The 144,179-nt window shown below is 39.1% G+C and overlaps 1 protein-coding gene across 2 annotated transcripts; it reads right to left on the bottom strand.

Annotated features, from left to right (window-relative positions):
• Nucleotides 1–54,415: 54,415 nt before the first annotated feature.
• sfswap (splicing factor SWAP) lies at nucleotides 54,416–100,942 on the bottom strand. Of its 2 annotated transcripts, none has more exons than XM_022760819.1 (19): nucleotides 100,605–100,942; nucleotides 98,693–98,856; nucleotides 96,672–96,803; nucleotides 94,435–94,511; nucleotides 92,784–93,009; nucleotides 92,429–92,529; nucleotides 91,343–91,493; nucleotides 88,561–88,813; nucleotides 88,027–88,179; nucleotides 87,755–87,848; nucleotides 80,277–80,340; nucleotides 79,207–79,310; nucleotides 78,947–79,076; nucleotides 74,881–75,077; nucleotides 68,144–68,613; nucleotides 66,254–66,385; nucleotides 65,664–65,804; nucleotides 62,616–62,688; nucleotides 54,416–55,109 (listed from the first exon to the last, which is right to left on the bottom strand). In XM_022760819.1, exons 1-19 carry the CDS (start codon nucleotides 100,802–100,804, stop codon nucleotides 55,044–55,046), a joined length of 2,928 nt encoding a protein of 975 aa, XP_022616540.1. In that variant the 5' UTR covers nucleotides 100,805–100,942; the 3' UTR covers nucleotides 54,416–55,043. The 2 variants fall into 2 exon arrangements, with proteins under 2 accessions (XP_022616540.1, XP_022616541.1); XM_022760820.1 differs by having other exon boundaries at nucleotides 88,561–88,810.
• Nucleotides 100,943–144,179: the final 43,237 nt, after the last annotated feature.

Below are 144,179 nucleotides of genomic sequence, written 5' to 3'. Positions count from 1 at the left end.
CGAGCCCCCAATACAGCAATTATCCGCCCTCATGAAATGTCCTTCACCTGAATCCTTATTAGATCTGGTGGCGCTGACCGGAAGATGACCCTGCACCAGTGCACTCAGACCTCCCTGTGGAGGGTATGTGTAAAAAGAACATTTTCCAGTGGGAATTTTAAACAGTAAAACATTATTGTTAGAGCTGTTGAGAATCACCGTTAACTGCCTCCACAACACCAAGGTGAATTATCTATTTAAATCTTGAATCATACGCAGATGCACATACGCAACTTGGCAACCACCCACATACAGGCACCCACATGCAAGCACCTTAACTATTCTGTGCCTGCTTTGATAGACAGCATCCTTAACCTTACTGCACTGTCACTAATGATTCACAGCTCTCCGTTATTATACCACAGCCTCATGGCTCGACTGCAAAGAAATGCATAATGAGTGCATGGGCATGAGTACCCACATATACAAATTAAGCTTATCCAGTTGATCTCCTGCTGAAACTATTACATTTCCATATCAAATACTTTTCTGTGTAATTTTTAATAGATATGTTATTATTTTCCACTGGCAGGTCTAGACAAGTTGTGACGTGACTGTTTGTGAAATTAAAGTCCAGGAGCCCCAGAATCTACTGGAGAAACACTTAGAATGAACTGACACCCAATTAAATACAAATATTAGCAGGAGGTTGCTCCTTTATGTGGAGAAAGTGCACATTTCTCTGAAATGCAAAGCTTTTGTACCCCTCATTTCTCTTCTATTTTCACTATATTTGAAACAACACCAGAGAAAAGCACAAAATGTGCTGAACTGCAGAGATAATCTACATGAAAACATTACAGCGAGGAAAACAATGCATCATACAACCCTGTCGGCCCACTCCTTGCTTCCTCTGAAGAAAGATTGATACAATTATTAGTAAATGTTATGTTAATTATTACCAACATTCACCAGGTAACCCAGAAACATTTTATGATCAATCAGTTGATCAATCGGTCAATCCACAAAAAAGCCATAGATGCAAACACTTCCTCAGCTGGTCCCATTATTTATTCCGATCCATTACAGCAGTCATTCATCACTGGTCCAGAGGAGAAAGACATGAAAAATATGTCTTTTGCTCAGCAGCATTAAGTTTTGCTGTCTTAACACTGACAAAACTGGCAAAAAGAAGCTTCAGTCATTCAGTTTTATGGTAACAGGAGGTTAAAGCATCCATTTACTCAGTCTGCTATGCACATTTTACCTGAAGTGTTTCAGCATCTTCAGACTATTTCCTAGAGAAATTTAGCTCATTTTCTTTGGTCGGATCATATAATCATAGGGAAACTCATTGCCCAGTGTGAACGTGGACTGAATTGAGTTTTTTTGGCTGCTATTGTAACACATGCAGTGTAATATATATTGTAGCATGTGGTGGCAGGTTGGCTGCAGACTTCTTGCATTGCTGAGGCTAAATCCTGAGTAAAAAAATATCAAATATCTTTCTATACCATCAAACCATGTTCCATGATATCACTGAATAGTGATGTGAATGCTTCTGTGTGGCGGAGTGGGATGTTGTTTGATTATGGAGACAGTGTTCGATTGTAATTGTTAATAACATAATTCATACTTGATGTATTTTGCATTCACACTGTCAGCTCCACTTAATGGGCTTTCCCATTAGTCAAGTTAACATTGTGATGTTAAAAACAAACACCGTGTGTGTGCCTGATATTATTTTGCATATAATGCTACACAATCCTAGACGCTTTAAAAAAAAGTTGCAACTCATCACTTTTCTCACGTTGGTGAGGATAATCTGAAATAATCTTCAAAGGCATAAACAGCTGAGTACCCAATATCATGACTATGATGATGCCTCGCCTCACCTTCTTGTGTGTGTAAACACCTATAGCTGAATCAAAATGCCCAAGGCTAACCAGGTAACATCCTCCATAATTTGTTATTTGTTAAAATTATGGAAACACACACTAAATAATGCTGTTTGCAAAGCTTGTTTATTTGCATGAATTTTCTCCAGACGTTGGTGTTTGTGGTACAAACAATAAATCATACAATAAAGGAACATCGGAAAAGATTCGATAAACAAATAAAAAATTTGAAAACAGAAACAGAAGGGTAATGGCATGTTTATAAAGGAATGTTATGCAGTATCATGACCAACAAATACAAGGAGGCTCTGCAGTTATAAGGACTTGAAGCAGCACCAGCTCCCTTCCCACCCAACACACATAATTGTTATTGTTAAAACACACCACCAAGCTGAATGTAGCAGAAATTGTAACCTGGGCCTCCATGGAACTGGGGACTTTACCCCTGTGCCACCTGTGCACCCAAAGGGAGGTATTTAATAGGGATTAAATGTGAAAACTGATTTGGTTTGAAGATTGGCTGTAAGATATGCAAACTGTTCCGAAGATTAGGGGCTCTAACTGCAAATGTGCTATCACTCTTATGGGAAATGAAAGGAGACAATATTGGCAGATTTAAAATGTTACGAGTCATAGTAGCACTATCTATTGCTGTAAAAGAAGAGAAAAAAGAAAAAAGAAAGATAGTCTAGTCATTTGTCAGTGATTGAATCTGTGATTGTGCAGGGACAAAGATTTTACCTCAACTTTGCAACTTTATTTAATTTTTTTTAAATTATTTATCATTTCAGTAGGTTGCATAACTTGGCAGATATTTGTCCCTGGTCTCACCTTAGACACAGCAAGTAAACATCATGTATAAAAACACATAACAGTATACATTACACCGCAATGCAATACAATGCACATGCATAAACACTCCTAAAGTTCCTTGAGCACGTTGTAAAAAATCTCTCCCTTCAAGCCATGTCACTCACCAAGTTTCCAGAACGCCTCAGTATTGACTAGAAACACACCTCAGATCTCTTGGCATAAAATACCATGCCAGTCATATGTGAGTGCCTTGGGGGTCAAAGCAAATATAAAACAATCGTTTTGTTTTGTTTTTTTATTTGTTTATACAGATGGGGGACAGGGATTTATTGAAAGGCTTCTTCCACACTGATCCCTAGAAACCAATTCACACTGTCTTTTTCAACTTTTCTTTTCCAAAAGATTGTGTATTTTATGTCACATTTCTAGGCATATACAGCTCTATTCACATTCACTCTTGTGCAGAAGCAAAGTAAAAATACACATTTTCATAAAAAGAAAAGTGTTCTTCAGTTGTTTAAAATGCCATTTTTGCCAGGGCATTAGGAAGAAAAAAATCCATGTATTCATCCCAGGATGTGTTGGGCAGAATACAGAAAAACACCCTGAAGAGGTTGTTGGTCCATCATGGGTCAAGAGAAATTCAGTTTTGATAAATGCAAATCCAACATCTGTCACCCTGGGGAAGTTTGAATGAGGAGAACTTTGTCTGCCATTCTGCAAATGCATTTATGTAAAAATGGTTGGACTTTTTACCTTCAGCTTAAAGTGCTCCTGAATCAATGAGAGCAATGGATAAGTGATAAATGTTGAGAAAAAGGCCCGACAGTAAATCAGATCTATTGGCCAAGGACTGATGTTGTATGCGCTGAGAATCTGTCATGTATTTTTATGACTTCCAGTTGTCAGTACTTGTTGTCTTTGGTCAGAAAAAAACTGCTTTATTCAGACAGAAAAGCTAAAATTATGCAGGGCTACAGAGGCACCACTTCGCTACGAGGAGTACTGTACTCCTCTTAAAGTAAGGGCCTCATTTTAAAAGCCCCTCTAGAGCTGCATTCCACCACAAAATTGTTTTACACGTGTTATTGTGATGAGAGTGTGTATTTCTGTGTGTCTTCCAACAAGATTTGAGTTACACTGAACTGCTGTAGCTGCTGTACCTCCATTACCATAATGATAAAGCATTATTCGTACCACCAGTACTAGGGGCGTTTATCTATATCCTTGTCCCCTGAAAATACCAGTGTATCCACTCAAGTCCTACAATGACGGTCATTTTTAAAATCTCCCCTTGTGGGATCAATAAAGTTTATGTTATATTTTATAGGGGACAAACCTGTCAGGTTTTCTCATCACCCTAAAACAAAGACACTTTGATTAATACTTGCTGCTCACCTGGCTCCATGCAAAGTTAACAACATCTAAAGTTTATATTTCCTTTGTTTAATTCATACAAAAATCAAGACTTCTGTGATGTTACCAGCCCAACCAGCAGAAGTCCCAACCAAGAAATAGTCAAGCACTTAACTGCCCATAAACCTGCAACTTTTTTTTTGTATTTTTACAGATCAAACAAATAAGATATAGCATGTTAATTGGTGAGCTTTACCTTCAAGCAGAGCCAGGCTAGCTGCTTCCAGTCTTTATGCTAATCTCAGCTAACCGTCTCCAGCGTTGCCAGCTGTTTTCAGTGGAAAGTAGCTAAAGCCTGTAATTACATCACAATTTACATATCTGTGACATCAGCTATTAGCCATTTTCATGCTGCTATCATCTCATCAATAGGCAGCTAAATGTAACTCAGGTACTCTTTTTATGAAGGCTGTTGTATAGACTGTGGACTGGGGTGTCATGAATAGGGACACGGGGATGAACTCACTCCTCTGAACCTTTGTAAACTGTGTATTTTGAGGATATAGGCTAGCGAAGTTAAATCATTTAAAATGGTCAGCTGAAGGTGCAGCTGCTCTCCCTCCGAGCCACAGAACACAGTCCCAAAAGGTCTTTTTTGAAAAAAAGTTGCTAATGTTAGAAAGTCAATAAGTTGGCAAAAGTGAACATCCTCTGGTCGCAGCTTCATATCTAATTTATGAGAGTGGTATCAATCTTTTTATCTAACTCTTGGCAAGAAAGCAAATAAGCGTAAACTATTCCTTTAAATACTTCTATTTAAAGCCCATACATACTTACACAAAAGTTACATTACAAAGAGCTGCAACAGATGATACATCACAAAACAGAAAAAGAGAAATAATCATGCACCGTCTAAGCATAATGTAAGGCCAGAGGAGGAAATATGTGTTTGAGAGAGAAATAACACTTGTAGTTACAGAACAGGTTTCCCTCCCTGTCTTCTGAAGACGGTGTCTGTTACTGTCAGTGTTACAGCGGCTGAAAGCAGTGAAAGCAGCCACGCACTTGCTCCCACCTTGTTACAGTGACTGCTCTAATAGAAAACGTGCTTTGTGTTAAGAACTTGTTCGTCTCATCGGTAGGACCTCAGCATGAGCCATCAGTGAGAGTCATCAATGATTTAGATCATCAGCACTCTCCTCGCTCCTTAACAGGATCCGCAGGTGTGCCGGCACTATCATTCATCACCGAAACATTATCAATTCTCTTCCAGTTTCCTACAGTGGCATTACAAGCACCTGCCCTTCACTCCAGTCTCTCTCCCTCTCTCTGCTTCCCTAACAATGTGTAGCATCTTTTTATCAATCAGGCTCACTGCCTGTTAAACCATTGTGCCGAGAAAAGTGTAATTAATGACCTGTAATGAAAATGATTTTCTTTTCATAATAAGCCTTTTCTTCTGTTTAATTGGGGGACAGTAGATAAATGAGAGTCGGAGAACATGGGGAGAGAAATGACATGTGACAAAAGTTGAACTTGAAATGGGGACATCAAGGTTACACACTCTGCATCTGAGATTGTTTGGCCACTCTAAAGGTTAAATTTCACTGCTGGACCATTAATAATAAAGGCCAATTCATACTTTACGTGTCAGGATGTCCACGAGGGTCCATTTCCGTCTGCATGCGTAAATTACGTCATGCACCCATGTCAACGAGGATCCGCTCGGGCCCCTATGTGGACGTCCACGTGCAGCCCAAAAATTGTGACCGCACAGACTGTAAGCGTAGCAAGTGCACTGACTGTGCATGCTCCAGATAACAAAATGGATTCTTGAAGAGAGGTTGTGCAAGGAGATCACATTTACATGATCCTCCTTTGAAACACTACAAAGACAAGACAGCCAAGTCATGTAGACCTCCTCGGCTTACTCTACTATTCTTGTTAAGAGGTTACACATTGTATTTTCTCTTTTTGCCTCCCTCTTGCTCTCTTCTTCTACTTCTAGATTTTTATAGCGGTTGGCAAACAACGTTGTGGTGCATTACTGCCACCAATTGGAATGATGTGTGGATCGGAAAAAGCGCCCGACCAGAGGAAAGTCCGAAGCTGTCCACGGACACAGGAAGTGTGTCCGTGCCTTAAGACTGAATTTTGTTTCATTCATTCAGCCTGAAATTGCACTGATGATTTCTTGTTGCTGGGTGGAGGTATTGTGTTTTGTCTGTGGTGGCGGTTGCCAGAACATTTAATATGTCGATTTACCAGTTGTTATTTCTGTATTAAAACTAAAAACAACTTGTAGCATTGATCTCTTCCACACTAGTCACCATTTTCCTGTCACTATCTTCCTTTAACGTAGCTGGATTGCTGCTTAGGAAGATGAAGTCCTCATTCTCAATACCACCTTTGCTGACTGTGTTTTGAGCTGGCAGAAAGTGGCTGTCATTGGGTAAAACATTTGATCTATTTGAATCACTGAACAAACCTGAGATGTGGGTGGAAATCCAGGGGCCTGGATCCATGGCCAGAAATGAGAAAGGTTTGACAGCACCTCCCCAACTAACCAAACAGGATAATGCTGAATAGTACTGGCAAGTATAATATTTTTGAAGAGGTAATGGAATTTGAGCAATACACTTTTTGAGGTACTAAAATCCGGTTTCCCGTTTCCATTTCAAAACAGCATAAGAAGGCACACAGACCTCCAGCTCTGAGTCAGCTAGACCTAACCCTGCAGCAAGGATAAGTGGGATGTGGTGGTTCAGCCTGACTTCCTGTACAGTGACAGTCCATTAGGTTTAGTGTCTGGAATTTCAGATTGTTACCCTCTCATCCTTTTCTGAGAAGCTGCTATGGTCCAGAGAGGTGACCTGTGCCAGTGTAACCTGTTAAATATTGGGATTTAGTTTAGCTGCTGAGTATATAGTTATCAGTTTTTGCCTTCTGGGCCTAAAGAGCTCCACTACAGGGCTCTCACTGTTTTAAAATGGAACATCACTTATGCAGTGCAACTCTAGTTCTCTGAACACAGGTGGACCCCTCTGTTCCCTGCTGCTCTATGAGCTAAGAGAGACTTACATTTGGTCAGAGGGGCTAATCCCCAGGGGCTGAGCTTGCACATGCAAATTTTCACTATGCAGAGATGGAAGAGATGAGTGTCCAAGCCTTAAGAGGCTTGTGAGCGCGTGATCACAGAACTAATGTTACAGTGTGTGCTTATATTATTTTGCTTTCATGACATGCATATTGATCCCAGAACGCATTTCCATTTGTTGTTAGTGGCAATAGTATGATTACATGCTTGATTAAATCTGTGGCTACAGCCCAGTGGTAGCACAGCGTAATGAAATCTGACATCCTGGCTGAAAGAGGTCTGCATGCAGACTGCCGCAGTAAAAAAGATGAATGCCTGAAGTTTCTACCACCTCCTTCCTCCCTGTTCCCTTGAGTCTGAATGAACACCAGCAGGTAATGGGATATTTAAATGAGAGAGGTCAAGAGGTTGTAGATCTACAAGTTGTAGATATGCATCTTTCATCTTTCCCCATGTTCATGAGACTATAGTGTAATTCCGATGGGTGCATGTGTCCAGCAGATCTATGATTTCAGCCCCAAGACAAACAAAGGTGGACATGGCATACTGTAAACAATTTGAGCTGTATCCAGCAGCAAACTAACATGTTTGTTTATTCAGGAGATTGCCCTTCGGTTTTCCATTACAACGATTTACAGTGACCTCAAATCTTAGACTTTCCATAACCTGCACTCTTGTAAACTTGATGTTCTCCTTTGTGCTTCAAGTTTATTTTACAAGCTAGGACACTGCAAATATGAGCTGGACGGTTTTCCGACAAGACAGGAAATTTGATGAAGTCAAATTACTTTACTGTTTTGGGGTTTACTCCAATGTGTGCATTATGGTCTTGTGTTTTTCTCCTATCCCCTTTCCCAGTTCTCATAAATGCAATTTTCTATGGCTTACCTTTTCATATTTTACAGCCCATTTATACTATGTGTTATGTTATGTTATGTTATGTTATGTTATGTTATGTTATGTTATGTTATGTTATGTTATGTTATGTTATGTTATGTTATGTTATGTTATGCTATGTTATGATTAATTGGACAAACTCTACAGCACTTGCTTGCTTCTCTGTGTATTTGTTTAGGTGCTGTGTGGTCTATTAAGCTTCATTTATTCAGTGTTATTAAGTGTCAGCACAGGGAGGGCTAGTTAGCATTACTTGCTTTGCCTCAGTTCGACAGCGCTGTGTCTCTGACAGATAAACAGCTGCACCATAGGGGATGCAGCAAAGCAATGCATCATCGAAGCAATGGTCTAGTCACCCTGCCCTCCTTCTTCTCTGTATTCTCCTTTCATCCGCTCTTCACACATCCTGCTATTCCATCGCCGATGTCATTCCCACATTTTGTATTTGTCAGTGTGCACTGCTTGCCTTTGAAGGCCTGCTGTGTCTCGCCTGCAAGACAATAAAAAACATTGACAACTCGTGTTTAGCAAGCAGAACAGTTCAAAGAAAAGATCAATCCTACATCATTTGCATAGCCTCTGTATGTGAGGCATTACCTAAATACTCCAACATTACAAGCTATTCTACAACCTAAGGAGTTTTATTGCCCTGAAAAGTACTCAGATGAACAAGAATAATTGTTTGGATTTCAAGAGTAACCACTGAAAAGAATATTTAAGACGGAAAAAAATATGGAAAGGGAAACAAAACCCTGTGTTTTAATGAGTCTATTATTATTATAAGCACAGAACTAAATACATGGTCCCTTAAAAGGCTTGCTTATAATTTATCCTGGTACATGGCTCTCCACACTAAAGTGCTTTCTCACTTTCTATGGAACAGACAGAATTAGGCCATGGAAACACCCTAAGGAGTCCAATTAAAGGCTCTAATATTAGTAAGTAACAGTAAAAACAGTGGGGTTAATAGCTATTTAGTTATCCAGCTTAATTACCAGCCTGCAGCTCATAGCGAGGCCTACAGAGCCGGGGTTGGCACGGTGGCATGTTCAAAGACCTGAGATTTTATCACATGCATTGTCTCTTATCCTGACATATAATGCAGGAGGTGCAGATTTGGCCAAATATTACAAATACTTTATCAACTTTCCTTATTTTTCCTTTTTTTTGAGAGTGTATGGGAGAAGCAATGAAAAAACAGAGTGAAAAACTAAATGGAGAGCGAGAGGGAAAGAGAATGAGGTAGAGATATTTTAAAGGTTGTTTTTAAGAGAGCCCATAAGGCATTGCCCATTACTTACTAAGAGGAATTTACAATGCCAAATGTTTTGGCTTTGACATTTTTGCAGGCTCTGTTAAAGGCTTGACATGTCCTCTGGGAGTTTAGCAAATGCTGATAAGGGAAAAGAGACCAGGAAGTTCTGACTGTACTATACTGGCTGCAAGCTGCGTGCTACTGTACGTGCCCTTGTCCAAATCTGTGAGAGCTGGTGGAGTAACTTCCTTGAAGGATAATAGTACGGTACTTCACTGCAATAAAATGGCTAAAGAACAGCTGCTCAAAAAGCTTGTTTCTGTGTTGTTGTTGTCATAGAACATTTGTCACACCAGGAACATAAGTTAAAAAAAGCACCCGTAAAACCTTATTTTAATAATAATAATAATAATAATAATAATAATAATGATAAACTTTATTTGTAAAGCACCTTTAATACAAGAAATGCAGCACAAAGTGCTTTACAACAAAGAAATGACATTCACCTGGTGCATCACATGAAAAGACATAAAATAAAAACAATGAAGTAAATAATTAAATGACTTATAACAGCATTTAAAAAAAGTGCAGAGCAAAGTGCAAAATTTCAGAGCTAGTTAAAGGCTAAGGTGAAGAGAAGTTTTAAGCTTTTTTAAAAAAAAAAAAAAAAATGCTTAGAGAGCTGGCTTCCCTGATATTTATAGGTAGTGTGTTCCATAGATTTGGGCTATAACTGTCAAAGGCAGAACCTCTAATTTTCCTCTGGCTGTTGCTGGGAACCCTCAATACTATCACTAACTATCACTGTGTTCTTGGAGGTATATAGTTAATCAGGGAGTTAGCACTGTAGCTTGGTCCGTGGCCATTAAGGGCTTTGTATACAAGGAGGAGGACCTTAAAATCAATTCTAAAGGAAGGAATTCATTAATTACAGCATTACTCGTAAGTACAGCCCATACCCTTTTATGTAATTTTTGTATCCTGTCTTTGCTTTTCTGATGTGTGTGAGACAGTAGTGTTATATTATTTAACTGAATAAAACTGATAGGCATGCAGTGGAAATACAAGTGTGTTTGTCTCTTCGAAGCTCCTGGAAACAGGAGCATTGTGCAGTGAAATCTTGAACAAAGTTCATGAATGTTAAACCTGCTGTGACCTGCTCCCACCTGAATATCAACAAATTTCTAACTAATTGAAAGACAGTCAGCGACTCACAATGTGGTAATCACAAGATAAAATTTGCATGACAAGATCTCTTGGCTCTTGACTTTGATAACAAAGTATCAGAAAGGCCCAAGATATTCCATGAAGTCAGGTCTACACACAGTGCACACACCACTGATATTAAATATACATTAGCAGCAAATGTCATCCAAGGGACTGAGATACAGTGAAATATATTTAGCAGGCTTAGTTTCTTACCCTGTACACTGGGTAGGACCTCTTTGCCTCTATGCTGTCTAAATCGCATCATTCAGTTTCTGCATATCTCTCAGCTTTACATTTGTACTACAAACCTTTTCCTCCACTCCAATCTGTAGGTGCTGTGTTGGCTTTCCAGGCCACTGCAGCATCTTGGAATGATGAATACTTTGCGACATGGTGCATCATTCTGCTAGAAGCATCCTAAAGTAACACTGTGACCATGAAGGGATAAACCTTGTCTGCAATGCTGAGGTACACTGTGGCCCTTAAAAGATCCTCACAGGTGTTAAGGAGTCCAGTATGCCAAGAAACACTCCCACAACCACAGAAGTTTTTCAGGCAAGGTTCTTAACCTGCCAAGGTGTGTCCTACTGCTGCTGTAGCAAATTCTCTTCAAATTTAACTGAGTTTTGTATGCTGAGTTGCTAGGATGACACATCCTGCCCCATGTAATGTTTAGTCAAATTAAAAGCCAGTATTTTTCATGGTGGAATACATTCTTTAAAGTAAATTCTTCTGGAACTCAATTATTAACCCTTCCATTTTAAAGGCACAATATGTAAGAATGTGAAGCAATTTACATGTTTTAATCACTTTTATTGCCAATGTTTGAAGGGATTGTAACATAACTTAAAAAATGTGACCTCTCCCAACTTTCTCGGTTGCATGTAACAGCCTGTGGACTGATTTTCCAGGAAAATCCTAAAGGTGTGATTTTTATTCTTACTGCCAAGAGCCTTGCCTCAATTCCTCCTCCACTCCCCTACGCCAACCACATGCAACACTGACTAATGTCAACAAGCCATCACAGACCAACACAAACTCCATGTTAGTGAAACTATAGTCTAGTATAGCCGTACCTATCTCCACACTTTGATTTAGCGCTGTGCCTACACTGTTGAGTAAAATATAGTCTTAAATATAGTTTATAGTCAAATCATAACAACTTGTTACTTTAGCTACCTCATCTATCAACAAGATGCCGGTCAATCACGTTCAGTCTCACGTACATCACTATATTATGTTTTTTTTTTTTAAAGGTCCCATATTGTATAAAGTGAGATTTCCATGTCTTTTTTAATTATAAAGCAGGTCTAAGTTCTATATTATTACTGTGATGGTGTCAAATGCACACAGCCTGTATTCAGGCACTGAGCCTTAAAATGAACCGCTGGGACTTTTGTGATGTCACAACAAAGCAGTCACCGCTCTCAGCCATGCCCCACGCCCAGCCCACTTGGACCCACCATCCAACCTTGCTGGATTTGGTTTCTCTGAGTGTTTACCTAAAATCTGCTGTATTTTTGTTCGATCACTCAGAAAACAGCGAGCCAATCAGAAAAGAGGCTCTGAGCCTCTCCTCTGATTGACTCACCGACCTGTTGTTGCTAGTGCTCCAGAGAGAAGCCTGAGAGGAGATGTAAAACTACACTGAGATGGTTTTTGGTACTTATAACCACAAATATATCTTCTTATGGATTTCAAAATTTGACACTGGAAAAGCAAAAAATATGGCACATTTAAAGATATGTCAGCAGTAGGGTTCACAAAACTCACAAATCATTTTTTTTAAGTTTTAGATTTTCTTGAGTTTTAGAGCCATTCCATGAATAAATTAAAATCATGTTTTAACCTTTTCCCTAATTATATATTGATAAGAAAAAGTTACAAGTTTATTAAAAAAAACAGGCATGCTCAGTGGGGATACAAGGCACTCTCCCAACAAGGTACTCTGCCAGCAACACCGGATCTCGTTATTGATACGACTGTCACTTAAGAAATCAGTCATTCTGGTCTTTGAGATTCATCCCATGCACACAAGAATAACCTGTCTTAACCTTTTTTCCCGATTACTTATTCATATGAACACAGTTCAGATAAATGTGCCCTGCTCTGGGCTTTCTAAAATATTCCATTTCCTCTTTTGATTTCTCCCTTAAATTAACATTAATGGAATCATCAGAGTGCAAGTAAACAGAGTGCAGCATTTCTGTGCTGCTTGAATGCACACAGATCTGTTCCCAGTCTTTCTGCTGTTTATCCATCATCTTACTGTCCACTGTGTTTTTAAGCTTTAAACAACTAACTTTATTTGATGAGCCTTTATGATTTTTTTGACACAGGGATACTAACCGGCCATCCATTCAGTTCCTCATTTTGAAATTCCATTTAGCTTGATAAATAAATAATGTTATTCTCCACCCCATCCTCATCTCCCCCAAGTCCAGCTTATAAATTCTACTTATTTATGTGTTTGTGTGCGTGTTCAGTGGATGTGAGTGTTTGTCTCAGGCTGCTCAGGGGAATAAATAAAGAGAAAAGAAGTAATATTTTTGGCTATTTCAGTCAATTGTAGCAAGAGGGAAATCATCCTGGAGCCTAGACAGACTGCTTTGTGGATTTAGTGGTTCAACAGCATCAACCACACCATAGCAACTTTTGAAAATATTCACATCCTTTTACCTTTTTCCATACTTTGAAGTGTTCACATATTTGCTCTTCTTTGCCCTTGTCAGAGTGGCCATGGATGTTTATAAGTTCAGGCTTCAACAGTCAAGGACATTCAGAGACTTGTCCCTAAGCTAGTCTACCATTGTTGTTGTAGTGCTAAAGGGCACTCCATACATGATTTCAGAGTATGCCTTTTTTTTTCCATTTAAGGGCCTGTTGGTCCATCATACTTCCAACATAGGGATTGTACCATTCAGGGATGCATGGCCCAGGACATTCCCCAGATGCGCTGCTTGGCACTCGAACCAGAAATCATGCTCTCGTACTCCAAGTCCAAAAGTGCCTTCCAAATCCCGGTTGTGCTGTCATGTGCCATTGAGTGTTCAAAACCTTGCCACTCGCTAGCAATTTCTTGATTGATGCAATGTTACCGAAGAGCCGAGATGCCCTGCTGGAGTGGCTATATTGAGGTTTCTCCTCTGACCAACACTCTTTTCATCTTGTCTGTGTGCCTGTGAGAGACAGTTCTGGCAAGAATTCAGGGTTAACACTTTTTACATAATTATGATCATTACAATAATGCTGTGGCACTTTTGTAATTCCCTTTGTTTGTGATGATTTCTGCTTCATGTCAGAGGTCTACCAAGAATCCCTTACTTCAATTCATATTTTCGCTCTGAAATGCATTGTAAAGTTTCCCTTCATTTAGTTACATTATACCTTTCTAAATCATATCTTGCAATCTCAACACACCTTTTTTATTACGGATATTATGTGCAGATTGATGGCAACCAATGCGGTTTCGATTAAGCCATAATATATCAAATTGTTGAAAAAGTAAAGAGTCTGAATAAAAAATGAGGTCATTATATATAAATAATCAGTTGACCAAATTGAATGGCCAATTCTTTGATGAAGAGACTTTTAGAAGAGCTGCCTTTTGAAGAGACTCCCATTGTTAACTGACTTGAGATAGAGAGCACAGTGGACCCACAATAGTGTGTGATGCTTTTGGAAAGATAAATGTACCTTTCAAAAGGGTCAGACCTTCAAAATGTCAGTTCTTAGATTTAGTAAAGTATAACCCACTGGCAATCTTTAAGCAGCTTCTCTAAGAAGTTGTTGCCCCCATAAATCTAGAGAATGTACTCTGCGCTTTCTTTGAGGCACAAATAAGTGAAACTATATTTATCAAGGCAAAGGTTTCTGTTGAGATATAGCTCATCAGCAACATCTCCAAAGGGGAGCTGCCTTAATGTTGCACATATCATTCTTATCATTCCAAAATCTCAAAAAGCATCTCCTTCTTATGATGATGGGAGAATTCATAATGATTTTATAAAACAGTACCAAATGTTTATCAGCATTTTTTAAACATGTAATGTTGTTAATATGGCTCTGTGCCAGTGTTGCCAAGGAGAGGGTACATTTAATCAATCAAATACATGTCTAGTACATTTATTCTTCAAATGGTATTCACATTGAATATACACCTAATATTTGCCTCAATTTACAGCCACAAATAGCTAATAGGCTGACTGTTGAGACACTGTTTAGCTAGTTAAAGCTAATGTCTGCTTAGCCTCTATAATATGCACTGACGTGACTAATCCAGAATTTAGTAGAAACCAGTTCTTTCTGTTTCTTTCCTTTAGGATCTCTCTTTTCCTCATCTCTGTATATTCATGAGGCAGAATACTATAGCTGCAGGATAAGCTTAAATGTTGTATTTAAATAAAGACTTTGTCTTTGCATCAACCCTTGGTGCTTTGCGCGAACTTGCATGTTGCATGCTTGCAAGGTTTTCTATTGATTGCATATGTAGGCACACCGCCTCAAAATTGGCTTTACATTCATCCTAAACATGTTTACCAAAAAAGGAGCTAGCAAAATAAGTAGAATTACGAAATACCTCAGTGTTTAAAGAAAAGTAATCCTGAGAATTCTTGTAATTACACATAAAATGGCTCATACACTTGCATTAGTAAGAATACAGCGTGTTATTTTCACACTCAAGGTTGCTGGTTTTGCCCCCAATTACACTTTCCCCAATCAACTGATTTAGCTCAAAATTGGTGAAACACACACACACACACACGAACACACACGAACACACACACACACACACACACACACACACACACACACACACACGCGCGCGCGCTAGTTCTCCTGTCTCTCCCGGTGACACTCCATTTAACTGTTCCATTAAACACTAAAGGGCCTACAAAATGTAGTGATTTATTTATGGCCAAGCATCGTTGAAGCACACTTAAACCCTGCTATACAAACACAGGCCTATTTTGTTGAATGTACAGCTTGAATGAAATGTTCATTTGTACGTCACAGGGCAGTGAGTAGTATTTCAGCAGGGCAGCACTGAGGGAAGTATTATCCTCAGTCAATCCTAATCATATAAACTATCTGGCTGCATGAATGTAAGAAAGGATTAATTACAGGATGAACAAGGATCCATAGACATTCCCATTTTTCAATTTAACTGGATTATCATCATCTTCTTCAGCTCCATGAAATTGCCTAAGCTGCCCAGACTCTGATACACATTTGCCCAGACACTTATGTGCCCTTCAGTGAGCAATAGAGGAGAGAGGAGAGAGGAGCCATTATCCTCCACAAGAAGATCCCACATCCATATCCCCCTTCCTTCTTTCTGTATCACTTTTAGTCTTCCTCTGCCGCCTACCTGATTTCACTCTTTCTTGCTGTCTCCAAAGAGTCTGTCCTCCTCCCTCGCTATTTCTGATCATCGCACTGTATTTTTCTCTTCTTCTGTTTCTCTACTGTACCACACAGCTGTCTTTCATGTTCTTCACCCATCTCATCGCTTCTTTCCCTCTTTGCTGTCATGATTTCTGTCCCCACTCCTTTCATCCATCCTTCCACGTTAATCCATTCTCTCAAATTAATCTGGTTAATGGGCGCTGCCTTTGTGCAACCAAGCAGGGCAAGTGCCACAAAGATGTGTATGTACCAATCTATCAATCACACAAACCAAAAAAAAATCATAAACATGCATGTGTATTCAGACTTTGAGCAGCTTTGCAAATAGAAATCTTCCTGTACTCAACAGCAACATTCAAACACACATAAGTAACAGAGTAAACTAATTCAGCATTATTTATCTCTTTGCTGAATAGTTTATCTGATGATACTGCCAGTATCCCAAAGAAAAAGAGAAAAAAGTCTTTGATTTATGTGTCTAGTGATTTGATTGGGTAACCCTTTCGTGGCACTTCATTAATTAGCAGCTGTATGCAAGTAAATGGCAGGGCGGAGCATACCATAAAGGACTTGTGGGGGGTTGGGGCTTTTCTCTTAATTACTCCACTATCTCTGGCATCTGAGGAGACAGGAGGGGCATCAAAGAGCATGTGTAATAAAGTCCATAACCTACACAGCCCGAGCAGAGAATTTTTCCATCCTTGTAACTTTTCTGCAGCTACTGTATCTCTCTATGGTGCAGAGGCTCCTGTACCTTAATTTAGTTTCCATGTGTACCAACTGGCTAGAGAAATCATCAAGGGTGAAAATTACAGTAAATTACATTTGGTCTTGTAACAGAATTTCAGTGCATTTGCCATGTGCTCAAACCTTTTTGTGCAATTACGAGTGTTTCATTTTACTTTTTCCTGTTTCGCATTTCCTATGAGCCACTACAAGCTTTCAATTAATTTGCCCCACACAGTACACATTGGGGGGTAATTGAGGCCAAAACCAAAGCCCCGTGGGACTGCTGAGAGCTTGAGAGCATAAGAAAAAAAAAGTAAAGACTTCCTGTCCATCGATTTTTCACCACTTATCTGGGGTGATGTTGTGGTGGCAGCAGGCTATGGTAGTCCAGAATGTCCCTCTTTCCAAGCAACGTCTTGCTGGGGAATCTCAAAGTGTACCCTTGCAAGGTGCCATTCGGACATGCCCCAGAAATCCAAAGCCACCCTTATAAGATGCCTGAATCACCTCAACTGGCTCCATTCGACATGAAGTAGCAGCAGTCTCTAAGGGTGAGCCCAGCCAACCTATGGAGAAACTTATTCCAGCCAATTGTAATCAAAATTTTATTCTTTCAGTCATTATCTAAAGTTCATGAACTTAAGATGAACAATAACAATGGAACCCAGATCAACTAGTAAATTGAGAGCTTCGCCTTCAAGCTCATCTCGCCTTTCACATCTGCTGAATGTCTTGGACATTCAGATGAAGAAAATCAACTGATCATCCACTGGTGTTGAGTTGGTGGGCAAATCCAAATGTGTACTGAGTGTGGACTGGGAACATTTGGGAGAGGGCCCTGTCGGTAAGGTCTTTACCGCACATACCCAGAGGAGTTTGGCATGAATCCCTGAGGAGCACTACTGCTGATATCGCAGTGATTTGCCTGCAAACCTCATGCTCCATTTCATCCTCACTTATGATCAAGAGCCAGAGATACCTTCTTCACTAGGGGCAGAAACTCACTTGCAACCTAGAGAGAGCAATCAGCCATTGAAAAGCATAACCACAGACTTGGAGGTGCTCGCTCCGATCTCAACTATTTCCCAGTCAGTTGCAAACCACTCCACATGCTTGAGGTCACAGTTTGCTGAAGCCCATCACCATAGTATCTGCAAAGAGAAAAGAAGCAATTCTTAGGTCCCCAAACTGGCAACTTTACTTTACTTCAGCGGCACATTGAGGTCCTCTCCATGAACATCACAGGCAGAATTGATGACAATGGACAAACATGGCTGAGCCCAACACTTCCCATGCTCAAATGAAAGATCAAATTTTGAAGTGACAGCCCTAGTGTCAAATAAGACAGGCCAACAATTTACACAATCTGAGGGAGAATATCTCATCCACACCCAGAACCTGGCCTCCGGGACCTGTGCCAGGGATAAACACTTTCCCCCAAGTCTTCCAACTCTGTCTACTCCAACGACGTTAGATAGGTTCAGGAGTTCCTCGAAGTACTCTTTCCACCACCCTGACAATATAGTCAAGATCAGCTCCTCTGGTGAACATAGAATGAGCCCAGACCTGTTTTCTCTTCCTGAGTCATCTAATGATTTGCAAAAACTTCCTCAAGACCAGCTGAATGACAATTCTTATTGGTATTCCTGAGCTCCTCCAAATTCAGGGGTTTTGCTTCTGTGACCAAGCCTGAAAGGGCCCCTTCACCACCAATGTCCATCAATGGGTTCCTCAGGTTACCATCACAACAGGCAACAATGACTACAACTCCAAGCAACCATTTGAGATTGATCACTGTCTCCTCTGGAGGTAGGCATTAAACACCTTGGGGACAGGGATCTCTCCCCAGACCTTCCCAATCCACCCTCAGTACAGATTTAATTTACCCATCAACTCACCATCAGGGGATAATCAGTTGAATTTCTTCACCTGAATGTCTAAGACATACAGCAGATGGGATGATACAACCATAAAGTAAATCACCAATCTTTGACCTACGGTAGTCTGGTATCAAGTACACTGAATCACCCTATGCTTGAACGTGGAGTTTGTTTTGGGTAACCCATGACTAGCACATTAGTCCACAGACTAAGCACAACTCAGTTTCAGATTGGGCAGGACATTCCTCCTTTCAATGCTGTAACTTTTAAACTGTAACTTTGTAAACATTTACACTGAAAATCATCAATTCTTATTGGACTAGGTTTCATATGAAATTCTGCTGAAACAACAATAAATGTGATCGAGACATATCTGAAAAGCTTGATTTTTTTCATCCAAATAGCCAGAGGCTTCAACCTCAACAACTGGACGTTGTTTAACTTTCAAATCAACAGAAGTACTACCCCAGCCTTACTGGGACAGACAGGAAAATGAAACAAAAGCAAAAAAAATGTATCACCACACTATGCTGTCAGTCAAATATTACTGTAGCTGACCATTTGCAGACGCTTTGACCGGTGGTTTTCCTGCTGTCTGCCTCGAGCTTTAGTGCCTCAGAGCTATCCAGGTTTCCTGTGTGGGACCGATACTGCAGTTAACAAGTACTAGAGTTTATGTCTGAGCCTCAGCATTCTAATTGATTATGTTGTCATTGTAGCTGAACCCATAGATGTTCTACAGTTCAATTTTACATGTGCATTCTAATTCTATAGGAGGTACTACCTATTTTCACAGTGTCAAACATTAGATTTTATAGGTTTTCAGGGGGTCTTAGGTTTTAATTAAGACTCCCTATATTCTGAACACTGGATGCCCTTGCTGTCACCCAAGATCTCTATCAATTAAAATGCAGATTCCCACTTCTGGGCTTGTCAAGATATAAGTATGGTGAGTAGGACGTGATTGAGACCTTGTTTACAAGCAGTTTTTCTAATGATAAAGCTTAATTCCTGTAGTTGAACTAATTTATTTACTACTATTTTGTGATGATCAAATTAGTTTTTGACACATAATAAACAATGTAGTAGATAAATATCTCATCGTTAATGAAAGTTTGAGTCTATGATTATCTGTCAGAACGCTATCACCATTCACTAGCTGCTTAATCTACATGTTATAGGCTGAGCATGTTGTTGATGATATTGTGATGTTACCAATAGATGTACCTAATTCAATTTATTACTATATCATTATATACTTTCTATTGTAAACAAACAATAACTTGCATCATCCTGCAGGAGGATATTGGTAAGCACTGGTAAAATGGCAGCCAAGCAAACCTGCAAGCCTGAAAACTTGTACTACACTTTAGATGGCATCAATGAATTATCTGTGGCTCATTTGAATCTGAATATCTTCTGTGTGCACTTGTGTGTGTGCCTTTACTTGTTTATAACATGACCAAAAAACATCTAACAAAAGGATTCAGAAGATCATGACCCTCTCTAAATTTACAAAACTGCTTACAACAAAAAGCATTATGATCCTGTAACATCTGCTCACCTCCAAATTGAATATTCTGCGTGAACAGCGTCAGAGTGTAACAAATTAAGTTTACAATTTATAAATGCTACACATTGAGTGTTTGTCATTCATAAGATGTCTTCAAATTGAATCGGATCATTGCTGAAAAAACATTGTTGTTTTACAACAATACCTCTCAGATTTGGATAAACTGCACTAGAAGATTATTTTGGCGTGTGACAAAACTAGACAGTGTCACTGTAACCAGCTACATCTGTTTATTTCCATCCCTCTCTGTCTGTGTTATATGGTAGTATGAGCTCTGTGGCATCCATACCACCTTACTGAAAGCACAAATCAGATCACAACTTAACTTGTATCATCAGTCCCGGTATGATCACTGTCTAATGAGCCTGGAAACAGCTGCTAACACATGGTTTTTTGAATAATAGATGTGATGGGCCAGTGGCTCCACCACCAGTCTTGCATCACTGGCCATGGGTGGAATGGATCTGTGATACAATAACAACTACACGATGCATCTGCTGAGAACTAAAGCAGAGAGGAAGCCATCGTTGCTCCACAGATGCTCAAAGAATCCACACTTATCTGGTCTTAGCCTGTGGTGATAAGATATTAAAGTGATGTCAGGTCTGAGGCATATGATGTTGCCACACCACGACGACACATATAGAGATCATGCTATCTTGCGAATACACACTCACAAACTTTTGATCCCTCAAGCCCTTAATCCCGAGATGAGTTGTAGTTTGGTTCACTGGACAAGCTCCTTGATTTGTACTATGTGTCATTTCATGTTTGAGTGCATGTGTACCCTATTACTGTGACTTTATCTGAAAATAAGCAAGTTCATGATTGCATCTGTGCTTTCTTCTCGGAAGGAACCGTGCCCCACAGGCTACATGAGCAAAACACCATTCTTTATCCCGTTCCCTGGTGCTGCTGGCAGGACACAGATTCACACCATATTCCACTGATCTAGTCCCTGTCATTAAGAGTCTTTTTGTACACTGTGTACAGGAGTTCTTTCTCCAGCTGAGGGCAACAATGGAAATCTCTTATGGGTGAGAAGTTGTTCAATGAAGCTCTGTCAATTATGTACCTGTGGAGCAGAAAACATTTCTTTGTAATAACTGACTCTTGTTGAGTAATTAAGTGTTCCAGTACTACATATATTCATGTTCATCTGGCAGCACAGAGGAGGGCTCAGTTGTCATATATGTCATTTTTCAAAGCAGGTGTCAAAAGGTTGTCAAAATGTTCTCCTGCTCAATATTATCACACTGATTGGGCTTATGAAATTCTTTCTTTCTTTATTTCCTGGGGAATTTGTGTCATACTGAACAATACAAGGTTAATAAAATGACAAGGAAATAATTAAAATCTCAGAGAATTACTTGCACTGACTGGTTACCATTCTTCAGACCAGAATGTGCCCATAAAAAGAGCATGCATGTGAGAATGCACGTAATAGAGAATGACCCAACAAGTCCTCATACACATCTGATACCACAAACTCTTCATGAGTGCTCTATAATCTGCCACCTCTAGCATTAAAGGACAACTGAGGTCTATTACATTTTGGGTTTAATTTTCACACCTCAGGCCATCAGTTACAATAACATGTACTCACCAGACTCCAGATGCTGCAGCATTACTAAAATTATTTCAACTAGGCCTCACGATTGTACAGGTTGAAAATAAGGCGATATTTTGGCCAGATTAACTAAACCACCTAATTTGGAGATAAAAGTGATCATGTCCACTTTTTCACCGTCTAAGAAAACATTGAGCACACACTCAGTGACTTACTGTCCAGCAATTACAGTAAAAGTAAAGATGAACCAAGAAGTATGTCTGCAAACTGTGACTAATTTGCCTTCATTTACTCAATAAATTTGACTGACCCATTTTTTTTTACAACCTGTGATCAACTTACCTAAGAGCAACTAAACAACTTGATTGAAGCTGCGCAATCAATATTTTAATATTATGAATGAAGGAAATGACTGTGTATACAAAGTGTTGCAGAGACAAACCCACAGATAATTATCACCACACTGCAGTGGCCCGCACCTCTGCGGAGCATTCTTTCAGCTCTCTCTTCTTTTTTTTTTTTTCTTTTTTTTATATAAATTGCATGCATCTTGGACTTGTTTGGTTTCCATCACTGTGTTGTTTTCAACTGGAGCATGACGCTATTTTCAGCAAAACGCTCTAAAAACCCACTGTACCCTAACTGTGCAGCAGAGAAAGTTAGTAACCAGTGGCTGAGGAAAGTGGAACATCAAGCAGCTAAATAGATAGATTCTTCCCTCAGGAGTTGGTGGAGTGAATATTGGACTTGTTAGGTAGCCAGAAACAACTCCGACTGAATGCTAATGTTGCTACGTATTTGTTGGATGTGTAAATAAGCAACTCTTTCCTAACACATCTGAAATGTCAAGTAGGTGACAATGTCAGTGTTATATTTACAGCTTGTTGCAAATTAATAATAGAAAATACTTCACATACACACTCTATATTTTTCTTGAGCTACTCCATTTGTTTAATGGGAGTGATCACAGGGGCATTAACATAGAAAAAGCAGCTCCCTTTCTCTATCAATCCATCATGAATCTAAACCCACAAGCACATTAGTAGCTTTAAAAACAGCAACCAAACCCCTTCAAGCTCCACAAACCCTGCTGCTCTTTTTTACAATCTAACCAAGTCACCATGAATGTCAACAGGCAGCACCTCAACATCAACAAAGAGCAGCAAAAACTCCCATAGCCCCACATGAAACAGTTGTGCCTTTATACCAACATGTTATTAGTGAGCTCATTCGTCTGTAACTCAGTACCAGCCTCAGTAGGGATCAGGCTAAATAGAGTATGTGTTTCACTTCAATAGCAGTAAACATAGAACACTCATTCACCTATTTCATCTTCTAAAATGTATCGATTCCTTGATCCCCATGAGCCCATGTGAGCAATCCATCAAAAGTCATTGAGGTTATTCAGCCCAAATTACAATTGATCTCTTAAAAGTTGACTGGAAGACACCAGGGAGTAAAGGACATCTTTTCCAGCCCAAGGAGAGCTGCTTAAGTGAGTAATATAGGAGGGACTCATGCTCTGTCAAGTGAGCACCTCCTCAATTAGAGTTAAGCTTAGACATCAATGGGATCAGAGGAGAGGATTTGACTGCTCTTCTCCCTTCCCTCCATTCTTGTGGGATGTTCTTGTGGCAGCCAACTTCTGCATGCAACTCTGTTTCACAGAGGAGATAAGAGCCATTGTAGTAGAGGCTAGTCATAGGTCTTATGCATCTGCAAGGACATTCCAAGGACTGTCTGTATAAAGATGCACTTATCTGTCTGCATTGAAACCAACGTATTCATCTCTGCCTAAGGCTTTGCCCTTAACATTCTGAAACAACTATTTAAGAAACATCAAACCCTTTAATTGAGGCAAAGTTCTTAGAGCGAACTGCTTCCCGCTCTCATAAAACCTGCTTATAAGTCAAGTTCAATTATGAAAATATCACAATTTTTATTCTCTGTGCACTGTTAAGCCGGCGCACCACAAGCACAGGATTGAAATGCAGATTGATTCGTACAAAGACCTGCAATGCTTTCATTATCTTTAGATTACACTTCCATTTAGAATTGAAAATGATGGGATGCATTGGTACCTAACCTGGTTAAACGCATATGCCATATATCAAGACTGAGTCCCCACCGCATCAGTTTGAATCCGGCCCGGTCATACCCTCTCTGTCTATCTCATCTGTCACTGTCATTAAAAAAAAAAAAATGCCCAAAATAAATGATTATCCCTTCTTGCCTGCCAGCAGACACAATAAAAGCCAGAGGGGCAGTTCCCTCAAGCCATTCAATATAATGCAGCCTCTTCCATGGATACTGATCTCTGGTAAAACACATGCACCTATGATCTTTGCACTAAACATTGTTGTTTTTATGGTGCATTATTAAGAGATATAGAGTACACATGGCATGAGGAATGGCAACATTGGACTGTTGTCTGTCCATCGCTTTGGTACAGAATGGTATTTCTCATCAACTACTGGATGGATTGTAATGAGCTTTTGAGTTGCTGTTCCTGGTACCAAGAGGATGAATCCTAATAACTTTGAAGACCCCCCTGACTTTCCCTCTCACGCCACCATGAGATTGACATTTTTGACAACTTTTTAATCATCAATTTTAAAAGGATAATCCACTTCATGCTGTCAGATTAGATGTCAGAGACACCCTGCATGTACTGCAGTGTGTATTCATTTCCTCATTTCTAATACATCAACTTCCCTTCCAATCTTGCTTTTACAACCATTACAATCACACCGCATTACGGAGGCGGCTCATGATCTCTGGTACTCAGAGATGATAAAGGAGGCTTTTCTCTATCTGTTTCACACAGGGTCAGTAAAGTGAGCCGAAATGAAATCTTATGAAAATAACATTTTAAATCAGACATATTAAATTGTGCCATGAATTCTGGAAACCACGTTCTAAAATATACTACCACTTGACCTCAGTTGACTTGATGAGGAATATTATTCTTCATTCCTCCTGCACACTACCCACTTCCCCCATCTTAAAAAGAGCCCTATTTAAGAATAATATTCAGTGTGGCATTTTGACTGTGCAAGAAATATGAATCATACTATCTCCAAATTTCCATTCCCTGGTCTTATCTCTGTTGTTATGTCCTATAACTTTACCTACTGTTACTTTGCTGCTCATTTACTGAGTCTGACAGGGAAAATATGAATCACTACATTACGCATTAGGTTGTCGATTAGCCCTGTTTGAGACTGTCTCATCCACTGCCTGGGAGACAGTCCCGGAAGGCTCCATAGAAAAGCTCAGGGAAGTGTTGGCACACTGCTCTTTAAAAGAGATGGGTAGGTTAATTTGCCACAAGCCAATAGTCTTCAGAAGTCTTTTCTCTTTTAAAACAGAAAGATGTTGTTTGGAAACACTTCAAGAAAGCATGCATCTCCCCTTTGTCTCCCTCTTTGGAGTTTGCTTTCGAGTGTGAAATGGGCTCATTGTTGCTCCTTGTGGCCTTTGGGGGGAAAGACGCTAAAACTCCTGGTCTTACCAATAGTCAAGCGCTAGTGGGTGCTCTCCGCCCACCAGCCTCAGGGGGCAGTAACGAGCCTACTACTAGTGGGCGCACCAAAATGAGGCAAAGAAGATGCTGCATTAGAGGACTTACCTGGACAAGAGACACAGTTTGAAATTTATGGTTAACTGCCCCATCTCCATTAAAGAGCAGCATACAGCCACTTCCCTGAGCCTTTCAATGCAGTGGATGAGATTGTCCTGAATGGGACTAGACAAATATATATTTGTGACCATTTTACAGAATTACCTCTTCAATAGGAACAGATAGACTTATAGGGCTGAGTGCCACAGATAAGGGAGAGAAATAAGAACATTTTGAGAAACGGACTAATGCATTGTTGGTTTGGGTCTTTTCATGCAAATTGTTGACACAAAAACTATAGAATAATGCCAACCTTATCCTTCAAAAATCTCTATTTGAATGTTTCGACTCAGCAGCTTCCATTCCTCAAGAACACTGCATAATGTCAGTCTCTATCGCCCCCCCGATGTTTCTACTACATCCCCTCTCCACTAGCTGCTTGTGTCAACTTTAGACCTCTGGTACTGGCATGCATTCCCAAACCCCCATGCTATGGTGCAGTTTTAAACACCAGCAATCTGCCACTGTCAGCCACTTGTATCTCTCTTCTCTACGATGAATTGATCAGTCGGCCTTGGCCATTCCTCCTCCTGGCTCCCCCGTGGAGACGTGACCTTTTTTTTTTTTACTCTATTCACAGCAGCAAAGTCTTTCTTCGTCTTCCCTTGTAAAATGAAAATATTTAACATTCCCCAGATTCTTCTTTCTCTACCCAATCAAATAACCTTATTCCAAAATCTAATTGCTGTTTAAAGTATCCTCTCTACGTTTCTCTGTTTATTTAATTCTTTTCCATAGCTCTGACATTATCCTTCTTTGATTGTGACCACTGAACTCCCATAAACTAATTAAAATGTTGGTATTCTCAGTTTAACCATTTTGAACTTATTCCACAGTTTTGCTCATTTTAAATTGCCTCACCTGAGAGAATAATCAGGATGCTAAAGACAGATGAATACAAAAATCAGAGATGTATAAAAAAATTATAGGTTGTGAGTCTGTAGTGTGGAGTCTGCTGCACAGCTGCACAGCAATTATGTTCTAAAATACCCACCTGTCCGTTAAGGATCCGAAATGAATTAAAACAGCTAAGAGTAATCCATCAAACCATTCTAAAGAGTATTTGTGCTAAATCCTATGAGGAATGTCATTCAAGTCATCAGTCAGCTGGGACTTAAATAATTAAGGGTTTTTTTTGGCAGACAAAAGGCCAAATGTGCGCTTAATGCAAATTAGGAACATCAGGCTTCAGGAAGGATAAATTTGGACAATGGTTTTGAGATTCAGTTTTAGTCATTTGAGTTTTGTTTTTGTCAAAAAAGGCTAAAGACGCTTTAGTCTAATTTTCGTCAGTCATGTGTGAGGCTCATTTTCAACATATGTTTTTGGCTGGACCGAAAAAGTGGGATCAGCCCTGTAACATGTCCGTGACTGACTGACTGACTGACTGACTGAGTGATATAGTTGAGTGATACACCATTTGTCGGCCAGCCAAGTGTTGGAGTCTCCTCACTGGCTGTTGCTCTTTCAAAATGAATTGGCGCAAACAGTTTCTATTAGCGGGACATTGACAGCCTGCAGTGTTGCCAACTTATTACATTTATTTTAGAGACTTAGAGACAGACTTAGAGACTCTTTTCAAAAAAGCACCTTGTGACAAATGTAGCAGCTTTTAGACAAATCTTAGCTACTTTCTATAGAAGAGAGACGCCAGCAGAGGTCAAAGTGGGCCAGCATGATATGGAAAAGTGTTCCGTCACCTTAGATTGATAAGTAAATGAAGCTGAGTGTTTAAACGGACAGCAAGACAGACTAACACACACACACACACACACACACACACACATACACACAGGCAGGAGAGAGGCCCCTTCCGGCAGATCATCACACAAGGGAATGGTCCTTAAACTTCATTGTTACAGAAGAAACGATGCCGGGCTTATCCAGGAACACGTAAATGTTATACATTCATGAGGTTATTTTAAAGATCAGCTAACGTGATTAAATAAGAGCTGAGGAATAGAATAGCTTGTTGCCCAGCACAGAGAAATGCGCTTCTGGGGTGAACGGCTGGGCTACAGCTCACACAACACAGAGGCTGACTGGTCCCTATTTCAAACGTGTTCACCAACAGAAACAGAAAAACATGTAAATGTTTTTCAGCTTTTTTGTAAACAGCTTTACTGGGAATTCTGATGTATTAAAATACTGTATTTGTGAGCATAGGGAGTAGGAGACAAGCAAACAGATAAAATGCTGAAACCAGCTAACAGCAGGCAGAATGCAAATACGACACAATGATGTCAGTTGTTTACAGCGGGTCCGCAACAGTTTTCAACTACATCCTCAATTTCACACATTGACTATTCGTGGTCCAGCCACTTATCACTTTTTGCTACAATTTTTATGTCCTCTAAGCGTTTTGAGGCTACAGCTGTCGGCATATTTGTGTAACGTTACCACGGTTGTGTCTCTCGCAAGCTGTCCATGTCCCTCTGTTCTGCAGCACACACTGACTCACCTCACTAAATCCAGTTGGCATTTCAAAACACTGTCTGTTTAAGCAGAGCTGCTCTCTCTAATCTCATCTAGCACAGTTATTCCTGCTAACCTAGCATAACTGCAGCTACCTGTTGATTCAACAGCCTGAGAGGAGATGTTATATCATCCCACGGCATCATTTCTGTTTAGCAAACATCTAGAGGACGATTTAGATGGTTGACCACTCACTGACATTGATCCTGGAAGTCACTCAAACAATGAAGATATCCAGCTGAAAGTAACGTCAATGTTACCTCAACATCCACAGTGTTTGATAGTTACATTAGCTTATCTTTTTATAAATGTCAGTGTACTGCCTGCATGTTTTTGTAGTTTATTTTAGCTCTTTTGTTGCTTCTCAGTCCACGAATCTGTTTCTTCCAAGAACAGGTAATGTCAGACACCATTACTGACAGATACATAACTTTGCAAGCTATTTCTTATTAATAGTAGTCTTCGTCATCTTCCAAAAAGTGTAATACATTTCATAATTGTTCTCGTTTTCAAAGGTTACTTTTGATTTAATTTTAGTTTTCACTGTGGAAAAAAAGGTCGTCAACGAATACTTTTCATCATAGTTTTGATTAAATTAATATTTGTTTCAGGGAATAATGTTAAAAAAAAAAAAAAAGAGATAAATAAATAGATGTAATATCTCATACATTTTCAAAGCCAAACAATAAACCATGAATAAAACAACACCCATACCAACTGGAACACATCCTTTAAAACTGTGGTTTTGGAAGACAACCAAGATGACAATTCATCCCAGATTAAAGTTTTACGATTCTTTGTCTGGGTTTGTCGGGTGGATCCAACTGACTGCACAGGCTCGATCAGGCTGGCCAAACAAAACACTCCAGGGATGGTAGAAAGGGATCAGCCAAGAGTAACAGGACAGCGGGTCATTACACACAACAATTGTCTTGTGGGGTGTGGAGCTATAGTGGAGAAGTGCTAACGGAGAGGTGAATGTGTGTGTAGCGTGGTTATTCTTTGGCAAAAATACGTGCACCATACAATAGCTTGTTAGCATGTCTTTTTTTTTTTTTTGTCACTGCCCAAAACTAATGAACTCTACTCTTGAAGCAAACTGCACTGCTAACTACATACACTTTTTCATGCATAAATTAGCCACTGCAAACACATATTGCACAATGAATACGAACACCAAAAGTGCAAAATTTTGCTCTACAGCTTTAACAATTTTATTATCTATGTCCATAATCTTTTACTAATCTCAAGCCAAAGGTGTTAAAGAAATAACACATTTAAACAATATTTACCAAAAGTGCTACATGCGGATATTGTTGGACTACTTAGTTGAATTTATAAGTGGACATTTGTCAGATACATTCCATACTATACTTATACTATACTTATCTATACTTGTGTATGAGTACTTTGGTAGAGAGAGCTACATAGTATATTTAAAAATTTGAAACTATATTTTTCATGTATTCAAAATAGTGTAAATAGTGTGCTAAACTGAATCACAAATATACCTTTGTATATTCATATTTAAAGATCTGGGACCTGTTTCACAAAAGCTATTTGTAACCACTGTTTACACACAGATCACAAGTGGCGACAGTGCCATGTTTCACAAAAGAGACATGCTTGCAAATTGCAGATTTTGCTATTTTATCATGCTGCAATCTTTGCATGCTTTAAATTAGATGAAACAGACCCTTAGTTCAAAATATACTACCTGTGCTTGAAATGTATTCATAGTTCACCTCTGAGCTGTATCTGCTCTCATTCAGAGAGTAGTTAGTTATGGAGTAAACTGCATCCTCAAATAAAATATATAACATTTTTAATCAGCATCTGGATCTTATTTGAGAAGAGACTCTTAACATGCATAATGTTCTTGACTCACTAGACAGACAGTAACAGCATCCTTAAACATCATATTTAAGTAATGAGGGGAGAGTAATTTGAATCCTCAGATGTCTAGAGATTCAAAAATTCTGAAAAATACTATATAGTGATTTGAAGTGTATATGCAGGGTTAAAGTGGGCCGGAGCTATTGGGAACAGCGTTCTGGTGCCTTTGATAAATAAGTGAATGAATCTGATCGGCAATTTAATAGCCTACATATAATGTCAGCGAGTACATTTTTTGTGTGCTGTAGCCAGGCCTTCCAGCTGATGCCATTGAGATACTCACTCAAAAAATCTGACAGTTGAGTGGCCTTCCTTCCAGCTGACATTTGTCTCATATCATATTTGTCTTATATCATCATCGACTCCCCACTAAATTCAGGCAGATGTAATCTCAGCCAGTGAATAATAAAACATGCTACAAACAGACAATTACCTCAGCTGAACTTGGGAAACAAGTACAGGAAACTTCATCATCCCAGTCTGACCCACTGACCCCCAAACAGTCTGCACACTGAGCTTATGGCCTTCAGCATGTTTAACAAGGAACATGAGCTGTTTCTTTTGGTCTGGGTCTCTAATTAAGAGCTGACACGGCTGTGAAACTCTCAGTGGTCCTGTCTGCCTGAGACTACAGCTGGTCGCAGAAAGACTCTTGCTGTGGGACACTTATTTGTGCCCGTCTCATTCTGTCACTGACACTGCAGTTCTGAGGATTTGTCAAGCGGAGCGATTACATCCATAATATTTTAACTGTGGACAACAGGATGTATTTATGCAACAATAATATAAAAAGGAGCGCAGCAGGGGAACAGGTCAATCCAGCTGTTATCAGAATGAAAGGAAAAAACTGAAATTCTATATTCTCTGTAGTGAGGAAGAAAATGCACATTTGGGTAGTTGGGACTTCACGCCTGTCTGTCTGCATGCAGTGCCCTCTTCTATTGTATTGCTAAATTCCTCACTATCTTACAATACCCTTACCTTACTAGCTGATTCATCTAAAGGCCCTTCCTGGCCCCCTGGTAACATGACCCTAGGTGTTACACAAGGCCTCTAGAGGACATTACCTTTTGTTTCTACACCTTTTGATCACCTTGTTATCCTGTCTGACCACACGTCTGTAACCCCAAGTCAACTGCATTTACATACTGTTGACCCCCACCTTTTCTTCCACTGTGTAACTCTCACCCTGCCCTTTACTCTGGTTCAGTCTACTGCCTCAGACCCGCTCTGTGTCAGTTGGCTCACTGTATCCTGGGATACCAATAAACTCACATCACTACAGCAAACTTGGAACTAAGGACTTGAGTGAATTTTCTTCAACAGCAGCTAGGGTGTTGGTTTGATTTGGAAAGTGGTGGGGACATAAGTTTGGCAGGGACTCTTCCCCAGAAAATGTGGGAATGTTTCATTACATTTCCTGCAATTCCATACAACATAGTATGACTATGTAATACTTTCTTGAACACAATAACGTGAGAAATTATGATTACAATCACAGAATCATTACTTTTAAGCAATTATTCTTATACAAGCTGGTTGTATAACATTAATATGCCTAACTATTGCAGGGTTTTTCCTAGCTGAAAATTAGGGGGGGTGGCAGGGCAATAATTATATTTTCATTATCTCTCCAGCCACTGTGGGTCAAAGCCACTCGCTCTATGCTTTTCAGAACATCTGGGAAGATTAGTAAAAACTGATGTTAAAATCATGTAAACGTGGGCTTTAATACACTCATTAATACACTCCTAAAGACTTGGTACTCTTGCCTCCTCTCCTCTCCTCTCTCGCACTCTGATCCTCTCCTCCACCGGCACCTTCCACTTGTGGCTGAGAACTAGGCCTACTTTCAGTCCTGATACATTAACCGTATCTCATCAGTAACATGAATTAACTTTTTTTCCCCCATATTAGCAGAAGTGATGATGTCTGCACTCTGCACTGTTTCACCTGTCCTCGCAGTTCTCCTCCTCGCAAACTCTCTTTTTAAAATAATCTGTGATTTGAGACATTTCTGAAGAAAAAATAAACATACATGATGGGATGTAACGTTAATTTAGGGAAACTTTTCAAGAAGTTGGGTGTGCTTGAATGTAAAAGAGATAATATTAATCTGTAGGGTTGCCAAAAAGGTGGTTTAGTTTTACTTGACATTACATTATTCACACCAGTTTGAATACATAACATAATTGAAAATACAGGACAAATTGCTTCCCATATTGATTCAAATCCACTGAGTACCGAAAAAACAAGTACTAGAATTTTGTTGGGAGGCGGAGGTGTCCCGTATTGATCCAATACAGGATGTAGCATTTTATTTTCAAATATGGGGCGATCCAGTAATATATGCGACAGGTGGCAACCCTATTCACCTGTTTGAAGAGCCGCAAAATCAGGTCGCTTCCTCCTTCCTTCCGCAGGCAGAAAATCCAGCGTGTTCGTATTCTACTTCTTTGGCAATTTTGGATGGCTCTGCCTGATGCATGGATTACGATACAGCACCACTGCATTGCCGTAGTGGCGTACAGCCGCAGGATTAGCAAGACTACTACATTCCCTAGTCTGTATTGTGTTACTGTGTCATATCACAAGGCAAACAAACACTAATAGAAACTGTATTCCTCAACCAGTGGGAACATGAGGGACTTAACCCTTTGTAAAGCCAATGGAAATTGTATTTGATTTTCTCTGTTGCTGAATCGGAAACCCTCTCTTGGCGGGAGCGGGTGGTGGTGTTTGTCACTTGACAAGAAAATAGCTTCAGCCATCATTGTCTTTATAATACAAGAGGATATAGTATGCCCTCTGATCATTGCTGCGACTCCAGGGCAGATTAGAGACTACAGGAAGTTGCTATCAGAAACTGACAAGACGGGCCAGGGCTAGCTGGTTAGTGTGCAGAAAAGACGTGATAGTGACAAAAGTTAACATTTGCGTTGGTTTCTTCCACCAGAGACAGCTTTTGGTGAGTAAAGGAATGAAGTCTGATGCTTAACTCCCAATGTTTCTTCTAGACTGGTAAGTTGTTAATGCTAATGCTGGCTATGCAGCAATAATGAAAGAAAAAAATAGCTCCTTTAAACACATATGCAATTTATATCAAAGTAGTGGTGGGGACAATTTTAGGTAATCAGAAAAGTGGTACGGATACATCCCCACCGTCCCTACCATATATTACGTCCAAGCTCTGTAGAAAACACAGAGGGACTCACTGTCACTGCTGTTATTGCTTTCTTGTTATTTAGGTGGGAGAGGTTTTGCTGTTATAAACACACACACCTGTTTAGTAAAAAGCCAGATCAAATACACGATACTACTATTAAGAGAAACCCCAGCAAGGCCACCATGCCTGCCAGTCAGAATGAAGCTCAGACAGGTTGCGACCTCACTCTGTTGAATGTGAAGAGGCTGGTGTGTAATATCTGAGCCAGCAGGAGACTGCTGCTGCTGCTCTGCTGTGACAGACAGAAGCTTGAACATAGGGACGATGAATTTCTGTTACAAGGAATGAGAAAGGTTGATGTCTCGCTTTAATTTTTTGGCAGCCAAGAGAAAGTTGATGGGATGACACAATATTAAGGGTCAGAGGTTAACAGGAGATATGAACATATGGCACCCATAAGCTCCTTAGTGTTCCCTCAGGAGTAATGATGCCCCTTAATTAAGAGGCATTCCTCTCCCACCTTTCCAACAAGTTTGAGCTGAATAGTGCTCCCTGCAGAAGGAAGCAACCACTCTCCTTTTATTAGGAGATATTAGATGTGACTGGGCTGTTCCGCTGACTGGAAGCTCATTATAAAAAAAAAAAAAAAAAAAAAAAAAAAAAAAAAAATCTGCATTACCTCAGCAAGCTGTCCTTATCCACATCTATTCGTGGAGAGGGGAGAGAATTAGAAAAGGAATAAAAAAAGTCTTTGATAAAATAAAAAAAAAAAAAAAAAAAGAATTTGCATGCGCCTTCCAAGAAAGGTAGTTAGGATGCACAGAGAGACCAGTGAACAGATCAGTGAGTAGGAGTGTAGCCTTTAGTATGAATGCAAATCAGGCCAGACCAAAGGATAGGACGTGCACTGTGGGAATGACCGGTCTCCTAAATGAATATTCTCACAGCAAATCCTCACATGCGAGCATACACACACAGACAATGCCAAAATGGTCCCATCCAAAGCCTTCAGAGGAGAAAGACAATACAAACTCTTGGGCTTCAGGCTCGGTGGCCCATGGTCAGGCATTCAGCCTGACTCATTAGAGGTCTTTTCCAATTACAGTGGAACTGTCTGCACATCCAGCGTCACGGTTATTCAGGGGCCATTGTTTAGAGAGCTCTGCCTGTGTTCCAGAGTTTGGAGCCTGAGAGGATGGATATGAAGGAGTTCATGGTTTAGGAGAACAATGGCTGCCCTGCACTGAGTGGGGTCCAGGGAAGCAGGGCTGTTTGTGTGTTAGAACAGGCCAAGAGACTGCAAGAGACACCAAGAGAGGATAAAAACAGGAACAGATCTGTTGTTGTTGTTGTTGCTGCTGCTGCTGCTGATGTCCTCAGACTCAAAAACACGCAAAAACCCAAGTGCTCTCCAACAGTTTGATTGGCCTTCTAAATTTGAGAAGGGAAAGACAATAAAAGCCACCCAAAGCCTCCCTTAGTATACAAAGGAGTAAAGACAAAACAGAGAGAGTGAGGAGAGACAACAGGAAAATACAAAGACAGACAAAGTTCCAGACAGAGACAAAGTGTCAAAAGGGAACAGAAAAAGAGGATTAAAGTTAGAACAGATATTGAACATGATAAAGCAACAGAAAGTTAATTCATAATGAGAGCTAAAACAGCATATATGAAAGACTAAATCTAATGTCTACCCAAGTTCTACCATTGTGTGTACAGAGTGCACAAGTTGGTAAGTGGTTTTAAAAGCACTAGGGAAGACATCTCCCTGCTGTGTTGCTCCACTAAGAGGAGGGAAACAATTGAAGCATGCACTTGAAGGCACTCAGACATTTTCAGCTGGCTGTAAAGCAGATGCTGAAAAGAGAGGAGGTAAAGGGGTGGGGGGGGGGTGGGGGGGGGTGGGGGGGGGGGGCTGACAGAGCTTGGCACTGTCCATAGCTGTATTTGCATGTATAAGTGTATCAAGGTGTGCATGTACAACACGGTATGTTTGTCTATGTTTAGTACAGTTATGACAGCATCTCAGTGGCATGACTGTCTTTGAGTGCAGGGGTTTAAGTGGGATTTGGCAGGTGGGGGAAACCTAACATCCCATGTAGCGGTTCAGCGGGAAAAAATGACTTGCCTCAAAAAATAACTCCCAAATTGATTTACAGTACCATTCTGGTATAGTAGCAAGACATATACCCAATTTGCACATAAAAGAGCATGTGTTTGCTGAGCTCTGTTTGAAACTTTTGAAAGCATTTGAAATTACCTTGCCACTACATAGAAAAGCAACTCTGTTTACGCTTGCTCCACTTCTGTAGCTATCTAGATGCTTACGATAAATATAGCAATAACTTGGGGCGTCGTGTAGCGTAGTGGTTTAAGCAGGCGCCCCATGTGTAGAGGCTACAGTCCTCGCTGCAGTCGGCCCCAGTTCGAATCCCGCATCGGACGGCCTTTCACTGCATGTCATTCCCCCTCTCTCTGCCTCCCCGTTTCCTGTCACTCTCCACTGTGCTGTCCATTAAAGGCATAAAAGCCCAAAAAAATATACTTTAAAAAAAAAAAAAAATATAGCGATAACTCAAGATGGGTTACAGGAGGTGGAAGCGCCGCAATATGACAATTCTCTCGCATGAGCAGTAGCCTGGCTGTTCACACCAATTCTGCAACTTTGCTGTTTTCTAGTAGGCCGTGGATTCTTCTGCAACAAACAAGTTAAAAGGACCATCGCCTTGTGTGATCGTCTGCGGTAAGGAGCTTCTCTCCTGTCTGCGTGTGTGAGTCTCCTCGGCTAGACAACTGACAAATATGTAAGTAATTTCAAAAACACCAAAAACAGTGATGCTATAAATACAGCCTAGTGGATGGACCGATTTTTAAATTTCATAATATAGGGGGAAGAAATTGGGGGAATTGAAACTCCAGGAGAACAGCGAGTAGAGGTGCAGGAAAATCTAAATTATCCAATGAAGGGAGGGGATGAGGACCGAAGAAGGATGGATTGAGTGTGGGGGCTTGGCCGTGGGGCGATGTTACTTTCTGATTTGTTAAGCGAGAAAACCCTTCACATTATTATGTATTAAACTGCCAATCGGATTTATTAACTTTTCCATTTCCATTCCAGCCCACTTTAACCTGTGTTTTCCCCCTGAGGATTTGATATGAACAAAAGCACTGCAGTTAACTGTATGACACACAGGTACAACGTCATCCCAGATGAGGATAAAATAACAATTCAAAATATGATTGCACAGTAAAAAAAATATCACATTGAAATACAATGGGAAAATATTATATATATATATATATATATATATATATATATGTAATAATTATATATATTACATATATATTAATAATATAACAGAAGCATTATTTCAAACGTGATAGTGATTAGTGAATATAAATCATGGATTTGAGTTTCAGTCAGCTCATTCGTCCTTTCATTCATTCAGTCCAGCTACTCGTGCATACATATTTTAATTCTGCTGGTATTTCACACCCGGCCTCTCCCGCCTGACTGTCTCTGCCACCAGTAGAATCACCTGACCCGCTCCTCCTCTCCACTCACTTGCTCGCCTGTTCCCTATTCGCTTATTACCTCACTAGTATATAGCCTACATCAGTCTGTTTTCACTTGCTCTCTGCCAGATTGTCTCTGTGCCATGTGTCTTAGCTTTCCAGCGCCCTGTTCTTTGCCTGCCTGTTTTGATCCTGATCCTGATTTGGACCTTGCCTGCGTTTTTTTGGATTTTTCCTCTGCCCAATCCTCCTTCTTTGTTTGCCTGCTTGGATGTTTTGTGTCCTTGTTTTTTTCTAAGTAAAGAGTCTTAAATCTGCCTCCTGAGTCGTGCCCTCAGGTCCCTTTTCTGTGAACTGTGACACTATAATATATTTACACAGAAGTCTGGTATTTCTGCAGGCAGCTGTGTCAACACCTTTTCAGCATCAGTATGTTAGCTGGGATTTCTTAGTGGTAATTTGGCAACATGTGAAGGAACGGGAATAGAGCCGACGTGTTTCAGATAGGGGGCAGGTAAAGATGCCAAGCCTTGGCAAGGATGTAAGGCAAAAGAAGGGCAGGTGAGGCAGACATCCTGGCAGCTTCACACATCCCCTTAGTTAAACCTAAGGGGAAACAAAGCAACTCATATCCAACACGCCTAAATCTAAACAACAGAATAGGTCTTTCTTTGTCACCGTCCAAAATACACCAAGCAGCTGTGTTAAAAATGACTCATAGGAGCATTTTGTATAATGTTGTTATGGTATGGTTAGGTTAAGGTGATTCAAAAATTTTGTAAAGGATAGGAAAAAAAACATCCTCATGGTTAAAAAACATTCATGTGGGATGTTGACCAGGCAATGATTGGCCATTTTATAGTTCTACATTTTGGGAAATACACTTTATGGCCTTCTTGAAAGTTTTAGATGAGATCAATGCCACTCTCATGTCTGCGTGCTAAATATGAAGCTACAGCTACAACTAACTGCCAGTTGGCTTAGCTTAGCATACAATCTGGATGCAGTGGCGTAATGACTCCCTTGAGCTGACTGCCGGGTAATCTCAGTGATGGCTAGTTAAATCTAAGGGCTGGTAGTCTTAATTTATCTAATTACAAGCCCCAGATTACATGTTGACGAGATAACGAGCTAACGAGCAACCGTATCAACAAATTGCATAATGTTTAATGTTTAACGTCCATGACAACTTCTTGTAATCTTATTTAGTCACGTTTTAGGAACTGGCCATTTTCAGTGTGCATATGGTGTCTCAACCGATCATAAAATTTAGCAGCCAAAACAAAAGTATCAGTGGGTTTGTACATTACTTTTATTGCTTGGAAATATAAGTTTTGTATTTAACGAGAAAGAACTTTTGTACTATTTGTACATTCCAAAGTTACATAGTCTGTCTTTGAGAGTTTGAGAACATGACCAAAATTAATTTTTTTCTGGTGAGGACATTCTCAATGTATTATGAATGTGTCATGAGTGGTTATTTTCAAAAACTGCCCACTCTATAATTCCACAAGATACCATCATTCTACACTGTAATGCAGTCCAACACAACAGCAATGCAACATATATTACCTTGCAAATGCTCACAGTGTTCACTTGTATTAGAGTTTATTCTGTTAATCCAAGGATCTAATTTGTTGTGCTGTTGTATTGGATTGCATTATGCTGTGAGACATCATTGTGTCTATCCTTTGCTGTGGAAAGCCCAGCGCCTTTCTCCCTGGAAGCCTAGTGCAGCATTGGCCTCATGATTAATGTCACTGCAGCAGTGACATCAAGACAAATTACTGTACATTTGCTGGACATTAAGCTGATTCTGACTAATAAGGTACAGTGTATAAGCCAAATGTAACACTAATGAGGGATATATTTCTTTATGAATGTCTTTCTCCCATATTTGGAAAATTTCTCTCCATGTCTTGCTCCTCTGCGCTCCTCGCATCCCCACCCTCCCTTTCTTCTTACTTTCTTTATCATTCTCTTTCTGTTTTTTTTTCTGTCTCTACGTGCAACTAAAGAAAGTAGAATCAATGCCAAAACACAATGCTATGCATTCTCAGGTGAAATTGGCACCACTGTGGATTGCAATCAGCTGTCTTTTCTGAAATTGTATCGAAAATTGGTACAGGAGTGCAAACCACTCACGTTCTTATTCAATGTTGTTGAAAATGATTGTTGTCTGCATGTATAGTATGTGTGCATGTGTCTGGATACCAGACTGTGAAAGAAGGATGTGACAATGAGAGACAAGGGCTTTGATTTAGAGGGATGGATGAATTATATCTGATATTCCTACTAATAGGAATAATGCTTCCTGTATAGACTTTATAAATACACAGGCAGTGTGCATTTAGTGTGTAGTGACTCATCATATTCACAGTGTCTGTGTGTTGGAGTGGCATTATCAGTTAATCCATTTGAAAAAAAGCAGTGTGTATGTTTTTTGTCATGCATGACTGTAGTCACTTTCATACACGTCATACTAAATTTATCTTTCTACTGTAGTTTTCCCAACCTTTTATTGGCTTGTGACTCCTCACAAATTTTACTGCTGAAGGAGTAACTTTACTTTTGATAATTTAGATGCTTGTTGATGATAATACATAAGTTGGACTTTGAGTGCAGAGCTTTAGTTTTAATGGAGTATTTTTTCATTGTCAAACTGAAACTTTTACTTAAATAAAGGATATGAATACTTCATCCACCACACTGTCCAACACAAAACAGACAATATACCCAGGGAATAGTCCACAAACATTGTCTGAAGGATTTGTTATGTGGGGAACCCCCTATTGTAATTCTGTAAAGTTTTCTGAACGTTCCTGAAATGTTCTTCAAAAGTTGCAAAAAACCTAAAGAACATTTAGGGATTGTTCCCTCAAGATTATCTAAGGGTTTCACCAAAATAAACACAGAGCAAGCAGATAATCAGCAATATTTGTCAAAAGTGCCAGGCACATCGTCTTGGATTGCATTGGTTTGGGGTTTCATAGTGGGCAGAGTACTTTTGCAAAACAATCTGATTGCTTGTGAATTCTGTCCAAGTTATATAGTAGACGTGGCCCAAATCAGAGCCCAGTTCAAAAAGGGAGGTAAGAATGGGAGTTCATAGGATGATGATCTTATTGTCATTAATAGCACTGACTTTCAAAGAAAGTACTGACAAAAGTAGATGACATTTTACAGTCTGTGAGTCACAACAAGAAAATAAGAAACCAACCAACCTCAAAGCAGTTTTATTGTGCTAACCTGCAGCTTCTAAGTAGTAAGCTACTATATATTCATTGACAGCTTTCAACAACAGCAACTCTCAGCAGTAACACTAGAATTCCCTTCATCTTCTCCCTACAAGCATCATTACTAACACCAAATATTCTCTGCGGTAAACACTAGAATTCCGTCTGACTTATGTGTCAGTGCCTTTCAGCAGTGAATGTGACTGAAATTCTCTTTGATGTCTCTACAAGTTTCAATTTTTCTTTGGCAGATGGGGATTGAGTGTTGGTCAACAGAGAGAAACTGTCTGCCTTGTATCTCTGCATTGTCTCACATACAGAGGCATGGCTAGTGAACAAGGAGAGTGTGTCTGAAAAGGATACTTATTTGCAGAGTTAAATTAAACCACAAAAGGTCAAACACAGGCTGAACAAAATGAATCCTGCACTTGGTGTCTTGCAGGTTGTCAATAAAATGTAGGCAAAGACTGGAAGAAGTAAATCTCCACTGTTCTTTCTGCCCATCTATTCTGAACACTGTCTCACCTCTCTGAAACTAGGACCTCTGCCAAACCCATTGAAATGTAAATTTGGCCCAAAAACAAAAGCTGTTGACCGACTCAGCCCTTTTGAAAATGCAGTTAGCTAAAAGTCAGATTTTTCATTACTCTCTTTTTTCTTTCAGACTCACACAGAGACCGAGAGTAGAACTGGCTTTATAACACCGCTACCGACTTGGATTTTACAAGATCTGACACTGCTCAGCTCTGATATGAAATGGACAACATGCTTCTATTATGTCTACGTGATTACTACATGGTTCCTGCAGAGTTATTTTAGGATTACTTAAAACTCTATAAAAGATAGTTGACAAAACAATTTCACCTCAAGGGCAATTTAGCAGCTGTTCAAGAGCTTTCCATCGTATCACACAATCTACCTCAGCAGATAGAGTTGGTCCAGTTGACATGGAATTGAGGATGATCAAATTTCCACTTCTCTGAGCACTTTAACGCCAAGGTGGCTTAAGAGTTGAGATTGAAAGTTCATTCTAGACTTTGGAAACATAGTTGACAAAGCAATCTCACCACAAGTCAACTTTCAACAATCCCAACTTTTAAAATGTGGGAGAAGTCCCTAAAGTGCTCTGAAAAAAATGGAACTACATCTGCTGATGAAGATCATGCGAGTCAATTCAAAGGTCAAGAGCAGCTATGAAATGGACCTTGTGGTGAGATTGTGTTGTGAGCTACTGCTTCAAAGGTCAAGAGTGAACTTTCGATCTCAATCTATCCAAGATATTGGTGGTAAATTGTAGCCCTATAAATCATCAATTTAGCTTTATGTCGTCTCAGCAATAGCTCGACATAAATGCAGAAATCGAGCTGTTGCTTTCATTTCTTGTAAGGTGAGGAAATTAAGAAGAATCCTAAAAGGTTACACTGCAATAATGAACCTCCGGTTTTAATCCGGCAGCAGCCACTACGGTGAACTGAGGGTTGACATCTCTGTTTAGCAAATATATTCATAGAATGTTTGCAGCCTAATTTGGCAGAATTTGATCATGCAATAAAAGAATAGTTCAGCATTTTGGGAAACACTAATATTTGCTTGCTTACCGACTGTTAGATGAGACGATTGATACCACTCAAATATGTGTTTGTTAAATATGATGCTACAGCCAGCAGACGGTTAGCGTAGTTTAGCACAAAGACTATTTTGTGGAGTATTTTTGCTACCATGAGGTTGCCAGGCGACTACATTTCACAGATTTTTCTTTTTTGTATAAATCAAGCAAGCAAGATAAGACATGTTAGCTAGTGAATGTTTAAGATGCTGGATAGGATTACTTTTGGACAGTGCTGGGCTAACTGTTTCCTTCTAGCTTCTTCTCATCATATTTAAGGTAAGGAACTTTTCCTTTAATTTTGACCACCAGGAAACAACTGCAGTCTACTGTGAAAAGGTCAAACATGGGACAGGCATCCGGAAGCAATGTTATGTGTGCTCACTACATCAGACAAATATTAAGAGTATATTATGTATATGTATATATATATATATGATAGCTATATACTTATTTACCATGTTTGACATGTTCTGTCCAATGCTACTGACATGCAATAAAACCAGTACATCACAATTTGCAGTAGTAGCATAAATGTGGATGACAACTTAGTCGGAGATGGCTCCAGTTTGTACTCACCCTGCTGAGAAGACAGACAAGTGAGTTGTAATGATAACAGTTGTCACTGCGGACAATAGCTGCTAACTGTACAGCACCAGTGGAGCCAAGATTAGATCACAGGATTCAGGACACGATTCGAGTTATAGTAATTACGCTGTACAATCAAGTGTGTCAGTGATGACAGTCCTCCAAATCCCCTATTCAAAGATAAGAATGGTTTTGACTTAGATTCTTGGCACACACTCATTTTTTCTCTACATTGTGGTATTCCATCTATTTTCTAACTCTTCAATCTGAAAAAAAGATCTGTTGACTTTCAGATCCCAGGGGCTATTATCCTGTTGTCGTTGCAAGGAAACAGGGATGTGATGTGACTAAATATAAATGGAATAACGACAGGTGTGTTTGTGAATGTCATACTGTTTGTTACACTTCTGGCAGTAAAATACAAAATCTACACAAATATCTGCGGCTCTACAAATCTTTGCATGAATGATTTCTAAAAAATTGTATTTTATTCCCGACAAATACGACACAAAGTGGTCAGTGCAGCATTCTGCATATAAACAGAATTGCACGCTCAAATCACACACATTTCAGTCTTATTTGATAAATGCTGTAATGTAATTCTTACCAGGAAAAGAAGACACTGGGTGGGTAATGAGTTTGTTTCTTTTTGGTCCCTAAACAAAGCTAATCTCTGGCATAGCAGTAGGCCAGAAACTCTGGCTGTGGAAAGCATAATGTGATCCCCATCCATCACAATGGTCCACCATTTACACCTGAGCACTTCTCTTTCAACAGCATCCTCAGGGGTCTACAACTGGCAGCAATCAGGTGTGCTGAACATGGAGTATTGCATAATGAAGTCAAACCTTGCCACACAGGTTCTAAATTGAGACACAAACTTCAAATAAGTTGAAGTATGCAAGATTTTTTGGGGACCTACAAATTGGGGACCTACAAATTAGACTACATTACACATTTTGTTGTGCAGTTGTATCCAATAATGTGATGATAAAATATAACACAGAAGATATGCTGCAAAGTAACACAATGAACCACCTTCAGACATTCATGCAAAGCAGTAAAAGCCATCACCAAATCATAGCCACATCACATTCTGTTCATATATATATATATATGTATATACACACACACACACATGTATATGGATGTGAATATACTTGGAGTGTGTCGCTATAAATAAAAAAAGGGGGAAAGTGGGAATGTGACAGAAACTGAGGTAAAACAAGAGTGAACCTCAGACTCCATCAAGTGAATGCCTAGGGATTGGGACAGAAATTCAGCCTTGCACTTATCCGCTGGGGCTGACTTCATGTATTTTTTTTTTTGCTGTCCACCAGCTCACCGATGCAGCGGCCCATGGGACTTTGTCTAGTCCCTATGGCCAGTCCAACTATGGAGAGAGCTTTGGGAGTAGAGAAGGTTCAAAAGTGACATCCAGTTGGTCTCATTTATACTATATCCGTAAAGAACAAAATCTACCTGTTTATTAATTTACTCTGCCTTTATTATAGCACTGAGATCTGGGTTTCAAGTTCAAACTGGCATTTTTGTTTCTTGCTAGCCAGGCTGATAGTGGTAGCCATGGTGCTAATGCTACCATTAGCAGCCAAAAACAAATGACTCACTATCTGTTTGATAATCTAAACAAATTACGTTTCCTGGCTGTGACCTTTCTGAAGAGAGCAGAGGTGAAACGTAGTATATCCTTCTTTGCAACAGTTTCTCCCTGTGAATTTGTTATTGTCCCTCAACAGCATCTTAAGAGCCCCAGATTTCCCTGTGACTCACTTCAGGTCAACTACAGTAATATAGACTATGGCAGTAGACAGGAATGGCTAAAATCCTTGGGTATAAAAACAACACCGACCCTCTACTGAGAGGCTGAGTGGACGGGTGACTAGGTTAGGTCAAATACACATAATAAGGTACTTTGCCTGAGGGCATGTTCCATATGCCATTTGTATTTTAGACCTTGCTTCCAGAACCATATGCACACCGAAGAAGCCGGAAAGAACACAGGATTAAACATTACAAGATACAGCTTGTTTGTTTGAAAAAGAAATCATGTATGTTTTGATTCAGGTGTAATCTTTCTCTGCCTGTAATCTTCTTCTCATCCAACACATACAAAAAGAACTGCTACCTGACAGGAAAATGCACAAGAGAAAAACAGAAAGAAAAATAGAGAGCTAGAGGAAGGAGTGCAACAAAAGAGAGAGAAGGTGAGCAAACAAACAAAGCAAAATTGAAATTGAAAATAGGTGGAGGGCAGACGAATTAGGCAGGCCAGACCAAAAACAACTGTAGTAACCAGTGTTCAATAGCGTAGGTGACATAGATGCCAAAGTGAAGCAAGCTGTGTCCTGGATAAGTGCAATTATAGTAACTTCTGATTAATGCATATCTGGTGTAAAACACAGATGACAGCACTCGGGAGCAGTTCTAAAAACATGCAGGTCTGTGTAAACCCATGTACAGGCGCAGGTACTGTAGACTACAAATTACCTTACACCCAATAGAGTTGGCAATCAACCAATGTATGCCAATTCCCGCACACACACACACACACACACACACACACACACACACACACACACACACACACACACACACACAAAGAGAAGGTATTGTTTGAGCCTATATCAGTGACCTTGTCTTCCAGACTTCAGTTAGTTGGAGTTTTAATAAACCTCTGTTATGTTGACACCATGCAGCAGGTCAAGACACATTACGTAAACTGTCCCTTTCAGCTCAACCTATCATGGAAGAATATCCAGGGCACCGTGCTGAATGCAGCAAGAACATTAATAACAGTAATCACATTAAATGGGTCTGACAGGGGCCATGAAGCAGATCGTCTCCTCTGGTGAGTGTGACTGACTTGAGGTCACCAACCATAGCATCTACATGAAGTGAAAAGTGATTAGAAGAGTGATTATAGATAGATAGATAGATAGATAGATAGAAGATAGATAGATAGATAGATAGATAGATAGATGAGCACAGGAAATCTCTACATCTGTCTCATCCTACACTCTGTTTACAACTGGGACTTTTGCCAGTCTGCTCTCTACTTGCCACATGTCTTAATTAGACCACTGTGTCTCTGTCTGGGTCTGTGGCCAAGGTGCCCCGAGTCCTCACTCCATGTGCAGTAGCTCCTCTAGTTGGCGGTCACAACACATCTATCAAGGCCACTACAACACCCAGTGAAATATATTGGAGCCGTGAACCATGATTACACTAAGGTGCAGCAGTATTTCTCCAAAATGAACCATCAAGTAGACGTGCGCTGGAGCTCATACGGTAGCTAAGCATCATGTCAAACGCTATCATGGATGTGTCACTAGAATTAAATGTGTCACTTTGAATTAAGTTCACTTTGCAATGTGAGCTCAATACTTACTCACCGAAACATGAGGATTGAATCATCGTAATGTTTGGCTATAAAGTCATGAAAATAGAACATTATTATTTTTAATAAACATGAAATGCATTTTGGAATAAACCCCTTCCTCTTTATCGCCCAATTCTTTCTTCTCCTCTCATGTCTCACTGAGTTACGATGCATTCAGGTCCCGTAAAACAAACAAATCACTCCCCTGCCCTCATGTTTCTCTCTAACTACTTTCCTGAGTCACTTTCTCCTGCCCCACACACTCTCCCATTCTGCTTTCAGTGTCTTACTCACACACACACAATCTGTCCCTGCCAGCATGACTTAATGAAATTGCAAATACCAGGCAGCAATTTAGTCTAGAATCAATCAGTGCAGATGTGATGAGCTCGATTTGATTACATATAAAATTGTGATTTAATGTTTGGCTGGGGCCTTGTGGTTATTATAGTCACTACTGAGGGGGGTATGAATACAGAAGTGGCTATTCAAATGACTTATTTGTTTTTTTTTTGATGGGCTATATGGGCAATAATGTGTCAGGGTAATAAGTACAGGATGATGACGAATTAAAGGAAAAACCTGAATAAATGAGTGGATAAACATAAATGCAGTCGCTTCCACGCAGGCGCACTCCATGGTACAATTAAGCAATGAACATCCCATCATCATATTCATCCTTCTCTATATTCTTGTTAAGTGGGCGATTGCATTTGTGGCATACACCAAGAGAACAGTACAGGGCTGAATGCTGAATTGGGGGGTGGGGGGTTTGCCAGCATAGTTTTGGTCCAACTAGTCCCCTGCAAATCATTTCTATCCTGATGGGAATGGTGTCCCAGGATGACAATGCCCCCATCCACAGGACATGAGGAGTCACTGAATGGTTCAATGAGTATGAAAATGATATGAATCTGCTATGAATCTAATATACTATCACTTCCACAGTCACCAACATGTTAGACAGCGTTCTCCATCATGACAACACCAAAAATATCTTTTGAAAGAACAGTGTTCATCCCTCCAGTAGAGTTCAGAGACCTGTAGAATCAATGCCAGCACATGGGGGCTACTAAGAACCTTGTTTTTTCTTTAAATTAGTCATGTGTCTGTATTTAAACCAGTGGCATGCAGACTAAAACATACCTTTTCATGACAGCAGCAGTAGCGAATCCCTCTTAAATTCAGAGCCTGTCCCATTTCATGATTTTGTGCTGCCTGACTTTCATGTGCTGAAAGTCTCTCTCCTGCATCTTGCTGCTCTCTGCCTGGACATCTTCACACTTCTCCTTCCTGGCTGAGGAAGTATTAGGATTATTCTTCTGAACTGACAGTAAACATATCAAATGTGCAGTACAGAGAGAAAATATCACTTATATGATAAGCTTCAACATATTTACCAATTAGTGACAATGGTACACTCCTGTGACAACGTAGAACTGTATTTACCTGCCTCAGTGTTGTTAACCTTTCTTGGCGCACTGTAGTTGGAAAGCACAGGGGAGACACGGTAACTTGGGTCTTGAGGAGTCGTAGTATTTATTTACTGACAAACAGCCTAAAGTGCACATACACCGCACTGTACGTTCACAGCTACACTGCTAACAAACTAGCTTCCTCTCTGTTCTGGTCGCCGGCATCACCACTCTCACCTTCTCTCACCCGCTACGCACACAACTTACGTACTGAACCATTCCTGAAAGGAGTTGCGCTACGTGTGTAACAATATTCTGTCTCAAATTTACCGTGGGTCTTGCTAAATCAGTATAATTTGCTCGTTTACTTAATACTACTGCTACCTCTTCAGCCTGAAGTGCGAGTTTAGTTTACAAACACACGCGCACGCACACCTCTGCGTATGCGCGTGATGGCTCTAATGTCATAATTGATCTCAGAACGGTAGAAGCAGAGTCAACAAGTATCCCTGGCTGTAGCCTGCAGAAGGGGGCGGGGTTAAACGTCGAACATTGAACCCGCCTATTTTGAATTTCATTGGCTTAACAGGTGTTTAATTACGCTCACTTTGGATTTCATTGGTTTAAGTGGCATTTAAGCCCGCCCATTTGTATTTGATTGGTTTAACTATTGTGAACCTAAAGACTTTTGGAAGAACATTACTATCTTAAGATGTTGAAAATAAATATGACCTCCAGTGAAGATCTAAATTAACCACCGTACATTGAAAGTGATCACTTTATTAAGAGCTCCTGATAAGATCACAGTTCATTTTGATCTTCAGATGTTCTTGCCACCAACCAGCAACTGATCAGTAATTGGCGGTTGGGGAGTTGTGATCAGTGTTAGGCATATACATAATTATACACATCAGTTCAGTTCATCATGTTTCAACACCAACTCCAACAACTGTGTCAGACAGGTCTTGGTTTTCTGTGTTTATATGTATGCTTGTCAACAGGGTCAAATTAAACTGAATATTTTGGAATGGATGTTAGCTGTTAGGGCTGTTTTTATGGGTGCCAGGATCAAATGAAATGCGTCAGTTCTTTTTGATGTACGCTTTCAGTATCTTTTTGATACATGCTTTCAGTATCTTTGATGTATGTTTTCAGTAACTTTTTGATGTGTGCTTTAAGTATTTTTGTCAGCAAATACCTGACAAGGTGTATGAAAATATGAAAATAGTGGATGAGGGGAAGACAAATCCAGTCTGTGACAGAACATGTCAGGGTGTATTAAATCGTGGTCACTTACCACAGGAGGATAAAAGGAACCAGTTTTCAAAATGTCATCCATTTTTAGAAATGTTTAATTCTACATTAATCAATTTTAGATTTCCTAAATACATTCATCATGTTTCAACATCAGTTCTAAGAGTTAAGTCAGAGTGATCTCAGGTTTTTTTCTTTTTTGGACATCTGTCAAAATGTTTGTATTTCTGAATTAACTTTTAGCTGTAGGAGAGGTTGATCACTTTGATGTTTCCCAGAGTTACTGTTGGTGTCAGGATTACCAAGATTGGAGAAACTGGTCTGTTTCTCTTTGATATATGCTGCCCTGATATATAAAAATAGTGGACAAAGAGTGCTGTCGTCATCCATTTGTGAAAATGTTTCAACCTGTGGTCTGATCTTTGGCCACTTGGGGGCATCTCAACAAGTTGCAAACACAACACTGACGCATCACCTTATGAAGTTAATATGGTGAACATTTGAGCATGTGAGCGAACAGTTGCTTATCTACATAGTCAAACTGACTCATCCTAGCTCTGGTCTGGTCTCCACCAATTCCTGAGGGAAAAAAAAAAAACTTTTTAGCAGCTAAAAACTACACTATGTTCATCATCTTGGCACTACCTTTGTGTTTTCCATTTGGTGTTGGACAAGTAGCGTTCAGCTGCTTGCTGATGTTAGAAACATCGTTGATGAGAATGATGAAAATATGAAATTGGTAAATTCATAAAGTTGCTTGCCCATGAAACAGAAACACCCTAGAGCTCAGAGGAACTGCTGAGTTGGCTCATAATTATCTGTGGGTTCATCACCATCACAAGAAGTGAAGAATACAGGTCAGGATAACCTTGTTTGCCCATTGCTAAGAACTACTCTGCTCAGTTTCTACAGATTTATGCCAGCATACCACAATTAACACTACAAGCATGGTTTAACCTTGTAGGCCATTATCCCTGATTTATTGTGGCAGTTACAACAGAATAATCAGCACTGTGCCATTTGCCAACCATGATGCCAAACATAAAATGAGTGAAGATATGCTGAGGCAAACACTGGTCTACTGTGTCAGCGTCCTTTTTCTCATCTCCTTTTGACATTTGGAATATGGGCCAAAAGAGTCAAATGTTATACAAACTTCATACGTGCTTAGAAGGAGTATGAGACTATCTGCTTTTGTAATAAAGGGATACAGGCTCATTCCTCATATAAATCTTCCTCGCTAGACTCTTTTTGACTCATACTTATCTATTCCTCAGCGGTGGCGCACAATTACCCGTTGAAAAATGCTGCATAAGGCATCACTTGCATGTCTTATCAAAGTCAGAGCAGCTGTACAGACAGATAAAGGGCAAAAATAATAAAATAAGTGTCTTTTCACACACTCTGGATTGGCCAGCTGAAATGCTTGTTGAATTTTTGACCCATGTGTCGCACAGTATCAAGGCAAGACACTCGCTGATAGGAGGGAGGAATGCCAAAAATCTGGTTCATTTAATTTCTTACCTCATAAATTTATGATGAAGGTTCTTCACCAAAGTTTGGTGCAGTCATACACCAAGAAACTTGTCATGCATGAGCAAGAGCATAGTGCAGGCTGCCCATTTGTTTTCCTTCCCCAAGCTGTACAGCTGAGACTTGACTTGGACTCATCTGCTGTAAAACCTGATCAACTTCAAACACCGAGGCCACGTTCAACATTTATAAATTAATCCAACAATTGCTTGCAGATTCCTTATTCATGTGCTCTTTTTTGTTATTCATAGAGCTGCTCTTCATTTCTGTAACACACTGAAGATTGCAAGTGATGCCAACCAGGAATTACAAGAAACATTGTATTATCCATGGTCTTTACCCAAATGTGATAAAATGACCAATCTGTGATAATGGAAGCACACTCTTAATAAGAAAGGACCATGTTAACCAAAGGGATTTCTTCATAGTCATGCAATAGGAGAAGCTTAAAAATAATAGTCTTGGGTCTTCAGAGGAGTACATCAAATCAAAACTGCTGCTGCACTGAAAAATTCAAGGCTGTTACAAATCTGGCTGTAGCAATATCAGTGATGTAAAAGCAGGTGTTTTGTTTATGACAGCTGGTGGAAATGCTGCTTATTAAGTTCTTTTAAGAACTTAGTACAAAGCAATCTTTGAAAAACTCGACCAATGTTTGACAAGCTTAGAGGTTTATTTTAGTAGCCATGCCTGCCTTCACAAGTCTGACATACATTTTGCAGTTGTTGCAATTACCATATTATGTCATTGTGACAAGATGTGCAGCAATCTGGTGGGTACATACATGGTACCTCTTACATGTTTTTTTTTCTTTATTTACTTTCATCTGTGCATGAGGGGCCTGAGACTTGACTTATAACTTGACTTGAGACTCATACATCAGTGTCATACTTCAGTTGATGACTTGGACCTGATTTGTTCCTTCACTTGGACCTACTCTAAAATACTTACAGGTCTGCAGTTATCTAGCAGTCCAGAGTGAAATCAATAAAGAATCTCTCAGCTTGCCCTAAAGAACCCTTGCACAAAAGAAAAGTGCTGGCAAATGTAAGACTGTTGTCAGCTTGCACTAGTATTGCTGTACTGTTTTGACCTTTTCTGTAAGATGTTCAGCTCCCTCACTTAAAAGTGAAGAAACGCAGGAAGGAAAAAATAGTGAGAGCTCTAAAAATTACCAGCAGAACTAAACTGAATCTATCGTACAGTATGTATGGTTCCTGAGTGGGTCAGACACAGCACTGTTGCCTGGTGGGAGGCACAAATGTCTTCCTCCCCCCTGCAGCATTTACTTAAAGACAAAGAATATATACGACATATACTATACGGTACATACATATATCTGAGGGTCACATATTATGACCAATCTACCCCTTGGCTGCCAGATTAGACACGCTATGGAATTGAAATGAAACCACGGAGGCAATCTAATTCCTCCAAACAAATACACCAACACATACACTTACATAGCACCCACACACATCCACATACATCCACATTCACAGAAAATGAAAGACATAGTGGTTGTAATAAAACTATATAATTAGAAAAAAACAGTTGTTACCGCAACATGGACCTAACTGGGTCAAGACAGGTCCATCAGGCATAGACCAACGCATATTCTCACCCACTGCCTGCTCACCCCACAACTCTCCACAGCATAGTATAGTATATTAATCATGTTGACATAACTGAACTTCTACTTGTGCATGTCACTTATTCCCATCCTCACTTTGTGTGTTTACTGTATGTGAATGACAGTGATCAGCAGATGTATTGTAAGGATCACAGTGGAGGTGTCGGCTGTCAGATGTCACCCCATCAGCCTCATCTGTAAAATGGATTTAATCAGTTGTGTCATGAATGATTTTAACCTTTGAATTAATTATCACAAGGTTGCTATACCTAATATTATTCCATTATAATTATTCAGTTCTTTACATTCAGACTCCCATTCATGGAGAAAGAAGCTGTTCTCTTTAATCTCCACTCCAAATTTCATTTAACTGCACTCATTTTCTTCGAATTTAATTGTTGTGAATTATGAGATAACTATAGCTTTAGACCTTACACAATGCTAGTATTATATGAACTGCTAGGTTTATCGACCACTGCAGAATTGCATTGGCAGGCTAAACCAAAAGTTTTGAGTCACAGTGGAGTGATCATCACATTTGCAATTTGACTTGAGTTATGTATTTTAATAACTGGTTTATATAAATTATTAAAACACTAGGCCTATGTGTATACGGTAGAGCCAGTGTGAATTTTCATGATTGATCAACCCAACACACAAAAAGCTTCTTGTTATGTTTTTACTTCAACAAAACATCTTACTAGTGTGTATTATGTTGTAGTGTTTCTGTTATTTGCAATCTCATACAAGACTTCATCTACCATTGGGTTGAATCTACACCCCTCAGACATATTCTCAAGCAGGATTGAACTCATTATATTTCCCTGGTGTTTGTGTTGTTGTGTCCCTTGCTGTAGTTGCCAGTGGAGACAAAGTACTTTTACCTTTTTCGATAAGACTTGAGCAAATTTAAAAGAAACCAATCCAGCCCAATTTTCCACTCTGTCTAGCACCGTTTGGACAACACTAAAATCAGGATGAATACAGACTGAAATTTTTTTCCAGTCTGAGTGCTGTAATGGGACCAAAATTCACAAGTTAAACCATTAAAGTGGCTGAGTTGTCAGAAAACATATTTGAATGGTTCTACTTGTGATAAAGTGAAACCATAGTGATAAAGGTTAGTTTCTTTTTTGTTCATGGTAGCTCCTTTGCCATGCACATTAAAAACACATCAAGGCAGCAGACTTAAGCTTTGATGTGTTTGCAGCAATCTTTTTGTAACCATCCAGTGGTGACTTAAGTGTTTTGATTGACATGGGAGGACTGACAGCTTGATTAATATGTGAGTTTAATTATTGAACAGAAAGCAAACTTAGGGCTGTTAGAGGTAGAAACGAGTTCAGGTTTTGCTCTATGAACATATGCTTGTGTACATAGTGTAGATACAATAGTCAATATGGTGAAAGGAAATAATGCAGAGGAAACAAAAGAACATCAGCTGCAAACTGCGTTTGTGTCAGCTGTTTATGTTTGTCAGTATTCTCAAGGCCTGAGGCTTGAAGCAGCTCTTTACTTTGGTGGTGTGGGTCCTAATGTCTTTGTAGAGTTTTCCTGATGTTGGAGGGGAGAATTGACTATTGCTGTGATGAGAGGAGGTTTGAAGTGCCCTTTGCAGAGCCTCCAGGTCAGCAGCAGTTGGGATGTTTTGTGATGGTATATAAAAGGTGGTGAAGAGAGAAGCACATTGCTTCTCTTAGACTGAATAGTTTATATACTATTTCCATTGCTAGTTCATATGTGAGGGAGACCCAAAGCTCCTGACAATTTCCACTGAAGGCTGTTGTGCTATTTATTCTGCAGTGCTATATCAGCTGGTAACAGTCAGCAAGACTTCCTCTCTTCCATGTGTCTTTATGTTCATTTCCTCTTTAACTTATGCAAAATAAACTGATTTTAGCTAAAACTCATATATGATGCCCCCTGCTTTGTCCAGCTTTGAGTTGGGTTGTGACAACTTAGGGCCTCATCCAGGGTTTGAGACAGAGACGTCTTGCATCCTCAGTACTCTTTGGTATTCTGTAGTAAATGACAGACTTTTTACTTTTACTAACTCAGAAGAAGAGGTTAAGGTTTGGTTGGGATTAAGCATTTTAATAGGATTAGGATAGAAAATTATTTCACTAAGGTTAGGGAGACTTTGTCATCATGGCTACAATAATAACTACCTGGTTCATGTTAGGGAGCAATCCCATACATTGTTAAAACAATTTAGTGTTGACAGTCAACTAGAAATGGGAAATGAACAGCCTCTTCTGCATTAAAGTCTGATTTTTATTGGTTAATCAAACAGCTCCCAAACTAATCCCTCTAATGAATTTGTGGCTTTATCACAGTCTCTTTAAGACTTTGTCATGTTGACATAAACATTAGTCGTTATTGGTATTTGGTGAAACTGATGCAGTGTACCTTGCAGTTGAGCAGTTCCAGCACAAATGTTGGAATTTGTGTCAAAAATATAACAAATGTCCTTGTGATTGACTCTGGGTATCGTTTCAATCATATCTGTCCTAAACCAACCTGAAGCACTTCGGAGGAACTTTGGAGTCTTACAGTTAACAAAGTATGGAAGCCCAGTAAATACACTGAGCCCACTGAGAGGTGACACCAATCTCTAACCCTGACCCAACATACCTTTAGACCCTGAACAGGGTCTTAAGTTGGTAAAACAAAAATAGATGGATTGATTTTATCTCACTAGTGCTGCAGTGCTCGGCAGCCAAAAACAGGACATCAGTATGTTCAGGATGCTGTAGCAAAACTTTAAATGAGACTGAAGAGAAAGGACTATATCTCTTGTCTTTTTTAGTGTCTTTTCACTGTTTGCCTGCTTGTTTCAGAATTGATTTTGGCATTTAATTGATTACTTTGAGGCTCTGTATGACCTTAAAAGGGTTATCTTTCTGAACATTTAATCTCTTATGCCTGAGGTCATCAAGCAGGAATCCACTAACAATTTCTGTGCACTGTGTTTAACTGTGCATTGGGTCACAAGTGCCATCTCAGCGGCAGCAGCAGTAGCAGTAGCAGACACCTGGAGGATATCAGCCGATCAACTGTTAAGTCTGTTGGGTTTATCGGCAATGCTGCAGTGACACTAAACTTTGTACAGTAAATAGAGGTGAAGGTTTGGGGGCAGTAAACGTAATTCTTTCCATCTTATCAGTGTACCCCAAATGAAGGACGGTGAAGACATGGCCCGCAGGGTGAGGGCGGGGTGGGGGGGTGTTTGAGTCTGTTGCTGATATTTGAACTCCACTATGACACAAAAAAGTGCATGAAGGTGAAGAAGACGATGAAGAAAACTGTTGTAAAAGCACAAGTAAATCATAATTGAAACTTTATTGACAGTTTGGATTAGAAAGTAGTTCTGCATTAAATTCCTTACAGTACAAACCAGGAACAGAAATAGAAGGCCACGCACTAGAGCTGAGGGACAGAGTAAAAAATTAAAACAGCTTCTCAAGTAGATGGGTGAGGTGCTGGAGAGAAAAGCTGGGGGAGGAAATAAAAAGGGAAACAGTGGAGAATACCAGTTGAGGGAGGAGAGAAATGAAATTATCAAAACAACACAACCCTTCATAGAAGGAGAGAATACAGACCTCCTGTAGCTTTTGGTAATGCTGCACAGAATGACGTGGGAGATAAGTAGGGTGTCTTAAAACAGGATGCAAAATAACATATGGATTATTTCCACATTTCAGTCTCCCTGCACCAAAATTTGTCAACTGTCGACATGATCTCCCAGCTGATGAACTGTTTTCTCAGGTCAGTAATTAGTGCCTTTACTCCACTCTTAAAATTCTGCTGATGACATAATGTGGCCAAAGTGAATCTGTTGATGCTCAAATCAAGATGAAATAATAAATCAAGGAACACAGGGTTACAGATCCAGATCAGATAGATCTCCAGGAAATCGGAGAATGCTGCTCGCTGATTGGCCGAGGCTGTCACGACTAGTAGAAACCCGTGCCCTCTTTAGGAATTGGGAGGTTGGAAGGTCTTGGAGGTGGCAAGCATGGCTCGCACTTTGGCCATCAGATCCTGAAAACACAGGAGAGACAGATGAGTTTAATGTAAGACACATCTCCACACGTTGTATCTGTCAACAGATAATTGAGAATAAACTTAAAACATAATGTAGGGCACTTGGATTCATGCATCATGGGTGTGGGGAATGAGGGTGTAAGAGCTGACAAGACTGATATACACCTGAGGCTATAGCAGTACCAATGACTGCAACAGCGGCTGCCAATGTGATGAGGGCCTGAGGGATATTTACATCAGATTGTGTGTGTTGTTGAAGCCAGCAATGGCTTGAAATTCTGCACAAACTGATAATGGTTCTCTATGTTTTGGTTCAACTTAAACCCATCTATTGATTCCTTTCCAACAACAATAAAGAACAGCTATGATAAAGTATACTTGATCTAGAAACAACAACTGTGCTGGAGAGCAACACAGTGCATTGACATTCTAAAGGGAAAAGCAGTGAGCTTTGATCTCATTTTGAAATAATTGACAGATACTTTACTATTCTCTTACTGTCAAAGAGCTGTTAATAATGCTGCTCCCACTGAGAATAAGCTCCCTGGAGTTATCTGGAGTTCTTTCCAGCTTCTAGATGCCTTTAGGTCTTTGTTTTGTTTAAGATGTTTTGCTTTCGTCACCACCATGAATTCCTGCATACATCTTTTAAAGTGACATAGTATATGTACAGAAAATATCCAGTAAGAACACAAATGACCTCCTCTCCAAAATTCTTGCTACAGGCAGCTTATCCTCAGTTTTAGCAGCCGACCTGCTCATTGGATGACATAAAATGTATTACAGTATATGAATAAGTCAATGATAGGGAAAATAGTGTCATTTGTAGAAAGCTGCAGTTCCAAAAATGAGTAGAACTCAACAGGGAAATAGTAGGGAGTGTGGAGTAAGAAGATTCTAAAATGCAATTTTTGAGCTTTCACTTTCCTTTCCCTCCCTTGTCAGGTAGAAATGTAAATTTTGCTGACCAGGGGGCAAATGCTTGCATTGCAGAAAAGGAAGTGTTCATTTGTTTTGCAAGAGTGATTCACACACGCGTGGACAAATATCCACCCCTGAGCTCTCCTGACAGATGAGACAAATTAATAGCTGTAATCACAGGGGGAAGGAGCTGTCATATCAAATCATTCAAAATGCTGTTTCTCTCTAAACCCTGGTGTATCTGAATAGACACATAAAAAAAAACAAAAAAAAAAAAAACAAAAAATGAAAAAATAACACAAAGACGAGTTCACAAAATGTTTCAATGTTTCAAATTATTATCAACTGAATGGAAAGTAACTCAAACGGTTGAATTCTTGTCATGAAAATATGACAAAAAAAAAAAAATGCGATAGCTAACTATGGTTACATAATACTGAACAAGGATGAAGAATTCCACTAAAAAATACATATGATAGCCTAAATATTCTCTACATCATTCAACGTGTGATAAAAGATAAATAAAAGACTACGTTTGATACAATTTAATATCCCAAACCCACCGCTGCCTGAGAAATAACATACTCCACACTGATTTGTTACACAGTAAGTGAGCAGGGCCATATTTCACCCGCAGAGGTCCTGTAATTGGAATGTTTACTCACTATGTCATTAATTCAAAGGAACACCCAGATTACTGACCCCGTCTTAGAAATGAACAAATCTCACTCAGTGCTGGATGCGAGAGGCCCGTGGCAACAGGCACCTGATTCTTCTCTGCATCTTTAATCTTTCACAACTTTTGTGTATTTAAGTCTGCAGCGGTGTCACTCAAGAGATGATACACTGGTTTTTACGTTTATGATGAATCTTTAAAAAATGGTGATGCAAATCGAAAGCCATACTTCAAAAGTTAGAATCTTTAACATTTTAATGAAATCTAACACTGTTTTTGAAACTATTCAAGGCCAGCATGTATCTACATTCTGTAAATATGTTTCTGATCATAGTTTTGATTGTTAGTGTCAGAGTCTGCCATTCCTGGATTCAAATTATTCATCTACCAATGGAGTATTCACTGGAAACAATTCATATATGCAATACAAAATTACTGTTTGTAATTTTTTTTCATCTTCTTGACATCAGCTTCGCTTTCTACTCTCCTAAAGCTGTATGAAGTTACTGTAACACTTTCTACTGCTCCTAGGTCACATCAAAAGCATTTACAAAACACAGGGTAGCTTTTAATGTGAGACAGTCATAAGTAACTGCCACTGAGGTTAGCGCTGACAGCAGCTGCTGAAGAATCTACCTACAACACAAGATGATGGTCATTTTGGGCATTTTTTTTGACAGCACATCAGCTTTAATTAATTCAGGAAGTAATGGAACAAGAAGGAGCAGCCACAGTGAACTGTTAGATGAAGAGCTGCAGCATGAAATCAGATTGTGATTGTTCACAGCGTGATGGAAAAAGGCAAATTATTGACTGACTTCTGCAATAAAACAATGGAATTTGTTTGGCTGCACTGCAAACAGCTACACCAGTTGCTCCTCTGTTGTGTTTTTGACAAAGTAGCTGCTTAAAGAATGTTTGCTGCACCCAGCATTAAACCACACTTGCTGTTACCGCCACTTATCACAGTTGGTGCTAAATCAACCTGAAAACCTTAAGCAATATGAGTTTAAAGTCGCAATAACACTGAGGACATAATCCTTTGCAGTTGCTGTTTTATTTTTTAAGCTGTTGCTGTTTCTTTTTCTTTGGGCTTTATTTTTCGTATAAATTGTTCTTATCTGATCCATCTGTCTATTGTGTTGCTCTTCTCAGTCACAAACATGCGGGTTAGTTACATGGTCAAACAAAGCTATTTTGCGTGGGAGAGATTTCTCTTTCCACCAAAAAAAAAAAAAAAAACTTTACTCATTGTTGTGGGAAAACCTTAGAATCAGTAAAAAGGAAGGACTTATCATGGAGACCCAGGCACCAGTGATGACCCGAGAAGGAAACACAATTAACCTCATGAGTAATTTGTGCAATTTCTACCCCACATCTAAGACTTACTGAGGACTTAAGTTGTCTTAGTCCAGGCTAAAATTACACGAATTTTAAAATCCTAACAAGTTTGAAAGCAAGTTGCATCACAGACTTGTGAAGAAATTTCACAGATTCGCTGCTAATTGCAACGTTAATTACACTGATATAGTGTCAGGAATATCCTGAGCAATGCAACACACACATATTCACACTTGCCTGAGAAGTCCCCCTCAACTGTTCTCTTTTCAGACCCACTGCGGGTCTAAAAGCTACTCTCAACGTGCACAAATTATGTATCAAACGCAGTAAAACACATCAAACATATAGCAGAGAAGGAGGGGGGGGCAGAAGACGGAGGAACAAAGACAAACATTAGGAAAATGAGAGGCGGGATGAGGCAAATAGCAACCAGGCACCATCAGGAAAGACGAAACCATTAGGAAGATGAAGATGTGCTGAATTATTCAAGAAGTGTTTGTAAAACATCACAGACGGGGTATAAGTAGTTGGTGGTTGTGAATCTGTGCATGTTGCAACAGCGGCGAACAGCATGTTTTCATGAGCCCGCTTATGTTGGCATGTTGAGATGAAGGCAGGAGAGGAGCTTGTGTCTGTTTGTTTGTTTGTGAGATAATGAGAAAGAAAGAAATATGATGTTTTTGTTGATGAGAGAGAAGCGTCAAGAGACGTGTGGTTGTGTATATGTGGTGCAGCTAGTTGGTAAACACTGGAAACTCATTCTGAGACAGACAGACAGACAGACAGAATGAATACAATCCAAATTTGGTGCGACACAGCATAAGTTGTACCACTGTTCACAGCACAGCCTCTCCATTCACACTCTATTGACCTCCATTATCTTGAGTCCCAAAGCTTCTTTGCCTGCAGCCTCTCTACATTCAGGGTCACGCTTGTTCTTGTAGGTATAACTTCTACACTCAGTAAATCAGTAAATTTACAGTTCACATTTACTGTGTATGCCTACATACTAAGTACATTCATACATGTAGTTGCACACTGGTGGTGTGAAAATTAATACATCAACATACTGCATCACTTCAAATGAAATAACTGATATTTCAGAGTTATTAAACACAAGAGAGCCGTGTAAATGGCTTTTCGTCTCTGAACTGATTTATGGTTTTTGACAAATGAAGGTAATTGATTTTGAAATTTGTCAGGGATGTTTTCTCCATGTTTCAACAGCAGTCAAAATTAGGTAAATGAACAGTATATCACAATATTACAGGAGGAAAGAGGCAAGTTAGACAAAGAGGAATAATAATAATAAAAAAACAGCGAACTGAACAGTGTGTGATTTGTGGCCTTAATAATGACTGACTGAACTGAGCATTGCCTTGCAAAGTGAGGTGAGAGTACAGTGACACAAAACTCCTATAAAGAAAATTAAAGACGAGCACGATTGTAGTGGTCTTGCCACTATTTATGCCTTCCTTCAATACATTTAATTTATAGCTTTTGACCGCATATTTTTCTTTTAGAACCAGGGCGTGTGCATGCATTTGATTGTGGTGCATTTCTGAGAGTGGCGATAAATTGCACAGTGCGATTGCAACCAGCCAGGGTGGAGCAGGAAGAATGTGTACCGGGGGGGGTCAGAATTTATTGACGAGGTGTGTGGGAGGTTACATTGAAACTAATGAGTGTGTACCATTTATTCAGACACAGTATTCCCTTTATTGTGAGCTCTTAATACCCAAATGGGGAACATAGTGTTCCATAGTAAAACAAAACAAAGACAAAGCCCACCACTTAACTGCATTTAAACTGTAAACCAAGTCATTAGGCTATATAGCTAAAAGTATGTGGAAACAATTATACACTTTTGTCTATTTTGGGGGGCTGTTTTTCATGGTTTGAGCACAGCCCAGTAATTCTACATCATACAGTGATACTTTAGACAATAGACAGTTTGGGTTAGACCCTCCTGTTTTAACATCCTCAACCCCATTAAACACCTTTTAAAATTAATTTTGAAACACTGACCATGAACGAGACCTCATCGCCCACTATCAGTAGCCTCACTAGTGCTCTCGTGGCTGAATGGGAGCAAACCTCTGCAGCCAGGTTCTGAAATCAAAAGCCTTCTCATAAGGAGTGGAGGCTGTTATTACAGTGTATTGATGCCCATGGATTTGGAATGATGTGTGACAACAAATATTGTAATATTTGGTGGTCCACAATGTAATTTGTCATTCACAAAATGAAAGGGGGGGGGGGCTAATAGCATTTTCATTTGGGGAAATTCTAGCTGCCATTGTCTTGTGCAGAAAAGTTAAGGATCGCTGACTCCAATTCTGTGCCACCCTAACAAGTCTGTCAGTGTCAGAAAGAATACAAAAAACACTTTATGCAAGTGTAACATTCAATTAGCGTTAAATGCAAGTGCAATTGTTGCATGACTTCAGCAGTGTCATTCTGACAGCTGGTATAGACAACTGTCAGAGAGTGGCTGCATACAGAGCCTAGTGTATGACTGATTGTATGATTTTACGGATGGAAGTGTCTTTGCTATCTTTAAGCCCTTGGCAACAGTGGCAGGCATCCAGTCGAAATGCTATTTCCACATGCTGTGTTAAACCTGCAGTAACTGCTTTTTTGGCCACCTTAGGGGCAGTAGTAACTGTGAGAACAACACTGATATCATCCACTTTTAAGTTTATATCATGTCAGCAAACAGCTGATTATTTAGCCACCAACCATGATTCCTTCTCTTTAAGCTCTCATTTTGGTCTCTACCAACTCCTGAGGGAAATATCTGGCTCTTGCGCTGCTAAATGCATCACTATGTTCACCATCTAGTCGCTAACTATGTCTGTCGGACTTTTGGTGTCGTGTTTCGAGAGATTTTTTTTGCTGAAAACAGCTGCCTGCTGTGACCGAACATGAATATGAAAGTATTGGGAGTGAACCGAAACTGTGAAGTTGCTGGTCAGTCAGCCAAACAATAAGATGAAACTCGCTATAAAGCTCTGTACAGCTGAGGGGAGCCCCAGATTCAGGTGATTCAGCTGTTATTTGATGCACTGATATTATACAAATATCGATTACCGACAATTAAGATCACATTAGAAAAAAAACAAAACTGTGGACAGACAGTGGCAGTGGCAGTTGAGGAGGCTAAATCTACATTAAGAAAACTCTGAAACTTTTTCTAACCTAATGTCTCACATGAGGATTGACTTCTGTGAAAAGGAGAGGCTGACTTAATAGATTATAGTTTTTGGCAAACCTCTAATTAAAACTAACCTCAGTAAAAGTGGTAACTCCTCTTCTTGTCTGAATTTACAAGTGCCGGACAACAAACAGTTTCAGGGGAGCACACGAGCTCTGCATCCTTCCTCAGAAGAGAGGCGAAATAAAGATAGTTTGTGTAGTCAGGGGCAGGTATGCCACGGCCTCCACTTTTTCCTGTCGCCCAACTGGCATCAAACAATATTTAGCTTTTCTCCTTCAGAATTCTTGGCTTCATTCCCAGAAAGAGTGCAGGGGGTGGAAGTGCAATTTCAGCCAGGATGAGTTACTACAGTTGTTAGCACGCAAACTTCTGTGTGTCACAATAGCATCATTTGGCTAATATAGCATTGATATCACCTCTGTGGAGGAAGACAAAATACCAGAACCACTTAAATAATGCCATTCAACACAGCACAGCCAGAACTAAAGTGTATCACAGAGACCTTTGACAAATCAACTCAACGTCCATTTGCTCACTTGGGGGAGGACTTTTGACCAAATAACACAATCCCCATCAGATTATTCTGATGGCTACTGTTTTTGAGGTTGAGAGTGAAACGTCAAGTTCAACTTTTAAGATAACATGGATGACAAATCCTAGAGGTGAGGATTTAAAGTTCCATGGCAAAGTCAATCTGCTGATGAGGACCATGTGTTACAGTCAATAGCTCCAAAACAAGTAGGTGGACCTGGAGTTGAGATCATTTCGTCAACAATTCCCAGTTCAACAATGAACTGTCAAGCTGACACTCACAGATGCTGTTTTTCTGCAGCTGTAATGCATCAGATTATACTCTATACTAGTATAGATTAGACTATACTAGTGAATACAGGATGCAACTTCATACACACAAATGCACACACACCCTTCAGTGGCCTCCATCTGTGTGACAGAAAATGACTTTAGGTAACAGATGAGAAATATGTACAGCTACATCAATTTACTGCGATCAGAGAATCCCAACATATAAAGATAAGACTGGTTCTTCATGGTTCTAACAAATCAAGTGTATTAAAATATATAGCATGGATGTATTGTACAAACATACCATAGATAAAGCTGAATATGTAGGACGAATAAAAAATGAATCCAAATGACATTTCCAGAGAAATGTTACTTAACCAGACTATATTTAACTAGGCTATATTTTTTGTGTGGGAAAATGAACAGTACTTTCTGTCCTTCCCATTTGCATGGTGGAAACAGAACAACACTCAGTGCCTGTCCTGGGTAAGCTGTAAAGTTCAGCAGAGGACATATCTGGGATAAAAGCAAAGAACAATACCTGAGTTATTTTGGACTGAACAGACGTTACTATGGAAGAGGACACTGCCTTGTCTTTCTCCTGAGAACCACCCCTGTGGAGAGAAGAGAGGGAGAGAGAGAGAGGGGGAAACAAAGAAAGAGAGGGAGGCAGAAAACCAATCATGTTAACAGGAGAGCATATACAATATTCATGATATCTTCTGAAATGTTCAAAGTTGGACAGGCATTGAGAGCAGTAGAAAGCAGAGGAGAGGGAAACGTCAGAGACCTGAAAGAGAAATGTGACCTGTAGAAACGAAAATATCCAAACCAAACCAAAAGTGCAACGTCAACATTATCAAATGCAGCCAAGTGTATAACCATGCAGACAAACATCAAAAGTGCCAAAATTGTAGGCCTCAAATTCAAATTCACGACTCTGTCCAAAGCTTTTAATCTCTCTGCCGTCTAACATTTCATAATTTATCAAGGGATTTTTAAAATAGAAAAAGTTGTGTGCATCAAGTTGATTGAACACAACAGGTGACAAGAAATTGCAGAAAAGACCTCTGCTGATGTTACAAAGTTTTTAGGCTTCAGTCCGTGGAGAAAATGTGTGTGTCTGTGCATGTCTGTCATTCTTGGGAATTACATCTCTTTACATATGTACCTTGTGATTATTTTGGGATGCTGCTCGAGCTCCATCCCTTGTGGAAAGTAAACAGCAAAACCCAAAGTCACGCAAACCAGCTCCATCCATACACACACAGTTTATCAGCGATGCAGAACTTTTGATAACAAAAGTGAATTGACAAACATGCTAATCTCCCCTAGGAATGATAATAATTGAACCTCTCTGAAAAGACAGACCTTGCAGTTGTATATCTCCTTAGACCAATCAAGTTGCAGGAAGTATGCTTACAATCTCCCCTTTCTGTTCCTGAGTTACAGCTTTGAATAATGGCCATAAAAGGTCAGTTTTAGTAGAACATGAGGCTGTCAAATTAAAGTTGACCTTTGAACTATTGGATATAATGATTATTGATAATTGTTGATATCCAACATTTGGTCAGATATGTATTCAATAAAGCATATTACATATAGGTCGATAGACATGGGACATTTATTCATAAGTGCGCACAGAGTCGTGAAGAGAAAAATCATCTTCACCTGCAGAGGAAGCAAATCTGTTACCTTTCAAATGTTAGCTAGGGATAGTGGAGGCAAGTACACTATTGTACCAGCATGCAGGTGTTTCCCTGGCTACCACTGTAGTGGTGACTCAGCAATATTTTAGTATTAGACCAGTCAGACAATTCTGCGTAACTTGCAAACCCTCAGGAGGACCATGGAGTGAAAGAGTTTAAAGAACATGTTGGAAACGAGGTATCGTGGATCCTTTGCATGTCAGATTTTTACTTTGTACTCTCCGTTTTCTGAAGAATAAAAATCGGCCAATTCAGTATTAATGGTCCTGTCGTCCCGTGTCTTTGATTTGGTTCCTTACGAACGTAGAAGTGAATGTTCGATACCATCTCTACCAACTTGACCTTCACCACCACAATCTGATCAGTTCATTTGAGTCCAATATTCATGAGAATGGGAGAGACGTAACGAGAACATAATACCTCAGGTTATGTCTGTCACCAGTCTGGAGGCACAATAAAAGCTTCTGTCTGAAAATATTCTATTATATTAGGAAAAAAAAATGAGCTTAAGATAAAAGTGACTTTGACTCAAAAATAATTAATTTCACCTAATCTGCTTCAGTAAACTAGGTACCATTTCACTTGTCATGTTGGCACACATGACAGTGATTTCTTTGTTGCTACATACAAAGGGAATATTCTGTTTTCATTCGTAATGGTCTGGTGCTTGCCCTCCTACAATGGATGTGCGTTTTGTCTGAGGACAGGGAGGGGAGGGTGGGGAATGATTTAGCTGTGAGTTTATTTTGTTGTCCATGTGGCTCTACATCCAAAAGTTAATGCATGCAGCTATAATTGTTTCTTTGTTGGAGATATTTTAAACAGCAAACCAACAAGCCCTAGATATTAGAAGAGATTATGTCCGTTTCCATGAATGCCTTCGTGGCTTAAGACCTTAAAGCTGAAAGATGTTGGGTCTGAGCCATCTTATCACTGCCTCTTTAGATTCAATGTAGTATCTTCCATCCATACTGGATTTATAATTTAAACAAGACCCATGCTTTGTTTTACCCAATTTCATATTCACAAAGCGGGTTTTACAGTTGTTTTCTACACATCTTTTTAATGAGACTGTGGTTTATAATGATGTCATATTACATATGGAAACAAACTTCAAGACTACTGCCTCTCTGGCTGGATTTAATTTTCCAGCTAATCATTTTAAAAGGAGAATCCTTTAAAAATGGTCTTAAATATGATGGCTATATACTAAAAGTCATGCTAAAAGACTGAGGCTTTAAAAAAAAACAGGGCAGGAAAGAGCTGTTTTGTTACTAAACACCCAACCCACCCACCCCCAGACTTCCTTAAATCGTTGTCACTACAGCCTCATGAACACTTGTGAAGAACTTGTGAAAAATCCATAGCTTCACAGGCCTGTGGGCGCCTAGTTACAGATCCTAAGCTATGATTGGACAATTGCTGTCAGGGGAGGGGTTTAGTGATTCTTTCCATGAGATGATAAAATAACAGGAGAAACATGTTTTGAGCAAGAGTTAGTGTTTGTCAAAAACCTTCAAAGAGAGGATATTAATTGGACATATCTTCAGTTTGGCCTTTGTGTGAATCAGTACAGTTTGACAGGTTGCTATAACAGCCATCTGCTGAAGTACTGAACTGTTAGATGCAGTTGTATATTTGTGATTCCTTTTGGTTCATGAGAGACAGAAGCTTCACAGGCCTGGAGGCAGCAATCTATTGGTCTAAATAACACACATTTAAAAGGCAAGAAGTGTAAATTGTATAAATGTTTCATTTGTTAGCTTTACACCCAAGCTCTCCCAACGATCTTTTGTTTCTTAGGGGAAGAGACTTTCAGTTACGCCTGGGACAGCAATCTAAATGCTTAGCTGGTTGATTGACAGGTTGTAGATAGTTACCTGGAGTGGGCAAGGCTGGAGGCAGGGCTAGCTGATGGGGACAAAACTCTGCCAGGTGAAGAATATGGAGAGAGAGAGGAACCCACAGTTTGCATCTGTCCTGAGGATGACAAGGAGTTCCTCCTTTTTTCAGGAGGGGACCTGGAAGACAAAAGCAAGAAGGGAATAGCAGCAGTTAAAAAATTTCAGATTCAGACAGTGATATCACACAATACACAAAATATCAAGGGGGTGGATTACTTTCTGAAGGCAGGGCTTTTCGTATTCAGCAAAGCCTTAATTTAAATTCATGCAAGTGAAAGCTATCCATTGCAGCTTCCCTCTGTGGTCAATTGGGGATTAAAACATTGCTCAATAGTAGATACACACAAAGCAAATGTTAAGATTTCCCATTATTTTAGTTATAAACTAAAGAAAAATATCAAAGATTTAAGACTCAGCACCGAGCTGTGGCAGTGTTAGTGCCCCTCTCTGCTTCGACTGGTGTACTAATCAATATTTTCAGTGTTAAAATGAACAGAGCTATATGAAGACCCATGGCACCTTCTCTTGCCACAGACTGATCTGATGACACCTGCTGTTAGGTTTACCTGGATCTTGAATGCCCCCTGGGCAGGTTGGAACTGCTGCTGGGATGATGGCGCTCCCGCTCTCTCTCTTCACGTCTCCTCTCTGATGAGTTACCCCTCCTGTCCCTTCTCCCTGGGGAGTGTGAACGGGATCTGGCAAGACAAGGAGGACAAAGAAAGTGTGAGATGGGAAGAAGCCATTAAAATACAAAAGCCAGAGCTGGGAAGATGAGCTGATGTGCAAGAGAAAGAGTAACTGAGAGAACTTTCAAGTAGCTTAAAACCAAGAAGGGTCAATGAGAGCTTGAACAAGGTTTGAATAATGTTCCATTAGACCTGAATGTTACACAATTTACATTAAGACAGTTAAAGAGAGACTAAGTACAATGCAACTAGGCCACAGGACAAAAGTATTAATCATAATTCTGTGAATTACTTTAATAAACATTATATCACATGGACACTCAATATGCAAATACTGTTTTTCTAAACGAGCCTGAAAAGAAAACAGCATTAAATATTAAAAGATAATATACGAGATGAATGCACTTCTCAGGTTTCTTTCCATAAAAAGGCACAACTTAATTCATTTTCTCCCACTGGTTCATATGCAGAGCATGCATGTCATTTACAAACATGAAATAGCCAGGGTTAGAAAAGGAAATTAGACCATTTTTCTAAAAACAGCCAGAAAGGAAAGGCCAGCCAACATAATGTCATCCAGCGCAGGGCAGCAAAACAAAGCTGTCTGGTCAATATTGTTCACTTTAACCTGACAGATAAACAGCACAAACAAAGCAGCCCAATCTCTACCTTTGATCACCTCCACTCAACCCTTAACCCGTTTTAATTCTTTCTTCAAATACTCTTTCTTATACATTCTTTATTCCTCCCTTCTCCCCTGTTCTTTCTCCTTATCGCCTATGTTTCTTGCTTTTATTCATCTCACTTTTATCCTCTTTTTCTTCCTATTTCAAGAGAGGCAGGAAAAATGAAAGAAAGCACAAATGCAAATAGAGAAACAAGGGAAGGGACAGAAGGATAGATTTATTTTCTATTAATATTTTTGCAGTGCGCTATGCACTAAAGGTTCAGATGAGGTGGGATATAAAACAGAGGGTGATTAATCATTGTCTCATGTCTCATACCATTAACAGCAGGGATAGCGATCACTGAGGGGCTTCTTCAGGTAGGAAATTAATATTGTTTATTGTTTGTGGAGATATTGAAAGCCTAGTCATGATTTCTATCAATAATGGATTTTTACTTTAGAACACAACAACTACTGTTTCAAGTTAGTGGGTATTTGGTTAGGTTTACATGCAGCACTGTCAGTAATATTTAAATAGACATTTGCATGGTTACATTAACTGATGAATCCCCATAAAGATCCAAATCTAGAAAGGTTGTGATTCTTTTTTCCTGAAAAGATAATTTTGTTTTTTGGTGCACACCAGTCAAACTTATGCAAAACAGGAGAACACTAAGATTGAGGACATGTAAAAAAAAAAACTAACATCCTCCTCTTCAGTTCATATCTTTACTTTCCCACAAAGGATTTTTTTTCCTGTATTAAGGCTGAAAAAATAAAACAAATAAAACCACAATAACAAAATAGAACAATAGAAGTTATTAAAAGTACTCCTTCCAGGGTGCTGTGTCTGTAGCGAGCAGCAGCACAGGCCAATAAAGATCTGAACTTGACAGCTGCGCGCTAATTTTTTTCACTAAATCGGAAAAGTTAACATCTCTTCAATATCCAACATATATTTTTCATGATACTTATGCTATTGTGAATGTCATCATATAGGAAAAGAAAATATGTAAATCAAATAAATGTGGGATAGAGATTCTAAATCCCTTCCACTGACAGTTGTGAATGAGAATGTTGCCGTGTCCACAATGTCTTACCTGCGGGCTCTCCTGTAGGCACTGGGAAGGGAGTGTCTGTTCTTTGACCTGGACCTTGTCCTCCTCTTGTGTTTTTTCTTCTTTTTCTCTTTGTCCCTCCCTTTGTTCCTGTCTCTATCTCTATCTCTGTCTCTATCTCTGTCTCTATCTCTATCTCTGTCTCTGTCTCTATCTCTATCTCTGTCTCTGTCTCTGTCTCTGTCTCTATCTCTATCTCTATCTCTATCTCTATCCCGGTCTCGGTCTCTCTCTCGGTCTCTCTCTCGGTCTCGGTCTCTGTCTCTGTCTTTCTCTCTGTCTCTGTCTGCTCCTCTGGAGGTAATGTGGGAGGATGAGGAGGACGGGGCCTCCCTGCTGCGATAGCTTCCTTGGTTCTCCATGGGTGGCCTTTGATCCTGAGGATACGCAGGTTGCGCCGAGGAAACTTGAGAGGGCGCAAGGTCAGACAGAACAGAAAGGGCTTCTTGCATCTAGAGACAATGGTAGATTGAAGAAGACACAGAGGAAAAACATCAGTGATGGCACTGTTTTAACAGACACACTTGGATGCTGGACCTTCTATTTTTAATTGGTTTAAAGATAAAAAGAACAGAAATAATGTATTGATTGAATTAAACAGTCACCTGCGCTCTTTGACATGAGGGACATTGCAAAAATTCCCAAATGCTTACTCGCTCTGTACATCTGCGGAAAATCAATATGGGGGCCTGTCCACTTAGGCAGATGCAGGTGATGCACAAGGTTGTCTGTATATAGACATTAGAGATTTATTTATGCAAAACCCTAGTTGCCCCTTCTTGTCAATGTTACAGAATAATGCAGCTTGCATAATAATAAAAGAATTAGAAAAAATTAAAAAATAAACAAAACAACACCGAGTTTGCTCAATATGGTTGAAAAGATGCCAGTATGTAACTTCTATTTGCCTGACAGCATCTGATGATACATTCATTCGGGTGCTCCTTCTAATCCTGTATTTGCCAAATATAAATATTTATCGTCACATATTTCCATACTTTGGTTTGGAACATTTAACAGAATGAAACAGAGTAGTAAAGATGTAGCTATAATAACAGAAGGTGATGAAAAAAAATTTACATTCGATTTTTTAAAGAAGATATAATAAATAATTATGCATGCACTGAAAGGGGCATGAGATCATAAGTGGATGGCACAGGCAAAATCAAGGTCCCTTGCTCTCTTGGGAAATTATTACTTATATTCTTCTGTTACTCAGCTGATTAAAAGATGGTGTGGGTTACACAACACAGTGTGGCCCTCTGGCTACACAGTGAGTTACAACTGTCAGCTGCAAAGTGGCTCTAATTACCCCAGTGTGGGTCTGTCTGCTCATATTATATTGGTCTGCTGCTAGATTCACACTGAAAAGATGGCTCCAGTCCATCAGTAGATTGAACATGATGCCAAATCTTCCAAGGTCAGGTTTCATTTTCCAGGGTTACACCTTAGATTGCTCCTGGGGCCACCCATGTTACATATAGATGCATTCATGGTACTATAAGTGTGTCTGGAGAAAGTCAGGCATCAGATGGCATAAACTGAATGCTGACATTAACGTAAATGGCAAGACTGCCCAAGTGATGAGTGATAAACATGGAGGGCACGGAATGAAATGTATGGTTGTGTGTATGTCATACTCTAGCTCAAATAAAATATAACTGCCCTAGTTCAACTTAATAACAAGTGAGCTGTTCTCTCTTCCTAACTTCAATCATTACAATTCAATAACTCCCACTCTGACCCATCTGCTAAAATTTATACGAAAAGGGCGGAGCATAAAAGAGAGAGGGGGAGGAACAGAAGAAAATACAGAGGGAAAGCATGATGATGAAAGAAGATGAAAGAAGGGGGTAAATGAGGTAAAGAAGTAGAGGTGGGAAAGAAACAAGAAAAAGGGTTCACGACAGAAGACAATAAGTATCTAAAAACAAGCAAGGAAATAGAGAAAGGAAGAATATTTATTACACCTTTCTGTTTGCACACTATCTGGCGTCTCGGCTAAGGAAGAGATAATGAAATGATAGGAAGCAAGGTTTGCTTTAAAATTAGGACTGACATATGGGAGGCTTATCCCGACACCAGGCCTAGAAAATGTGTGCCCCTCTCACACCTGCGCTGGCAAGATACGGAGAGGGGAGGAGGGGAGCGAAAGCAGTAAAATCCAGGGCAATCTTACATCTGAAAATACACACATTCGTATATTGTTGGGGTGGTTTCCTAAAGCCCCTTTCAGACATAAATCTCCTTATATACAGTAAATGGGACATCATTTTACAGGTTGGTCTCATGTGCCTGTGTCACTTTTACGTAAGTCACAACAGCAATCCTACACGGTTGGACCTGGTAACATTCCTGTAACACTTTCACAGTAGCACAAGTCTGAAGTGAATGCCATCGGATTAACATGACAGCTGCAGCAACATAAGGTTAGACACAGATTAAACACTCACATATTTGCCCAAATATAAATACATACATAAATCTATCACTTAATTACCATCACCCTAGCTTATAGAAAATAAAATCAATCTAATGAGACACCGTGAATAAGCCAATTTTACAATGTTGAGGAACAAACAAAAACAACCCATACAGTACTCTATTTTACACTCACTTCCGTTCATCCTGTGTTTGTGCCTTGTCTGGCATTATAAAACAGGCTAGGCAGCAGAAATCTCTCATGAATGAAGAAATTGATGAGCAAATTTATTAGGAAATTCAGGTGAGCCTCCCGCATGCTCACAATGGTCATTAATTATGGCTGCAACAGCAAAATAAGTTTTTAAAGTCTATCAGCGATGGCACCCTGTGAAAGAACCGAGAACACCCTTTCATACTCCTTCATATTACTCTCCAGTTAATTGCCCTTCTCACCAGTGCCACCGCTCCCCTCCCGAGAATTGTGGCTCTTACAGTACAGTAACTGTCCTGTCATGTCTGAATTAACTCATAACAAATATTTATATATTTAATATTTAAGTCATCAACTGACAAAAAAAAAAATCCTGAATTCAGCCAAGTCCATGTCTGAAAGGGGTTTCAGATTGTGCCAAACTGACGACTGTTGCAAACACAAGACATCACACAGCAGTTTCCGGCCCTGCAGTGCGCAGGTCTCGTGCCACCTTCACCATATCATGATGAGCCAAAATGCACAAACAAACAGCTAAGATACAGAAATACAGCACTAAAAGGGTCTCGGCCTGTACAGCTTATTCAGCGTGTTTTGTTTACTCGTGACAGCTTACACTAGCTATTACAGCGCTGTCGCATAAACAACATGATGAGCTCTATGGGAAACATGGACAGCTTACATCGACAGATCCAAGTCGGCTCATTTTGCCAACTCTACAAAGACGTGGCATCAGCATTCCCAGCAGTCCTCAAACATGTCTACAGTGTAGAATTGTACCACTGTTTTCTGGCCTTCCAAAATACAGCATTCAAACTTCCAAAATGCGGCTACCAGAATCTTCACTACAGCTATAAGTTTTAATCACCTTAAAGCCACCTGGAGCTCCCTTTCCTTCACAGCCCCACATTCAGGTAACATTTGTTCTTCAAAGTGTTTCGTCTAATGAACAAATCATTACACAGCCTTGCACTGTCCTATTTATCTGACTTCAACATTGATTCTGTACCCCCTCGTGTCCTCCGATAGCAGAATACTCATTACCTCACATCCCTAGAATCAAGGAATTAAAAAAATATATATATTCACCAGGAATTTTTCCCATTGAGCTCCTCATATCTCAACCTGACCTCGGGAAACCTTGAAAACAAACTCAAAAACCTGCTCACTCTTAATAGTTTTATGCAAAATTCTCGCACCAAAAGTCATGCATGTTCTATAATAGATCAGTTAACACTGTGTTACGCTTTTAACATGGACTGTCCAATGTCTACTTATTACCAATGTTGATAAGATCCAACTTTTTTTCGCTCAAAGAATTGAATACATTCAATTACAACATCAGTACGTATCCATCAGTGCACCAATGACCTGACTGTTGGTAGTTCCTCCAGGACGTGTACGCTCTCATGGCCATTGCAGAAGTCACTGAACATCTGGAGAAGAGTGACAGAGCTGGTGCAGTAGTGACAGGAGCCAGCCCACTGCCACCTGGCCTAACAGGCAATAGGCCAGTTCATCCCGCATCACTTGGGCTCACATGAGGAGCTGACATGCAACATCCATCAAATGGATAGGCAATCTACACATCAAATGACCACAACCGAGTCTTATTTACACTATAAAGTATTCTTGCCTTTCTTGTCTATGTTTAATATGACAGACAAAAGGCTTTTAAAATTTGCATTACTGCAGCAACGCTATGAAACTTTACAAAGGAGAATTTTAAAAGCGACATACCCTGCATCATCTATGGGAAACCAAAACAGAGAACATGGGAGTTGGTGGGTAGAAGAAAGGCATTTTTCCATGATTCAATCTTTAACTTTCTTTATTAGGAGCCACACTGTGTGGTTTTGTAGTTAGTTTTCCACCTCCACAATGTGTGCTCTGAGCATTTTACGGTATAATTACATTTTCCAAACTCTTCTTGGTGCATGGTATTGGCTTATTATAATCACTGAAATGCAGTAAACATTTTAAATCACATTAAAATATACTGTAAAAATGAGAAAAGACAATCACTGTTTAAAACATGTTACTATCGTGTTTCTTTCACCCATACCAGCTTGTTCGAGTGCCCAGTCCACATGTAAATATGCAATAGCTCATACTGATTAGTTTTCATACATTAACATACTTATTTGTATGGAATTAAAATGACCTAAAATCATACCTCATACCTACAACAGCAAAACAAACTTTGTAAATCCTGAGTATGAGTCAACCATCTATCTCTGGGTCAGTCTTTCTTGTTTACAACACTACATTATGAGTCAAGGATAAAGTGTTGGGCTTCATTAGCAGTGCCAACAGCTGCATAGTGATCAGCTTATTCAGCATACAAATCCCACCTGTTTCTCATGCAATGACTGAGAGTCACACCCCAGGGCTCAGGCTGACTATACATGAAAAGCAGTCTAAACTAAGCTTCCGACTGTGTTAAATACAGACTCAGCTCAACAGCAACAGCTCAATAAAAATAAAAATATGTGATATGCTTTTATCAGCTGTGTATATATACACACAAGATTTTTAAGTTAATGACACAATAATACATTAAGAGATTAATGTCCGGTTGCTGGGGGAATATCATCAGATATATCACTGCCACAGAAGTGAATACCACTAAGTATACTGGTAAGTATTCACTTCTGTGGCAGTGATATATCTGATGATATTCCCCCAGCAACCAGACATTAATCTCTTAATGTATTATTGTAAGTGCCATCAATACTGCCACGCACGCACGCACGCACGCACGCACGCACACACGCACGCACACACACACAGACACACACACACACATCTGTAGGTCTCTGCAATTTCATTTACATAGTCAAAAAAAACATCACATGATAAAAATTTTTAAAAAAAATCAAGAAAACACAGTATGCCATCTGGTGTTGACATGTTTAGAATCTCATTCAGGCATAAAGGCTGATGCTGTTTTAGTATGGGCTGACTGAACTGTACTAACTGTAGAAAATTAGATTTTCCATTTAATGAAGCTCTTTGACCAAATATTTGACCACTATTCACCTCATGAAAAAATAAGAGGCTAAAAAGAGAAAGCAGAGCCAGTAATAATCTGCAGCTGACCTCAGGCCTCAGGGTGGATGGTTCTAGCCAAGAGTGTCGACTTAAAACTATTTGATGTAAAAAGCTCTATGTTTTAATTGAACTGGCAAAAGCTGTATTTATTTATCCACTGATACTGATGCATTAATGGCTGTAATTCTATATCTTGTATTATCCAGCAATTTTATATCTTATTATATTTTATAATTTTAAATTAAAAAAAAAATCCCAATTTCACCTCAATCTGTTACATTATATATCAATCGCAGTGAATGTAGCCTGAAACTTCATATGGAACATTTCACAGTAGAGAGCAGAGGAAGTAGAGATGTGAAGGTTGGGTAATGTCAGTTCAAAATATTTGTTTAGACCGTGTCTGAATATTGAGGAAAATAATGGCCTGAGAGCCTTGACAAAAAAAAAAAAACAAAAAAAAAAAACAGGATCATTAATGCTGGCTAAACATCAAGTGGCATTTTAATTAACTAATAAACAACTGATTCAATAAATGCAAACACGCAATCAATTGCAGAAATGTCTAAATGAGGTTAACTTAATTTGAATGACAGTAAGTACTATCTATAGACGCAACCATCTTCTCCGCTCTATAATCCAGATAATGCAGTGACATTTTCACTAGAATTCACAGCTTGGCCTTACATCTTGGAAATGCAGATCTGCAGATACAGCATCTTTCTTCTGATATCACTTGGTGATCTACTTTATATTCTAACAAAACATTGCAGTTGCAGTTAGGCCAGTAAAATGACTCAATGACTCTTTGGTCCCTAATTACATATGACAAAGTATCACAGCAGCAAAAAGGAGTCTGCCTTTACTAAACATTTGTGATATTAGGGGCCCAAAAAGATCTCAACCTTGATTTTACTTTAATAAAGAGTGTAGTCAGAAGCACACAGTACAACTCTTGAATGGCACAAAGTTGGAGAAAATATTTTGCAATGACAAAACACTGACACACCTTTATCAACCAAACACCTACCTCAAGCTGTGCAGATGAGTCTAGCTCAACTCTCTTGGCCTCAGGCTCTCCAGCAAAAGGGCTGCGGAGGGTCTGTAGGAAGAGCGCTGCCTTCCTCTTCCTCTCCGCCTGTAGCTGTTTCTCCTTGGACTCCTTAGATGCCTGGGCCAGCTTCTCCCTAGCTGCAGCTGCTAGACGATCCTCTAGTTTCTGCTTGGCTAAGGGCAAGGAGATGAGAGTGTAAAAACAGGAAAGAGATGTTGGATGAAGATGAAAAAAATTGCAGTCATTGTCCTTTTTTTTTTTTTTTTTTTAACTGATATATAGATACATTTGTACATCTACAAAATGGTGGTCAGGGAGGAGAAAATGATTGAAAAGACAGGCAAGAGGAGGAAAAGAGTAGTTGTGCTGTGCTTTTCACGCAGCCAATTTTTTCCTGGCCACAAGTAAATGGTCTGAAGAAAACAGAGAATTAACAAGAGAAGAGGACAGAGGGAGAGGTGAGGGGGAAGAGATACATATGGAGACTATGACTATATCAGAGAGACAAAAAGTGAAGGATAGACAAGGAGGAAAGGATGATAAGAGAATTTTCCACTCTCACTGTCAAATCTGAATAAGGTGATGACTGGCATTTTTCTGAGTTTCCCACTGCTGTAGGTTGACACAGTTCCTGCTCTAAATGATAAGGCCTGACTGAGTCTGTGGTGGTACATAATTCCATGCAATTCAAGGTTTATACAGAAAAAGCAAAGTAGGAGGGAACATGTGGGTGGAGAAGAGGAGACAGACATCTTCGTGACAGTGGGGGTGGAAAATATGCGCCGTTTTCTGAGAGATGAGAAACGGATATGAAGTGACGGAGATGGGTAGGGGATAGATAGGTAAGGGGAGCACGGGAATGAGATGGGGCACAGAGAGCAATAGGATGAGTGAGACAGCGGAGACAAAACAAGACAGTGAAGTATAAAGCAAATGCTAGTGGAAAACAAGTTGTTTAAGTTATGCAACCACTGGGGCTACTGTTATCTCTTCAGGGTTAAAAATAGGCTGGCTGCCGAGGCAAATCATATTTGAGTATAGTGTGAACAACAGCCAAATGGAGCAGAATCCATCTGTATCCCAGACAGTGACACAATACACAGTCAACGCCAGGCTGAGTCCCACTACTGTATTTACAGACTTGTCTGACACAACTTATCATGGAAGACAATCTTTATGTCCAGGATGTTTATATAGTAAACAGTTTAAAGCATATGTTATGTTTCATTGAATATGAAAAGTGCTGAAACTCATTGCATGGTAATAACTAAAGTCTAAACAATTAAGCAACCGAGAAAAAGTAACTAACAGACTAGTTGCAGCCTAAAACATAGATTTATATGCCAAAAAAGTCTGTGAGAAATATATTTACAGTATGTTTCACATCCTCTCAACATTTCTTGAAAATATATTATCTATATTTTCTACAAAGTCTTCTACCACCTCTAAACATGCGCATCCACTGGGAAATGTTTGCAGTCTAAATGATTCATGTACTTATCACTGGAAACTGCATTTGGTGTGTGTGGCTGTTTTCCAGCCCATCAATACAGATTAGTGTTCTGCTGTCTGCCACTGATTCTCCTGCTATCTGATCAAGTTAGGCCTGCTGACTGACAGCCACTTTGCCACACAGCAAAGCCAATTCAGTCAGCTATTTATTAGGCTTTTCCAGCCTCTTTCTCTGGCCATCTGTCAGCTCTGAGAGAGACCATTACACTCGAAGACTGTTCCACTGAACCTAAACGGGACCTGTCAGCCCCCTTGATGCTGAAAAGTAGCACATTTGCCTTTGTCTGTCTGTCTGTCTGTCCATCTTTTCAGGCTCTATTTTGCCGTTGTCTTTTTGGTGTAAGGGATGATACAATACTTCTACTGTGTCCTTCTAGACCTCATGAAATGCTTAAATCAGTGCCTTTAAAGACCTACAATGTCTTAGGGTATTTGGCTGAACAACTGACTAGAGGGCTGGTACCTCAATCATGAGTCTCTGACAAGCAACCTCATGCTATTCCATCACTGCACAGTCTGGTAAGTAACTGTAGGAAATATCACTACCTAAAGCACAAGCATAGAGACTGACATTTAGTATCCAGAGCTCTTGCAGGTTTTTGCTCACTGGAGAGGCCCCTTTCAAATCCATAGCACAAAAAGTAAGTATTAATTGCTATAAATAATTGCAGCCTTCTGACAGGTGTTGCTTACTTTTATCTCTTGTTGTCAGAGAGATTTTATTGCACCAAACATCTTCAAAGAAAGTCAAAACCTTGAAAGGTTTAAATGCAGTTCAGTAAATTTGATTAGCCATCCGGCCAAACAGCTACTGATTGTTTAAGATAATCTGAGTTGTATGTAGCACAATTACTTACTCATATACTGCATGATAAAGCATTAGCATGTTTACCAGACAAAGCAAGTGATATATACAACATAAAAATATTGTAAAATTGTTCTTCATCATTTGCTTTTATCTGCTTGTTAAGCCAAAAATATTTTGTCTTTCAAGGAGGAGGCTTTGAGAGGCAGACATCTGAGTGCTTGCTCAATTAATCACTGAGTCATTTGTACTAATCAACTCACAGACACATACAATGATTATTTTGAGAGATGACAATACAACTATTGCTTTTTACACGTTTGATATAGAAGGCTTATGTGTAGACTTAACGAGTCGGGTCAAATGGATTATTGATGTCCCCAATTACAATGGCATCTGCTGGCTGTCAGCTGTTGATTGACCGAGAAGTGAAAATGTCTTCTTGGAACATCATTTTGTATTTCAGCTGCTTTGTGATCATCCAGAGAAGCATGCAGGGGAGGGCGAAGCTGTCTAATTTTTTGAAGCTAAGAGGGAGCAATTGGAGATTTTGGAGGGTGTAGAAGTATCCCAAGATGCAATGAATCAACGTCAAGAACAATAGCATCCAGCTTCCAGTAGAAAGGCCTATTGCTTTTGAAATTAATAGCCAGTGATACATAAGAATATATGAATAATTTAGGTAAGTGAATCTAATATTTGGTTGCTTAGCTTTCTGTAGAAATGGTTTAGATCCTGAACTGAGGTGACTTATTTTTGTTACTGTACTAAAATGGTATCAAACCTAAAAATCCTTATCAGGAGGAAGATATAGAGTGTAATCTTCTTGCAGGACAAATAAGGTTTTTGTGTGTGTATGCACTCTGACGTGGACCAATATCTGTGTATAACTCTACTTGGTTCTTTTTTGTGCCAAATCACTTCTGCATTACTTTAAGAAAGACAGAAGAGACCCAGTGTATAATATTTTAAATCTACAACTGAACAAAAGAGAGAAAATACATTTCCATTGGGTCTTTAGAGAGATACATTATATGACTGTCATTTACACTGCTTGTCTCTTAGTGCAGGGTACACCCTGTTGAAAAAAACGTATAATTCAGAGTCAGTGGATTTATTCATCACCTCTTTTCCCTTTTTTATTTTTCCTCCAATTCCAACCCTCCCAGGAAGTAACAAAGGCCAGTAGGTGTGACAGAGATGTCTCATAAGGACCTGCGCTTATTTGCTGATGCTGAGACACACAATTCAATTTTAGCCCACCTACATTAAAACCATGGAGCTGAGAAAAAAAAGAAGGGGCAGTTGGGGCGGAGGGAGAGAAATGAGCTCTGTCATAACCATCAATAGATGCTGGGATTTATTAACCTTCTGTCAATCATGCAGGCTGACTGAGGCAGACAACTGTCTGAATGCACAAACTGACAGGCATTAATGGGGAAATAAGAGTCCAAATCAAGACTGCTTGTTTACTGAATTTGAAACATGACGTGTTTTAACTAGGAGGTAATTAATAACGTGAGTATAGTAATTGTTACACAGCCAAAAGCAAAGTGTAACTAATAGAATCTATTTATATTTATATTTTTTTCATATTATATTATACATTTTTATTTTTCTGTTTTAGCACTGCATATTAGATGTATATAAAGAAATACAGTGCCTTAAGCAGTGCAGTAGTTTTTACAATATTTTCAAATTTCCTAATCTCTTTGATAATGTTACCTTGTTTTGCCTCCAGCTCCTCCAAACTAAGGGAGGGTCTCTTTTCTTCTGGTGCACTGACTGGAGGAGGCTCCTTGTCAACCATCTCAGCTCCACCCATCACAGCTTCCAGCCCCTCCTCCTCCAGCAACTTCAATCAAATTATGCGTAATAATGTGTTAATTTCAAGGTACTAAAAATATATTTTCAAGGAGCAGTTTATATCCATACCAAATCATCTCTTGATTTATGTGCACTGAATATATAAAGTTGAATTAGACCTTGTCCTCGTCTGAGTCATCGTCCAGTCGAACTCTGTTCTTCTCCAGAGGCAATAAGTCATTTTCCTTTGCCTTGATGGCAAAACATATGGGAGCAAACAAAGCTGTAATGGCACAGAAAAACAGAAGGTTAGATTGTGATGCATGAGGACCAAAAAGGACTCAGAAGAGTGCAAGTTCATAGAAGGTAGACATTGCATCCTGGTCTTCTTTTGATAGAAGAAATTCAGATTAAAATTAAATATGTATGACAAACACAGGAAAAAGATCTGGACAAGGAAGAAAGGTAAGACTGGATTAGGAGAGAAATGGACAATGAGATAACAAAATGATGGAGAAATAGGAAGGAGAATAATGAAAAAAGGGAATTGAAGAAACTGTAAGAGTGAAAAGGGGTTTGTGAAACGTGAAATAGTCATACGCACACAGACAAGCGAACAAACAGGCTTGACAAGATACAGAATACAATGTAGACAGAGAAAGAGTTGGACAAACAGAAAAATAGAGAGTTGCCCAAGAAGCAGCTCGATATGAATCAGCAATGGTGTGCCACATTGATTTCTATTTCGTAATCAAATGTGTCAGCTCTAGTAGAGATGAAAGAGACAGTGCGCTTGATTCCCTAAAGAAATAACCTTAATGAAGGACCTTAATTCTTATTGTGGAAGACTAGATAGTTTATTTGTGCAGTACTCCAAATAGTTATTAGCTTTCCAAATAGTCTGTTTGAATTCATGCCTTCATTTGCATATATGTGCATGTTTATGGCTCCTGCCAGCATTGTGGTAAGCAGACTCTTTCATCTCTGCATGGACATTTACAGCCTGATACCACCAAATGAAACTGCTAGCATAAATACCAAGACTCACAAGCAGCTATGCACAAACACCAACATATGACACATATTCACACTCGTATACACACTAGAGTAAATACGTGCACACAAACTATACACTGTACACATATTCACCCAAGGGCTTTGCATCTCATTTAATGAGTGAATGAAATAAAGAAGAGGAAGTGAAAGCAGCAATATGTTCTATGTATTTCTGCTCATGTTAGTGTCCCACCTTTAGTCAGCTTGGGCTCCTTGACTGATTTGTCTGACTCATCGCCATCATCTCCCGTCCCACTCTGGATGAAAGCAAAGAGAGACAGAAAAAGAGAAGATATACACTGTAAACTAATTTCACTCAATTTCCTATTTAAATTCTTAACTAGTAAATGAGTAACATTTTTTGTTGAGGCCACGCAATTTTCTTTCATGTATCTACAATGCAGACAAACCTTTACGACTTTGACAAAAGACAGACGGTGTTGAAAATTCTACAGAAACCTACTTGGCTTCATTTTTTTCACTTTGTACTTTTATGATGGGAAGGAAGCAGAGCAGCAATATGTTGGTGTTAGGAACATTTTAAAAGAAGCATCCAGAAATGCTGGTTGTTTATCTGCCTGTCAGTTAGTAAAAGAAATATATATATATATTGGATGGATCTGAAATGTTTGGATGAGTCACTCCTTTACTCCTTTGCATTGCTTTCCAATGAAACTATAACTGTTGCATTTAATTATTGTAATTACTCATCTGCAGGGTGCTATCCATGGTTAAGGTTTACACTTCTGAAGACATCTTCCTGCTGTGCAACAGTAAATGTTGCAGTTGAGGAACTAAAATCTACCGTGGAGAACAGAACATTCTGGCAACAGCCTCATGGATATTCTTCAGTGCTTTCACATTTCTGTGGTGGCAGCATGTGGAGGTGCTGAGCAGAACAGAAAAGGTCAGGAAATGATTAACAAAAGCACAGGACTCTTTTGAGTTGAGCCAATCTTAACAGATGAAAAAAGAGACTCTGCACTTGGCTACTGTCACTGCACAGTAAAGGAAGGTTAAAAAAAAGAAGCAAACAGTGGAATTTATTAGCTTGTGTACAGCAGCAGTCTCTCAAGGCGAGCCTATATTTTTGCCTCTGTTACTGTGCCTTTCAGGTTGCCTGTGCAACACATGACTGACAGGTCTCTCCTTCACTCCAACATAAACATGTGTTTTTCCACCTGACTGGAAAAACACACTGCTCACTGGATTGTCATTGGTCCTTGTATCAATGGTTTATTTTTTCCCTCATATTGGATTCGAGTTATATTTTTGTTTGAAGGATGATGGCATGACATGAAATGATGAGTGGTACAAAGATAGCAATTTAACAGCATATTCTGTAAAAAAACAAAAACCAATAATTAGTTCCTAATTCAAGTTTTCTATTAATTTTCTAAGCCATACTCATCACAATGTGACCTTTTGTTTATTGTAAACGGTGATGAACATTGAATATGAACAGAAAACACAACAGCATCTGGGTGCATATGACATGAGATCTATGTGAACATCACATTCAAAAACAGCCTGCTCATTTATAAAAATGTGAACCGTTCTGTGTATGCATCTAAAATGAATGATGCTCATGTTCATATCTACACCTTGCTTTAATAGTTGATGAAAATCATGTAAATAATCCCATCTAAATTCTATTCAATATTCCTTGTGTGGATTTACTTGTTACTCTTCTTTCTTTCTGCTAACAATTACATGTCTGGAAATACAATTAGTTGCTTATATAGCTTTAATTATCTTAATTGGCTTTCTAATATTGCACTGTATGGTCTGTTACTCCTCACATCAACAAAGCATCTTCACAGAGCACTTATAACTGGCATGTGTGCACATACCAGATAACCAGAATCCCTCTGTAGTAATACCTGTGGACCAAGTGCTCTCAGCTGCTATCCCAAATGTAAACTGCTGATTGAATGAGAGGGAAAGGTGGGGATGAAACCAATGCCACAGGAGGAAAAAAAAAAACCTAACCTCATGAGGTTCATTTTACCATGTTTGAAGAATGCTTCAAAGGCAGCTTCCCACTATTCTGCTGTAATTGAACAGTGCTTTCAACAGTCAAAGCACTTTACAGAGGCCCCAGAGAATATAACTCCTAAAAATCTCATAAATCAAAGCTCACAGGAGAAGAAGCAGGAGGAAGCTTACTCTAAACCATTCTGGGAAGACTTCACCAGGAATATGCAGAAATTTGATCAAACTCACACACACAACTTTAGCTCAGCGTTTAGAATCCTTAGAAGTATTAATTTCCATGTGTTACCTTCACATAGCACAGAACAGTTCAGAAGGTAATAATCCTCCACTCTGAATGGGAACGTGCAGCATTTCATAGCAAGGCTGAAAACTGTGCAGGTTACAGACCTTGGCTACTCAAGGCAAATGGTCAGAATTCAGAGGAATTTAAAATCAAAAATGCTTGTTGCGAATGATAAATGTTTCACCCAATTGCAGCTCTAGATTTTGGATACTTTCACAGCATCTGACCTCTCCCCTACCCAATTTTATTGTTGAGAAGAGGATTTCTGCTTTGTTTAATTATTTGTTCAAAAATTACTTTGTGCCCAAACCATGTCAAATTGTCAGGTCAATTCAAAAATAGACTCAACAGGAAACAGCGCCTGTTTAATTTTGTTTATAAGAATTGAAAAATGACTTCATTGCAAAGGAAAACTGTCAGATTATAGTAATATGTCCTGCGAAATATAGAACATTGTACTCAAGGATAATATAACAGCAGAGGAGATGAAAGCTTCAGTGCTATACAGTGCATCCTACATAAGCTTGGAGTGCTGTGCCCAAATTCAGTTGTCTCAGTGAAACATATGGACAATGTCTTTTGTAAACATGTCAACTCCTCTTCCTGTTAAAATACTCTCTTAAATCTGACTTTGTGTAGTTTAATTATTTATTTTTCATTGGCTAAAATACAATCCTTTTTTGAGACTTCCATTCACGTCTTATACTGAATGGATTGCACTGTCAAAGCAATATAAGGAATGCTGAATGCTAACAAAGTCATTGGTGTTTTCTGTTACTTTGTTCTTTTTTTTTTTTTTTTAAAAAACAAGGGACCCTATCATATACGCAGCCCAAAGCAGCGCAACGCAAGTGTTATTGCTAGTTTCAGACTAACGCAATTGTCATTTTCTCATCCAGCGCCCATGTTGTTTAAATAGCAAATACCATTGCGCCCATGGGTGTGTTGGTCTTAAAATGAGGTGTGGTTGGGTGTGTTGTTTGCACATTGATATCTTGAGGCAGCGGAAAGTGATTGACCAACAAAAACCTGGTCTGACATCAGTAGCTCAGTTTTTTACTGTTATTTTAAGGGCGCATTATCAACAGAGTAATATACGCCTACATAGCTGGGTGCACAACGTGCATACACTCTGCCTGTTACGCACAACCACTTCTCATCATATAACGTAAAAGATGTCTAACGTTGTGATTTGTTCTGTTACTTCATTGTAGATCTGTGCGCAGCTCACTGATTCACTCAGCCCTTCCTTTCTCCTTGGGGTGCACAGAGCTGCTGCGTGCTGGGACTGGGCTCACTGGTCAGTCACAATATGTAATCAACTCACCACAAGTATTCTGTGTGAAACAATGCGCCATTATGATAGTAATCCGCCAATGTGCGAGCTTGCCTGGCTTTAATAGGGAATGGGGGATGGCACTCTGATTGGTTTATTGTATGTTATGGCAAAAACACTCCCATGATTAATTAGAGCGCTTAGTACAACCCTTTTTAGCCATGCTCCTGGCACAGTGACAAAAGTGATATGGACACGCCCTAAATGTATTTGTGTCACAATCTTTAGATCGTGTGCTTTGGACCATTAAAATAGAGCCCAAGGTGTTCCCTGAAGTGGGGCCAGACTTAGAATATTCTATTAGATACAAGGGCAGGTAGAAAACAATTCTATGTATTACAAGTTTGTTTTTAATACTTAAAACGAATTTGGGTGTCACATTCAACCCAGCATGTGAACATAAATCGATGACTTTCTTTACATCTTATTAGCAAAGCTCTCCAAACAAGAAAGAGACAAATCTTGTGATGATTTGGACCATATAGAAAATGCTTCTTTTTAGATAACAATTTCATTTATCCACTCCCAAAATGCAGCACTCTGAAGCCTTTAGAGATTTTAGTGATACTTACACAGAGAAACAGCAGCCGCACACCCTACAGCTGTCAGCTTTGACTGATTTTAGCCCCCTTTCTCACTTTTTTCATTAACTATGAAACTATAAATAATAGCACTGTGAGAGCAGCGATATCTGCATCCCATTACCCACAGCACAAATCACAAACACAAGGCAGGTTTTTTGATAGAAAAGCCGAGCAGCTGCTTGTTGGAGCAGCCTGAGCTGTGTCATAATGGGCCACACTCCTCTGCACTCTGACAAGCTAATGGATTTGATTCGTCAGAAGACAAATTGCCCCTTGCAAAACTTTCTCACTTACTTCTCGCTTTTTCCTTTCTCACTCTGACACAAAGCAGAGTCAACAACCCATGAATATGTGTAAGCATATATAAATACATTATGTACATATGTATAAGGCTTATTTCCATCTATATATTTATTCACCTAGGAATCTGACTGTTCAGATCACATATAATTCCCTTGTCTGAGAGGGATGATGGCTTGACGTGTGAGCTCCTGTGAACTTATAAACACTATGAATGTAACAGATGAACAAACACCAAAGCTTAGCCTGAAAACCTGAAAAACCCTCAAGCTGATATGCACAGCCCTGACACATTCTTGTTGAAACATGTGAATTTTGTCTATTACCATGCATTATCAACAGCTGTATAACCCAACCACAAACCAGTTTCAACAGCCTTGAAAGTTATTATAATAACTCCAAGAAAACTGACTGCCATTAAAAAACCTTGCTACAATGCAGGTAGCTTGTGAATGGGCTAATATGCATAGTCTATTAATCTTCAGTGGTGTCGTGAGATTATATTCTGAGGGGACCTTGGCGGGAATACAGGTTGTGCTTTGAAGGAGTTGAGCTCATAATTGCTTTCAATTTTCTGCAGTACATAAGATTTATCACTAGTGCAGAGAAAATGTACAATGTATCTAATGTTTCTCTTGTCCTTCGCTAGAGTCAATTTCAAGGAATAAGTTCATATTTTTTTCTCAAAGTCTTTCTCAAAATAATACTCACATGCACGTGTGTACATTCAAATAGGATTTGGTTCGCTATTTTAATGCAATGTAAGTAATACAAGAAACATTAAAACAGATTTAACTGACTAATCAGACATACTGTCAGATATACTGTTTAATGACACTGTCATATCACATATTGGTTCAAAGGGTACAGGGGGAGCCTGACTCAGAATAGTGACACAGGGGCCCATTCCTGTAGCCAGCTAAATTGAACACATTGAGTATCATCTGGCGGTTACCTAACAGATGCAAATTTACACTCTAAGTGCCCATTTCCAAGGGATATGTAGTTGAAGAAGTTGGCTGCAACACCCTCAAATCACCGTAAGCTTAGTCTGTGTGAGGCTCTGTTATAAACATTACAAGTATATTATTTAACAAGTGTTTCTCCAGGGTATGTACTAAAATATAATACATGACCAATAAAAAAACTGAGTTTGACCCCACCCCTGCCAGTACCTAAAGGAGAAACACAAAAGTGACAATTTACCGAGCATGATGACTGAGGGGAAAATGCCTCACCCCAATATTAGAAAGAATATTCTGTGACATTCTGGTGCACTTTAAGGCCATGGGGAATGTATCCCTGGAAACAAGCATCCATCGCCAAACAACCGGGGAATTTGTTGAACAGTTACTTGTTAACCAATACACCATACTAAATCTAAAGCATGTGCCACTAGGGAGCAAGACCAGCCAGAAGAGAAAGTGAGAGAACTACATGTCTGTTGGCACTGCTGCTAATTGGGTAGGATGCCTCATTAAGGTCCTTATACACAGCGACTGGATTTCAGTTCTGGCTGTGGGTGCACAGACAACGAAGAAGAGTAGGTACGAGAAGCCTCGCAGCACTGGCGAAGCTGGATGAGTCTGCTAATCAATTTGTTAAAGAATTTGGTTTTAATAGTGGTGCAGCAATTTGCCTTGTTTCAAGATATTGAAACTTGATATAAAATTACTAAAACAAGGGATACTGTAATTCTGTAATTCTTGAAGGTGGAGAACTAGACTGGTTGACAAGTTAAACAGAGGATTTTTTTGGAGTGTATTGCTCTGGTGCCTGGTAAAGTGGCTGGATCTAGTACTCTGCTATTTAATCTCTTCCCTGTTCTCTGTCTCACTCTCATTCTTCATTTCAATATTTTGGATCAGGATACCTCTAATTTTAGCATGGCAGGTCCAAGCAAATCAGCAACAAGAAGCAGCTAATTTCAAGGTTGGCTGTAAGTGCAGTGACTGCTTAGACAACCTTTTTCCATGCTTAAATTTCGGCTGCAAATGCTGTTAAACAGAATTACATAAAGGAGAGAAGAACAGTGATTTTAATGACAGGAGGTGAATGGAAGAACAGTGTTTTTCCTACATGTACGTGTGAAGTATTAACCTTGCATTTACTGAGCTTTTATCTGCTCATACTGAGCTTCTAGTGAGCAACCGAAATGAAATGAAATTAATAGACCATAATAACAACAATTTTTTTTGTTAGATACGAGATATGAAGGAAGTATTTCTCTAGGTGGTGTAATTTTTAGATTGCATACGTTCTCCAACAACTGTGCCATCCCACTGTGTAAACAGAGGTCCATTTGCTGTCATTTAATTTCATCAGATTTGCATGCGATTTAAAGTCTGAGGGTTGTAATGGCAGAGTTGAACATGTTTTTGCTTGACTGATATGGGCCCAATAACCTATTAATTAACCTTGCACTGAACTGTTCTGAACCGTCTCTACTCATTGTCTAGCACTCACTGTATTTATTCCCGCTACCTCATCATTGTAATTCGCTACCTCATCATTGTAATTCATTGTAATTCACAGTGTAATTTATTGTACCCTACATATGCACATCTCCACTTTACTTATGCACACCCTCACTTTACATACCTGTACAGCACACACTTGCACTTTAACTGCTCTTTTGCACTTCTGGTTAGATACTAACTGCATTTCGTTGTCTTAGTACGTGTACTCTGTGCAATGACAATAAAGTTGAATCTAATCTAATCTAATCTAATCTAACACTGGCCTTTCTTTCTGAAAATTGTCTTGAACTGTTCTGTAAAAATCCTCTTCAACAGCATCCATGATGGCACCGCTGTTACTCATGTGCCACTTGGCACAACTTTATTAAGGTATTTAATTTATTTAAGTGGGAGTTTTTATCATTTCTGATTCTGTAGCAAATAAAACAGTTGTAACAATAACCATTAGAATTCATTATTTAAGAACCACAAGTACCCATATCAAATTTCATGGAAGTGTGGCAGTACTGTAGTCGTAGTATTGTCAACTGTATCAAACACATCCCTCTGTCCAATATACAAGCTTTGATCTGGTGTCAAGGTGTCAAGACCAGGACAGGAATGTTAAGTTGCTAAGAAAGATGGAGAAGCTCCATCTCTCAGATTCTTATGCACAGAAACACATTCACACGTATATAAAGCTTATAGTACCTCTGCCAAGCCTTTTCCTTCCTTCTGCATGAAGTAATTCTTCTTAAACTCGTAATAGGTGTTGTACTGATGCCAAGACTGCAGAAAGTCAAACCTACAGTAGACAAAGGGAAGAAAACACACTGTATAAGATGAGAGGTGAAGACTCATAAAAGATGAGCCAGAGGATGATGAAGAGGGTCTGTGGTATCTGAAGGGAAAGTTACTGATAAGAGTTCCTAAAACCAAACCCTGACCCGAGCAACAGATTTATTTCTGGTAAGAACACTTACCGTGGATCATTCTTGGCACGGACACTGGCCTCAAACTTTAAACCGTTCCTAGCAACGTACTCGGCCAGCTTGTCTATGACTGGCTGAATGTCAGGTGGTGGGGGGATGATGGCTGGTGCTGCTGGTGTGGAAACTTGAACTTCGGCTTTTGAACTGTTTTCAGGGGGAAATTAAAGGTGTTAAACTGAGAAAAATGTTTCATATATTTAAAATCGTGCTCTTTCTTCTTACTTGTGTCTAATGACTCTGTGTAATAATTTCAGTTAAAATGATTATTGCTCAATTGCTATACCTTGAAAACACCCAGACATCCAAGGCAGAGCAAACTCCACTAATTACGGTTTTTAGGTAAATGCTTTGACTAAGCCAACAAAGAATCCATTTCATTGATGCTTGATTAAGTTTCTTGGATATAATTATGAACATATTTAAATCAGATTACTTCATTTTTGATGAAGCAAAATACCAAAAACACTGAAATTCAATCACATTTTTTAATGCCACTAAGGCAGAGTTTATTCCATTATGTCCTACCTGGTTTCTGGTACACTTGCTGGAGCAGCAGAGCTGGTGACCTGAGAGGGGGCTGTAGCTGGTGGTGCCATGGTGATAGTTTCAGGAGGGGTGGGTGTCCCCAATTGAGGCAAGGCCCCAGAGGAGGTAGGGGGAGCAGCCATTACAGCTGAGGGCATATTGTTGTAGTAGGAGGTTGCCTCTATCCCTGGAGGTGGTGGGGCCAAGCAGAACGTTCCATCAGGAAGCATGTAGTACCCATAGTACACTGCTGCTGTATTTAGTGTAAACAAATGAGGAAAAAATACATCATTAAATGGAGTATCTTTCATAAAAGCTTCAATTCTGCCAGATGAAAGATAAATAGTTATGTTATTATTATGGGATATATGAAGACAAGGATTTGCCTCAATAGTTGGGATGTATGGATGCAACTATTCCGCTTTGTTCATGGATGAATGGATGAACGGCTCTGCACTTGAATGTGGACACAAACTGAATAATCAACTGAATAATCCCATGAATTATAACAGCTGTTACTCTGTGTTGACCTTAAAGGGAACAGATTGTAGAGTGTTTTTCTTGTGTCCATCCCCAGTACAGTTGAGTACAGAGTATTATGTATTATGAAGGCATAGTGCTATTATAACAGTTAAGAGATGATTTACTAATTCTTGTCTTGTCATGTTAATCTGTCTGTTTCACCCTTGGCGAAGAACATTAACAGGTTCAGGGAGATGTCATCTGCCACTGGAAATGGAAACTGTCGACTCAGGCTTGTTTAGTAAGCCAATAAATACACAAATGCCACATTTGTGCTCAGTCACTGTGTTGAAATTACATTTACAAGGTAGGAAAGATGGAAAAACTGGTTCATATGGGTTTTTATGATCACTGGCATACAAAAAAATTATACACATAAGACATCAAAAATGTGAATCAAACTGAGCCACTTAGAAACGCTACTACATGAACTTGCTTTATGATTTCCTGCTCTTATGAACACTTTAAATTGTGTCAACACTAAAAGTGGAGGCAAAGTATAGCAGCTGCATTCAAAGTGGCCAGCGCACGGCAGTGCATCAGAGTAGTTGTGGTCAGACCTCAAGAGTAAAGTGGTCTAGAAGTGTTCATTATAACGCTATGATGGGTTTTCTGTTTCTAAGGCTTATTTTGTGTTGTGGCTGTTTTATGTACTGTGCTATCTTGTTTGCTGTCAAGCTATATTTTTATGTTATGTTTAAAATGTCTACCGCAGTAATCAATTTAAATTAGCCGAAGGACGCAAACATAAATCAGCATGTGACCTGTATACAAAAAAAGGTCATCTCCCTTATCAGTGTGTTTGTATTACAAAAACCCTTTATTGAGAAGAGAGGTAGGAAGAGGAGGGGGGCAGTATAGGGACAGGGACAAAATAAATGGTCAGTGTCAAAGTGGAGACAGTGTGATATTAACACATTAGTCACTGAGCTGGTTGACTTTAATGACATCCAATTTTCTCTAGTCAGGAAAATGGGAAACCAAATCAGAACCTCTCATTTACAAACTTGACATGTGACACCGATGGAATAGACACTTAAGGAAATTAAAAATTCAATGCACAGATAGATGATATTTCAAAGATTGACTTTAATGGTGAAGTTAGGTAGAGTTTTTGGAGCTGGTTTTAATGTTAGTTCTTTAGCATACTCACACAGTATCCATTAGGTTCAGACGGAGTGATTTCATACGCCAAGACGCAATCTAGTACTAAAGGGGTAATGGAGCTACGTATTACCCAAGGCCTGTATTAACATCATCAGTGGCAGAATGAAAAAAAAACAAGAGAAGGCTTCCTCATTGGACCAAGCCAAGCATAGCCACACGGATGGACAAATTAACAGCCCTCGTTTAGAGCAACAGTGCTTATCAACAGCATTAAGCAAGTAGATCATACACAACCAATATACTAACACTAACAGCCCTATGTCTGCCACAAAGATCAGGTCAAAGGACACCCTCCAGAACTGTCTCAGAGATGAATAAATTGCAGTAATGGACAAGTGAACACACACGGGTCAACAGCGGCCAATGACCATGGGTTTATTTTAGCAACTGTTTCAGGGGAAGATGAACACATGCATGGTACAATTACTTAAGTGGCTATGCAATGAATAACGCAGAGTGGGGGTGGATATGACTCATCAAGAATGAATACGTTTATGGCCTTGTGTACAGTATGCACACGAGGCAGGCATTGTTTTTTTTCATGTAATGGAAGTCCTATTGTTTTGTCTCATTCATTCTGAAGATGACATTTTCATTCAAAAAATGTCATCTTGGAGTTAGTTTCATTTGAGTATTATATACTTCCCCTATGGGAAAGATCAAGGTGCTACATTACCCTGAATGCTATTTGTCATATTCATCTTTTTTTTTTTTTTTTTTTTTTTTTTTTTACGGCATTTCCACTTTATTGAATAGAGACAGTGAAAACTGACAGGAAGGGCAGAAGAGATAGAGGTGAGGACTCAACCTTGTTAGTGGTACGTGTTCTACCTGGTGAGCTACCAGGGCACCTACATATTCATGGCATTTGCATCTGAAGTAGGCCATAATCACACAATTGTGACTAAGAGGTTCACAATAGCAGCACACAACTATCTGCAGACAAGTGCTTATTTGGGGGAACTATTAAGGTCAGGCACATTTTCTATCAGTCTATCTGAGGGAAAATTTCTACATGAAAAGAGTCTAAATGACTTTCGGACGAGTAGTCTTTAATTCTCTGAGAAAAAAAATAAAAAAACGATGTACTCACGGTCAGCAGTGTACTGCGCTGGTGTGCTTGATGCAGCTGGATCTGTCACTTGCTCTGGTTTGGTTGCCATTGCTGCAGTGCCATTTCTTTCTTGCCGGGCTTTTCGTACAAGTGCGGCCAGAGGATGGTCTGGGTCCATTACTTTGAGAGGCTGCAAAACAACAAGTGCTGTTTGGTGAAAACAGTATTTCACACCATTATGTTATGGTTTGTTCAAGTAAAGGTAATTGAAACTCACTACAGGTGCAATGCAGAAGGCAGAACTGTTTTACAGTAATATTATAACACATACACCACACATTCAAACTCTCTGAAGTCAGAAACCATGAAATTATTAGCAAGTATTTGAATGCAGTGCAATATTTAAGCATTACTCTGCAAGTAACATTATGCAGTAATCTTCCTCATTTCTATTTGAGAGATCTAGAGAATTAAACAGTTAACCCAGTAAAATATTAAATATGAGCCTTTCATAGAAAATTAGAGAGGATGATTTGAAAAGGAACTCCCTCTTGATGGGAAGCAACTGTTAGACAGCATTCTACTAAAAGGAGCTCATTATGTTTCTTTAAAAAGACATGATTCCATTCTTGCTGCTCAGTCAAAGACTAATGGCTGTCCTGTCAAGGCACATGAAAGAACTCGCAAAAAAGTTTTACAGAACTATAAAATCATCAGAACAGGAAATATAGTTATTACAGCAGATAACAGACATGGGCAGTACAAAACAGGATGTACATGTAATTCACATGACAGGCAGTGGTCGCCTACTGATTAGAGCAGCAGCATTCTTATACAACACTATAATGACAAGGATGTGCTGAAGTCAATTTCACTTTGACTCCTTCAGATAAGCAGCCTATTGTCACTGTCCAATGGAAACAATGTATTTCAAAATTTGGTGATTTTTTCAGATAAACTGGGGGATTAGATAAAGTTCCTATGCTAAGAACTGGGCTGTTTTTCTTAACTCATTAAAATGAGACATTTTCAGGATGTGTGGTTCTCACAGGAGAGTGATGCAATGTAAAGTAGCAACTGGATCAAACAGGTGAAGATCCTCACTCTGTGGCCTATTTACATTACCTTCACCAGCTCCTCCAGGCGAGAGCTCTTTTTCGGGGCAAACAGGCTGGGATGAAGGTAGCTGCCATCCCCATCCTCATCTGAATCATCAGAGTGAGAGTCTATAGCGAGATAGCAAAAAAAAACATACATAAAAAAACAAAACAAAGAAAACGTAATGAATATATGTATGAAAAAAAATGTTTAACACTATAATTGATGGAAATTGTTACCAATTATTACTCCTTCCTTCTGTTCAATTGTTCATGTACTACAGATCTGATATTTATGCTTTAGCTACAGTACATGCCTCTTGATTCGGTAAATGCCTGTGTGTCTGTGTGTGTGGTTTCAGTGGCTGCTTTCTGTAACTCACCCTGTGACTGCTCTTGCTTGTTGGAGGGGACAAGGTTGTATCGACCCTCCTTCATGGCCCGCAAGATGTGTTTGTAATAAGGGTTCAAGTAGTGGTCAAAACGAAGAAAGTCAAACTGGGAGTTACCAGCCTGCTTGGCTTTCAGCACTATCTCAAACTGAGCCCCCTGCTGACACACAAAGTTGGCTGTCCTCTCGATGATGTTATGGGTCTTAATTGTTGCCGGCTACAAAGAAGAAAAGTCAAGAAATGAACACATATGTTTTACACTGAACATATTTAATGCAAGAACTGATTCCAGTGCCATAGATGAAAGTGTGTGAACCTGACTGCAGAACATAACATTAAGATGTAATGTACAGTTTATGAATGACTTCTTCATACCAAGGACACAAGCAAATTTTGTCTCTGAAGTATTTTCATGCAAAGCACTGTTATGTTCATTGTGATGACAATAATTCTCAAAATACACATGGGGAGGGAAATCAATGGAACAAGAAATGGTCCATTATTCATTCATTATTGTTCCTCTTGTGTGCTCTCAGTGATTAATCATTGTCATTACCTAGAGAGTACAGGGAAGTGCAGCAATCTCCAAAAGAACGCACATATCTCATCAAAATGAAAGTCATAAACACTACCTTTCAAGACAGTGGCCAAAAAGATGCCAGTGTCAGACCATTATTGTCTTCTAAGCTGCCAAGGACTTTCTGACATACAAGGACCCTTCTCACTCCTATTTAAGAACTTTAAAGAAAAAGAAGCCATTAAAGAAAAAGGGGTCTGTAATTCGTATTTCATGTTGATGTGTTTTTCTCAAGGAAAGTGTCCTCCCCCACACCTATAACATAACAGTCATAAAGCATGCCAGCTTCCTGAAAGTATAACACATGGTTTACGGCCATTGTGACATTCTGGCCCAAGACCTTTTACTCAAGCCATTCCTCTGCTCTTTTCCCAGGCTGCCTGTTATTCTCTGCCATGACTATCAAATACAAAGAAAAATCAAAAAAGATTAAGAATATTCTTCAAAAAATAACACTACACTGAAATTTATTGAGATAAAAGGGTATACCCTCAAAATCTACAGAGCAGAGGCTGAGAAGCATCATACACTACAGCTATTTTATGCTCTGCATGTAGGCACAAGGGTGTTTTGGCTGTTTTATACAGAGCATGGTATATACTGAATATTCACACAGACAATGACAACATTAAAGCTTGTCTTTCTTCTCATGCATAAGAAAGTGGCTGCTGAAGGGGGTCGTAGAGGGTTCTGGTTGCGTACTGGCCTGGTCCTGAGGGAAGACTGTCTGACACAACATTATTGCATAGAACTAAGCAAGAGCAATGCATTTTAAATATTTCAGTCTATTATACTTCGCCTGTTGTTACCAATGGATTTTATGTCAACGTGAAGCGTTACTTTTCACATACAATGGATACATGCGGTTTTGTAGCATAAAAATGAATGCCCTTTTGTGACACACACTACGCTACTTCACACAGCAAATGCTTGAATAGCTACTGATTTTAACTGTATTAACTGTTACCTGTATTACCCTTCTATAAATATGCATGTTGTGTATACATATATGAGCACAGTAGGGTATTAACATTACAGTAAACCGGCAGAATATTTAATACTCACCAGTTCCACATCAGGAGGGATGGCCAGCCCTGGGGGAGCAACGAACGGTTCCTCACTCTCCTCAGGCTCTGCCTCTTCTATGGAGGTGATGAGATATTAAGACAAAAAGATCTCTATTAGTCATTTGTAACAAAAAACTAAATATACCCTACTGGATGTATCCCCAGTTGAGCCATAACACAAGATTAATTTTGAGTTCCTAAAACATTTTAAACAGGGGAAAATCCTTTCTCCCTGCTACACAAATATACCACAGTAAAATGCCCCAGTAAAGTGCACTTAATCATTACTTCAGTTACATAACAGGATTACTATCATAGCAGACTAACTTCTATTGGATAATGCTGTTAATTTTAAAGTGCTATATTATGGAACCCTCAATTATTATCACACATTACAACTAAGCCGCCAAAATGGATGTACTGTCAATAGTTTGACAGTCCAGCATCGATTCCATTAATCCTGTAACCAAATTACAAAGCATGTCTCTTTTCAAAGTTAAGGTATGGCCACACATTGACTCAGAACCACACAGGTTGACAAGAACACGGTCTGCAGTCTACAGCCAGTAGTATCAAACAGGAAATAGTAATTCAGGTATTTCAGGGATGGTGAAGTGAATACATTTAAATAAATTCAGCTAAAAGATATTTAAGTTCCTTATTTTAACAGAACATGAAATTAATGGGTATATTGACTGAGTAATAATTAGTGTCACAATAAGACCCAGAATTGTCATGTTTTGACAGAGAAAACATAATGAATCATCCTGCAATTAACCCCTGGCTTATTTGGCTTTCACTCAAGAGCTTAAAATAGTGAGAATCATTAAATTTATATTGTGATAATGTGTCTCCGTATCTGCCAGCCTTAAAACTCTCTTTTTGAGGCTATAATTTTTATTTTTGTGGGGGAGGTTCTTAACTTGTACTTGAATTTATATTTGTGGTAATGTCAAAGTCTTTAAAGTCGGGAAGGGAAAGACCTGACAACAAACAAAAATCCAAAACTGTAGCAGGGATTCAACTGAAATCGGCTCAAAATGTTTATAGTCAGTGTGATGTGATGCTTCCTGACTTATTCCTCAAAAAACTAATTCTGCTGGCACTGGGAGCTTTGGCAAAATGTATTCATACCCTTGACTCAGCTCTACCATCTCCCCAGAGAGAGGCATCTAGTCTGCTTAACTGTTAGGCCACTGGCTGTGACAAAGTGCTTCCAGCAATGTCTACATCAAATATTTAAAGTTGCAGGAGAGCGTGTGAGCGGGTGTATGTGTGTGTCAAGTCACATATGGAACCAAAGTTGACGCTGGTGTGCACAGGTGATTAGGAGTCTAAATGTCACACCTCCCTCCACTCATGGCTGTTTTTAGGAAAAACTTTTTGTGCTAACATCCGTTGGGTGTAATAGGGAGTTGTTGTTACTGTCATGACAAATTTAAATGGCATGATATTACTGTGTTATATTCAATTAAATATAAAAATCCAAATACGTTCGACATGTTCAATATGTGTTTTGCAGGAAGAAATTCAACTTTAGCAACCCCTGGAGGGTGTTAGTCTGCAGATGGTTGCCTGGATTAGAATAGTTTAAAAAAGAAGAAATGGATTAGACAGAGCTGCTGTGTTCGTCACACCAGACTGCAGCAGCCAAAAATTCAAATACTAAGTCAAGCAGCTAAAAACTTAGACACAGCACAGAGCCCACCACAAGCAACGTCTCATAGACAGAGGGCATATGTCAATAGCCTCTTTTATGCAGCCTGTTCAAGGCGGGAATGTTGTGCCGTTATTCCACTTCACCCTTATGTCATGTTTCAGTTCTGTGTAAACAAGCAAAGCTGGCATAGAGAAGGGTCTTCTTCGCAGCAATGTAGTGGGATCATTAGAGAAGGCGACTGATTCCAGATTTTCATGCAGTATTTAAATGCACTCTATAATGTGATCACTTTGAAAAAGCAGAAGTACAGTAAGATGTGCGGTCGCCTACAGGAAACACGTTAGTGCCACAATGTACAATGAGTATAGGAGAACAGAGAGAGACTTCACTGGATTTATGAAGCACTATTCCACAAGTTCCTGTTCTTTGCAGTGTTAGCACTTAATTTAAAATTGTGCTGTGTGTTTTGCTATCCTGTATGTGTATTTTCAAGTACGTCCAACAGACTGACCAATTCCACAGCTATGTGAGTGTGACTAACTCCACGTGAGTTAGTGAGTGATGTGAATTCTAACCAGATTCCTTGTTAGCATCCTCCTCCTCCGTGGGCTGAGAGGGGTCATAGTAGTCAGCACTGTATTTAAAGGCCACTGCAGTGTAGGAGCCTTCATCAGCCAGAGCCTCACTCAGACGTTTGTACTCCTCCTCTGTGGAAAACAAGAAAACACAAAACAGAGAATAATTTACTTGATCATCATTTTATGAGCATGTGCTATTTGATCATTCTGATATTTAGCATTTCATAACGGCAAAATTCTTGAATGGTTGTGTATTAGAAACTGGCAGTGGCAAATGTTTTATTGGCATCTATATGGTCAGATTTAGAATAATACTCTAATAATAACTAATAAAAACCGATGATAGTTATTACATATTAATAATAATAATAATAATTTTACAAACATTTATGAGTGCAAGTGACTGACAGATTCTATCCTAAATTACTGGTATTGTCTGTCATGTTAGAAGCTTTAAAATTGATAAACAGAAAAAAAAAGAAAGAAAAAAAAGTACTTACAGGGTGCTAGACAAATGTACATAGCTACTTGGCCCCATACACTAGCAATTCTATTGAAATTCATGGCAAACTATATCTTTATTAAAGAAGCAAGGGCAAAATTCCCACTAACACAATCAATATTTCTAATGCTTTCCTGCTGTCCCTTCACTGGACAGATGGGTAATAGCCTGAGTGAATGGGGTCAGGCCTCCAAATTCAAGGGCAAACCAGCCTGGGGGATGAACCTTCTGCAGTGAGTATGTGAGCGTGTGTGTGACACATATCATTACCTGACTCATTCCGTCCTGTCAGTTTAGGCATAAGACACCATATTTCACTTAAAACTGTGGCTTATTAATTCAATTACAGTCATTGAGTCTGTCTTTCAGATGGGTGCTTTGTCATCAAAACAGCCTGTTTCATTACACTGTAAAATGACTGAGATGCAAGAATCCTAGATGAGTCGAAAGTGATTTCCATAGAAATGGCAGCTCTTGAGCTCAGAGTCAAAGCCAGTCCTTTTTTAAAGAGACAGAAAGCTGAACATGCCTTAAAAGGAGATGACACTCTGGAAAATCAGATTGTGTTAAGAAGCCAAGATTAAAGTACATAGCAACAGTAAGAGTTGCCGCTCTTCTATTTATACAGACAGACTTGTCAAATTAGCTCAAGTGTTAAAAGAGGACAGAGGCCTGAGATTAAAAAAGATCTGGACACAAATTCAAACACTGACAGCCTGAGAAGAGAGTGAACATTGTCACTCTCAAACAGCAAGACATCACTGACAAGGACTGAAACGATGACTTGAGAAATTCAAGTAATTAGTGTGATTAGACATCAGTAAAAAAAAAGGCAGTAATAACCCTACAAAGTGTCAAACTTTTGGAAGGATTTCAGTTCGACAACTTTGGCTACCACAAAGTGACAGCTGCCTGGAAGGAAGGACCAGTGTATACCAGTGAAATACAACAGTTAGAACTGCTGCTGATGGGAATTAATATCTGTTAGTTGAACCCAAGTGTCAGGCCAACTTTTACGTGTCATTATACCAGTAAGAAGGCAGTATATGCCAATAAAACAACAATAATAAATTGTACTAATAAATATTATTTAAAAATTTTGTATATACACAACAGCAATTGCTTGTGTTAAAACGTTGATTCCTCTCTCTCTAACTCTTACGAACGTTACACAACCACAGTATGTACGTGAGTAACAAACTCATCCCATGTTGCAATGTGTTTTTATAGTTGGTCATAAATTTGCTGTGCCTCATTACACCATCACGTCATAAGATGATAGGTGAAAGATGACAATAATTTCAATAAGACTACTACATCCTCTGCTGGCTAGGTGCTTGCCTTCACTAAGTGTGACAGACTATGACTCAAGAAATTAAAAGTAAATGTTTAGTTTAATATCCTTCTGTATGACCCACTATGGGTAGATTCACATTTAGATGTGCCATATGTGTGTGTGTTAAATTCGATTTTAAATATTCTGATTGCCCAGTGTCAGAACGGGCACCGTGCCTACCTTGTCTAGCCTCTTCTTCCAGCAGGTCAGTGTGCAGAGCCAGGTACCTCTCTTCATCACACAGTGCCTCAATCCTGGCCTCTTCCTCCGACAGCTGGTACGATGTATTCCATGACCCGCTGTCATACTCTGAAAGGTCATGTAAGTGACCGCGCCCATCGTATCTGTTGAATGATAAAAAGGATTAGACAGAAGGAATTTGACAAAGCTTTTTGTTCACAACATGGACCTACTTACCAAGGAAAGGGGACCTAAAACCCAACATTTAAAACATCAAAAATGCTCTACCTCTAGTCTCTCATGAGGGATTACATACTAGGAGTTGTGAAAATTTCTCGAAATATAGACAACACAATAATCTCCTAATCAAGTCATTGGGCTTAATTGTCAATGGTGCTCTTAAGATACCTAGCAAGCTTTCTGCTGCTATTTCATTCCTGAACAAGTCTTACAAACCAACAACCCTACATCAAAAGAAAAAAAGAAAGAAAAACAAACAAAGCAACTCGCCTCTTACCTTACAGGGTTCAATTCCCCCCTGTAACACTCATCATTACTTCTACATCTGCAAAGATAGTTACATTCACACAAACCCGAGCACATAAATACCTATCCGTAAGAACCCAAATGGACGACATTTTCCAGGGTTCGTCCCTCTACGCCACTTCTCAGTTGCAGTTTCTTCATGAAGACAAAGAAATGGGGTGCTGTGGTTGGCATTCGGGGTTTTGGCAGGACCCCTTAGCCTACCTTGCTGGGGAAAAAACTGGGTTATGTGATAAAGACACACATACAAAAGCTGTACAAATTAAACACAAGTTGGGCCACTGCAGATGAAGGTGATTCAAAAGGACAAATGCACTATTTTAAGGAGTAATTTATTACGTGTTCTATGTGGAGGTGGCATTAAAATGTTACTCCATCACCTGCAGCAATGTTTTGCAGAAAGGTTGAAATCATTTACATTTACTCATTTGGCAAACGCTTTTATCCAAAGCGACTTACAAGTGAGAGACATCATTAAAGCTTCAGTGCAGTAGTAGACCTTGATGTGAGTCCTACAGTACTACATCTATTCAAATCACCTTTAAACATTTTTTGTTATTTAGTCAAACCTGAGTTTTACAATGTCATTGTGATATTTTGAATAACCTTAACTGCAGTAACTTTAGTCTTGGTTAGAATTTGCTCTGGCCTTGTGGATATCAGCACAGCACAATAAAATCCCCAGGTCATTTGCTTTGTGTACACACTGGTATTTTAAGCAAAACTCAATTGGAAAAGGACAGAGAGAATAAATCATCTTCTGTGTCATACTCCCATTTTTACTTCCATATTTGTGAACTACAAAGTGTGCGTGGAGTGAAAGTCTCCAGAGGAAATTCTCCCAACATACCAAGATGCAAAGTCCACCTCAAAGCTAACCTATGTTGACCTAAGGGAAATTTAAATATCAGTTGCCAGTTAAGGAGGTGCCTAGCTTAGACTTATGCAGTTTATTACAGCAGCTCTACAATGAATCATATCTTCATGAATGTTGCAATGTTTAGTTTTTGTTCAAAATTGGTATCAGTGTTGTTGTATTCAACTGCATTAGCTTTAGGATAGTGTGCCTAATGAATTGGCAACTGAGGGCCATATTGATAGTTCAACATCATGGCTAACGTTAGCAGAGATTGGCTAAGATTTGCATCTTTGCATGTTATTCTAAAAACTTCAAATACCATTTGTTGTCATTTCAGGACGTCCAAAGACAAGTTAGCAAGCAAGAAATAAAACATTCGTCGACAGTTGCACGTATTTCCAAGCTTCTGCAAGACAAACTCCCAAGTGGTCCCTTGCATTTTGAAACAAGCTAACGGACAGGATAGATGGTTAGCATAATGTTTCGGTCTAAGTTTGTTCAACCGACCTATCAATCATGATGCTCTTGTCCCCCATCCATGGGATAAGATGTTTTCCATGTTCGTGGTAAAGAGCCCTTTCGTCGTCTCGGAACAGTTTGCAGGCATAGCCGAACACCAAAAGGTCGGCGTATTTATCACTGTCACTCACATCCTTCTTCACAGGTTTGTTGTTGTGGTCTTTCTTTGCAGCTCCGCGTCGATACATCTCCCAGTTAAAATGGCTTGCAAGACAGAGTAGTAATAACAGCACAGTGGTGGTTTAGAGTACCAAACTGCTTGCCGGTGGCCCAAATGTTACGATAATCCGCTATGTTATCCTCAAAAACAAGATTCTACGTGCCAACAGCCGCCATGTTGGAAACTAAGTACATGCAGCTGCGTTTCCGGCCCGCAGTTACGACACTTTCTTTAAAACTATGGCACTATGTTAAATGTTTATTTTCACAAAGTTATATCATATTTTTTCAATTTTAAGAATTTATTCCGAAATATGAGCTGTGTTAGATGTTGCATTAGTGTCGTATTCCAGCCAGTGGTTTCATCGCTGTCGAATGTGCTGCTGGTGAATGGAGCTTAATTTTACATTGTGCCGCTACACAGCGAAACTGAACAGACGATAGATAGATAGATAGATAGATAGATAGATAGATAGATAGATAGATAGATAGATAGATAGATAGATACTAGAATGTGCAACATTCGTGTGTGTTTGAATAAGTACAGTATTTTTGGAAGAATAGTCAGTTTTTGTGTGATACAGGAGTATTATGGGCATTATGGGAACTTGCGCCATTGAGCAGTTTTAAATGGAGTGACTGGACAGCCATGTTTTAAAGGAGCTATTTGTAAGTTTTGCTATTGCTATAGCCAGCGTTGAACAGCTGTTCACATACCAGTCTAGAAGAAATGTTGTGAGTTCAGCATCAAACTTCATTCCTTTACTCTACAAGAGCTGTCTCCAGTGGAGGAAACCAATGCCAATGTTAACTCTTGTCTTTATCACTTATTTTCTTCTACTGAAGTTAGCATGCTAACCAGCAAGCCCCGGTCCATCTCGGCCCATTTCGTCACTTTCCGATAGCGACTCACTGCAGCCTCCAATCTGCCCTGAAGAAGTGGTGCTGCTCAGAGGGCAATTACCACCACCCACTCCCAGCAAGAAACCACATTCAGTGGCAGAGGAAACTTACAGCCCCTTTAAAACATGGCTACTACTAAACAACTATAAAGAGAGAATTTGTCTTTTCTTATGTCTAGAAATTGTTGATGCCTCTGCTTTTGAGGCCAAATCCATGAATCAGGTCATGTCATGGTCTGTTACAAGGTACAGATGATACGGAAGTATGCCTGGAAAGGGTTTTTAGACACTCAGGGTTAATTGGGTAGATTGTTTCAGAATTTGGGTGAAGAAAAGATGCGGGGCTTGGACTGGCACTTTATCTGACTAGAGCAGCAAGATTAGGAAATACATTCTAAAATGTTTTAGAAGAGAGGAGCCAAAAATCTACTAAGAAATAGTGGCCTAGGAGTTAATTTTATCATTTTTAAGATTATGATTGGTTTCTTTGATAGAGATGGATGTAGAAAAGTTTTAGATTTGTTGAAATTGTGATGAAGTTGTGTCCCTGATTTGGAGTAAATTATTGAGTTTCCTGTCCAGTTATATTTTTAGACAGGTAAGATCAATAGTGGAAAACATTTTTAAGCCTTCCCAGTTCTGCTTCTTTTCAAGAATGCGTCTGTATTAGTAATCTCTTTCACAAATCTGGCAGGACAGATGGTGGAATGGAAGCAGCTACTGTCCATTGTTTTCTCTGATGAATGCACTGTAGCCAAAAATACTTGGGAATAGCAAACTGCGAAGACTTGTTTCTCATATGATTTTGATTGAATTACTGTTTTCTCTTGCCATTGAGAACGTAGATGATTTTTCACTTTTTTTATTGTCCTTAAAATATTTTTCATCTGCAGCTGCTCCCTTCCTACATATGAAACCTATGAGGGTTTGATACCTATGAGGGTATCAAACCAAATACAGCCAAAAGAGAGGTGTGAGTGAGGAGTACTTCCAGGAATAAATATGCATAGCCTATTATATACTGTACATTTTCACTCAGGAATGTATATATAATGTGTGTGTGTACACAAACAATATAGTTCTATTCAATGATAACATTATTTATCACAGAAAATCTGAGTATCCGTGTAATTCATGAAGCCTAATGAAGTGCATAGTTGAGCTGGTATACTACAGTGAGACAAAGGAGATAGAGCAGATTGGCTTTGTAGCCCTTCCCACAAAGCTTTTATCTCTTCCCTCCATTATTTACAACCCCTGAATGTGTTTTGTTAAAATTTGTCTATAGGTTCAGACTAACACACTCATGAAAGCAGAGGGTGAAACAAGGAGGGCAGCGGGCAAGAGAGACAGAGAGAATTAAGGTATTCAGACAATGGTCTGCAGTACTGCAGTGGAAACATATGTGTGTATTGTATAGTGCATTATGGCGGAGTTTTTGTTTGTTATTAAATATGCTCACAACAATAACTAGAACATCTTAGGCTAAGTGAGTGTTGTGATTCTCTGCTGTTACTGGTTGCAGTTAGCACATTAATGTACAAGATTTACTTGATTAATGCAGCATATGTTCATATGCACTAACACATGTTCATTTATTCATATACACTAAATCAATCCAGAACACAGTGAGAATCTGAGAAATCTTTTGTAACAAAATTTTGAATTGAGAAAGTTTCCATATTTTTCAACAGTAAAATGATATTCTTATTTTTACATTAGCATCCATTAATATGCTGCAAGTGTGCCTTCATAAAAGTAGACTTACATGTCTACATGTAAATTTGTCCCTATATTACCACTATTGATATAGATCTTTTAAGTGCAGTTCACATGTGCTGGTGCGTATAGGTTCTGCTGGACTTCCCTCACAGGCATTGTAATAACCCATTCTTAATCATTAGGTGATAATTAAATACCTTGACCAACCATGAGAGAGGCCATTTGGAAGTTGGTAGGCAGATGTTAAGCAAGGCAACAAAGGCCCCCCTCCTACACCTGTGGCTTTAATGTGGATAATTTATGCTGCTTTCCCTCTGTCTCTCTTCCTTCTCTGTGCTCATAGCACTATGTGTGGACTTGTGAGGAAGGTTTAAAGCCTTGAATAATATTTTTAGTAATATTCACCTTCTTATACCTATTTTGATTGTCAGACCCTTGCAGTGATTTTTTACATTAAGTGTCAAAGGATTTATGGCATTGTCGGCCTGCCAGACTGCTTTGAAGTTACAGTGACACCACGTAAGATTTCTAAAATTTATTTCTTGGTTTATTTAGTAAGGACAGAGCACAATAATAAACCTTGCTGTAAATGCACTAGAGCCAGCCAAAGACTATTTTTCATCTGTAGTCTCTGATACATAGTTTAACACTTAATACTTATATACACTATATTATTGTTAAATCCTTTATTTAAACAAGTGGTCTCATTGAGATGGGGAGACCTGTGTACTAAAATAAACACATACAGTTTATACATTGACAGACACACAGAAATTCACAGGCATTAAAAATAGACACACAGATGATACAGACATATGTTATGCTTTTTCACATTTAAGAAAAGCATGCACAAGTGTGATGTATAAATACATAAGTATAACCTTTTAAAATCTTCCAGTGAAATAAGAGAATGTAACTTCATATTTTTTGTAGCTCATTCCATTTCTATGCAGCATTGTGTTTGCTACATTACAGATACTAATTAAAAACATGCAATAGATAAAATGTTAATAGAAATACGCATAAAAAAACAACATTGTGCTACATTATTGGGCACAAACTGAAGCATGCAAAGCAAAAGCAATAAACAGTCTGACAAAGCTACCCACACATAAAGAAACATAAATCACTCTGGCACGATAAAAGCAAGCAGGCAGGTACACAAGGACAGAGTGTCTGATGACAGCAACGAGTGACAGAATTGTAGCGCTGTCAGAGCTGACTGCTAATTAACAATTTCTTTAAATGATTTCTAAATGAATGGCGTCTAGTTCGTGTCCTCGGATAGAGTACCAACACTAACGAAAAGCAAGTTGTACACTCTGCCATGTATTCTATCAGTATTTATTTATTTATTTTCTAACAGTGCATTTTGTCTAAAAATTACAAGAAAAGAGCAGAGTTTTGAGCAGAGATAGGTGATATTTCTCTGTTCATAGTGCTAGTTGTCCATGAAAGTTGAGAGGAGCAGTGAATGGTAAAAGACTAAGAGAGCAGTAACAGATATGCAGTCACACACTCACCACTTCAACAATTAGGCTGTAGGTGCCTGTCTGATGGTCTAACAGCACACGTCAATACCATACCCTCCACCGTTTCTTTTTTGGGGGTGAGTGCGTCATTATGTTGACATCTAGAATGGGCTTCTGTATACATTTCCACTGTGTACAGTATTATAGCACAAAGGATCACAATAGCATCTCTTCAGGACTGGTACATAAAACTAAATAAGGATTTCAGCAAGAGTCACTCACTCCATTCTTTCTTGTTAAACCCTACGGTACCATTGAGAAGGAGGTATTATGGCAAAATTTCAGGATCCAGCCAAGTGCCTCTTCTTTATAGTCAGTCAACAGAGGCTCAATAAAAAGGCTTTGCTGTGTGTCCATGCTGAGAACTGGGAATAAAAAAACGCTTGAAAAATTCTCTTTACCGGTCTTTATAGTTTTTGAAATGATGCGGTCAAAAGAACGCTGCATTGTCCTTTTTTTTTTTCTTTAATTCTGCCATTCGTACACTGTAGTCTCACTAGAGAGAAACAGGGTCAGACACCGATCCATTTTGACTTTGACCATTAAATTTATAGAGTTTATTATGAAACACCTGCTGTCTCACAGTCATTTTTTTTATGTCAAATAAAATATTTCTTCATGATCTGTAGTAGTATCTGTTGTAGGTTTAGACAGCAAATTTAATGCTTTGCTTAAACAATTGCATTAATGCGTCTTGAGTAACATTTTACAGATTAGGTGTCTCAGTAATCAGCTCTCTGAATCAGAGCATAAAGAAACTTTGAATGCTCTAAGTCTATTCTTTGGTCTAACTGAATAGTTCTCTGAGAGGATTAAACTGTCATATTAGATAGATTTGCCTCTGTGGAGAATAATGTAGTGAGTTCCATAACCTTTTGCATCAAGCAGCTGTATATGGCAGCATGAATGAAAAATGCAAATGGCTCCACATTTAGAGACTTTGTTTTTTTTCTTGTTATGCTTGACACAACACATTCAAAATTCACAAGGGTGACAGGGATGAAAAATCTACATCGCTGCATAAAAAGGTTGTATATGAAAATTGAATTTATTGTTGCAGTAAAGTGCATCCAGCAGCGTATTAAACAAATTCTTATGACTAAGCATGGGTTGTTTGATTGATACAGTGACGGTAGCTGACTCCTCAGAACACAGTCAGCTCTTCTCTGTGTTTTTAACTTTCAGATCTTGGACAGCATTGTTAGAAATGACCCTTTGAGTCCTTGCCATCTGCTTCACACAGTATCACACACTCATACATGTCTGGTGTGCCTTTCACGTCAAGGTCCGTGTAATCAATCCAGGTGATCCTTTCCATGACTGACTGTTTGGACAGGACATGAGCCAACAAGGACAAATGTCTCCGTGCCGCAGCTGTCACTATTATTTAAGAGCAAGTCGAGTCAAGTTGGATCGTACTGCAGAGGCAAGTGGATTTATTGGGATTAGTCAGAGGCTTAATGGGACCCCAGGGCTCTTATCATTATTTCACACAGAGCCAACCTTTCCAGGTGGGGTTAAACAAATTATGAAATTAATTTATGAATATTTATGGCCCCCTCAAATGAGGCCCTGCTAATCCGTCAGGACTTTTTTGTGAGAATTGTGTGCATGAGATATTTTGAGCTTGCCACCTGTACAGCTGTTTATCTATCCGTCTTCACAATATCTGAGTGATTAATGCCGTGATTATGTCTTACCTAAGACAGATTTTAGCGTTTATTAGCCATCAAGGTGATTAGAATTTGTCCTCACTCGTCCTCAAGTGAGTCAGGAAGAACAAAACACAAAAATTGAAGCATGTGTTGGTGTGCACAGACACTAACCCACACTTAATTAGAAGGAAGAACATAGAAAGATGAGAAAACTGTTGAGAGGATTGCCTCTTAACGCTGGGTACTGTTTTGGTCTCTCTGTGTGTGTGTGTGTGTGTGTGTGTGTGTGTGTGTGTGTGTGTGCATGCGTGCGTGTGTGTGTTTTTTTTTTTTTTTTTATCAAGAAAATCCAATCCTCTGTATATGCATACCTTCATATCTACCCTATATACATATTCAGTAATCCACATTCAGTGGCTGCACAGAATGACATGCAGTGTGTGTGCAGCCATGAAATTTGCTATGAGTTTCCAGTGATGAGTAATGGGTAGATTGATGTGAATTAGGTCATCACCAAGCTGAGGCAAAGAGCACTGTGCAAATCTATTTTATTATGCTCGGCATGTGATCTTTGTTGTGATTAGGCTGATGCGGCTTGAAGGGAAAATGTGGCATTTTGAAAAACTGTCTCGCTTTCAGTCACAAAGTAATTGTCACATTACACGTAGGGCATGTGTGTATTTGATTAAAATGGCCATGGGTTAATCTTGTGTATCAGAAATTTAGGAATGTGTCTGTCGGGGTAGGCCTCCAAGGTTACCATTGTTCCAGTTATTTTAATGTTACAAACCAATATTTTCACTTCAATTAATTTATAGAAAGCAGTGACCATTAGTTTGAGAGAGGACTCTTAAAGGACCAGTGTGTAGTGGCATGTAGAGGTAAGGTTGCAGATTGATAACCAACTGAACACCCATCCCTTTCCAAGCATGTAGGAGAACCTGCAGTGGCCTTTAACCTAAAAACCAAAATGCAAAAGGCCCTCTCTTGCGCCAGTGTTTGTGTTTGTCCATTCTGGGCTGCTGTAGAAGCATGCAACACGGCGGGCTCCATGGAAGAGCACCGACTCCCTATCCAGATATGAAGGCCTCATTCTAAGCTAATGAAAACACAGTGGGTCATAGTTTCAGGTGATTATACACTAATAAAAACATAATTATGAATATTATATTCAGTTTCTGCCAATGCATTCCCTAAATCCCCCCAGTCTGTTAAGAAAAACTAATGTTTTTGTCCCACAATGTTTGTTGTTTGCTCAACAGAGTGAAACTACACACTGAAATCAAAAGAGGTAGTCTATAATTTCCTTCAGGACTTCTGGTCTTTCAGTCCCTGCCCCTAGCTTAGAATTATCAGGCCTCACCCAGTCTCCAGTCAAAGTCAATCAAGTACAAAGACTTAATCCACACAAGTAGATTGGCCTCTACCCTTAATAACACTAGACAGCAGGTCATAAACATGAACTCTCATGTTTTATTTTGGGACTGATCAAAACTTATTATTGTATCAATAATCAATAGAAGCATTCTTCTAGTAAACTGACCTTTTCCCGTGGCCTTTTCCGATGAATAATTGAAATGCTATGTGACAGCAGCTCTTGGAAGGATTGAATTAGTGCAGAGTAAAATCCGTTTTATCCTGACCACTGTCTCAGAATATATAGATACTTCCATGAAGCCCAGACTTGGCATTTCACTCACTGAGCTGCAGGTCTAAGATATTAAATCACAGGAAGTACCTGTGACTGCATAGGGGGCCAAACACCTCAGCTGGCACTGATCACAGAGCAGCCACAGAGTTAAACTTTGCTCTGTTTTGAGTTGCAGTTTTAGTAATGCTCACGACATGGGTCTAAGGATGGCAATGCCAGTCTGTCAGTCAATCCACCACTTTGGTCCACAGTAATATATATCACAACAATTATTGGATGGATTGCCGTGTTTTGTACAGGTATTCACGGTCCCCAGATGATGAATCCTACTGACTTTGGTGAACCCCTAGCATTTCCTGGGTCCATGAGTGAATCAAAGGGTTGTGGTTATCTCAGACATGTCTGAAATAACAGCAGGACTGATTTTATGGGTATGGACGAAACCAAGTTATGATGATGTAAGTAGTACCTGCTCTGACTCTTGTGGTTTAAGGGAAATCGTTTAATTTTTGTTGTGGATGTTGATTTATCTTGTGAGCCCCTGGAACATGCTACATTTTTCAGAAAGACAGAGGAAATAAACACCGAATGACAGATTTTACTAACAGTGGCTTGTGGAACAAACTATGAACAGATTTGTCTTTAAAAGAGCTATTTGTAAGTTTTGCTATTGCTACATAGCCTGCGTAAACATTAACAGCTGTTTACTTACCACTTTAGAAGAAACGTTGCAAGTTCAACATCAAACTTCATTCCTTTACTCACTAAGAGCTGTTTCACACCAATGTTAACTCTTGTCTCTATCATGTCTTTTCCTCGAATGAAGTTAGCATACTAACCAGCTAGCCCCAGTCCATTTCATCACTTTCCGATAGTGACTCATTGTAGCCTCGAATCTGCCCTGAAGACATAGGGCTGCTCTGAGGATGAAACAATGGCAAGGGACAGTCACCACCACCCACTCCTGGCGAAAAAACCATGTGTGAGGGCAGAGAAAACTTAGAGAGGTGGCTATGGGTATTGTCGGAGTCATTATTTTGTCATTTTGTAGTAAAGAATATGAACAACATTTCATGCGTACGCATATATTTTCAGGAAACAAGTGAGACAAGTGATACACAAACATTTATCACTATCATTTATCATTTAGTCTTCATTTATACCTTAGTGTGCCATCTTTTTATACTATGAGTTCATTTTAAGATGTATGCATTGTTGTGAATAATTACCCCCTTCAACATATAATCAGTCAGGATGGATAATTGTTTTTTATTCTACAGTAGCATGTGTTTCAAAGACGGACACAAAGACACAGAACAGCAGAAAGAGAGGAAAACAAGTTTTCTGTCAAAAAGAATAAAAATGCAAATATAAAACGGCCAAGGCAGAGAAATAAAGAGAGAGAAATGGGCAGACAGAGACAGGCAGGGCGAAGTCAAAAAGGTGATCACCAGACTGGGACAAACCAATAACTGGATAGAGGCAAACAAACAGCCAGCATACATATACTGGTGAAATTTGCTTCTTTTCAGATGTGACTGAGTATTTCTGTGGGGAAATCTCTCAAAACTGCGAGGCCTTTTCCCCGAGCAAATGATAAATAGGAAAACTCAGCAGCTCTGACTGGACTGTGGTCACTGTGCAGCAAAGATCTCACTCTTCATCTTGGCCTGGTTGGAATCTAATGAAATGGCAGCCTGACAGTGTTGGACAGAGGGCGCACTGGTCAGCAGAATAGTGGCATATTTCAAATACTGGACATCACTGAGGATAATTAAGTCTGTGTTTACTTCTAATCAACATATGTGAGTAGTGGCAAAGCTACAGCATGCTGACCTGTTCACTCAGTCGTCTCTGTGGTGGTCGCAAAGTGGAAACATTACTGTTGATTAAAAGGCAGTTTCTCTATTAATTTTGACATAAATAGTGCTTTTTTAGTGGTTGAAAGGATTCAAAAGTTTTAGTTTTGATTATTTGTTGTACCTTGAACCACATTCACAAAGATTTTTTGTCTGATGGTGGCCTTATAATAAGTCTGAATTGTCTTTTCATTTCACTTCATTCACACAGCTTTCTATTATGTTTATCTTAGTTGATTTCTTGTTGGGATGGAGAGGGTACTTTGTTTTGATTTGCTCTAACTAATCAGTAGTGAGTAATTTATCCATCCCACCAACGTCATATTCAGTTGACACATGGATCAAAGAAATATGACAATTCAGAAGGTAGATATACTTGAACAGCTGTGTCAATTTCATAAACACTTGTCGGCATATTTCTGTTGCTATTTTTCATGAATGCAGTGAGAAGATAACGTCCCCATTCTTAATCCTGCCTACCAAACTCTGAATGACTTTTTCTTCAATTTGTGGAAACAGCACAACACCAGAGGCTATTTGAATTTCTGATCAAATTTGAGATGAAGGCGGGAATTTAAAGGTTTAGAACCAGGCTCGTATTTTCCCAAAGTAGTGACTACATGTCTGGAAGTGCTGGAGGTCAGTGTCTCTTCAAAAACAACTATTTTACAGAAAACACAGCGAATACAAAGTCACACCCACCACAGGTAACAAAAAACACTAGTGAATGTCTTTCAGATTTCCATTAATGGGCCTTAGTTGTTAATGGACTGAAGCAGTGTAAAGCCACAGAAGGTGGCAGCAATTGGACCCCATTAAAAGAGCACTATACTTCCTCTGAGGACACACAAAGAGTGGAAGAAACAACTTCCTCCACGGACAACTCTAGATACCTGTTGAAAGTGTCATGCAAAATGATTTATTGTCTTGCGCCCACACTCTATTACACTGTTTGTATAAAGCACTCAGCATATGGTGTCTCCACGCAGCTGCTGCTGTAGGGAATATTTAGCTGAAGAATTAATTTCACACTTTGGTTCAACTTCCCGTGACAGGCCTGAGAGCTTCTTTTGTACCCGGGTGTAAAAGATTTTAAAAGGCAACCATTGAATGGCTGCAATGTTTTTTTGTTGTTGTTTTTTTTCTTTTTGTAAATTGATCATGTATGAGATGTAATGAGGTCCCTGTTCAGAGCCAATCAATTGGAAGCCAACTGCTCTGTGTTTAGTGTGTCCTTATCCCCCTACACCTTGTTATGTTTTCCTCCTACTAAAGCTTGGTGTCTCTGGGTAATTTATTACACACTGTGTCTCTTTCAAACCCCAAGCTGTTCCGCAAACATACTTTATTATACATGATCATGTCTTCAATTGGTCACCATAATTTGTTGTTTCCCAAGATGGATTTGATAGGGGACCATGAATTAATCAGTTGTCATTCATTCCATTGTCCATAAATCACATGCACGAATCAGATATCACTGATTGGATTTTGAATAATCTAGAGGGTTTGGCTGGTACTTTCAATGTTATCCTGATTGATTTAATGGCATTAAAGATTTCCTTTTTAACAAGTTAAAGATACCTTGTGGAATATTTGACCCCTTAGTAATGAGGGTTAGGGTTAGGGTTAGGTCCTGCATATTTTTTAAATGGTGTATTACATACACAAGGGTTATGTGACACATATTTCTGTCAAGTACAGGGTGTAATACCTGTCAACATCTGATGGAAGTAATGACATGTAAAAGGTTTTATTTATTTGCCAACAAAGGAGATGAAGACAACTGCTAGCTGGCAGGTTCCAAAACAGAAAAAAGGCTGTGCAAATGTTTGGAAATGAGGTTAGCAATAAACTCACCATGTTTGTTAAGCCTCATGCATAAGCACAATGTCTTTTAGTGGTAATGAAAACAAAACTTACAATCAAAACTTGAAATGTGGCTCAAAAGGAAATGAGCAACAGAGTACCAAAACTTGAAAATTCGGTATATTAGCTGCTGCAAAACCTAGTTTTGCCTTTTTGATTAAATCCCACAAAGTGGAACTACATGTCACTGTTAGTCTGTGTTGCTACTTTGTGATTTCTTTGCATAGTACCTTTTCACTTCTGTTCTAAAGCTCTGATTGGCACAGATGTTACAAACATAAAATGAATTAAACCTCCATCACACTTTTTCCTCTCTTTTTCCCTCCTCAGTAGTTCATGAGAAATGATCACTTGTGTGATGCTGCAAAGCGTCATATAGACAGGCCAGTAATGAGGATATGATTCCACAGTGCACCACCTGGGCTGGGGTTCGGATTAGAGAAGAGGAGAGGAGAGGAGAGGAGAGGAGAAGATAAAATTAACGGTGTTTGTGGGATCATGCTTCCATAGTCTCCAGGCCCTGTCTGGACCCACAGGCAACAGAAGCAGCATCTGCTCTGGGCTACAAGAGATGGAGGGCGCAGCTAGATTTTTCTGCATCATCTATTTGCTACTGTAGGGATTATGAGATATGCACATGCTATTTGCTGTATGCTTGAAGAAGTACGTCACCAATTAGCAGTGACTTGCCACTGAACAAAATATCTTATTTCGCTTTGTATACATCTAGGTATCGTTAATTTATACCTTTGTTTTAGTTTCACTGTGATAAACAGTTCAAGAGGTGAAATATGCACATATAATGAGTGAGCAAACAGTGGAAATACTGTAATGACTCCTGTCTACGGGGAGTCAATCAGTCAACAAATCCTGAGCCTGGCATAAGCAGCAATAGAGGAATTAATCACCAGGAATAAAGTAAGGTCTACATTTCCGTTTTTCATTTGTCAAAATGACACAAAGAAAACAAGACTGGCTGTGTTGATTAAGAGCACTGTTTCTGACACCTAATAAGTCTGAGATCTGATAGATGGTCCAGAGAGAGACAGGGCAAGAAGAGACAATGTTTCCAGCTGTGTGTAGAGTGTTGTTTTGTCTTAAGCTCCAGACTGCCCTGAGGACCTACTAACAGCCATAAAAGCCATGTATGTGGATGTGACATGGAAAAATGTCATCCTCCTTCATTTTCCTCTCACTTCTCCTGCTGCTTTTCACTGTCAGTTCTCTGACATGATGACACATACTGTATGGCAGCGATATAAAAACACGTCTCCTGTGCTGTTTACAGCACCTGTTGTCTTGTTCTTTTTAGTTGTATTTTATAATCTGCCCTGCAGCTTGACATGGCAGCCCCCCCACCCCCTCACCTCCCTCACCTCCCTCACCCCAACTGAAGCTGATTTATGAGTCAATTTGTTCCTTCTCTTGTCAATAATGCATTCTTGGAAGGCACACATCTCATTACTAGGGATGAAGAATAGCATTTTAATTTGTTTTGAACGTGTAATTAAGTCTCATAAATAGCTCAATCTTGCCATACATTATGGAAATGTAATATGCAACAGCTATCTGTATAATCATCCGTACTATATCTGATTAGAATTATGTTAAGCTTATTTTGGTTACTTGCTGGATATGTATTATTAACAGTCTGTAACCACAGTGAGAATGAATAAACATAGACTTTGATTGGAACTTTTAAAAGTTTTGTATGCCCTCAAGACATACAATTTACCCCACACAACCACATAGTCCTTAAAACATGTTTTCAAGCAAAGAATTTAACATGAACAGATGTGAGTGTGATAATCTATAAAGTTAACTTTTTTTTTAAATTTATTTATATTTTTCTCAGACTTACATTATAGTAACAGATATGTCTCCTCGCCTTGCCTCAACCACCACAGATACACAAAATGTGTATCTGATTGTGTGTGTGTGTGTGTGTGTGTGTGTGTGTTCTGTATCTCTATGTGTTAACAGAATGTGACAGAAAGATGAGCAAGACATTATTTCTGATGTAGTTTTCTGAAAAAATTGCTTTTTCTCTAAGGAAATTTACACTGTAAACTTTGAATGTGCTGGACCTTTTGCAAGAGGGGTTTTCCATTATATCTCCCTCAGTTCAAATACACCTCTGTATGTGCTACTTATATATAAGTATTATAAATATAAATTCCTCCAACCCCCCAAATATCAGTCGATAGCTTCTTTTGGTATTAATGTTTCGTGTTCATTCACATTGTTACATAATTCTAAAGAATTTATGACAACATGTCCCAAATGTAGGCTACTGGCATTCATACTGCATATGTGTGTACAGGAGTGCAGCAACCCCATAGGAACTGACAGTGTTTCACAACCTTTTACAAACTATTTATTTATTTATTTTAACAGTCACTTCATTATTCCCATTCAGAAGCAAGACTTACCTGACTTTGCTTGTTCTTCTTGAGTTGGGACATTAACTTTTAACTGTCATGTGACAGAGAGGAGAGAGAGAGAGAGAGAGAGAGAGAGAGAGAGAGAGAGCAAGAGAGAGAGAGAGAAAGTGAACAGTGATCCTAAGCAGGCTAAAGTGATTTTGCTGCTCTTTAAAACTCATGCGCTATGGTACTGTTGTACTACTTTGGGAAAAAGAGAGACCTTGTAAGTGCACCTTTGGTTACAGACCTCACACAAAGCTCCTTGCTCATTTGGCTGATCAGCATGCCCTCACCCACTTCTGCAGTTTCCTCTCCCAGGGTGGCTGGCTTCCACAGTGTTGAGCTTCACAAGGGCCAAGAGATTTTGCGCTTACCCAGACTGGCAGTTAAAGCATCTGGGTGGGTAATTAGGGAACTGGTTGCAGGTGTGTTCTCATAAAGTAAAACATTTCAATGGGAACAACTTTCCCTTTTAATATCTGGGCTAAACATGGGCCATGTCGCTGTCCCTGGTGCTGAACACCTTAACCTCTATGCAATCAGCACCATGGTCAGCTCCAGTTAAACTATAGAGTTGTGTTTACTACATTATGTATCTCCTGTATTTGGATTATGTAGACGTTTGCACACACAAATTCCTTCCTAACTTGTATGTACACAAACTAAAAACATTTTGGGCTGAATGAATGTTCCAAATTATTTGTAGGGGTTATGTGTGAAAAGGGTATTTACCTTTTAGGATGCTTATAAACTTTGCAATGAAGTGATTCATTGTGAGCATGATTAGATAACTGTGTCACTCAGTGTGACTCACTTAAAATCACAGCATGAGCAACTCTGTGCTACACATGCTGATGTGTTACACCATGTGAGCCGGTGCAGCACATCAGCATGTGTAGGTGCACACTTTTCAGCTTGTGTTTGCATGCTGAGTGTTATTCTGTTTCCATGGGAACAGCATCGCTGAAGTTTTTGACATTTCAATCTTGCCACTACTAATTTCGGAAGCATGCGTGGAGATGCTTGCATTTACACAGCATCAGCACACACATTCAGCAACTGCACAAAATAGTCCGAAAGTTAGATCAGTTTCAACTTTTATAAGATTGAGCCACATCGCCATCATTTAGCAACTAATGAACCAGATATTAGAGCAAAATGTAACTAAAAGGAGAGTAAATACTGGACTTGTATTCATGAAGTAGCTACAAATGAATGCTTATATTACCATGTATCTGTTGGACATATATACAGTTTGCTAGTGAGTTCACAATATCAAGATAAAACTGAAGGCTGCTGTGGATGCATTGAAGCAGCAAAGCATCACTATTGGTTACCGTCCTCAGATCCCCTTGCTTGACTGCATACTGCTACTTGCTAGTTCCTACGAATGAATGGAAAGCTGGCTCAAGGCGGTACAAGAAAAATGATGGTTGTCAGCTGATTAAAAGGCCTGACTTGGAGTCACAGTGCACAACAGAGGGAACCTCCACGCAGTTTCCACATACACAGAAAAACATGACTCTCCTGGAACCCTGCTGATGGAGGGGCACTATGCCATCCGTGATAAATCAACAGGGCATCAAATACCAGCCCTGTCAAACATCAAAACCATTTGGTTTTCAACTAGCCCCCTCCACTATTCCATAGCATCTTTTTAATGAGTTTCTGTAAAAGACACAGTTGCAACAAGCACATTGTAATGCACCATCTCTTTACTACTAATACCTCTACATTACAAGCTTTGGGATGAATGTGAAACTTAATTGTGAGAACAAAATCTGTGGTGTGCGCTCCCCTGGTCTGTGCAATTGAGGGATCTAGACATCTCATCATCTTATGTGTGCAGAATGGAAAGATGACTTTGTTTTTCATTCAAGTGTGCAAAAAAATTGAGGTTGAGAGTGAACGAGCAGCTGAAAGCAATTATTCATTGTGTGTGCAATCGTCTTTGCTAACAAAGTAACAAAGACATGGAGGCCCAGGGAAATGTGTGTAGCATGGGTTGTCTGCTTTGTAGAGGGAATTGGGGGTGGGGGGTGGGGTGGGGGGGTATTAAGCCATGATGATGTGTTGTTTTGTAGTTTCCAGCTGTTCTGCTTTCCCAGTAAGTCCATGCTGATTATAGCTGCTTGTCAGTGTCTGAACATGTCTTTACATATCTGACAGTACAAGAACAATGCAAGTTTTCTACTGGCATAATCAAATATTTATAAATTGAAGCCTGAGATGGTTCAAAAACTGGGTCAGAGTGGCTCTCTCAGAAAAAGAACCTATCCTATATCATCAGTTATATCAGTGTGACTGACTGATTCAGCCACACTGGTTCTGATTGGCTGGTTGGTGTGAATTAAGATGAAATAGCAGGATAGCTTACACTTTACTCAACACAATCATCAATGACATCTCAATGGCTTCTAGTTTTGTTTACCAAGTTGAACAAACAACTCCCTCATATAGTATCGACAAAAACAGCACATAGTTTCACACAAAGGTATTATTGCAATAAATTCCATTGGGTTGTATCTAATAGTTTACCTCATAGTTCTAGAGAACTGAAGACAGATGGCAAGTGATATTATGTATAGGTATATACAGTGAACAACAAAACAGAGTACACACCTGTGCAATATCACTAAAATTTTACAATAATTGTATTATTTTTAAGTTGAAGTGGGGGATTATTTGACCTTGAACAATGGAGGAACCAGATTGTGAGAAAGATCTCGAAAAATCTTGCTTCTGACTTGGCACATGGATTATTTGTGGAAACTGGCATTTCAGTGGCAGATCAAACAGTGCAAAGGACACTGCATGAAGTCAACCTCTACGGATGACCCCGGTCCTGCCTTCTGATTGTTACCACCCCGTGTCCTTAGACTTTTCTCCCTGTCCACCCATTTGCACACCTGGTTGCCACTTATCATCAGCCCTCAAATCACCTAAGCTTCCCTGCCCCCACACACACAGTTCCCAATTTCTCTGCCAGTACTTATACCAGTCCTTTGTCCCCACTCAGTCTCAGATCATCCGTTTTTGAGCCAGCCTATCTTCTCATCTTCCTGGTTATCCTCCATCTACCTGTAAACCTGGTTTTCTTGATTAAAGTGCTTCACTTCATCAGTCTGCCAAGTATCATCCCTCTGCCTGTGCTGCCTCCATCAGCTAATTTATGAATTTTGGTATACCTTCATATACTTGCATGTTTTCCAAACTACTGTAGCTGTCCCAAGTCTTTATAGCATATCTGGTCATACTTTACTGGAGCGTGGTTTCTATGGGAATGCAGCTGTCGAGGCTTCCAGCATACGGAAAAGTGCAGTGTTTCATCTAAGCTTGGTTAGAAAAATGATCAGGCTGTCTACCTGATGGTCTGGTTGCTCTCATTGCCAGCCTCCATTGCATCAGGTTCTCATCTTATGCTCCCTTGTATTCCCCTAGTGATCCAGTTGTCTGTTCTTGCTTGCCACCCTGCCTGTCTTCTCATCTGCCTGGTTTTCCACCATCTGCCTATAAGCCTGGTTTTCTTAAGTACATCACCCTGCTTTTAGATCCTTCCTCTGTCTGCACTGCCTCCATTAGCTAATTGTGATACACAGACTGTACAGTGCAGACCGTGAAACATGGAGATGGAAGTGTGCTGATATGAGGCTGTATGAGTGCAAAAGATGTAGGGGAGTTTACATTTATAGATGACACTATGAATGGAAGTTTTTGACTCTCAGTCTCAAGAGGCTTGGCAGGAGAGGACCTTTCCAACACGACAATGATCCAAAGCATGCTACAAAAATCACACAAGAACTATGACCTGACCCAATGTGTCCCCTGACTTGAATCCAATAGAACACCTTTGTATTTTAAATGGAAGATGGATTAATAAAAGCCTTGCAGCAAAGAGCAGCTGAAAAGAATCAATGAAGAATGGCACAATGTCTCTCCACAGATTCGTGGAAGATGGGTATCATCCATGCCCAGGAGGCTCTAATGTGTAAAATATTCAAAATATAATATTAATTACATTTAGACTATTTTGTATGTCTGACATTTGCCGATGGTTCCTAAATATGAAATGTTCATATTATTTAGGCAAACATTTATTTTCATTGATCAAATTATTTTTTTTGGGCTTTGGCTAAAATACAAATAAAATTGTATTAATTGAACAGGATTTATAAGTACTTAACATTTTAGTGATATTGATCAGGGCCAGGGGTATAATCAAATTTGTTGTACGCTGTAAATTAAATCTCTTACCTTTTCCAGACTTTTTAGGAGCGGAGTGGGAATACCAGTGAGTGTATCTGCTGTGTCAAAGATAACGTTTGGGCATCGAGAAAATTATGAGATGCAATAAATGGAACACAAATGCTGTACTCTATGTAAGACAAATAGAAAAGGAATCCAGGTGTCAATTCAGTGTCCAAATGAAAGTCGTATGATATGAGTTCAAAAAAGGTTGATGATGACTTTTTCATGTTCTGTTTCTTTCAATCTTTCAAGTTACTAACTTTAGAAAAATGTACCTTCCTTCTTAAATGATAGCTGAACCTACAGCTCATACTAGGAGTCAAGCCCTTGATTTCCATAGAATTTCTCAAGAGCCACTTCCTTGCTCTGTTTCACAGGAAAAACCCCTTCATTAGGATACAGATGCACCCAGCCGTGCTTTTTTCAAATGGATGCTCACAGACACATTTCTAAATATTCATGTCACTGCCAGCCTCATATAAACCAACACTGCTGACTCTATGCTCTGCGCTACCTTTAAACCCCTTAACCCTCACTGCACAACTTCTAAATCCCATAACCCCTGCCAATCTATACTTGATGTTAAAATGTAAACAGACAATCCCCCCACTACCACTGTGATTTGAATAGAAGGGGACAAGACAGGCATAAGTGAGAGACAGCTGGAGAGCAGCACCTACTGGGCTCACCTCCTTAGGAAGCCAGATGACAAAATAAGCATCTTATTTATGACTACATGGTATTAACGAACTCCCTCGGTGACAAGGGCTGGTGGCAGCCCCGAGTGAGATGGCTCAGAGTCTGACGTTTACCCCAGAGAGCTGCAATTACAGTCAGTTTTTGGAATTAAGTACAGTTAAGACTAGTAGGGGGTAAACTTACTGGGGTTTAATATTCAGAAGCTGCACTGTTACTTAGTCATGAAGTGAGCAAACTTGAATATCACCATTACTTAATAATTCACTGATGATACAATGGACAGTCTATGAGTTATAATCAAAAAAAAAAAAAAAAAAGCTTATGCTTTTTTCAAAATTTGAACACTGTCTATACATCCATCGTTATGTCAACTGAACAAACTCCATCTCTTGCTGAGGGTCATGAGATGTTGAGGAAATCCCAAGGTGGACCTGGAACATCAAAAACACAAAGCCTGAAGCACTGCATTACAATGAGGTCTCACAGGAAGAGATAACTTCAAGTGCTACTCAAGTAAATCCATAATAACCTCTGAAAACAGAATTTTTAAAAAAATGGGTAACTGGTTCCAATTGGGTTACAGGCTGTCCACACCATTAATCAATACAGTTGTGTATGCAGGCCATGTTAGCAAAACATGGAGCAAAGGGTTCATTCAAACAGAGCAGTGATGTCACATTTACTTTGGCCAACTGGCACGAGCTGCTTCATTCAGGTTTTCCAATCATTAGCTCATTCACATGCTCATGTTTGACTACCAGCTGACTACTAACATCCAATTAAACTCATATAGTAATACAGCACAGCCATTGCATCCTGAAACTCACTATCATTCAACTAATATGCTCATGCCAATGCTGTTTGCTGCTGCCAACACCCTAATCTCCTCCTTATGTGCAAAGTTTTTGGAATTTGGTTGATTCAACTAAGATTTCATGTTGATTTAAGTTTTGGAATGTAGTGGTGAGGTTTCAGATCGCTCACCAAATGAATAGCCTTACCCTCTCATCTCCCTTTCCAAGCTTGTAGGAAAAGCTATGGTGGTGGCCTTCAGGTATTGTAAAAGTGTGAAAGGCCCCCACTAGAGCCATTGGTTTGTCCATTCTGGGCTACTGTAGAAACATGGCAGTGCAACATGGTGGGCTCTGTGGAAGAGAACCTACTCCCTGCACAGATATGGGCTCATTTTAAGCTAACCAGAACTCAATTTTCTGCCAATATACCCCCCTAAATCCTACACACTGGTCCTTTAACAAGGTGGGATTAGTTCTCCCAGTAGAATCAATGTTGCTACTTGTACACATCCTTCAAAGAGCAGCAGAGCCTTTTCCATCATATCTGATTTGCCCTAAATGGTTGATTCCTTGACTTTAGTGACTAAGCCATCTGTGTTTCTAAATCCTGATGTTTTCACTTTTATAAGTTAACATGAAACTCAAAGCAAGGCAGGAACTGTTCCCCAAGAGCTCTGCTATTGTCTGGAGATGGGCATAATCATACAATAACTGACACCACCAATAAGTAGTTGATAGGACTGGAGCAGCCTTTGCCAGCACTTTTTTTCAACCCATGTTGAATTTGTTGTGCTGAACGTGCTGTTCAGCATTGCTCAAATTGCAAGGTCTTTGTTTTGTTGTCATAAGCTGTTTTATATGGTACAGGATGTTTGTATACAGGTTGGCACAGGTTTAGGTTTCCTTCAAACAGTATGTCTGTTAAGTCAGGAAATAAGAGACTCATGTCAAATACTGTTGAGACTCGTAGTCCAATTATGGTGTCAGCCTTGATTTTTATTAAAACGTTGAGTCCTTTCTTTTTCTTTTGCAGTCTATTCAAAAGTTACAGTATTTGATGTTTACAAGGCGGACATCACATGCCTTATTCTCTCTCTGTTGCTCACAAAAACATCTCTTTGTATATAGTGTCAACTTTTTGACCTCTCCCTTCTTTGGTTCTCTAACTGGACCATTGAATACATAGCTAGAAATACTTGACTCCAAAAGAGCATTCCAGCTGTCATCTGTCAATTGCCTGCAAGTCAGCTGTGGGTTGGATCCAGTAGTATTGATGTCCTTCCCTCCCACAGCGGATGTAAGCGTATTAGCTTGAAAACTGCAACAGCATCAACATTCAAACATGGTTAGCTTGCTTTCTGGAGGATTTCAAAAAGGATTCGATGGCCACTCTGAGCAGTGAAAGTCAATATTTGTACTTAAGGAGCCACGATAGCTTCAATTTTAACTTTCAAAATGAGACAGCATGTATCTCATTAAAACACAGACCACAAACCTTTTCCCTCAGTAAAGAACTCGGACGGTAACAGTGTGTCTTGCCTACTAAATGCAAACTGTAGTGTATGAAGCATCTACATTCTTCTGTTGTTTCAGTCATGTTTTCATCTGTTTAAATATGTGAGCCATTGTTTTCCTTGCCCCTGCCATCTAAACGCCCTCAAATTAAGCTGTCTGCTCAGCCTACAATCTTGTCAGCCTTTTAGCCAGATGCACCGGTCTGCTTTGTTTTTAGCAATTGTTAATATCAACTGAGTCTCTCAGCAACAGTCATGAGCACATGGTTATACGTTTAAAATTACTGGCTTACTTGCGCATTACTTACCTTTACACAAAAGCCTGTCTGCAGCTCATAGTAGTAGTTATGCTTCTCTTAGTTTATCTGTTGTATTGTTGAAGTCAGCGCTAGATAATGGATAAAACCTGTAATCTCCATGAAAGTAGCCTGTAGTCTGTCAAACAAAAGTAGGAAGTCAAAAATTAAAGTGATCGTAATGGATGTTTCCGGATAAACATATTCACAGCAAAATCATAGGTTGTGAAACACCAAGAAATGCTGACATAGATAAGATTTTACATACAAAACTAAAACAATAAAAAAGGGATTTCAAATTCGTTTTGTTTACTTTGTGACTACCTTGCGACAGCCCGTCAACAGACATCTGGAGCAGTAAGAGGTGGTAAGGTAATATTACAAATGGGAAAACAAACTGCAAAGTCTGGTCACTTTATAGTGCCTTAGTTCTTGCTCAAAGTGCACATTGACTGACATTGTTGCAATCAATGTCAGTGAAGGATGGGAGAGGACAAATGCTGCGCTTTCGAAGATGGACAGCTACTGAAACAAACCTGACCAAACAAACAATTCTCCATCTCAGGCAGCAGAGACACCTCTCGGGAGAGTTATTCAAAGGCTGTGTGCAGGATGTGGGAGTAGCCTATCTGACTGATGTATTGTTTTGGAGCAGTTACTGAGGCACATCTAATTTTTGATATTTGAGTTGAAACAGAAGATAAATGAGAAAGATTGACAGAATCTTTTATGTTCATTCGAGTTTAATATCTGACCACTTCTATAACCTTTTATGCTTTGTGGCCAAACACCTTTACCTTTTAAGAATTTAACACTCACTATTTTTTATTTGTATTATTAATATGTGAAAAATCTAGTTGATTAGTGGCTGCTTTTTCCTGTCATTGCCCAGTTTTTAGCTGATAAATGCACCTGTTTTTGTTTGAGATGCTATTTGTGACCCTTACAGCCTGTCTGGCACAGTCGTTTTTATGGACCTTTCTGTGATTCATTATATGTTTCTAAAAAGGAGTTTGAGACAGAAATGTATCACATATTCTGTCTTCAGTTTGGTACTTGGGGCTTACTGTTTCGTTGGTGTCTGATTCCTGGATCAGGCTTACAAATTCAAACAGATTTTATAAAAACAATGAGTTCAGTTTCAAAAACATTTAGTATTTGAATACATTCAACAACAGAATTCATACAACTGCAACAATATGCACAACAAACCCAACTCTAAAGACAGGATCCTGCCACACAGTATATATTTTGATTCTTATGTACAAAACACTTGGAATGTAAAAGCACCATTACATTACATCACACCTATAACAGTGTATGTGCATATACAGTAGGGTTCAAAAGTGTGTGACCACACTGAAAATCTATAATATAATTAGAATATATGAGGATTCAGACACATTTAAAACACAAGGACTTATGTCATGTAAAATTAAGAAGAAATGTTCAAGGTCCTTAAGATTCAGAGGCTCATCCAAGTGACTCAACTTGTAGCCAGTGCTCACCTGTTTTGAACAAAACTGTGCCTCAAGTTTCCAGCAGATCATTGCTCACAAAGTAGCATTATCATAATAGGAAAAAATGACATCAGAACTAAGTGAAACTGTCAGAAGTGAAATTGTTATTCTAAGCAAAGAGGGGCTTTCTTGGCATCAAATCTTGGCTAGACTAAAGGTTTCTAAGGAGGTGTGCATGGAACTCTAAAGTGCTTTACAGAAACCAGATCAGATTTATCCAAACCACGCTCAGGTAGACCAAAAATGGCCACACCATCAGAAGATCAATACATAAAGCTGAGTTCCCTGAGAAATAGAAAAGTAACTTCATCACAGATACAGAAGTTGCTAAATAAAGAACGCAATCAGAAAAAGTACTGTCAAAAGAAGACTAATAGTGGTCTCATAGGAGGAGTACCACTCTCTAAACCACTTCCTAGAGGGGCAAACAAGACCAAATTGGTTTGGTCTAAAAATACAATCATTTAATAGTAGATGACTGGCAAAAAAAGTCCTATTTACTGATGAATCCAAGTTTGAGATTTGTGGCAGTAGCAGAGGGGAGTTTATGAGGTGATGAACACGAGAAAGTGATATTACAATGTATCAAACCGAGAGTGAAACATGGAGGTGGAGTTGGACACCTGGAACAAACTGACTACACACTGACCCAGGAGTACCAAGTACCACTCTATTCTTCACAGATATGCTATACCGTCTGGTATTACACAGCAGCAGGATAATGATCCCTCAAACACACCTCAAATGAACCCCTTTAACCCCTTTGACCAGGTATGAGCAAGCCAACGGTGTGTTCATAATACACCAAAAAACCTAGAATTATCAACCAGCATAATTAACCAACAATGTGTTTTAGAAACAACCCAGGACTTTTGAGTGCACCTAAAGAATGAAAAAAGATATTCAGTCACAAAAGTTCCCGTCTAGGTAATGTTAAGTTTATCCTCATTCTTTAATACTGGCATGTATCCATATCTACAGTCAACAGGTGATGCTTCACAATGCCAGTTTTGCTTGCGGAAAGCTTGCAAAAGTAGCACAGAGTTAAAGCTTGTGGCATCTCCATCAAACACAAATGGTAGCGTTAATGGGGTAGGAAGCTAGTGTGGGATCATGTCCCTCTCACTGATGACAAGTCATGACCCTGCTCAGGAGCACACCTGGACAAGAGGGGCTGAATGATTTTGTCATATTATATACCAACTATGAACAAGTAAAAAAAAAAAATTGCACCAAGGGCAGATTGTGGAGAAAATGTATGTGCGGGCTGCAGCCATCTTGTTGTTTAGGTTGCTAACTTTTTGAATGAATTCTAGTAGGGTTATACTGAGGAAGTTGATTGCATATTTATAATTGGTAGTGAGTTGTATGAATGGGCACCAAAGTGCCCATGTATAAAAACTAAATTACATGGTTCAAACAAAGGACAGAATGGTTTGCACCTGGGCCTCGCAGGTGCAAACCATTGCAGACATGGGCCTTACTACAATTACCACACTGCAACTGTGTGTAACAACAGTCAGTGAGAAAATAACATGACAACATGCAGAGAAACAGAATCCTTGTACCTTGAGCCCTCACTCTAGGCTTTTACTGTCTCCAGACTCACTACAACAGGGTCCAGTTGGCTTACAAGAGGACCTGGATATGGAGACAGCAGAATTGAGCAGAAAACAAAGCTAAAAGGAAAACAATGGCCAAAAACATAGGTTTGGACAAAAACGACGAGGGAGATCACCTACGAAACAAGGAAATAATTAGCTTAGACTAATTTATAAATTACCTTTGGCTGGCGTGTAACTATTGGGCCTAACATCAAGCAAACAGTAAATGTTAAAATCCTTTCCACAATTGAAGTCTAAAATCATGATTCACCACTTCAAAAGGAGTGATCTTGGAAAGTGTAATGCATGGTGGTATTCTGTGCCAGCAAAAGTCTGGCACAGCTTGGCTGGTTATTTTTGAATAGAGGGACAGGAAGCAACAGTTAATTCCCCAGGTACGTTTTAATTAAAAAAAACAAAATGAGCAATATCACTGGGTATTATGAACAAACATATCCTCTAAACACGTTACCCCTTAGTCTGCTGCAGAACTTGCTTTTATAAAATGAAACTTAAGTTTGGACGATATAGAATAATATAGGAGAATAAGGGAACAATAACAAAAACATTCCACAACAATGATAACGAATAAAATAAAGGAATTTTAGAAAAAGTTAAAAAGTATTAAATATCACGAAAGCATTTCAATAAAAAATAGTTTTAAACAAAGTCTTAGCCAAGACATCGTCATAAGATGAAAGCTATTTCATTAAGTAGATCCAAATCATGCATTTCACTGTGGATTTCAAGTAAGGTGAGCAGTTTTGAGCAAAGTATGTGGTTCTAAAAAGGTAAACACTTGAAAAAGCTAAACCATTGAGCCAAATTAAGATCAATACAATCCATTTCCCTTGTTTTATAAGTTAAGTCAGGCTGATTCATTTTGAAGTAGTTGCTTGGCCTTTTTGGTGAAAGGAGTATAGAGCTCTGAAGAACTCTTATTCAGAGATGATGAAGGCCGGAATAACTATCAACATAAGGCTTTATATCATTGACAAGACTACCAAGGGAATATATATTATTTTGTGCAGCTTTTGGAGCCTAAAACATGAAAAATTATGACCTGAGTATTATTATCATTAAGCTGCATGAAGCTTTGTGAGATCCCGTATATAATATCTGCCAGATAATCCTCATGTGTATCAGGCACATCAGAAGTGGTTGGATTTGAAGGTAAAGTGGGGTGTCATCAGCATAACTGTGGAGAGAGATGTTATTATTCCTAACATTAAGTCCCCGAAGCAACAAAGAAATAGAAAATAATTAGGGAGTGGGCCCTGGGGATTACCACAATTCAGAAATATTGGATATAAGACACAGTCCTCCATTTTAACTAGGAACTTGTATCCTGGAGGAAAGAACAAAAAAGGATGCAGTATTCCCACACGTCAAGACAATTAGATGTAGATGTTAGTATAGCTTTATAGTGAATGTAGATTTATCATATGAAGAACTATTACCGGCTTAGAATACAATGCTGGACATTTTACTGTGTATTGAACTGTAGTGTTATAGCCAAAGGGGCCAATTATTTGTGTAACCATTGTTTTGATTTTCAATGTGCCCCCTTGACACCAAGGCCCTGGTGTAGTTACAGTGCTTGCACAGACAATTGTTTAATTCATGGATGGGAAACTTTATGACAATGTGAGCCCTTTTCATATCAGTGACATACTGATGTAATTTAATACACCAAACACAGCAGAGAAGCCCCATATTAGTTGAGGCTCAGACAGCAAGTCGCCTGAGAGTGGCCTCATACTCTTTGTTTGGTTATATCTTCCTGAAGTCTGTGAGCTTAGAGAAGTCCTTTAAAAGAGCCTCCTGTACAATCCCCATTTTCCTATAACTACTGATGGTGTTCCCATATTGTTTTGTTTTTTTCTATAATTTTTTGGATCTGTGGAGAGTATCTTTCTTGTCTTTTCTTCTTTGTACGGGTAGGGTGCCAGGGATGGTGTGTTTCTTTGAAGCCAAGTCTACTGAGCAAAAGCAGGGCTATGGACTAAACAAACTATACATGAAGCTAAATCTATTTCTGGTTAGAAGTCAAATTATTGAACTGATGACTTTGCATACAACTTTCAACATTTGTCAATATACTGTAGTTGTCTCATTTAGTGTTCTACATTACACATAAAAAAAACAAACAAACAGATGGCTCCAAATCAAGGAGTAGTGAAAAATTAACTGGCACACCAAGCCCTCTGAGCTGGGATAGATTCTTATACATGGATAAAGACAAGTATAGCATCAATGTTATATTGCACGCCACATACGGGACAGAGTTAATATATTTGAAGTCTATACCATTTCTAATTCATATTAATGCATATGTGTCACAGAATGCTTTGTCTTTTAAATAATTAAAATGTCACAAAATAGGCTTCAAAACTCAGAGATGAAGAAGATTTACCTTTTATTCTAACTGGTCTACCGCCTTCATCTTTTATCAAGGTCTCTATCCTCTGAAGCTTTTTACTAATAAACACTTGAGAACACAATAAAGCCTGGAACAGAAAAAGGATAAGCAAGCAGGGAGTGAGGGATTGTGCTTAATCTGTAAGGGAGCCATGAAGGGGAGACAAACAGAACAGGAAGAAATAAGATGAGCTGAGACATGCAACAACTGGAAGACAATGTTTTAACCTCAGTGATGTACAGTGCCACGTTCCCTGAATGTGATGTTGAAAACACCCAAAAGCTCAAACTGGCCACATTAGTTGCATAACTCCTACTGAAACCTTGACACACCAATTTCAGGCTACTGCAGCCTTACTCATCTGATAAAAACATCCATTGCATAAGCATGTCTGTTAGAGCTCATCGCATGACCTTGATGATAATATTGTGTTACTCAAGGAAGAGGTCACAGACAAAAGGGGCCCCCCCGAAAAAAAAAAGTATGAGTATGTTTTTAAGTTTGATTATCAAATGTACACTTTGATTGTAGCCTTCAGCATGCTTGTCAGTGCCTACATGTGTACTTTTATGCATGTGTACCAAGAGACTGTCAAGCTGGTGTCCCCAAGGGCTTAGGAACCAAAGACCGATGCTGTAGGTCATTTATCATTCCGACTGTTATCTCTTCTTATATCTCTCCGATCTCTTTCTCTTCCCTCTCTCTCTTTCAGTCTCCACATGAGATGCTATCTTGGCGCTCTTAATCAGGTTACCAGTCACAGCTGTTTATGCCCCTGGGAGGACAGAGTCTTGTCGACTGTCAGGACACATTGTTCCACCAGTGGAGAAGAGGAGATGAAGAGATTAGAGGTTGCACTCACAGTGGTACCGAGACCTCTGAATAGACAGAGAGATAAAGGCGAAAAGGGGAGATGGAGAAAGACAGAGGAGTGTGAATGAGAAAATGTGTGTCAAAGCCTGGTCACTCAGCTGTCATTGCCTATGATCTCAGCATGTTTGAATATGGCCACAGCAGTGAATGTGACCCTCAAGCCACCTCTTTTTACATGTTGTTTTATGCTCCCTTGATGGCAACCTAATCTATCTCTTTTGGGTTGTTTTTTGCACCGTTGCTGCAGAAATTGTTGGCGATACTCTTGGAAAGTCTTTGTTGCTGCCTCTTTGTGTCACTTGTCACAACATCTGGGGCTTGTCTTATCTTTGCAATATCTGGCTTCACAAAACCAAAGAGTGTCAGTCAGGGTTAACTGGTCTCATAAAGCTAGTAATCAATTTGCTGTCAACCCAGGCTTTTCCAATCCAGCTATGAGCACAATGGCATAGGATCTGTGACAAATTGACCATCACATGCCACATGGACAGAGCCATAGTGATGAATATAAGATGAAAATACTACTAGGTTGTTGCAGCAAGTTAATCCAAAGTATTTTAGAATCATGCAAAACTGTTCAAATATTTTGATATAGAAATACATTTCATCCTGTCAGATATATATATCTGGGAGGATATGAGCTTATTTCAAATATTTAATGCAAGTTTCTACATGCAAGTGAATACCTGTGGTTATGCATGCTATTTTGGGTGTTTAGGAGGCAATCAAAATGACTGTATTAATATAGCACTCTACAATTTACCTTTAAGTGCTGGTCTGACCATCAGGAGCCATTTGGGTGTCTTGCCTAAGGATACTTCAACATGCAGGAAGAACACTCTGGGGATTGAATATCCTGCCCTGCAATCATTGGATCACCCACTGTACCTTATGAGCCACAGATGCCCAAAATAAACTATATAGCAGACTATGGAGCGCATAACATGCAATACCAATACCTGAAGTGGGAAAAATTGGTCTTCTCATCCCCCATGGGAATTACATCTGTCATAACATTTTTTTTTTATGTTCAGTAAGTGCAGCAATTAAATTTTACATTTACAGTGAAGAGAGCAATGATGGAATGAAAACCACATGACATAAATGCAGTTTCAAAGCAAATCATAACTGATGCTGGCACATTACAAGCTGAGGCAGCTGTAGTTCACATCAAATGAAAACAAACGACTAGTACATATTCTTACAATAGTGCTTTAATCCTCCCATAAATCCTCTTACATATTACGATTGATTGAATACTCTTTTCATCATGCAGTGTAATTAGTTGTTTTCAATTACAGGGTTGGTCCTATGTGTCAACATTAAATTTATCCTCTTGTCCACAAATATAAAGATGCATTAGACAACTGCTATTTCATTCTCAGCCACAGTTTGACCTTTCTGCTTTTTTGTCATGCTTGATTATAATCAAGCAACAGCAGAGTGGCTACATAGAAACATCAAGCAGGTATATTCATAATGAAAAAATACATTTTATATGCTGGCAAATGTATACGGCAGCAGGATGGGATTTTCAGTTTATGAAACAGCTCCTGAAAACCAAAAATCCATACATTAATCAAAAATTGTACGGTGCCACTCTTCCCTAGAAAGCCAAATATCGGTAACTGTCAGCAGCAAAAGCTAATTCTGAGTTTTTGACCTCGGGGACAAAAATATTACCGATACCCAGTATAGTTTATACTGCTTTTGTAGAATTTCTATTGGCATGATTTGTTCATATGAAACATAAACTCTAGGCACTCAGACAGTGTATTTCAAAATTTCCAACTTTGATGAACCCCAATGTAGTATTAAAATAGATAACTGTGGCAGCCAGTCATTCTAAATCCAATCTACTAACATACAAAGTCAAAGGAAAGACGTAAGTACATTTTTACTTTGTTTCGCTTCATATTCAGGCTACCTCCAAACAGGTGGAAATGGCATGCACACATGCACGCGCGCACACACATATACACCCCCACCCACCCACACCCACACACACCCCCACCCACACACACACACACACACACACACACACACACTGGTCTCAGCAGGTTAAACCCTCACAAGACTGTCCTCTCATTAAAAAATTACATTAATATAATAATACATACATAATAAATTTTATGGTTAAGTGACCTCTGGAGGTTGTGAGAGTCAGTATCAGTTGTTTAAAAAAAATGGCCAAAAACGACTTCAACATGGGATACTGCTGTTAATTTCCTGTTTCAAACTGATTGTGTTGTTTCTTTTAAACATAAGGACAAACATCCTCTAATCTTAACCACTATTTTAACCCAAACCATGATCTCTCCCTAAGCCCAACCAAGTTGATTTTGTGCCTAAAATCGAAACCTTTACCTTTGCATGGTCACAACATAAAAGGGTTAGTTATTTATTTTTAAATGATAATTTTTTGCAATTTGTCTTTGGCATATCTCCTGCTGCTATATTAGGAAACTCTATGGGTTGTATCAGAGGGTTGGAACAAACAATTTATGTGGACTTTGTTAGGGGAAGGTAATTTCAGGACCCAAATGCAGACAAGAACTAAAGATTGGTGCAAAAGAATAATTCATAACAAAAATGACTTACAAACTGCTGAGCAAAACTCGAAGAACTGTCCAGGAAGCATAACTCTTGAATATCCAAATGATGGGAAAAACTCTTACTTAGACTTAGATACACAAGAGAGGCAAGGCTAAATGAACACAGGTGAAACACATTAGGGCGTTGCAGACAGACACAATGGAGGGAAATCAAGACAGAGACCGGAAGTAAACAGTGGACACACAATGTAAGTAATTTCAAAATAAAACAGGAAATAAACAAAAATCCAAAAAAAGAGTGAAAGAGTCCCTTCAGGGCTGACCATGGCAGTCTTTTAGGTTGGAGGATTTGGTGCCTTTAACCATTCTGCCATCCCCCTCCTTCCAAACGCATAATTCAGTATTCTCATATATAAACACAGGCATATTTTTTGCACCTTCTGTTGTCGGACAATTGAATGATTATATATAAAGTGATTTGATCTCGGGCTGATGATTGTTACTTTTGTACAAAAATACCTTCAGTGCTGCTGATTTATCACATCATTGTTTCAGTCTCATGAAGTCATCTGACAGCATAAAAACAAGTACATGTTTATTGTAACAGGCGATTTCAGTTCAAAATGAATGATGAGTGAGTTGAAGGCAACAGAAAGTTGGCTTCTTAAAACTATTGCTATACACAGCAGCAGCCATGTCTGTCCAGGATTGTGTGATTGTAGAAAAAGATTGACAAGAACAGCATTTTTTAAAATTCATCTGGTCTTTCATTCTTTCATTCGTGTTTTTAAAAGCTAGCTTTTTGGGTATGAAATTGGTGAGGATGGAAAAAAGAGGAATGGCAAAAATGGAGTTGAAAATGCAAATTTTCAAATTTCACTGCCTTAGTGTGGACATGAGTCGAGAGGCTCAATTTGGGGCATGAAAGCATGCATTGTGTGAAACGCAGAGAGCCACCCAGAAAAAAGACAGTGGTTTTTCAAAATAGAAAAGTGAGTGTTTTTAGTTAGCCACTAGAGTTTTTAAGTATATCACCTAGGAGCTAGTATGCCAGTATGCATTTGAAGAAAGGACAAACTCCTTTCCTCAAATGCAATGCAAATGTTGTCAATTCCGTCCACGGGTAGTAGGAAAAGGTTGAATGTCAAGTATGAAAACACAAATCTTGAGCAAAGTCGTCCACTCAGCTATTCTCCAGCTGGAGAGTGAGAGGCAATTATTGGTCCTAATTTAATGCTATTCCACTACAGCAGATTTCAATTTGTATAGAAAATGCACCTGAGCAGAGAGTATGGCGAGAAGTTTAATAAAGCCTAGCAAGTACCTTCACTGATATGACTGCATAATGACAGGCTTGTGTGTATTTAATAACAGGCATCATGAGAATAAATGGAGTTAGAGGGATAAAGGAGGGACTGAGAAGGAAATTAAATTCAGATGCAATAACTTCTGCTTAGTAAAATCTTATTCTGTAATGCTGATTCTCTGTTCGTTTTGATAATGAGTTTTGTGATGTTCATTTAGGGCTAGGTGATAGTGTTTTGCTGTAATTTTAATTTAATGCTGGTGATGAAATTTTCTGTTACATTGATTTGAGATGCCATTCTGCTCTGGTATCGGAACTATTTATCATCTGATTCTGCTCTGCGTGGCAACGACAGCAATTATCACCAGTAAATCTTTAAAGAGCTGAGTGAGTGTGATACTGTAGTGGCCCAGAGGCTGTGCTGAATATATTTATAATGGGTCCTGCTTGATTTCTTGAAATGTAAGCAACATTTTAGATAGTTGCCTTTGTTTGTTTTTTCCTTTTACCCCTAAGAAAACAGTGAATTGAGATGTAATTGGAACCACAGGAAGATGTCACCCATTATGAATATGTGAATTATTTATTAAGAATGAACTGAACTGAGTGCTGATGAGAGTTCAATTACATCTAAAGTGCATGGTGGAGGAGGAGGGAGGTAGGATCTGTGGTGGGGGAGTAACACAGTGAGAGAGGGAACAAAAGAGAAGATAAATATGAAGAAATAAATATGAGGGAGACCAAGTGGGTGGGAAGACAGAGAAAAAGAGCACTAGTAGTAAAGAGAATGGAGATGGGGGTTTCCAATAATAAATAAAACAAGTCTGTGCGAGCTTTGATTATATTGCTTTTCCAATTGCACAGGGGGAAAACAACTGAATAATTAATAAGAATCCAAATGTGTGGGAGCTTTCAATTCATATTCTCTCTAGTTTTTTAAATATTCCATTCCAAGTGAGAATGTAAAAGGTGCACGGCATTATTACAGAGCGTGGTGGTCATTTTTATTTGATCTATTACAAAAATGTGATGAAGCTGATGACAATCCTGCATCCCAGACCATTCTGGGGAACTAGAGTTTTGCTTAAATTTGACTCAGGATAATGATTTCTTTCAGTTTCTCGGGAATGCTGATAAAGGAGTATTTGACTGCGCTCACATGAGAGATCATAAAAATGTAATTCTCAAATTCAGCAGAAGAGGTGGAGTGTGTGTGTCTTACAGCAATTTGCTTCTGAGTGTGTGTGTTTATGTGTGTGTCATACTTGTCTGGGGCTCAGAGTGATTGACAGGACTAGCTGGGAACCAGTGACACTGTATGTGAGAAATGACTTGTAATAGGCTGTTACCGCACAAGAACTCCTCATCTCCAGCCGTCTGCCTCTGGGATCTTTACCACCACTGGAGAGAATACAAAATACAGAGAGAAGAGACAGAGAAAATGACAGAGAGACTGACTGACTAGCACGAAGAGGTAAAGAAGCCAGAAGGAAATCAAAGGTAGTCGTAGGCCCCGGACAGATTAGATGATTTAGAGCGTTAGAGGGGTCGCTTCATTTTTAAAAAAGAGGAGGAATAACGCAGAGGAAATAAGTCTTTTGTGTGCAAATGTCATGTCTGTATGATATGTGTTTTAAAGGCACAGTCCGCAATCCAAATGTATAAACAAACCACAAGACTAAACCTCGCTATCACTTCATTCAGTTCCCAAGGTGTTTATTACTTAGGCAGCAAAACAGTTTAATCAACAAAGACATATATGGTTATCTCCAGGTCCAGTATATAATAAACATTAGTTGCTGGATGTTCTCCATACTGTTTAGATTGGTTAGCTTTGTGTTTGTGTGTTTACAGTGTGTGTTTGCCCCTGAGATCTGTTAAGTGGGAAATAAAATCAGGCAACACTAAGATTACTCGTCTTACTTTACCATTGCTCTCAGCAATTTCCTAAATGCTGCAAAATTATTTGGTCAATACTACCATGCCATTTTCTTCCTGTTTTATAGCCCATGCTGTGTACTGTAAATATGGCCATATCTGAATCAAAAGGTCAGCATTGTTTTAGTCCTGCTGGCAGCGGGTCTAAGGATGGTGATGGTGGGCGGCCCAACACTTGAATAATCTATCTTGAGCGCTACTGGCCAGATATTTATGAAATTTGATATGAATATCTACATCATCCTGAGGATGATTCAAACTTTTTATTGACCCTTCCTGTTGTTTGTTCAATGGAAGTATTGCAGGCTCTTGGAGCCTCTAGTCAGGCATCAGAATAGAAACTGTATTTTCATATTTATTGATATTAGGTTCTTATTCATTCGTCTGACCCACATAGAAAAAGATTACATTTTCAAGTTATTTACTATATTTTCCCCAATAAGTACTCCGACTTAAACGGTCGCTTGTACCCTCAGATATGATCCATTGGAGCATACCAGTGATCTTTGTTGTCATGGTAACAATAATTGGTCAGAGTTTGGTTAAGTTTAGGCACAAAAGCGAATTGGTTATGCTTTGCTTCAATTCTGGTTTGGGTTAAAATGAGACATTTGTTGTCGGTGGTGGTTGCAGTAATAATCACGCAGTTAAGGTTGTGGAACAGTCATGGTCGAGACAACAACTACTATTGGTTTCAAATGGGAAGCAAACAGCAGTATCCATCCAGCCCACCTATGCCTCCTAATATCACTCTTTATATTATGTCATCCAACTTCCTCTTTTGCTCCTGTCATAATTACTACAGCCACTAGAGGTCGCCTGACAATAAAACGCAACCACAGGGTGGCAATAGGCTGTATGCAAGGACACTCTATGGGTTTGTTTTTTTTTTTTACAGGAAGACAGTCTCCTTCTTCACTGGAAAAGTTTTTTTTATTATTCATTTATTTATTTGACTTTTTTCATGCTTTGACTGCATGCAATACCACAAGACAAGCTAAGCATACCAACAAGCCACAGTTTTCTTGAGGTCAGAATAAGGATAGATAGTTCTGGTTTAGCCTGCACTAATCACACATCAAGTGTTGTGGCATATTTCTTCCAACATGTGCCTTTGATATTGCAAACTGAATAATATTTACCATGAACATTTTAGAGGAAGGAAAACTGAAAAGCAATCTATGTTGATGTAAATTCGGAAATGCTTTTTTTTTTCCAAATGTCCTTCAAATGAATGACTGTTGCCTTTCACTCAGCAGCCAAACTGGGACAGCAAGTAAAAGATAAAAAGCAGAAATGGGCACCTTGCTAAAAAGAGAGATTTATTGGATATCTACCCTCTGCGCTCTAAAGCCAGGACATCTTAACAGGGACATAAACATCACAGTCCTCATAGATCTCTGATCAGTGGCTATGAAAGATGCTTTGTTGGGCCAATAAGACTGCAGTCAGGTTCTGTTTTTGATGAAAGGTTTTACAAAGTGAAGTTGTATCTTTGCTGTGTGTATATACCTTTAGTTTATTTAGTCCGCTGAGAAAGTCTTGTTCTTCTCAGACCAACAACACCCTGCTCATCTCTTTATAGCTCTTACATGTGAGTGTTGAGTTCCCTGCCACTTTAAATCCTGATCTCAGTGTCTCTTGGACTGAGTCATTATTGGGCTGATGTTGGCTAGTCTGAGTCTTTCCTTAAGTGGTGAACCTCATTTGAATTAAGATTGCTCACACGGTTCACAAAGATCAAACTAAGAAAGGAAATGCTGCCTTTAGCTTTTAGAAAATCTCACTCTGTGCCGCAGGTTTCTGTGGCCTCACATTTGCTTTCATGAACTACAGAACATAATAAAATTTTTTTAGAAAGGCAGCACTTTGCCAGAGCACCTTAACTGCTTGTGCAATTAGAAAGCTGTGAAATGAGACAACCAGGGCAGGGCACTGAGGCCGCCTGCTTATATTGTATGTTAAGTGAGGACCAATGAATGCAGGAAAGAGAGCAATAGTCTTTTTGGTGAATGGTCAATTAAAAAAAGCATACAAATATCCACTCATACTCTGTGTTTCCAAGTAACAGTGAATTAAGGGGGTTTTAATTCCTCAAGTAATGCATCGACATAATATACATTAGAATTTTATCTGTGTAATTTCCCCTATAAAAATCATACGTAGAGTGTCATAGAGGCCTATGATCTAAGATGTTTACAACATGACCATAATCTCCAGTTCAAATCCATCTTTGTTGCATCCCCAACCCTTTCCAACATTTCATATCTTCTGTGATATTAAACAAATTAGAAAATAAAGGATTAAAAGGGAAGAAGTTAAATAAGTAGAAAGAAAATTGAAAAAATAAGGGGAAAAGAGAAGCACTGCAGATTTGCAATTATCTTGCAGTCACCTTTTAAAGTCTCTCTTTTTATTCCTTTTTTTGTTAACTTGTTTTAAACAAATGGCCTCCAATCAATTTTTAAAAAATTTTTAATGACTTAATTTCTGAGCCAGTGCAAATTTCCCTTTTCTACTGGCTTTTGTGGGTTCAGAAAGTCATAATTTATCAGCCAGTGTAGTGAAATTTTTCCTCAGAAAGGTAACTGTTGCAGTATGATACAAGGGCAAGTAGTGTCCCTAATAAATCATTAATGAATGGACCATGTTATAACTACCTTTGCTATTTTGTTGTCTATGAAGTACTATCTATGGAGCAGTTCTTCGATGAGCAAGTCTGACTCTCAGTTTGTCACAGAGAAGTCAGCACACTCACATTTTGCTGAAGGACACTGCTTTATGATTATTTGATAATCATGGTTTCGATTTAGAATTGTATTTGCCATCTTAAAAAGAGTACCAAAGTACATATGATGGTGAAGAGAGTATTAAGGCATCTCAAGGGGTGAGAAAAATTCTCACCGACAGATTGAGATTCCCTCATTGACACCGTCACCCTGTCACTACATGTTGTGTAAGTCATGTTTTTTGTGAAAATTCACAATATGGATTTCAAATAGAAGTTCAAAAAGGTAAAGTGTAAATGTTTCACTGATTATTGATGAATTTATTGATACAAAAAGTACAATATTAACTCAATATGGTGCTATGGAGTCTTTGTGGTATAACACTTTCAATCAGAACATCTGAACTGATATACAGTAACTCCTGAAAAACAGTGTACGATAAACCATTAAGCATGGCTGGATCTTGAGTTTTTCATGAGGTGTCTTTTTGAAGACTGTCACTAAAAAATTTTAAACGCTATTACTGGAGGTAGAAATTTTCTGACAATACTCCATCCACAGTCATCGGTCGCTGACTGCTGTGAGGCTATATGTAGGGTGCAGTGGTACTTTGAGATAAATGCCATCTTCATCATGCTAACACGCTCAACCCTAACAAATTTATAGTTTTACTGGATAATGTTGCTAGATAAAAAGTTAAGGGGATTATTAAAATTCATCCTGAGTTGGGCATGGGTACCAAATTGCATGGCAGTACATCAAACTAAATGGTTGTCTAGATTTTTCACTAAATCACAAGTGAAACCAAAGGATAACCAACAGGATAACCAACAGGATAACCAAAGTCAGCAGGATTTATCCACCTGCAAACATGAATGTCTGTACAAAATTTCATAGCAGTCCATCCAACAGTTGCTGAGATATATCAATCTGGATGGACGTTGTGCACCAGCAGCACCATGGCTAAAAACCAAGTAATTCACACATAATTTGTTTCAATACTTTAGCCATTTGGTTTGAACTAACCACTGTTTTGAAAAAACCTTCTGCAGCTTCAAAAACTGCTCTTGGTCATACCGTTTTCTGGTAATATCAACTGAGAACACAACATAATGGAAAATATATTTTGGAAAATGCCACCTGTGGTGATTAAAGCGAGATGCTGTTTGACGCCTGAATATTTCAGCCATCCTGTTTTAAACATGAAGAAAAGTTTCTGTTTGTTGTTATAGATGCTCCTCAAAATTGATGTGTGTGCTCATAGATTGCCAGAAATGGACTCGAAAGAGGTTGCATCTACATGGGTTAGGGATGAACCAGTCTATATGCATGTCAAATAAAAATGTTAATGGTGGAAAGAAGGCAGGAGCTAGACAGAGCTGGTTGAAAGTTACATCAACATTTTATATTTTGGCAAGACCCAGGGAAGCTATGATCATCCTGAAAAGTAAAAAAACAACAAAAAACAAAAACAATGCCATACTTCTTCAACCGTATCACTTCAGCATAGAATCTTAATGCAAGTTTCACCAAAGCCTCATTTTCATAACACAAAGACGGCTGAACAGATATTAAATGCAACACGGTATTGTTTTTTATTTGAGGTATAGATGTAGAGCCTCAAGTGTTAGGCGGAAAGTAAACACTGAAACATTGATATATGAGGCCGCCTGTTATCAGTCGCTGAGCTGACATTTCACAAGAGACAACTTCATAATGTCAGAGCCAGACTATTACTTATAAACTTCTTTGCAACTCTAACAAAGTCCCTCATATCACATCATCTTTGTTCCTGAATTAGAATAGGGACAAAGTGTGTGTGTGTGTGTGTGTGTGTGTCTGTCTGTGCTTGCGTGTGTGTGTGTGTGTGTGTGTGTGTGTGTGTGTGTGTGTGTGTGACAGTGGGAGAGCACAAACAATTTAGTAGTGCTTATGGTACTGCGGAGTTAACTGATGTTAATTTTGATGAATTATGTGCACTGGGTTTTTAAGCAAGCAAGGATCCTGACTCCCATGCTAACCAGCCTTCTAAATTTGCTCATAATTTACTTGATTAGACAGCGGCAAAGACTCCAGGAGTCGCTCTGAAGGAGGGGCAGTGGAAATCATCAAGGACACTTCCAGAGGAAGAGGGAGGAGGATGTGATGAAGATGAAAGAGGAAAAGGAAGAGGCAGCCAAAGAGCAGGAAGGAGGTGTCGGTTTTACAAGCGCACAGAACAAGGTCTACAGCAGTAAATAAACATATTTTCACATGTGCAATAAGACTGCAAGACCTGTAAAACAACCCAAAGCTATTCATAGAAAATGTCAACGACTGAAACTTAGCGCTTCCAAAAAGCTTTTCAGCACATCCAAAAAAAGAGCAATAATAACATTATAATTTTTCTAATTTGACTGTAAAGAAATAAGTTTGCAGATTCTCAAGAAAGATAATAGACTACGTTGTTTATACAGTGTCAGCATTTAAAAATGTTGATCCACATGAAATATTGACTTCAAGCATCTATCATTGCTCAAAGCCAAGTTTCAGGTAAGTAGCACAGCACCGAGACAGGGAGGAGGTTTATATTTGGGGGACTTTGAACATTATTTTTAGTGTGAGTGAATTTTCCAAAGAATTGTCATATTCTACAGCTGTGCATTTCCATATGAGATGCACAGGCAAAGCATAGCAAGATTAAGGGTTCAATTTCCTCCAGAAAATCTAAGCCCTTTGCATTGCATCACATTATAATCTTTTATATTAAGAAATTATATTAAAGCACCCATGACCACTAACAATAATAAATATGACCTCAATAATAATAATCACATTCAAAATAACAATAACAACTTTATGTGAATATATTTAAAAGTGCTTTACGTGATCAGCCAAGAAGAGTGAGGTAACTAATACCCACCCCTATTTATCACCTGTAAGCTTTATATAAACATATAATACATTATTTATAACACTTTATAATTATGTTATAATAACATGATTTTAAGTGTTTATTAGTACAATATTTTCAACAATATAACTTATTCTATGTCATTTTATAAAATGACAACTATGTTGTATTATATTGCCATTAATTATCAATTCAAATTTCCATTCACAGATGCCTCAAAAGAGCAATTAGAGTCCATCAATAAATATTTGAAATAAAGTGTTACCATAATATGTATTTGATTATAGCAACCCAATCCTTTTACTCCCAGCACCACAACATTTATGTAGTTGCAATTCTATGAAAGTGTATTTTAAGATGGTTTTCTTAGATGATATTAAGGGCCACAAGGAATGTTCTGTCTGAGCTTTAAAGCAAGCCTTTATAACTGAATACATAAACCTAAATAACTAATACTGAAGATGAGTCATAAAATCTGTAAACTGCCTCAGTAATGTCAGTTACACAATATCTACAGCAATAAAGATGTTTGTTAACATTAGCCACCACAAGCTGCATGTCAAACTAAGCCAAGACTGCAACAGAAAAGCTCCTGGTCTGAGGATGTTGAATTGAATGTGCAATCTTTTTTTTTTTTTTTTTTGCTTCTGAATTCAACTTTTCCTTTGTAAGAGGTGTAATGAGTCATTTTGACATTTAAAAGTCACAGGGATCCAACTTAGCAAAGCTTTTGTAACATAACTGAGAACCAATTAAGAGATGAAAAAATTGGAGACACAAACTAAACCATAAAAAAATGGCTGCAGCTTTCCGCATCAGCCACTAAACAGCTGAACTTGTCTAACCAGATGCACTAACAGCATGGATGACCTTTTCTAGATGGAAGAAGAATAAATACAAATGTCTTATTTTTAGACTTATCTGCAAAGACATATATCTAACCTTTAGATAGGAGTGGATAAATAATATAAAAAAAAACTTGCTCTTTAGATATATTTCCAAAAGTCAAGACTCTGCTACTGTCCCTCCTTGCTCTTCAATAGTCACTCTCAAAGTTCACTGCAGGGTTACAGCCTTTGTGTTGAGCTAAAGGACACATTTACAGACATGTAACACGAGTGTTTCATGCGCGCTTTCAGATCAGGCATCTAGCAGTTAGGTCAACAAGGCAAATGGAGCTTGGGTAACACTTTTAATGGACATTACGTCTGCCTATCTTGCAGTGGAAAACGTATGAGAGCAGTATAGCACTGCTTGTGGGAGCACACAGGGGGGAGAAGAGAAGAATTTATCCCTAACTGAACCCCGATGTGTTACAGAGGAAAGTGAGAAATTACCTAATTTTAATGAAAACGTCACATTTGGCTGAAACAACCTCATCTAACTCAGAGCAGAGACAGTCATATCAACTCATTGCTGAAGGCAGTACATTAACACTACAGGATAAATGGTGTCAAATGTTGTACCCAGGATTAACAGAACTAAAATCAGTCTTCTGCTCCTGCCTCTAAAAGCCGTGTGACTTAAAGGGCACCGTCTCTGCCATAGTATGGCAGAGACGGGGCCATAGTATGGCAGAGACGGGGAAGGAGGGAACTGATGAGTGAAAAGTGACTTTTCTTAAGCTGTGGATCAAAATAAGAATTTAGAGATATTTAGAGCCATCCCTGTATTTGTTGCTCTTTCATGGGGACTGGTTAAATTGGCCTGAAGAAAACCTTAACTGAGAAGTTCAATCTGAGAAATCCTACTATCCATTAGGAGGTGATGAAGCGATGTTTCAGTGGTCTGCAAGGCTGTGAACTGAAATGGGTTCTTACTTTTACTTCTGTCATAAAAATCAATTGAAGTTCTTATGGGGCTATTGTTAGGGGACGTCTGGTCTGTGTCTGCAAGGACCAGGCAGTGAAAGAATGACTCTGGAGGACAGCAATGATGAATTTCTGCTTGGTTTTAATTTACAAATAGTTCTGTGGTGGATTGTAAGATACCTTGTAATTTAGCGTATCCTTTTTTTTTTTTTTTTTGGGTAAATGTGCCCTTGCTTCATTACACTGGTATCAAGACAATTTAATTCTATTCATCCACCGAGAGCAAACATTTCAGAACTGACACTGAAACTAATTTGAGTATGTGCACTGAATTGGGCGTTTGATTCTTACACTTATGCAATGTATCATAATTTGTTGATAATAATTTGATGGCAGCAGATGTCAATCAAGTGTCACAGATCCAGACTCTGGCTACAATTTTAAAATGCACAGTGAGTACCACGCTCGCAGTGTCAGCCACAGAATCCAAAGAGAACGATTTGTGATTTGAACCCAGACTTTTGCTGAGGACTGATACATTTTGCAGGTGCCGCCTACAGAACTGTTTGATGACTAGCCTGAAAACACAAAAAGATTGACTGAGTTTAAAACATAATGGTAACCACTAATTTAGATATCACATTTAATTGAATTCATTTGAGCTTTTTCTTTCTCGTGGGAATCGCATAAGTTATTACAGTAAAATAGCAGTAAAAGTCCTGCCAGGTAATGAAGTCTGGAGAATGAGCTGGAGGTCAACGGTTGCAGTGGGATGACTACAGTTGTGAATCTCTTTGCCATTGTTTTATTTTCTACTGTCTCATTTGCTGCTGGCAGACTCAGGGGTGAACCCTGCAGTCCAAACAGTCTGGGCCTGGAGTGCAGGATTCTGGCGGGGGGAGGGGTTCTGCTCCTACAGTGTGCTCTTATAGATGGTGTATAGGCTGGTCAAGCTCACAGTATGAAGCCTGTCAGATGGTGAAGCTCATGTGAACTGAATACACTGAATTCTTCGGTGCACAAAACATGATTCAAAAACATTTTTTGATTTCGAGCAAATTAAATCTTTAAAGTGAGGCTATTAACCTGGAGGTGATACAGGCTGAAGGAAAGAATGTGTTACTGTCTGTTCTTCATGTTTGAATTTATTTAATTCTGAATTATTGTTTCAGTCTGTGAGCATTTCTGCCAAAATAAAATGGGAAAGTAGCGGACTGGCATTGTCTAGCAACACTAAACCCCTGATGATGTTACGGAGCAATGAGGCAGTAAAATATTACTGATTGCTCCTTTAAACACTACCCTCTAAAGTATTCTATTATGTGTCAGATGTAATTTTCTTTGTGCAGGAAACAGAAAAAAAGTCAGCAGAGGGAGGGCTCGCTGGCCTTTATTTTTAAATAACTTAGAGAACGGCAAGATATAAAAATTCATTTTTATCTGAAGAGCAAAAAGATAACGGACTTAAATTTCATGATAATAATATCTGATAATAATCACTAATGCATTCAGAAAGCCTACAGGGCATAGCTTGTGAACACTCTAAAATATGAATACAACCTGAAAAAAAATTCATCAAAATAAATATTCCATTGCTGCTGCTGCTGATTCTAAGAGATATCAAATCCATTTTTTAAGAGTTGCATTAAATTTGCACATATTTTCTAAGGCAGTGATATGGATATTCTCTGTAAATTGTTCAGAGAATGTGAAATAACAGAAAGTGATTTCAATCTGTGTTGATCCACTGTGATTTTGTGTGTGACAAATTGGAAAAAAAAAATGCTCACAGCATTCTCCATAACCTCCATGAGCAAACAGTTAGCACAGAGAAAGAAATAGTACTCTACTCTCCAATAAGCTCACTGCTCAGCTAAGACACCTGGGAGCAGTGTCATCATACACTCCAGGGCAAATCTCCATAGATGTAGCAGTTGGGCAGAGAATGTGAACCAAAAAAAAAAAAAAGCCAGTATCCAAAGGGAAAAGCTTTGAATTGATCCCCAAGAGAAAAAAAGACGGTGATCAGGATTTGGCAGGCTGCTGTCTGCTGGCCTGGAAGACATATTATCCTGTCCTCTCATCTATCCTCTTCTTCCACCCACCCAGCATGTCGTCCATGATGATGTTGTCGCCATGGATGATAAAAAATGCAACAAACTGAGTTCCTAATGCTGCCCTAAGTAAATGAACTTCTCTTATATCTCTTTTTATAATAATCATGATAATAATAATAATAATAATAATAATAATAAAAAATAATAACAACAACAATAATAATAAATGATTATTATAATAATAATAATAATTATTATTATTATGTCTACGTTTATTTATAGCCTAAAGCACTTATCAGAACCATAGGAAAAAATGAAAAAGACATATTAACCATCACACACACACACACACACACACAGGCTCACAATAAAAATACATTTTCAAAAAAGAGGAAAGGTGTTTGTGAAGGAGGTTATAAAAATCTATTAAAATCTCTTAGAAGTTCTCAGAAGCGATTTAAAAGATGATATGGATTTTCAAAGTCAACATCATGGTGATGATAATACCTTTCTGTGATGAGAATTTTGT

Source organism: Seriola dumerili, unplaced genomic scaffold (assembly GCF_002260705.1).
Source record: "Seriola dumerili isolate Sdu_G_001 unplaced genomic scaffold, Sdu_1.0 BDQW01000365.1, whole genome shotgun sequence".
In the NCBI taxonomy this organism is placed as follows: domain Eukaryota; kingdom Metazoa; phylum Chordata; class Actinopteri; order Carangiformes; family Carangidae; genus Seriola; species Seriola dumerili.
This window is presented reverse-complemented; position numbering and strand designations above follow the sequence as displayed.

Bases quoted from the DNA above. Each gene is read 5' to 3' on its own strand.
- sfswap (XM_022760819.1), bottom strand. From the start codon at position 100,804: ATGTATCGACGCGGAGCTGCAAAGAAAGACCACAACAACAAACCTGTG. The intron at 92,530-92,783 runs GTGAGTTACAGA...ATCTCGCTATAG, and splicing joins CAAGCAAGAGCAGTCACAGG to ACTCTCACTCTGATGATTCA. The intron at 87,849-88,026 runs GTAAGTGTTCTT...TGTCTACTGTAG, and splicing joins CGTGCCAAGAATGATCCACG to GTTTGACTTTCTGCAGTCTT.